Below are 144,179 nucleotides of genomic sequence, written 5' to 3'. Positions count from 1 at the left end.
AAAGAGAATGAGAAAACAAGCCACAGACTGAAAGAAAATATTTGCAAATGTTACATCTGATAAATAACTGTTATACAAAAATATATAAAGAACTCTTAAAATTCAAGAAGAAAACAGCCTGATTTTTATTTATTTATTTTACTTTGTTCTTGAAATATAGCTGATTTACAACATCATGTTACATGCAGGTGTACAACATAGCGATGCAATATTTTTATAGATTGACTTTTACTGCATTTAAAGTTATTATAAAATATTCCCTATACTGTACAGAAAATTTTTAAAAGGGGCAAAAGACCTGGACAAACACCTTACCAAAGAGGATATGCAGATGCAAACAAGCATATGGAAAGATATTCAGTATCATATGTCATAAGGGAATGCCCATGAAAACAACAACGAGATAACAGTAACCACAGTCTGAAATGCTGACACCACCAAGTGCTGGTGAGGATGTGGAACCACAGGAACCCTCACTCTTTGCTGGTGGGAATGCGAAGTGGTCTAGCCACTTTGGAATACAGTTTGGAGTCTTCTTACAAAGCCAAATGTACTCTTACCTTAAGATTCAGCAGTCATACTCATTGATATTGGCACAAATGAATTGAAAACGTGCCCACCTAATACATCCTGACAATGAAGTTCAAGACTGTAAAGAAAAGAGCTATCAAGCCATGAAAAAACATGGAGGAAACATACATGGGTGTGACCAAATGGAAGAAACCAATTGGAAAAGGCTACATACCATGTGATTTCAAACTTAGGATATTCTGGAAAAGGCAAAATTATAGAGATAGTAAAAAGTTCACCAATTCCCAAGCGTTGTGGGGAGGGAGGGATAAATAGGTGGGGCACAGGAGATTTTTAGGCAATGAAACTATTCCATCTGATACTGTAATGGTGGATACATACCATGTTTTTTTTCAAAACCCGCAGAATGTATTATACCAAGAATGAACACTAATATAAACTATGGACTTTGGAAGACATTGATGTGTTAGTGTAGTTTCATCAGTAGTAACATATGTACACTATGGTACAGAGTGTCAGTAGTAGGGGAGGTTGTTTGGGTGGGGGGCACAGGGAGTATGTGGAAACTCTGAACTTTCCACTTAATTTTGCTATGAACCTAAAACTACTCTAAAGATACACATTTATTAATAACAGGAAAGAAAGCTAAAAAAAAAAAAAAAAAAAAAAAAAGCAAAAAAGAATTCCTGTTGCGGTGCAGTGGAAACAAATCTGACTAGTACCCATGAGGATGCAGGTTCGATCCCTGGCCCCGCTCAGTGGGTTAAGGATCTGCCATTGCCATGAGCTGTGGTGTAGGTCACAGACATGACTTGGATCCTGCCTTGCTGTGGCTGTGGCATAGGCTCTGATTCAACCGCTAGCCTGGGAACTCCCATATGCTGTGGGGTGCGGCCCTTAAAAAAAAACTGCCAAGTGCTTGTGTGATTTGTGGGGAGAAGTTGGGGAATGACAGTGTTTGGTGGTTTTTACAAGAGAATAGAGGAGGGAGGCCCATTCAACAAGAAGTCTGCTTATGATACAATTAGCAAATGTCTTTAAAAATGTCTATTACTAGCATAGGAATTTGACTTGTTTTTTTGATTATTGGGAAATATGTATTTAAAAAGTATACACCTTTGGAGATCCATCGTGGCGCAGTGCAAACAAATCCAGCTAGGAACCATGAGGTTTCAGGTTCAATCCCTGGCCTCGCTCAGTGGGTTAAGGATCCGTTGTTGCCATGAGCTGTGGTGTAAGTCGCAGACAGGGCTCAGATCCTGCATTGCTGCAGCTATGGTGTAGGCCAGCAGCTGTAGCTCCAATTCGATCCCTAGTCTGGGAACTTCCTTATGCCATGGGTGCAGCCCTAAAAAGACAAAAGACAAAAGACAAAAAAAAAAAAAAAAAAAAAAAAAGGATACACCTTAAAGTTCTTAAAGGTTGGTCTAGAGTTCCCTGAGACCTCTCAGGGGGTCAAAACTATTTTCATAACAAGACTGAGCCTTTTTCACCATGCTGACATTTGCCCTCACCATCCAAAAATGTGGTGGGTATAAATGCTGGAGCCTACACCAAGGCAATGGCATCACATGGTACCACTGTTTTCTTACCACTATACACGTGCAGATAAACGTATAACAGATTCACTCAGGAAAGTGTTTGCTGAAACTGTAAAAATGATAAATTGTATTAAATTCTGACTCAGGTACACATAACAAAATGGAAACTATGCATAAAGCCATTCTATCACCCGCAGAAGTATGACCGTTGTCTCGAGGTGAAGCACCCTGATTGTGTTGTGAACTGAACTAGCTGCTTCATTCAAAGAGCACAATTTGTGCTTGAAAGAAGCACATGGCTCCTTCTGATCATGGTCTGTGATTATTCAGCCTTGGACATCTGGCAGACATTTTCTCAAGAAGGTATGGAGTGAGCCTCTCACTTCGAGGAAAATAACTCATGGTATTTGTTGCCAATTGTAAAATTTGAGCTTTGAAGCAGATAATTATAATTTCAGAAAACTTGTATTCAACACTATGAGCTTGGCAGTTCTCAGTATTTAAAGGTTTCTCTGATGAGATCAGTGGTGATACTGATGAATGTGATTTTGTTGACGTAGAATGAAATGTGTCAACATTTAGAAGATCCACATAACTCAGTAGGCCATGATTTTCCAAATGACTAATGCATGGTGTCATAAAATTATGCTTGGGCAAAAGACCCATTCAAAATGTAAGACCAATAGATTTTGCTATAAGCGTATTAAACTTTCATTAATACAGTTCTAAATACCCTATTGCAACACGCCATTAAGAGAACATTCACTTCTCAAGTTTAGATGCTGTGTTACAGAACATCTACAGTTTGATGAAAAAAGAAAAACTCTAAAAATAGTCCAAAATTCTCTAGAAGATTTGGGAAAAATGAAAAGCAGCACCACCCTTCCCATTCATTTTTGTTTTGCTCTTTTTTTAAAATTTTTATTAAAGTAGAGTTGATTTACAGTGTTCCTTCAATTTCTGCTGTGCATCAAATGACCCATTCTTTTTTATCATACTATCTTCCATCATGCCGTAACCCAAGAGACTGGACATAGTTCCCTGTGCTGTACAGTAGAATCTCACTGCTTATCCATCCTAAATGTAATACTTTGTATCTACCAACCCCAAACTCCCCTCCATCCCACTCATGCTTCCCTCTCCCCTGGCATCTACAAGTCTGCTCTCTATGTCCATGATCTATTTCTGTTTTATAGATAAGATCATTTGTGCCACAGTTTATTTCACTTTATTTGTCTTTTTGTCTTTTCTAGGGCTGCACCCGCACCACATGGAGGTTCCCAGGCTAGGGGTGGAATCAGCACATTGTAGCTGCTGGCCTACACATCAGGCACAGCAACGCCAGATCCTTAACCCACTGAGTGAGGCCAGGGATTGAACCCACAACCCCATGGTTCCTAGTCAGATTTGTTAACTACTGGGCCACAAGGGGAACTCCTTTGCCATATTTTAAATTCCACATATAAGTGATATGACATTTTTATTTTAGAAAATATTCATTTTTATAAAATAAATTTTTATGTTATCGAGTAATGAGCTTGATATTATAATATGCGAATAAACAGAAATATTTGTAATAATTTTTCTGAATGCAGTAAATTTCATTAGATGTAACTTACAAAACCAGAAGTCCTTAGGAATCTGTAATAATTTTCAAAAATGTAAAGGGCTGCTGAGACCAACAAGTTGAGAACTGATAATTTAAAGAGATAATGAAACAAATGCCATGTACCAAACACAAAGCTTGTAGAATAAAACATGACTAGTGCCTTTGAAGCTACTATGTGTCCCACCAGAGTATAGCTCCTTCCCTTCATCCAAGGCTGAGCATATTATATTAATTTCATATTAATGCTCTCTTGCTTTTATTCATAGTTTATTTCACATGCATATTTCCCTACACAATATTTACATTTGACTGTATGTCAAAATTTGGGTTTCCCTGAAAGCAAGGCCTGAGAAAAGGATTTGGGTGCAGGTAGTATATTTTTGGAGGTGGTCCCAGGAAACAGAAGTATGAGGGTAGGGGTAGAGATTAGAGACACGAGAAAGCAAATGGAAGTACATTATTGAGCTGGGTGTTTCTGTGGGCAGCTGAGACAGAGTCCTGCTGCATACTCTCTGAGATAATGTGTAAAACACACTGCAGACTGGCCCACCAAGCCAAAGGAAAAGAGACTGGGCAATAGTTACCGACAAGGGAGTTAAGACCCTGAGAGCAATTTTTAGCTCGTGGAGATTAGGCAAGTTCAGCCTCCCATGTTGGGTGGCTTTCTGTGGTTCTGAGAAAGGCCTGAGGCAGAAAAGCAGAGGCCTTTCCTTGTGACCTTGAGGTGGCACTAGGCACAACCAGTGTCCAGCATAGCTGCCTGAAATCAGGTGAGCTATAGGCATGGAGTGAGCAGCTCCATGGGTGTCGACCACATTGTATATATTCTTTTACGACTTCTTTCTCTCCAAAGTACGCTATTGATATACGTGGGATTGATAATGAATGGTTTAGTTAATTGCACTGCTGCATAGTATTCTATTCTTTGATTATTCTACAGCTTAATACCCATTCTAGTGCTGGACATTTGGTTTATTTCTCCACATGGAGAAATAATGCCACCTCATAAACAAAAACACACAAACATTTCCATGTCTTTATATTCCATCTAAATTTCTCATAATCAGCAGAAATGAGATCTCCGACTCATCACCTTTGCATTGCAAATCTTTCATGAATTTAATTGGCCAACCTAAGTCACATTCTGGATACAATAGATTCTGGGAAATCGAGTTTTTAACCCTCTAGCTTCTGCAGCACAGAGGGCACTCTAGAAGGAGCACCATACCCAATACACTAGGCAAACAGTCAATAGCTATGAAAATGTAAAATACACAAACCCTTAGACCCCATGATTTCACTCTCATAACCCATTCCATAGAAATAAAAGTACTAACATAAAAGAGCATATGTACAATGACACTGATTGCAGAACTCTTTGTAACTGACTGAAAGTAAATGTCTTTTAATAAAGAAAGGGCAGAATATATTGAAATATAGCCACATATTGGAATACTGTACAGCCAAAAAATGAATTACAGTCATATCAGATGCCTCGGAGTGATTACTCAATGCATTATTGAACAAGAAAAACAGGACATGAGAATGTGCATGTTACATAATCTCCCTTTATTTTGTTTTAAAATAATGTGCAAAAGGTGTGTGTGTGTTATATAGTTAGATATATATATATAGAGAAACTCTATAGAAGACCACCCATTAGTCTGTGAACAAGGCTATTGGTATGGTTGGGAAAGTAGTATAAAGCTAACATGAAGCAAAGAAGAGCAGTAGGAAAAATATGTACGTATAAAATGATAGTCCCCTCAATGTGATTCTTTTTCGAGGTTTGGATCTTAAGCAACTTTGACTTTCTTTATACTTGTATTCTTATATATTATTTATTTATAAATAAATTTAGAAATTTATGTCATTAAAATTATTTGTAATGAATGTTTATTCTTTACATAATCAGTGTAAAACAATAAACCCATTTTTAGCGTGAAAAAAATCCCTTCTTTCTAATGGAACTGGGGTAGAGAGGGCTACTTTTATCACTCATTTCTATATCAGTAGATTTGCTACTGTGTTTGATAAATGTATAAAGAAATAATTTTTTAAAGTTAGTAAATTAAATACCTTTCTTGTGGCTAAAGTAGATTTTGGCACCAGTGCTCTGGGGCTCACCAAATTCTATATCCACATTCCATTAATTAAATTTCTTTTTTTACAGTATCAATTATCCTTTTTTGATGGCTCCTTTTCTGGGGGTTAGAAACATTCTCACCTATTTCCTATCTTAGAAGATCTTAATACATCTGGTAACCAGGATCTTTTGACTCTACTTCCTAAATATCTCTTAAATGCTTTTAATCTTTCCCTGGCTTCAACTCTGTTTATTTCAGCCTATTGCCCTTCATTTGTACTCTTATAATCTTTTCTCTCCAGTGGTACAATCTTCAAGCCATCCTTCCTGTTGCCAGCAGTATGAACTTTCTTAAATGTAAACCTGAATAGATCATCCCATGCTTAAAATTCTTGAATACCTTCCCATGTCCTGCATGTTCAAGTTTAAACTACTTAGAATGCTATGTAGGACCTGCTCCTCTTACCTCTTTGAAATCATCTCTTACCATTTATCCACATGCAAGTGATCTTCAACATACTGAACTACTTACATTTCCAAGTCCAACTCCAAAAACTACACTCTGGCTTTGGGAAGCCAACCTCTACTTTGTGCATACTTCTTTGATATAACATAGCCCTTGCATAATTCCATGTTATCATTCGCTTCCCCACTAAACTGTGAGCACCTCCAGTGGGGGCTGGATTTCATTCCCGTGCATAGCACATGCTGGATATTTGCTACGTATTTGTTGAATATCAGATGATCTCATATTTGCATATCAGGACACTGGATATCAATAGGAAAAAAGTGACTTTCTCAGGTCATACAACAAGAAATAAGGCCACATGAAGTAAAACTCCACTCTTGCCTATAATCCGTGTTGGGTGCTTTTCTCACTGTATTCCGTGTCGTTCCTGTTAGTTATATAAACCTAAGCAAGATACTTTCATCTTGGACTTAAATTTTTTCATCTCCGGGACAACTATTTCCAATAAATCATTCACCTATGATATTTTCTTTAGCATAATGGTTAATTCAAATCTCCACTCTGTCATTGGGATAAGTTATGTAACTTTTCTATGCCTTAGTCTCCTTGTCTACAAATTGACAATAACAATAGTAATTTATAGGATTCTTATGATGATTAACTGGAACAATAATTTAAAGAGCCTCAGAGAGAAAGCCTGGCCCATGATAAGCATTCAATTTGTGTTGGCTGTTAATTTATTCTAAATAGGTATGGAGCCAAAATACTTGAGCCCTTCTGCAATTGAAGTAGATGGCCAAAGTTCAGCTAACTGGCTGTTTAAAAGCAATACCTTAGCCAGTGATTTTAAAATTATAAACATAGATCATTATTTCTAGCCTGTAGTTAGCTTTCCAAATAACCCATAGGACAGCCTCCATATCCCCAAATCCTGTATTCAAAATAATTGTCCAAAAATGGTAAATACATATCATACTTTGATAGACTTTCTCCCAAATAATTTGGACAATTTTAAACTCTGAATTTTACTAGTTTTATCTGACCTAAAACATTGGCAAGGTAATTTTGAAAGTTAAGGAAATACCTAATATTTTTAACATGACTTTGTGGAAAAATTCTACCAAATTTAACATAAGCTTTCCTCCCCAAGCCTGCAATGTATGGTTTCATGAAAAAAATTAGGGAAAAGAGAAGTTTTTTAAGGATATGGAAGCTGATTTGCATAACCTCTAGATTCATGATCTTAATTTTTCCTGCTTTATTTGGTTACTGTAACAAAAGATGGTTAAATGTTTATCCTTGAAAATGTGATAGAAATACATAGAAACTAGCATCACTTCCACATCCACTCAAAAGAGCAAGAAAAAAAATGTCATTAAGCCCAATGATATGAGGCTATACATCAGTCCATCTAGAAATATCCCATCTTCAGATATGACAGTCTGTGTTTCAGGTGCCCTGGAAAATACTAAATCAAGACCTTCTTTGCCAAGTGGTCTATGCTAGCCAGCATGTATTCAGAAGAAAATCTAATCTGCATGTGTCTCATTCTTTTATAAATCATAAAATATTGATTTAACATAGCTTCTGTGTCACCAAGAAACATCTAAGTTGTTTTATGATTCTTTAAACCAGCCACCACCACCTCAAACCGAAAGTTCTATTTTGCTTGCCATCAACAAAACAGACCATTAAATTTTGAATCAGCATTAGCAAGGACCAACTCAGTGCAACTCAAGGTGGCATTTGATTTTGAGGTTCCCGTTTATTCTTGCTCCTGCTGACAGGGAAGAAGAAGAGAAATCACAAAATAAACAAATAAATAAAAATTAAACAACATAGAGGGTGTCTGTCTTGGTTCTCTGCAATGGGAGGTGGACTTGGCTTGTCCTGGGAGTCAGAAGGGCATACAGTCTATTTTTTTCTGCCGGTGGATGTTGGATCATAGTTGGCAGGAAGGAAGGAGCCACAGCTACAGGGAAATGAATCGTGATCCAGAAACAGCTGCCTAGTTAGGATGCTGTGGGATGGCACTTATGTACTCCTGATGGGCTTAGATGGGTTTAGATCAGTACAAGAGGTGTCAGGTGGCATCCAAGACAGTCTGTGCCTCCTGTGTTCTCTATGTGCCTGAGGGGGCACAGGAAGCTATGAGATGCTGCCAGAAATGGCAACTTTTTGCTTGTCAACAAAATCCCCAACATGAAATGAAGCTGAGTAACTAGTTGCAAATGGGAGCTCATACTCTGCTGGCGTCTGGGAGATGGGACACAAAACAATGCCTTGTGCTGCCTGTTCCTCACCATGGAAAAGCCATAACTATCTGTTGTTGAGTGCCAGCTCACCAGCACCCCTCAGGTAGAGCAAACTACAGTTACCTCTGCTTTTAAACGCCAAAGGAAAAAAAAAACCACTAAAGTCTACAGAAATCACAAAGCAGAAGAGCCCCCGAATGCCCCTAGGCTGCCTGGGATTGCCGTTTTGAAGGATTGTTATTGCTCTATTTTGACACCGGTGGACATATTGAACTTCTTTCCTGAGTGCCGTTGGTGTCAGCAGGATCAAAGGTGTGTGTGCGCACGTCTTTGTGTCTGCACGGGCCTGGCAGGAGGTGAGATGGATGAAACAGGGAAAGGGAGGAAAAATGGGCAACTGAAGAAGGAGTGAAAGATGGGGGTGGATGAGAGCCCTGATTTGAGGTTATGTGGCTCACAGAAGACGAATCACTCCATAATACAGTTCAAAGAGGGGACCAGCATGCACATTTCCTTCAAAGGCATTCTGGCCCTGGTGAACTACATTCTCTGAGCTTATTGAAAGAACCCAGCATCCCATTTATTGTGGGCAAGACTGATCCCAAGGATAGAAAATGGAGGCATTGGGAAGATGCAAAGCTATGCCTTCAAGACAGATCTCAGAGGTGTCATGAGAGTGCGACTTCTCCAAATGATGTTTTCTTGGCATATGTTATGTACCAGGCACTGTGATAAATCCTGGGAATATAAAGATGAATAACAGGGTCTAGGCCAGTCCAAAGGGGATGTAGAACTGTCCCTTTTATAATATAATCAGATGTGCCTTATAAAAGGCTGAAGAACACTCAGCTAAGGAAGAAAGCATACAGAAGCAGTACCCAGCTTAACCTGGAGCAAAAGAATACTTTCTGTGAGAAAGAGCAGCAGTCTTTCCAAAGGACACTTGAAGAAGACAGGGAAGCAGAAGTTAAGACAAGACAGGGACCAAGACAGGGAAATTTTAAGAGGAAATAATTATGGCTAATACTTAAATACTATCTTTATCAAGAAATAGTCTAACCCATTTACATATCTTTTAAATGTACAAAAATCACATCAGAGAAGTCAAATCACCATCCACCTTCCTGTTTTACAGACAGGGAAATTGGGGCAGGAAGAAAGCAACCTAATTAAGATTAAACAGCTAATAATGGGCAGAAGCAGAATTTTAACCCAGGTGGTCTGAGTTTGGAGTCCATGATCTTAAGCACTGTCATACACATATTGCCTTTTCTTTCTAGGGAAAAAAGAAAGGATTAAGAGGTGGTATGTTGAAGCACCCTTGGTACAGTTCAAACAGTTCATCTATTGTGTGTCAGGTATTGTACTAAGCTCAAGCGCTGAAGTTTCGAAGATGAATAAGGCTCAGTTCTCACCCCTAAGGTACTTAAAACATAACAGAGAGAGACCCTTAAATAGCTAATTCCAGCATAATGTGGAGTAATGTTTAGATATGTTAGCTGATTTTCTTCTCATTCTCTGTAATTCTTTTTTATTCTATGGCTCCTTCCCATCCAAACCAGATATCAGAATGGTTAAAATAGAAAAGCAGAAGAGAGGCATTTTTGAAGAGAAAAAATCCAAGGTTTGAAGGACCAAGGGCATAAAGGACACGGCACAAATAGTACATTTGGAAGAATTCTGCATGATGCAAGGTCCTGTGTAGTTCTCTTCCTTCCACCCACCCAACCACCACCCTCTCAATGAGAGGATGTTTCCCTAATATTTGAGGAGAAGAGGAGAGGAGGGAAGGAAGAGGAAAAGCATGTATCTTTTGGAATGAAAATTTTGTCTGGATATATGCTCAGGAGTGGGATTTCTGGATCATATGGTAGTTCTATATTTAGTTTTTTGAGGGACCTCCATGCTGTTTCCTTAGTGGTTGTACCAGTTTACATTCCCACCAACAGTGAAGCAGGGTTCCCTTTTCTCCACACACTCTCTGGAATTTGTTATTTGTATACTTGTTAATGATGGCCATTCTGGCCACGGTGAAGTGGTACTTCATTGCAGTTTTATTTGCATTTCTCTAATAATTAGTGATGTTGGACGTTTTTTTCATGTGCCTACAGGCCATCTGTATGTCTTCTTTGGAGAAATTTCAGCACTGTTCACAATAACCAAGACATGGAAACAACCTAAATGTCCAACGACAGATGAGTGGATTAAGAAGATGTGGTACATATATACAATGGAAAATTACTCAGCCACAAAAAGAACAAAATAATGCCATTTGCAGTAACAAATGGCTTCTCATACTAAGTGAAGTGAATCCGAAAGATAAAGACAAATGCCATGTGATACACTAACATGTGGAATCTAAAATATGGCATAAATGAACCTATGTACAAAATAGAGACAGACTCACAGACATAGAGAATAGACTTGTTGTTGCCAAGGGGATGGCGGAGTAAGTGGAATGGATGCGGAGTTTGGGGTTGGTAGATGCAAACTATTACATTTAGAATGGATAAGCAATGAGGTCCTATCATATAGCACAGGGAAGTATATCCAGTCTCTTGAGACAGAATGTTATGGAAGATAGTATGAGAAAAAAAATGTATATATATGACTGGGTCACTATACTATATGGCAGAAATTGACACAACACTGTAAATCAACTATACTCTAATAATTTTAAAAAAAACAGTAAACAAAAACAATAAAGAGGAAAAGCAAAAGAGTTGCAGGCTGGTATGAGTCCCTGAGATGTGTCCGTTTGACATATACTTTGGAAAGATCCAAGGCAGAGAAGAATACACTTCGCTCCCTGGGCGACTGGTTACATGAGTCTGATATTTGGGAGAAAGATACGAGTAGGAGAAATGAACTTGCTATCATCAGAAGGTAGCTGATATTTACAGAATGAGGCTGGATGAGCTCACCAAGGAAAGCTTTAGGATGGACCCTTTAGAGGTAAACCAGAAAATGGGGATGGGATGTCCTTGCAGATTTTCTCTGTATCCATTGTGATGCAGTTCACAAGTTTCCCACCAAAACCTCCATGAGGGCAGGGATATCAACTGTTTTCTTCACTATTATACTCCCAGGACCTAGAAATAATGCCTGGGGTAGAGTAGATGCCCATAATTTGTGTAATGAATAAATGAATATGTTTTGCAAGGTTTGTTCAAAAAACAAAGAGAGGTTTGAAGCTTACTGACTTGTTCAACAAATGACTACTGTTTGCAGGCACTGTTCTCATTGCTTGGGGTATATCCATGAACAACGAAAAATATTCCCACCCTCTTGCATCTTGTATTTTGTTAAGGGAGACAGACAATAAACATTGAACTAGAATTATGAGTTTACCATAGATATTTTTCCCTGAAAGATCAGGCTGAAGTCATCCTCTCTGGGACTTTGCCTGAAACTGTACTGCTCATTGATGTCTTAGCCTCACTGCTCCTGCTCCCCACCTGCTTCATGGTTTCTTTTAGGAGCACTTCCTTGCTACTTCCTTGCGCACAAATCTTCCCCTCAAGGTCTGCTTCTGAGGAACCTGATCTAAGATGTGCATTGTGTTGGAAATTAAGCTTAGTTATAGGGAAAATTTTTTTACTTCTTGGATCCCTGAATTTATATCTTGAGCCTTGTACCGTCTCCAAATATAATGCAGTAAATGCTACAATAAAAATTTGTACAGGTAAGTAGCACATGGCCTAGTGGGGAGAAATGAGAGCTTCCTGGAGGATGAGAAGATATCATCTGGGTAAAGGGTGGTGAATATTGTGCTAAGAAGAAGGGCTACTAAGAACAAAGGTCCAGAAGTCACAATGGATGGGGGCCTGCACCTCTCCCAGTAAGTCTGTAACAAAGTGGCATATGACTACAGAGAAGATATCTGTGAGGTTCTTGAACCATAGTGAGAATGTGGGGAAAGGATGAGGGGAGAGGGAACAGCCAAAGATGATGAAAAATGGGCAAAGGGACCAATCAGGAGGGTCTTCTGGTTAAGAGTGTAAACTTTTCCTAAAGGTGTTCAGGGCCATCGAAGAGTTTTGTTTTGTAATTAGGTGATAGAGTTACATGGTGCAAAATTTAAAAGTACAAATAGTTCACAATTTAAAAATTTTCTCTCTCCTTCCCCTAGCCATGGAAACCCCTGATACAAATTTCCTGAGTATTCTGGGAAATGTGCTTTGTCTATATAAGCAATATGTACATATAACCCTGCTTTGTTCATGATGATCTTTGCATATTACTGCAGAATTTTAAGTAGAGGAATGATAGGATCGGATTAGTATCTTATAGATATGAGTATAACTGGAGTGTACAAAATAGAAGGGGAGGGGAACAGGGCAAGAAATAACTAGTTTCTGATATAAGATAGTAGGAATATAATGGAAAGAAAAGGAAGACTTTAAAACTAGCTCTTCTCATCAAATAATAACCTCCACTGTTTATTGAGTGCCTCTCTTGTGAAGAGCTCAGAGCATTTTCATTCAATCCCCAAATTATATTGTGGCCAGCTAAGAAAAGATTTTCAAGCTTACTATTTGCAGATGGAAGGGACAAGGTACATAGAAATGTAAGTTTAGACTCAATTCTGGATCTAATAATCTCTCCCCTGAATATCCTAACTCTAAGTGTCATTAGGATACGACAAACCAAAACAACCAAACCAAACCACCAGCACAACTGTGCAAACCTCACCAAGAACCATGAATCAGTTTATGCACCAGTAAAGAAAAGTAATGATCTAAGAGCTCCTAGAACATAGCCTTCCCCAGTCAAGCTTTTTTTTTTTTTTTAATTTTTTTTTTTGTCTTTTTGCTATTTCTTTGGGCCGCTCCCGCGGCATATGGAGGTTCCCAGGCTAGGGGTCAAATCGGAGCCGTAGCCACCGGCCTACGCCAGAGCCACAGCAACGCGGGATCCGAGCCGCGTCTGCAGCCTACACCACAGCTCACGGCAACGCCGGATCATCAACCCATTGAGCAAGGGCAGGGACCGAACCCGCAACCTCATGGATCCTAGTTGGATTCGTTAACCACTGCGCCACGACGGGAACTCCACCAGTCAAGCTTTTAGATAAGAATGCAGCCCTGGGCTGACATCTTGATTGTAAGAGACATTGAAGCAGAACATCCAGTTATGTTGTGTCTGGGTTCTTGAACCATAGAAAGTGAGATATGTGTGTGTTGGAGTTCCCGCCATGGCACAATAGGATCAATGGCATCTTGGGAACGCTGGTATGCAGGTTTGATCCCCAGCCTGACACAGTGGGTTAACCCACACCTGCACCATGTTGCTGCTGGTATGGCTTAGGTCACAACTGCTGCTCAAATCTGATCTATCCTGGGAACTCCATATGCCTCAGAGCAGCCAAAAAAAAAAAAAAAAATTAAAATGTGTGTTGTTTTATGGTGCTAAATTTTGGTCTAATTTATTACACAGCAACAGATAAGTAATGCAAAGGCATTTCCAGCATATACAAAAATCAAATCACTTTATTTACACGGATCAATGTTAAGCTATTGAATATAACATATATCCTTCTCATGAATTTAGCAGTACAACTTAGTGACCCAAATGCTGACCAAAGCGCATACTTGACTGGGTCTAGAAATTCACAGTCCTGTCTTCACCACCACAACTTCCCCATATGTTCCCTTAGCATGTTGTTTAGGACTTTCCCATTGATTCAAGCTCCTTTGAGAAGGACACTGAGGAAGCTGGTGTTACCCCTGTGACATAGTCAGGAGAGAAGAGAGGTTGGACTGCATGGTTATTGACACATCACACAAAGGCAAAGCTGTCAGCAACTCCAGCATCACTGGGAAAGCTTGAAGGTTCACAAGACACTTAGATAGCCCTACAAAAGCCCTGAATGGAAACAAAATTGGAGTTGAGAAATATATACTGTCAGTTCTAACAGTTAATGTCCTAGAGGAATCTTTATTTGGGAAGGGAAAATAGATGAAATACCATAGGCTCAGAGATTTAGCTCTTCTTTTTATTCCAGATGTTTTCAACCTGTCCTTAGTTGAAGTTGATAAGCCTATATTTAATGAGGATTGACCTAGGGGATTTGAAAAGATGAAAAAGAAGTAAAAATCAAAGTCTCTGCTCTTTTTTTTTTTTTGGCTACCCTTGTAGAGTGTGGGAATTCCCAAGCCAAGGATCGAACCTGCAACACAGCAGTGGCCCAGGCCACATCGGTGACAACGCCTTAATTTCTGGGCCAAAGTCTCTGCTCTTAATGACATTCTAATGGTGAAAACAGGACACATAAGGTAAAGAGCTATAAATACTGAACAGGGAGTCCTGATTTCAAAGAAGGTAGTAAACATACAGCGCTCCTTACTCACGTAAATCCAATAAGAATCTCAGTTCACTAACTCCGTTGTCTAAGATATAGCCAACTAAAAGTTTACCTGAATGAAATTAATCCATCTGCAGCCTCTCTCCTGCCTTGTTAGTGGGAAATTTGGTAACAGCCATTATTGGGAGCCCTTCTCTTTCAAGGATTGATACAGAATTCCATCTGAATGATGGACAAAAGTCCTCGCACTTCAAATACAGTGTCGCTGTTGCCAATTCCTCCTGCAGTAGACCTTTGAACATGGGGTGTAGGTAGCAATAGCAGGCACCTCAACTAAGGAGCAGAAGACAGAAATCCAGACCTCTTTGTCCATCACTTGCAACGCTCCTTGGGAAACAAACCCCCAAAAAAACTCCCTCGGCCTTTTAAAGTCTCTGCTTCTCTTTCTCTAAAACTGAGAGAAACCCCATTCGTTCTCCGGCTACCTTATTCAGAGATACATAGGCAGTTTTCTCTCTTACACTTTTAAAAAATGGGCTCTCGTGCATTCCTTCTGGGAATTCATCAGGATTTCTTGTGCCCATGTGATAGATGAATCAATTGGGACATTTGTCATAAGAAGTTCATCTAAGCACACACACAGCAGGCCCAGAGCCAAGTCAGGGTTAGAATGAAGAGTTCACAGTACTTAATACAGATTCTTTGGGTTTTTTTTTTTTTTTAACAAAATTGTAGTTGGTTGACAATATTGTGTTAATATCTACTGTATTGTAAGGTGATCCACTTATACCTATAAATACATTCTTCTTCATATTCTTTTCCATTGTGGCTTATCATAGGACATTTATAGTTCCCTGCGCTATACAGTAGGACCTTGTTGCTTATCCATCCTATACATAATAGTTGAGTGCACTAGATTCTTTATATTGCACTGTGGCTACCATAATAGTTGTCACCAATTATTACACACCAAGTAGAAATTAAAATATGCACAGACTGTGGGTCACATTGTTCCTTGGGGTGGGCCATCCCAAGCTGGAGAAGGGTATAGGTGCCTAGGTAGGGAATTGGGACTAATGAGACAATGGAGAGCAGAAGTAGGCTTTTGTGTTCAGTTGATAAGGATGACTTCTACTGTACTTTTGTTTTTCATATTGGATCTTTCTCTGCAAATGTATGGATACAGCATAGAGACATCTATTACCTGTTTCCAAAACATCATCAAAAGCCCTGTGGGCAGCAGAGTCTAATGCAATGTGCCAACATGACAAGTGTGAAGTGTGTCAAGTCAGGGAACACCATAAATCCTCTATTCAATTCTCAAAGAATAGGATACACAAATGTCCATTCATCTTGCTCTCACGTACTTTCCAACATTTTCAAAAGGCTCTGATAGGCTAGTAAGGGCTGCCTCTGTGCTGAGCTCCTGAGGGCAAGACTCATTAGCCATGTGGCCGTCTCTAAAATTATTATATCCAAACACTCGGGGAAAATAGGAACCTGAGGTAGCACACCAAGCCTTGCTGCTATCATTTGTCAAAAACTGGCATCAGTTAGAAAGGACACAGGATAACAAGTCCAGAAGCATCTAGAACAAACAAGAATGATTCATCACTGAAGACAGGGCAAAAACACACTCCCATCCATCCACATATCAATTATAGCAGCCTTGAAAATAAGTATGGGTTCACATTCTTGAGGCCTGAAAAAAGTCAGGTGGGCCATAAGGAAATTAGAGTTAAAATACAAACCAAATCTAAGGAAAAATTAAATGTGTTGTACTATGTTTCTATGTTTGCTCACCATTAGGTTTGGTTTTTTAGGGGGGAAAAATAAGTTTGTGAAGAGAAACTCAATATTTGATGACAGAAAAATAGATGACTCTTTCACTCCTAATGTGGCAAATTTGAAGAGGTGAAGAGAAGTGACAAGGACATTTAAGAGAGAAGAATGAGCCAGCTTAGGGCCGTGAAGATGACCAAGGGGAATAGGTACTCTAAGACCACAGAATGGGTGAAATGTGAACAATATCAGCTAAATGAAGTGCACACCTGGTGCCAGCCCTGCTAAATTTTCCAATGTATTTTCTCAATTTTATGTCACCAACAATATGTGGTTGATGGATGATTCTTTGACTATCCATTTCATTGATGAGGAAACTGAGGCACAGGAAGGGTACATGACTGGAAGATTCAATATTTGAATTCAGGAAGTCTGCCTCAGTATTCATACTGTTAGCAACTAACCTAAGAGTTTTCAAACTGATTTTTGCATCAGAATTCCCTGTTAAAACCCAGATTGCTGGTCCCAGCCTGAGTTCTTGATTCAATAATTAAGACCTGGAAATTTGCCTTTTGAACAAGTTCTCAGATGATGCTGCTGCTGCTGGTCTGGGGACCACACTTTGAGAACTGCTGCATAAAGGTGTGCTGTTCTTTTAACAGGTGAGTTTGTTATTTTGTTGAAACAACATCAACAAATTCATAGATTCAAAAGAGATCAAGTTAGGTAAGAAGGAAAAAAAACACACCTCACTATAGAAAACCACTTTTTCCAAAAAAAAAAAAGTCACAACTAAGACTTAAAAACCCTGGAGTGAATATTGTAGTATACAGAGATGCTATCTTGTTTACACATAAAGGATAAAACTTGGGGGACCTACAGATGAAATAAAAGCAAACAAACTTTTACAGGTGAAGCTAGGCAGTGAGTTGTACCAGTAGAAGCTCTTGGAATGCACTTAGGCCAAGTATGCTTAAGTCGAAAGGAAAAAAGATGAAAAGAATACTTTAACACATGTGTGGCCACAAAACCACATGCTATATCTACATCCCAGCCAGCCTGCTAAAAGAAAACACTAAGCAATGTGGGCAATCCTCTCCAACTCCATGTCAAATTTTGAGAATTTCATTTATGTTTAGAAATCCAGTGGAATCCATTATCTTTGGAATGTATAACAAGAGTTAACTGAGACTCTCAGGAAAACATTTATTCTTGGACTGCAAGGGGCATATATTTAAACAGATATTATATATATCTTATATATATATATATATATATATATATTTCTCATATATATAAAATTTGTAGGGCAAAATTTTTCCTGTAGCAATCCAAAAGCCTCCCAAGCCTGAACACTACTTTTATTTCACTATCCTTATAATTTTGACATAGAAAAGCACATATAAAATAAAATCATTTGTGTAATCTTTCTTTGGACACCTTCTATGACAAAGCTCAGAAGACACAAAGGGTTTAGGCATCATGATTGTCGTAATGATACTTACAGCCTCATTGGAAAGACTTTGTTTGTATTTATATGCATGAATATGTCTCTATCTCCCAGAGTGTTTTAGCTTTTAGCCCATCATCAATACGTCCTGAATCCAGAGGACCGTGTAAAACATCCTTTCCCATCGAATCTCATGTAGAACACTCTTCTGGGGGTAGTTTGTGTCTCCGCTCTCTTGGATCCTTGAGAAGGGGTAAAAGATATCAATGAAGGGAGAAGAAAATTAGACAGCTGTATAGCTAGACAGTCAAATATGGTAAGTGTCATAGACATAGTGCAAATAATATGTGCCTATAAGCTTAGAGGACAGAGGTATCCCAGAAGTCTTAGTAAGGCTTCTGAAAGACTACAAGACTTTAGATTTGAAGGAAGGTTAAGAGATAACAGTAGGGAAAGAATCTACCAGACAGGAGGGTATTTGTGAACAAGGCTCAGGAGAGCGACTTGATCTAGCACATGCCATCCTGAAGAAGATGGCAAGGGCAGTCATGCGTGTGTGGGGACGACAATGATCCAAGACGGGAAAATGCCTGGGTCTAGTACAGGAAACCATTCTTGAGCAGATCTAAGAGGGACGGGCTTGTCACACCAAAGGCGACTTTAGAGGCATTGAAGAATTTGAGAGGAGAGATGTAGACAAAGTAATGGTGTAAACAGATAAGGCGGCAGCAGTTTATGGGACGTGTTTGAGGGGAGACCATCCACTAGGAAACTGTTGTAACAGCCCAGCTGGGAAATAACAGGGACCCAAACTCAAGGCAGGCCATCGCGAGTGTAGAAAGGGATGGATGACTGTGAGCCAGGAAATGAGACATATCTGTGTTGGCTCTGACTCTGTCTGGAGGAGAAGAACTAGCCGGGGTCTGACGTCAAGCTGCTCAGTCTCAGTGTCTGGCCAGAAATAGCAACAGAGGCCCAGATGGGCTAAATCACTTGCCCAGGCTTCTGCGTAGTCAATGGCAGGGTGGCTTTTGGATGTTTGGAATCTCAACTCAGCCTTTTGTCCATTACGTCATGCTGCTTTTGCATGGTTCCTTCACAGCTTTTGAGTCTTGACATCACTCCACATCACAATAACTCTAAAACCGTGTGGCCCATCTCAGAACAATAACAACGAAAAAGAACACCACCTTTCCTAGCGCCCAAGTTTTAATGGAAATGCGAGGCTTTAAAAGAAATCTTTTATTTTTCAAATCTTACTACGTTATCTATTTAGAATGTCATTTATAGATTTTTTTTCCTAAAAAGAAGCTCTGCGTGGTACCTCATTCCAAGACAGAGTCATTTTCCCAAGTCCTCCTTCTTCATTGATTCTGAAGGTTTTTCAAGCTGGGTTCCTCAATGTTGGCACTTGACAACTGGGGCCAAATGATTCTTTGTTGGTGCTACTGGGTTGGAGCCTGTTTAGCAGAATCCCTGACTTCTCCCCACCAGATGACCTTAGCACTGTCCACCCTAGCTGTTATGATAAAAAATGTCTCCAGACATTGCTAAATGTCCCCTGGGGAACAAAAACCACTCCTAGTCAAGAACAAATGCCTTTATGGGTATTTAAAAAAAAAAAAACTTATATTAATGAAAATATGATTTCTAGTCAATAGGAAAACCAAGTTCTAGCTGGGGATGGTGGCTTTCTTACATATGGATAAAGGTGTTTGTGGGCGAGTTGTGAAAGACAAGACTCAACCACCAGTCACCAAGTTGTGCTTCAAAGTTTCCCGCATATTGCTATATCTGGAGCCAAATAGGAAGTTATTTTCTTTACAAATAGAACCCAAACGTCTTCTGTGGTTTTTAAGTAATAGGACAATGAACTACTAGAAGAAACCTGCAATAGAGAAGAACAAACCCGACTCCATGTCAGATCTGGTTCTTTTACTTTAACCTTTGTGTTCTATTGCCTTTGCTCCATGTTAAGAATGTTGCCTATGGCCTGAAATATACATGATAGCCCATTCTCAAGGCTCTGCCCCTTAAGGATATAGCACTTTTCCATTCACAGAGAGAGAAAAAATCCCAGAACAGAGAATAACATTTGTCTTATTGGAGGTTTACAGGAACATCATGACCTGACCTTCATGAACAGCTGCAAGAACAAAGGATTCTGACACTAAGACATTTGCAGCAACCAACCACACCCCTCCCTCCCTTACCTTGTCTTTCAAAAGGCTTTGCTGAAACCCTTTAGGAAATTCAGGGGCTGTGGGGCACAAGCCAACAGTTCTCCTTACATGGCCCTACAATAAACATTTCTCTGCTCCAAACTCTGACATTTCAGCTTGAGCCTCACTGTGCATCAGCTACATGGACTTGTGTTCAGTAACGAACCCTACATTTCAAGTTATTGAAGATCTTTTTTCTCCATTTACAAGGGATGTTGTATCTCAGAACAAACACAATTGCAATCACCTTCAGCATATGTCAATGTTTGGGCTATAAACCCTCCAAAGGGACTCACAGTGGGGGACAGAGCTGAGCTCTCTGTCACTAATGGCCCTGGTCTATTAGACAAGACCAAGGAAACGGCCCTTTATCCCAGAAGAGCATGGCTATTACTGCACACTGATCATCAACCTCAAACAGACAGGCCTGGGAGGGAGTACAGTGGCTGAGGAGATGGAATGTACCGTCAACATCAAATTCTATAACTGCATCTTTCAGATTCACCAAGAATTGAGTAAAGAAAACAGAACCTGTTAGGTTTAATCCTCAGCTGACAGGACACGTGTATTTATGTGGCAAGAAGTTACATATGCCAACCGGGCTCCTGGCTGCCGTAAGTAAAAGCTTCGTGTCAGCTCTTCTGTTTACTCAATCGCAGGCTGCTTTCCGGTCGCACTTGCTTTCCTATATATATTTATATTGAAAGAATACACTCTCAGCAGCTTTTAGGCCCTTAAATGCATTTCAAGAGGAGACCAAGCCCAATCACTGTTACTTAATTAACACAATTGTAAAGACTTCAATCTAGCTACACAATAGCTTTCCTGACCTTGCAGAAGGAGGCAAGACTTCATTATTGAGTATATTGTTTCCTATAAACATATAAAACCCCTACAATAACAATCCCATCAGCTGAAATGAAGTTATCTGAGAACAGAATTAAACTCTAAATGACCTTTTGCTCTCCTCCGTAGCCCCCTATTAATAATTTCTAATCTAATCAGTGCGGATAAATGTACTAAGGCTGGTCATGCCAGGCACAGGGCCAGCCCGGCCAATTGCCGTCCATCTGATTCATTCCCGCCCAGAGCTTGTCTGGAAAAGACGCATCCCGCGCAGAGCGGCCACTGCCTGATTTCCTCTTTTGTTATCTTTTAGCAGCAAAGTCATGTCCTTGTAACTGATAGACACGTTTCTTTGTAAATAACCCTGGAGTGACTGATAGAGCTTTTGCCAGACAAAGGCAGCAAATAGCAAGGCATTACTCATGCCAAGCCGAAGAACACTGTGTCACGGCTGACAAATTTATGGGAGATATGAGCTCACCTCTTGCACAAATATATACTTTCCTGGCAAATTCATCACATGCTTTAATGGCCCGGTACTGCATTTGTCAGCTGTCTGTCCCTGTGCCTTGTTGCCTTTGGTTTCCTGTCAAGGATTGTTTGTTGAAATCATCTAGCGGCCCCATTCTTCAGCGGTGAGACCCAAGAAAGATCAATGATGACACCTGTATTGATAATATTTTACATTCAACTCTTTGGCTGATAAATCATTTTCACAATGCTGATATGTTTATGGAGTGTCTGCTGGTATCGCAATTATATGGAGAGCGATGCCAACTTAAATCTTTGCCTTGTGGGTCTGGATTTTATTTCTTTCTTTTCGTTTTCCCATAATTAAATGTGCCCTGGGAGAGGTCTGACTTCCCCATCTTAAGAGAGAGCAAGTGAAAACAGAAGAGGTGACCTTGTGCTTCTCCATGTTTGTTGGTTTTAAAAAAATAAATGATAGCTTTGTGGTTATCCTTGGTCAACAAGGGAGTCAGGAGAAGAGAGGACAAGGGGCTTCACAAGGTCCTGGTAATGTTCTCTTTCTTAACTTGAGCGTTAGGTTTAAAAATGTGTTTGTTTATAAAAATTCTGAGATCTTCTTTACCCTAGGTGTGCTTTTTTTGTGTGTACGCTGTACTTGGATAAAAAGTTACACACAAAAACCATAGCAAACATCTCTCTCTCTCTCTCTCACACACACACACACACACACGTTATAAATATACAGGCTGAGATTCAGTATTTGTTACTTTGAGACTCAATATTACCTATAACCCCTCAGTTTCTCCCTATATATATCATATGTCAAACAGAAATCATACCTGATAAGCATTTTAGAGGGAGAATCATTTCATCACCACTGCCACCCTGCAGAATTTCAAAGAAATCCTGAGGTTTCTCAAATTCTTTAGCCTTTACCTTCTCTGTAGGACACTTTTGTCATAAATCTCAAGGTCTCCAGGAGGAAACACAGAAAGACTAAAGCACTGATAAGAAGGGATCAAATTATTCTTTGATTTTTCCATTCAAATTATTTCGTTTCAGGTCATATGCTCAATCTACATCTAGGGAAATATTTAAATAAATACAACCATTCAGGTGAAAAGTGAAAAATCCAACTACATGAATTAAGTATCAGAAACACCTTGAGGTATGGGCTTCCCAGAAGTCCTCATCAGACCATCACTTTCTGGTCATTGGACAGAACAACATCAGATAGCTCTTCCATCTTCAAGGAGGTCCAGAGAAGATACTATTTAGCTTCTTTAGCCTCTATATTAGAGGCTAGAGATGAGATGGCACTTGGAAAGGGTTGTTGAATTGGTCGATTCATCGTTGTAGCCACATGAGTAGATGCCAGAGCAGGACACAGGTAAAATGAATATATAGGGAAAGTCCATGCAAGAAGTCTTTAAATTAGTGGATTCAACCTTGGATGCTCATTGTAATCACCTAGATACCAACCACAGCAATTCAAATTTAACTAGTCTTAGGTGTGGTCTTGGTATCAGGCTCTTTGGAAGCTCTCCTAAGTAATTCTAACACTCAGCCAAGACTGAAAGCTTCTGGCTTAGCCAGATAATTCTAAAGACTTGTATGCCCAAAGAAAATATCAAATGTATTAAATGTATCATCAGCCATTACTTTGTGGATTTGAAATTGAAGATTAAACAAAGGTTTAAAAGAAGCTTATAACTGAAAAAAGAAAGAGTAAGAATATGGAGAAATTATCCTCTGATTTTTGTAAGCACTTGAGTGACAAAAAGTTGGAGTTCCCTTTCGTGACTCAGCGGAAATGAATCTGACTAGTGTCCATGAGGATGCAGGTTCGATTCCTGGCCTCACTCAATGGGTTAAGGAGCTAGCATTGCCATGAGCTGAGGTGTAGGTTGAAGACACAGCTGGGATCTGTTGTGGCTGTGGCTGTGGCATAGGCTGGTGGCTACAGCTCCAATTTGACCCATAGCCAGGGAACTTCTATATGACGTGGGTGCAGCCCTAAAAAAGACAAGAAAAAAAAAAAAAGACAATGAAAAAGTTTATTTTTTAGTGAGGTGTTGATTGGCTAATACTCAACTTATTTTTTATTTTTTTTAGAAATAGATGTATCTTTTTAATTATTATTTTTCAATAGTTATTTCCCCAATACAATTTTTTCTCTACTGTATAGCATGGTGACCCAGTTACACATACATGTACACATTCTATTTTATCACATTATTATGCTTCATCATAAGTGACTAGACAGAGTTCCCAGTGCTACACAGCAGGATCTCATTGCCTATCCATTCCAAAGGCAATAGTTTGTATCTATTAACCCCAAGCTCCTCAACCACCCCCCTCCCTCCCCCTCCCCTTTGGCAACCACATGTCTATTCTCCAAGTCCATGATTTTCTTTTCTGTGGAAAGGCTCATTTGTGCCCTATATTAGATTCCAGATGTAAGTGATATCATATGGTATTTGTCTTTCTCTTTCTGACTTACTTCACTCAGGATGAGAGTCTCTAGTTCCATCCATGTTGCTGCAAATGGCATTATTTCATTCTTTTTTATGGCTGAGTTGTATTCCATTGTGTATATATACCACATCTTCCTAATCCAGTAGTATGTCAATGGACATTTGGGTTGTTTCCTTGTCTTGGCTATTGTGAATAGAGCTGCAAAGAATATGCTGGTGCATGTGTCTTTTTTACGGAAAGTTTTGTCCGGATATATGTCCAAGAGTGGGATTGCTGGGTCATATGGAAGTTCTATGTATACATTTCTAAGGTATCTCCATACTGATCTCCATAGTGGTTGTACCAGCTTACATTCCCACCAACAGTGCAGGAGGGTTTCCCTTTCTCCACAACCCCTCCAGCACTTGTTATTTGTGGACTTATTAATGATGGCCAATCTGACTGGTATGAGGTGGTATCTCGTGGTAGTTTTGATTTGCATTTCTTTAATAATCAGTGATGTTGAGCCTTTTTTCATGTGCTTGTTGGTTCATTTTTAATTTTTTTGTATTATTATTTTTATTTTTTTTCCATTATAGCTGGTTTACAGTGTTCTGTCAATTTTCTCTGTACAGCTTGGTGACCCAGTTACACATACATGTATACATTTTTTTTCTATAATCATAAAATATAGGCAGTCTTGTCTCGATAATTAATTGAAAAATTTTGGCACTGTTAGGTATCCACATCACAGGTCCGTTGCTTCCTAGCTGTGATTTTATGCAAAGAATAAACTCTTCTGAGAGCCCCAGTTTTCCCACTTACAAAGTGGAGGAAATGGAATTACCCCAAAAGCTTTGTTGTAAGGAGTGATTGAGATGATCTGGATAAAACACTGAGCTCAATGTCTGGCACATGGTGACATCTCAATGTCATCTTTGTTCCTGGCATTCCATTCAGCATGTTCATTAATGACAGCAGCATTTCCAAGAAAGAATTAAGAGGAATTGAATCTGATCAACACCAAGATGACAATTAAATAATTGTTATTATAGGAGGCTTATGATAAACTACTATTCAACTCTCCAGGAAAAAAAAAAAATTTTTTCTTTTTTGTCTTTTTAGGCATGCACCTGTGGCACATGGAGGTTCCCAGGCTAGAGGTCAAATCAGAGCTGTAGCCCCTGGTCTACACCACAGCCACAGCAATGCGGGATCCAAGCCTCATCTGCAATCTACATCTCAGCTCATGACAAGGCCGGATCCTTAACCCACTGAGCGAGGCCAGGGATCGATTCTGCGTCCTTATGGATACTAGTCAATTTGTTTCCTCTGAGCCATGACAGGAACTCCAGAAAATATTTTAAAGTAGACATAAACTGCTGCTGAATTTACTTAGGTTAGACATGATAAAAAAAAATTTAACTCTGAAGGCAATGAAAATTACAATCCATGACTCCAGTAAGCAACAGCTTCTCCTTTTCAGAAGGCCTTCTTTAAGAGGAGATACAGTCATCTTTTTAGAATCATGTTAACCAGGAATGTGGTGAGTACATTAACTTTCAACATCCTTTTATGTTTTATGCCTCAGCAGTTGCTACTCACAACTGAGAGGCAACTCTGGCCACTACTTTTTCAAGGAGATGAAATTCAGATTTCACTTTAGAAGTGATGCTAGTTCACATCCACTGAGACCACTGAGTGGTTTGTGATAGGCTGCAGCAACAGCTGTGTTGCCTATAAAATGTGAAAGCTCGCGGAGTTCCCGTCGTGGTGCAGGGGTTAACGAATCTGACTAGGAACCATGAAGTTTCGGGTTCGGTCCCTGGCCTCGCTCAGTGGATTAAGGATCCGGCATTGCCGTGAGCTGTGGTGTAGGTTGTAGATGCGGCTTGGATCCCTAGTGCTGTGGCTCTTGTGTAGGCCAGCGGCTACAGCTCCGATTCGACGCCTAGCCTGGGAACCTCCATACGCCGCAGGAGCGGCCCAAGAAATGGCAAAAAGACCAAAAAAAAAAAAAAAAAAATGTGAAAGGTCTCATCTTGATCAGAGACCCGATCAAGGCAGAGACTGACCCCATAAGACACCTCCCAATGTCTGTGGGCAGAATGGATGCTGCAAAGTTGGGGTCATCTCGTCCCCAGGACACTAGCTTTTCCTCCCCATTAAGCTGCAGTGCCCAGCAAGGTTCATACCCTCCCAGGTGATTTGGGGTTTAGCTCCCCCACTTCAGGCACCCTTTGAATAAGAGGCCTGGTCGGTTTATATTAGGTCTGGTGGAGAGTAAGCGGTCAATAAATATTTGTTGAATGAGCCTGATCATTTTGCTGAAAAGAACCTCCTTTGTTCTCTTGGGCCATTGGGTTTACCATTTACTAAACGGCCTGTGGCTTCCCCATCTGACAAATTTATAACACCTGTTTATGTCTTTCTCACCCACAGGTTTCAACGGAATACCTGTGGCCGTAGTTACAAGAGGAGGCCAGAAGGACCCATCCATTTTGGCGAGTACCTCTGATCTGAAAGGTTCACATCAGAACTTTCAGCACATTCCATCTGGCACTCACTGGTGGCGCCAACACCTCAAAAGCCCTGCTTGAGCCACTTGTCACCATGTGGACACACACACAGACCACGGATGGAAAATGAAATTTTTGAACCAGTTTGAATAACCTGCCTATATGTGTAGACAGCCATGGTCACTTTTTCTCCATAGCATCGGATGTGCTGATTTCAATGTGGTTCCTATGAGGCTGTTATTTTCCTTTAGATGTGAAATTTCTTTCAGAAAGCTGGACACTTCGGACAGAATTTCACATCCATTCTTTCACCTTGCCTTCTGAAAGAGCTGCTCACAATCTGAATATTAGTCAGCATGTAGCAAAGGAAAATGAAACTTTAGCAGTTCCCGATGTGGCTCAGCAGTGACCAACCTGACTAGTATCCATGAGGACACAGGTTTGATCCCAGGCCTCGCTCAGTATGTTAAGGATCCAGTGTTACCGTGATCTGTGCTGTAGGTTGCAGACATGGCTTGGATCCTGTGTTGCTGTGGCTGTGGTGTAGGCCAGCAGCTGTAGCTCCGATTCAACCCCTAGCGTGGGAATTTCCATATGCAGTTGGTGCAGCACTGCCCTCCCCCCCCAAAAAAGACCCACTTTGTTATAATTATTATTATTCCAAGTTTTCAGCAGAATTCTCAAGCACTTATCTATATAATTGAGTAAACCATTAGAAGGAAGTTATTACTTTCAGTGTGATTCTTCCCATGGAGGTATAGATTGAGAGTTTCTGCTCCATCTTTCCTGGAAGTGGCTGCTAGCCTTTAAGAACAATGCATTTTCCTCAAACCACATGAAATTACTATGACAGAAATCAGTAATAGGAATAATCCTGTTACGCTTTTGTCATTTGGATTGTCTTTTTGCCTTTTCTAGGGCTTCTTCCCGCGGCATATGGAGGTTCCCAGACTAGGCGTCGAATCGGAGCTACAGCTGCTGGCCTACACTGCAGCCACAGCGATGCCGGATCTGAGCTGCATCTGCGACCTACACCACAGCTCACGGCAATGCCAGATCCTTAACCCACTGAGTGAGGCCAGGGATTGAACCCGCAACCTTGTGGTTCCTAGTCGGATTCATGTCCACTGCACCACAATGGGAACTCCACTTTTGTCATTTTTTTTCCCTACTACATTTTTCCAGGTCCTTGCCAGAAACATTGGTTTTACTTTATACTTTTCAGCCTTTTTTTTTTTCTTTCTAGCTTTCAGGAGGAACAATGAGGGCGATTTCTGGTAATAGTCCCAATTGACAAATGTGCACCCAATACGCCACACTACACAAGAGGAATCAGAATAATTAATTATTTCATCATAACTCCTCACCCAGAAATAGTTGGTACTTAACATTACAACATTTCACCCCATATTAGTTATCTATTTTATGAATGGATCTTATCCCCTCATATAATAAGCTCCCTGAGGAGGAGAAGACCACCATTTTTAGAAAACAAACCATAGCCTGTAACATACTTCAATCTTTATATGACTAACAGCCCTATGAGGTCTTCACAGAGGAGGAAAATTTGAGTCCATCTTCCAAAGGCACGGAACAGCTGTGTAACATTCTTTCCCACCCTCAGCTTGAGCTCAGTGAAGATTTGCTAGGCAACATAGATCAGTGTCAAAAATGGTCAAGAGATGAATACTATGAGCCTGGTATTCCCAGAATGTCTTACTCAAGCACTCCTGAGACTTCCAGAGTCACCTTTGACTCTAGAACAGCCCTGGCTTTAAGCATCAGCATGGGCTCAAGCTTCCATCCCACATATTTTGAGAAACCCATCACCCCCCACCCAACCCCAACATTCATTAGTCGTCTAAAGGCAGTGTGTGTTGTGTGTCTCTGTGTGCCAGGCTTTATTCTACTTGCATGGGAGAAAATGCCAGACCAGGCAAGAAGTCCCTTCCCCCATTGCGATGTTAAATATTCCATTGGCAATGTTAAATATTCATTGCTATGTAACAAATGACCCCCAAATGGAGCTACTTTGAACAATGCACGTTTATTACTTCCTGGTTTCTGAGAGTTAGCAGGGAGACCTCTGACTCGGGGTCACAAGGCTGTGAAGCTTCAGCTGGGGCTGTGGTCATCTCAGGCGCAACTGGGGAGGATCTGCTTCCAGCTCATTCACATGTCTGTTTATAGGCCTCAGGTTCTTGCTGGCTATTGGCTGGAAACATCAGCTCCTTGCCACATGGACCTCTCTGTAGGCTACTCACAACGTGGAGGTTTGCAGCCTCCAGAGTAATGACTCCCCAAGAGAGAGTGAGAGGGCACGAAAAGGCAAAATGGAGGTCCCAGCCTTTTTTGCTGCCTAAATCCATTACTTTGATGATTCCATTCATTAGAAAGGAAATATTAGGTCCTACTGACATTCAAGATGGCAGAGCTTTACACACGGGCACAAATAAATGCCAGAAGACAGGGATCATTAGCCATTTTATAGGCTGCCGACCACAGAGAGATTATAAATAAATGAGTGAAAATCAAAGGTGATGAAACAGGAATAGAGAATAGAGAGTAAGGGGTTGAAGGACAAGTATTTTAAATAGGAGGGTCAAGAAGTTCTCTTTGCAAAGATGACATGTAAGCTAAGATCTGAACGCTGTTTGGGAATCAGCCATGCCAGAATCTGGGCAAAGAGCAGACCAGGCAGAGGGGCACAAAATGTAAATCCCCACCATGGTCAGGAGTTTGGCATGTTGGAGAAAAGACAAGGAAGCCAGTGTGGGCATATCCAAGGAAGAGAGGTACAGAGGAGCAGCCACAAGCCAGGGCACACAAGATCTTTCTGACCAAGGCAGAGAATTTGGCCTTTATTCTAAAAGAGATGGGAAGTCATCATGTTCTGATTTACATTGTTTCCCAGCTTTACTGAGGTATGATGTACGGATGAAAATTGTATACATTTAAGTTGTCCACGATGTTTTGATATACATTGCGAAATGATTACCCCAATTAGCAAATTAACATACCCATCACCTGGCACAGTGACCATTTTTGTGTGTATGTGTGATGAGAATACTTGCAATCTACTCTCTTAGCAAATTTTAAGCGTATAATACAGTATTATTAATTATAGCCGTATGGTATATATTAAGTCTTCAGAACTAATTCGTCTTATAAATCAAAGTTTGTATACTTTGACCAGGATCTCCTCATGTCTCCCACTTGACAGACACTGGTAACCATCATTCTATTGTCTGTTACTCTGAATTCAATTTTTTTATATTCCACCTGTGAGATTATGCAGTATTTGTCTTTATGTTTGGCTTATTTTACTTGGTGTAAAGGCCATCCACGTTGTTGCAGATGGAAGGATTTCCTTCTTTTTAAGGCTGTATATAGTATTCTATAATGTGTATATATGCCACATTTTCTTTATCTATTCATCCTTAGATGGACACTTTAATTGTTTTCGTAGCTTGGCTGCCCTCGATAATGCTGTAATAAACAGGGAAGTGCAGATATTTCCTTGAGCTACTGGTTTCATTTCATTTGGATACAAACCCAGAAGTGGGATTGCTGGATCAACAGTAGTACTATTTTTTTCCCCTTTTTTAAGGAACATCCATACTCTTTTCCATGATGGCCATACCAATTTATATTCCCACCAATGGTGTATAAAGTTTCCCTTTTCTCCACATCTTCACCAACATTTGTTATTTATTTACTTATCTTTTACTTTTTGATAACCGTCAACCTAATAGATGTGAGGTGATATCTCATTGTAGGTTTTATTTGCATTGCCCTGATAATTAGCAATGTTGAGCACATTTTTCATGTACTTGTTGGTCATTTGTCTGTCTTCTTTGAAAAAATATCTATTCAGGGCCTTTGCTCATTTTTAAAATTGGGTTCTTCATTGTTTTTGCTGTTGAGTTTATAAGTTCCTTATATGTTTTGATACATATTAACCCCTTATAAAAATATATGGTTTGCAAATATTTTTTCCCATTTCTTGGTTTGTTTTTTCATTTTATTGATTATTTCCTTTGTTGTGCAGAAACTTTTTGGTTTGATATAGTCCTACTTTATTTTTGCTTTTGTTGTCTGTGCTATTGGTGTCAAATGCAAAAAATCATTGCCAAAACTAATGTCAGTGTGTTTTTTTCTATGTTTTCTTTTAGGAGTTTTATGATTTCAGATCTATGTTTAAGTCTTTAATCCAACTTAGTTGATTTTTGTCTGTGGTGTAAGATAAAATTTCAATTTTATTCTTTTGCATATGGGTATCCCATTTTCCAATGCCATTTGGTAAAAAGAGTATAGTTTCCCCATTATGTATTCCTAGAGTCCTTGTTGAAGATTAGTTGGCCATATACATGTGGATCTATTACTGGATTCTCTCTTGCATCCCATTGGTCGATGTATCTGTTTTTATGCCACCACCATACTGTTTTGATTACCATAGCTTTGTAATGTAATTTTAAATCTGGAAGTCTGAAGCCTCAAAGTCTAGTCTTGCTCAAGATTGCTTCACCTAATCAGGCTCATGTGTGATTACATATGAATTTCAGAATATTTTTTCTTTATTTCACAGAGAGTGTCACTGAAATTTGATAAGAATTTCATTGACTCTATAGATGGCTTTGGGTAGCATAGACCTCTTAATATTAATTCTTCTGATCCATAAACGTGAGATATCTTTCCATTTATTTATCATTTTTGACATCAATGTTTTATAGTTTTCAGCATTGAGATACTGACTTCATTGATTAAACTTACTCCTAAGTATGTTGTTCTTTGTGATGCTACTGTAGAAGGAATTGTTCTTAATTCCTTCTTGGGAGAGTTCATTGTTAGTATATAGAAATGTCACTGCTTTTTGTATGTTGATTTTGTATTCTGCAACTTTACTGGATTCACTTATTACTGCTAACACTTTTTTTACTGAAATCTTTAGGATTTCCTATTTATAAAATCATGTCATCTGCAAAAAGAGACAATTTTGCTCCTCCCTTTCCAATTTGAATGCCTTTTAATTATTTTTCTTAACTAACTGCTCTGGCTAGAATTTCCAGCATGGATAAAGTGAAACCATTCTTCTCATCCTCCTCAGTGCATCTATTCTTGACTTTTTTGTTCTAACAGTCTGCTGGAAGTTCTTTACTGAACTACCAACATCTTCTAGATAATTGTCAAAGAATCAATGTCCTTTGAGGAATGATGGTAGAAAACTCTGACTCCTCCATCTTCTAATTTACATTTCTAAAGATTCATCTGGATAGCTTTTGGGGAGAATGGGCTGTACCAGGCCAAGAGGGGGGACAGCAAGACAGATTGAGAGATGATCATAACAGACCTATGAGATGAATGGCAACTCAGCTAAGTGTAGAGGAGTCTTAGGGGCCTAGCTGTCTCTTAATTCCCTCTGACTCTGATATTCTGCTTTGTCTGAAACTGATTCCCTACCCGCAACTTTTCATGGAAAAGCAGTTCAGTGTGCATTTAATTTTACCTCCTCCTTCCTAGATCCTGACTTGGGGCTTAATTTTTCAGAACCAAAATACCCCATCAAGGTGTTTTGCCAATCAGCATTAATAGCCAATATACTTTCCTAAGATAGACTCTTGAATGTGTTCACACCTGTCTGATATTTGGTTAGAAGGTTATAAGACAAAGATGGCAAGGATGGGCTGTAAAGGACTCCGAAAGCAGATAGATTTAGAGCACTCTTCACTCCTGAGAAATGGAAAAAAGTCATGAAAGAAGCTGCATGCAAAACACTTCCAGCAACATCTCCTTGCCAATACATACTTGCAGTGTTTGGTGTTTGTTATCATCCAGGGAACACAAAAACCCCTCTGGACATCAAAGTCATACTAATTCCACTTTGCCCATCCCCTCACCCCCATACCCTTTGGCAGCCTCATACATTCTAGTCGCTGTAAACTCAATTCTCCAGAAAATTTCAAGAAAACTAATTTACTTCCCCCTTCGACCATTTATATTCCTTTCGGCTTATTGTATTAAGAGTCTAGTTACCTGTAGAGTGTTAGGACTCTGTTAACGATGTCACAGTTCAGAAGTATAAGAATGATTGAGGAAGAATTCATTTCTGATTCATGTAGCAATACACTGAGGCATGTCAACTTGCCAAGAAATTTTGCAGCCAGATTTTATTTACAGAATGTCATCATTTTCCAAAACATTGTCACTCCCTTTTTCAGATCATGGCTTCTGACGAGAGCAGGTAATTTAGGGAGGATTTCTCCATAATGATAGCCTGAATCCCTTCATTTATAAAATTGCATAGTACTTGGCTCATTAATAGATGTTGAAAACGTTAGTCTAATAAAATCCAAAGAAGAGCTTTTACATGGTGTTTAATTGCTGAAACCCCTTTGGATCCATTCCCAAACATGATCTTGAAACAAACAATCCGTCCTGGTCCTGGGTGTTCCTCAAGTCAGATGTTGGGAAGGCACTGTCTCAACTGGACTAGCAATGGGGTATTAGGAATTTACTATCTCTAATCACTCACTACGCTTGGAGCAATCACCAACCTGTTTATTCTACTCCATTTGGGCAATTGAGAAATCCCATTGAGGGCATTGATGAGATTCCAAAAGGCAGTAAAATGTACATAATATAATCCTGGCTTAAAGGATTTAAGCAACTGTCAGGGCCCCAGTAATGACACTGGACTTTCATAATTAAGCACATAGTGAGCTGGAAGTTAAAGATTAAAGGAATACCAGGTAAACACTTCTGCCCAATTATAGATCTTAATAGCCAACTATTTCATTTCATTATCCCACCTCAGGCCCTGGTTTGAGAGCTGGTAGAAGAAATACTCCGCCCATCTTCTGCAGAAGGAAAGCTACTGATTTACCTGAGATTCATTCCCAAAGTTTGAAGAAGGACAGAGGCAGATTTCAGGGAATGAGGATAGAGTGCTGTAGCCTAGATTGAATCTTAATTTCCACTTGGTGTGTGTGTGTGTGTGTGTGTATGTATGTGTGTGTGTGCATGTGTGAGAGAGAGAGAGAAAGAGAGAAGGGTTCGCAGAATATATCCAATAACTAAGCAGATCACCAGAATGACTTAAGGAATTTTTTAAAAGCTCCCAGATGCCCAGACTAACCATCCCGAGGCCCAGGAAGCTGATTTTGTGAAACAAATGTTCAACCAGGTAACTATTATCTTGGTTTAGAACAATTATTACAATATCCATTCCTCACCTTCACCATTTTCTCTACTGGTTCACCTCCCGGTGATTTTGTTTCTTAAAGTTTCTATTTTTTTTGTTTCCTTTATATTTTGACCTGCATTTTATCCATACAAAATGGATCCATACAAAAATGTTTCCTTCTTGGCATTACAAAGGTGTTCGTCTTTCCATGTGAAATTCTTATTCTTCCAGTTTCTAAAAATTGACAATAGGTAAATGGCTATTCTTTGGGTTCTGGAGAAACTTCAGCTGCAAACTGGTCAAGCAGTGCCCAGTGGTCCAATGATATTCTCACAAATCCTTAACCAAACAGATTGCAAGGCAAACAGAGAAACTGAGAGTTTGGGACAATGATTAAGTTCTGTTAATGGCTCCAGCATCTTGAAAGAAATATTCAGGTTTTGATGTTCAGGTATAATGTAGCAAAGAATTGTTTTCTTATTTAAAGATGAGAAAGGGCTTAAAATGGATTACACACAACTGTAAAGTCCATGTTTTTACAAAACAATAGCTTCATGAGCTAATTCTAAATGTTAGTTATAAATGAATCAGAAACATATGGTTGCAACTTTTCTCTAAACACAAAGGAGACTAAAAATTCAAGGAAAAGGAGCTAGCGACAAAGATGAAGTAGATTTTCCAAAGGCTTAGACACTGGCAATGGTTTAAAACACTTTCTGAAAACTTGAAGCTGTCAGGTTTAATCAACTCTATTTTTTAGTTTAGTTATCAGAATCTACAGACATCTAAGACGAATCAGTGTTAAATGAAAGTTTCTAACAAATTCTAACTAGAAGCAGTTTTCAAACTATAATCTAATTATAGAAAACTTGCCAAGGACAGGATATAAAATAGATGGAGACATACTCTGAAACCCAAAGCTGGGCATCCAACAATTTCCAAGTAGTTTTTAATAAACAAAGAGCACTTCAAATTGAATGATGGTTGAACAAATCAATTGTTGCTGAAGAATTTTTCCCTAATTAAGTCCTGATGGCTTTACAATGCAGAAAAGAATGTACTAGGCTCTTGACAACTCCTTCCATGCCCAGTGAAAAGGGAAGCCAGCCCAGGAAATCATTTATGAAGACTAGGACAACAGATGGTGCACCCAAACTGAACAATGATCTCAATACATGGGGCCTCAGAGACATGGTAAGACATTCCGTAACTGGATATCATAAAACTTGGGGACCGTGGTGCACCGATTTGATTATCGAAACTATGTTCTTCTTGACCCACAGGCCAGTATGTATGACTGGTCAAAGCCCAATAACAAGCTGGACAAAGTTGTAGAAAGTATCTGTGCTTTGAGAGAAAGCAAATGTCCCCAGATTTGCTAGAGTGTGACTGTTCCCTTAAACAAGTCAAAATCCCACTGCTCAACTGCCTGTGGAGTGAGGGCAACTCCATTTATTCCACTCAACTTACACGAGGATTCAAAATGAAAAAAAGACATGGCTTTAAAAAAGTAAATATAAGGAGTTCTCTGGTGGCCTAGTGGTTAAGGACTTGGCATTGTTACTGATGTGATGTGGGTTCCATTCCTGACCTGGGAACTTCTGCCTGCCACAGGCGTGTCCCTCCCACCCCCACGGCCAAAAAAACAAATTTTAGAGCTTGTATTTTTAACTCATTGTACTACATTAAAAATAGCTGCAAATTCTTTGACTCTCCTCTCATTAAGAAAACAAGCCTATGTTCTCTCCTTTTGAAAATGGGCAAGCTCAGTGACTATCAGACCAATAGAATATGGAAGAAGTGATGCTGCTGGTTTCTAGGTCCAGGATTTGAAGGATGGCTTCTACTTTCTCACTTGAAATACTCTTAGAACCCAGCCTCTAAGCAGTGAAAAAAACTCAGGCAGCCCTATTACAAGACCCAGATGGAGAACAATGTAGCTTGCAGCCAATGGCCTGGTGGAGCTCCTGGTTCATTACAGCCATGTGAGTAAGCCATCTCGAAATAAGATCCTCCAACTTCCAACTGAGATGCCCCACTGATGCCAATGTATTCTGCTCCAGTTGCAGAGTCATGAGCAAAATAAGTGACTACTGATTTTTTTAAGCCACTAAATTTTGGGATGATTACTTATTCAACCATAGATAGCCAGAATGCCCACTATCTTATATAATAACAATTACATAATATAATAATAATAATATAATAATAGTGTTACATTATGTATAACAACAATGTAATTATTGTATCATAATTACTATTAACTGGAATAATTATTTTTATTTATTAAAAGTTAGCTATGTTCCAGGCACTATTTTATGTGCCTTACCAGCAAACTTTTATCAATTTTTAATTATATATTTATTTGTTTGCTCATCTGTGCATTGTCCGTGCTACCCAATAGACTGTGAGGTCCAAGAAGAAGGGATTGTGTTTTATTCACCTCTGTATACCAAGTGCCTCGTACAATATCTGGCACATAAATAGATTATACGTTTGGTAGATTACCCAGCTAATGTATCTCACTTTTTTCTTTATAAAATTTCATAAGTTTTTTTCTCCTAAGAAAGGAATCAAAATGAATCTTGAAAAAGAACCAGAGATTAAGAGAAGGAGTGAGGGCTCAATCCATCCACTCAGATGAACACAGTGACACTTAGAAAAAGTCTTTGGGGGAGTTCCCGTAGTGGCACAGTGGTTAACGAATCCGACTAGGAACCATGAGGTTGCGGGTTCGACCCCTGCCCTTGCTCAGTGGGTTAACGATCAGGCGTTGCCGTGAGTTGTGGTATAGGTTGCAGACGCGGCTCGGATCCAGCATTGCTGTGGCCCTGGTGTAGGCCAGCGGCTTCAGCTCCGATTAGACCCCTAGCCTGGGAACTTCCATATGCCATGGGAGCAGCCCAAGAAATGGCAAAAAAAAAAAAAAAGAAAAAGTCTTTGGAAAGCAGAGTTATTAAGGCCATCCTTAGGTAGGAACCAATTGATTGAATTTGTCCTTATCATTTACTACCTGGTTTTTAGTGACTGACTAGAACTTTCTAATCACTTACGCTCATGGGCATAACCAAAGAGAGAGGGAAACATCAAAGAAAGCTGGACAGCTTTCACAAAATGAGAATAAAAAAAGAAACACTGTGCTAGTATGATTAGGGAGTTTTGCTTCCAGCCACCAAATTCTGCTGTGATAGAAGCAGATCACATCAGTCAAGGGATAATGTATGGTCCTTTATGCTCATTCAGGAACTGAATGTACAGTCAAGAGAAGGGTGTGATCTGTATTAGTTGTAAGAGTAGGATGAATTTGTCAGACGGGAGCTTGGTGTGCATGGCCACCTCTGTTATTATAGATAATTGATAATTATCTGAATGTGTGGAGGTAGCAAAGTGTTTTCCAAGGCACTGCAATCACCTGGGGTCATTTAAACATCCTAGAAGGAGCCACATCTTCCAATGTGTCAGACTGTCAGGCAGGTGGGTGGGGTGAGGAGAAAGGAAAAACAGCCAACACAGCTGAAAGGACTGAAAGTCACTGACACCTGGGCTAGTACAGTTACAAAGGGTGAAGCTGATGCAAAAAATAAATATTTTAAACCATGTAAAGGGAATAATAAATTTGGGGTAAAATGTAAGATGAACAACTGGCCCTACAAATGATGGCTGTTCATGCCTTACTGAGGTCATGTTGCATGAAACTCCATGTGTCCTTGGGTTTGGGGACGTCAGAAATTTAGAAGATCAGAGGAGGAGCACAGTGGCTGTTTTTGGAGGTGAGCATATTACACCCTGCAATTGCCACCCAAGTCATGGACTGACACGATCAAGGATCACGTGGCCACAAGTCCACCTGGCAGATGAAATATGCCGATAGTGTGTAGCATCAGTGACGTGTAGGGATCCCATCCAATCCACACCCATCCCAAAGGCCCCAGAGGGCAACACTTGGAGCACCCTGATCTGGATGTTTAACCAAAGAAACATTCAGATTTTAACCTGTTTGGAAACATAAATGAGTAAAGCAAAATACGCAAGGCAGCTGGCAGTAGAGAAAAACTGTTAAAACTCACGAAAAATCATCATTCTGTCCATCAGGCAGGACAAGGCAAAAAATGCTCCACTGAGGATTGGCCTGCAATGGAAATAATGTAGTGACTAGTTAAGGTTGGAGGCATATTTCTCTAGGTGACCTCCACATAAATGTTACAAGAGACAGCTCAAGAGAGGCTGCATGGACAATGTATGTCAATTTCCATTATTTTGATAAACCCACATTGTGCAGCTTGGTAGAGCATAAATCTCTGGTTTACATGAGGCTATTATTTAATTAGGCCAACCCTTAATGACTCATGGTATTTTGTCATTTTAATGATTCTTTATTTTTCTCACATCTAATTGGTAAGTCACTGCTTATCAGAGTTTATGGTCTTTTTTTATTGTACCATCTTCTAGCCGCTGTCCAAGGTAATGCGAACTTCAGGCTATTGACTTTCTTCATTCCTCAATGGAGGTGGTCATGGAAAATTACGATTTTGACAAATCAACAGCCTATGTGCAATGCTTCTTCCTGGGTGTAATTTTGAGGAATTTAGAAACTGTCTCTAGTTTTGGCCTGGAGTCACACTGCAGCTTGAGACCTCTTTGTTTACATCAAACTCGAAAATGTGCATCTTGATACATTGCAGTATTTCTTGAACTATGATGGTATATGTAAGCAGGATGAAAAAGGTTTTCACCACCAGATTTGAAGTGTTTGGCTTTTTTTTTTTAATCACAGACTTCTTTTGTTTAAAACAAGTTCAGACAGTAGGAAAGAGTGAAGCGAATTCAGATTTATTCACATGATATTTTCTCAGAAGCGTCTCTTTTAAGAAGCAGTTATTGAGCCATCCACATTAAGCCCGTGCAAATGACAAGATCAGAGTTAATTAATCTTGTCCTGAGTAAGAGAATGATGAATAGCAATGAAATATGTTGTGTTCATCAAGGAATTTGCTTACTTCTGTTTCTCAAAGGAGGGAATTACTCTCATAATATGGAAAATGCTTGGTGGAGAGGGCTAAGTTTAGGGATTCATATATCCTGATTATCTTTCTTCAGCATGGTGCAGGAAAAATAATGGGAATTTTTGCAATCACAGAGACCTAGCTTCTCATTTCTGTTCTACAACTTGTGAGCTTTGAGACCTTGGCTAATTTACATACATGCCTCATCTACACAGGACCAACCTTCCTCAGTGATCAAGACAACCACCTGTTCCTCCATAGGCTAGAGCTGATGTAAAGAAGGCCTCTGTAAGAGTGCAACTTGAACCCAAAAAAATTTATTCAAGAACAATTGAAAACATTAATTACATTTCTCTTTTTTTTTCTTTTTATAGATGCACCTGCGTCATATAGACGAACCTGGACTAGGGAATTGCATTGGAGCTACAGCTGAAGGCCTATACCACAGCCAAGGCAACACCGGATCCAAGCTACACCTGCAAATTACACCACAGTTTGTGGCAACAATGGATTCTTAATCCACTGAGTGAGGTCAGGGATCAAAACCGCATCCTCAAAGACACAATGTCAGGGTGTTCTTGACCCAGTAATCACAAGAGGAACATCATAAATTATATTTCTAATATCACACTATGTTGCATTTTATTTTATAGATTCTTTGGGGCTAAGTTTATACCTCATAATGTTTTAATTTATTCAGATTAAACTAGATCAAACAATAATACTACCAAGATAATGATGGTAATAATAAATGATAATATTCTGGTGGAGGAAAGAAGGAAGAAAATAGTCTTTTGTACTTTTTATACTAAATGACCTCAAGTCATTGGCTGCTTGCCTTCCTCACTAGTCATTTGATCTTTGAGGCACCATTAGACTTAACGACCAATGTCTTTATCAAGAAAAATAATCAAAAAGTATATTAATTAGACATTGCTTACACTTTTACTGCAAGTCTAATGATTTGTTGATTTTAAGACAGAGTCTGTCGTCATTAAAGTCATTAATACTCTAAGTGAATCTGTGCTTGAAATTCCATAAGTATTTAGGAATTACACACATTTTGCTTTTTACTGCAGACCCTTAGGCAATGAACATTTTCCTTTGCAGACATCTAAAACTACAAACAGAATTCTTTAGGCATTTGTTAATAAATGCCTCGCCTTTACAAGTGAAAATGGTAATTAAACACAAAAGTGTAAGGGACCGAACCATCAATAAAACTTTGTGGATATTAACTTCTCTTGGTTGTGGGTATATTATATATCTTTTGCAGCTGGCCGCTAATGGGTATGGCCAGTATCTAAGGTGTGACTGGAAGTGACATTCACTATTCAGTCTTCACCAAAATACCAGGAGATGTAGAGCCCATCCTTTCCCAGGCCTTATTGTTAAGTGAGTATAACTCTATGGCTTTTATGACAATAACACATATCTTAAACTTCTGAACCCCATGCAGGGTCTCCCTTCCAAGTGACTTTTTAGGCATCTTGGTGGTGGCATAGTGGCAATAATTATAACTCTGTTCTAATGCCCACTGTTCTAGTGACCTTTGGCTCTGTGGACCACCGATGGACCACAGATGGCTACAGTATATGAAGATACTACCTTCCCTTGGGCCTCTGACTTCTAGGTAGCTTATTCAACTCTACCTATCAGGAAAGCTCTTTTGGCTCTTGTGATCAGCTATTTCACAGCCTTCTCACAGCAGAATTGTTCAGATGGTATGTGGAAGGGAAATGAGAAGAGGGAGTGGCAAGGGTTGGTAAGATTTTATGGATGTGATAGAGTTCGTGATTGGCCTTAAAATTATAAAACTTGAAGAGGCTGATAAAACATCAGTATAGTTGTACTTGTGTAAGAACCCATACATGAATGTTCATACAAGTTTTACTCATAAGAGCCCCAAACTGGAAACAACTCAAGTGTCCTTCAATGAATGATTAAACAAATTGTGGTGTATTCACACCCTGGAACACAACTCAGCAACAGAAATAAAAGAACAACTGATACATGCAGCAACCTTAGAGAATCTCCTGGGAATTATGCTGAGTGACAATCTCAACAGCAATCCCAAAAGATTACATACTGTATGATTCCATTTATATGACATTTGTGAAATGACAAAAACTTAGAAGTAGAAAACAGATTTGTGGCTGTCAAAGGTTCAGGGAGAGGGCAGGAGAAGAGATGGGTATAGTTATAAAAAGGAAACCCAAAAGTCTTTGTGGGGATGGAACGGTTCAGTAACTTTCCTGTAATGGTAGATATTCAAACCTACACATGTGATATAATTGAATAGAACCAAATACACACACACACACACACACACACACACACACACACACAAATGAGTACAAATGAAACTCAGGAAATTTTCATAAGATCTGTAGATTGGATCAATGTCAGTATTCAGGTTGTGATCCTGTACCACAGATTTGCAAAATGTTACCATTGGAAAAACTAGATAAAGGGTAAAAAGGACCTCTCTGTGCTATGCCTTACAAATGCATATGAATGCATAATTACATCAAGTTTTAAAAATCAATTTTTTAAAAAAGCAGGATATCATTTCAGATGGCAGGGCACAGCATAGACCAAGCAATAAAATTTTAGATTAGGTCCAAGATCAAATTTTTATAAACTTAGTTTATAAATATTTCTTAACCGGTCAAAATACTTTGCCTCAATTTACAAAGTAAAATTTTATGAATATAAAGTAGAATAATGTGGCCAGAAAAAAATTTAGTAAGACATTCAAACTTTCAAAGAAAATGATTTAATTTTATTAACTTACACTGCTTCCAATTTGGGGAGACCACTGCCATTTTATTGAAAGGGTCAGAGAGGTTGAGAGAGGGTATCTTGGACAAGCGCTAGTATACCCTAGCCCTCAAATTAAAACTCCCGCTCCCCAGTGTTGCTATACATAAAATTGTATATAAACAGTGATTGCCATAAGATCCATATCAAGATGTGAAAGATACAGATTTCCTGACCCACACCTGGAAATTCACATTCAGTAGGGTTAAATAGGGTTCTGAAATTTACACATCTAATAAGCAACCCAGAAAGTTCCCATTGTGGCTCAGTGGGTTACAAATCCAACTAGTATCCCTAAGGATGCAGGTTCCATCCCTGGCCTGGCTGGTTAAGGATCCAGCGTTGCTGTGAGCTGTGGTGTAAGTTGCAGACACAGCTTAGATCCCACATTGCTGTGGCTGTGACTTAGGCCAGCAGCTACCGCTCTGATTTGACCTCTAGCCTGCAAACTTCCATATGCCACAGGTCAGCCCTAAAAAGCCAAAAAAAAAAAAAAAAAAAAAGAAGAAGCAAATTCTTTTTGAGAACCCACTGCTTTGGTCTCACCAGTCTGTTTTAACTTTATTCCAATGACTCAGTGGAATTTATAGAAAGAAGTTTGGGTACTTAAAGGCCTGGGTCATATTCCTATATGATGGGGGGTAGAAAGAGAGGAGGAAACTGTCAAAGAATAAAACCTTCCCAGCCCTCCTTTTCCAATCACAACTCATCAGAGAGCATTTTGCACAGGGAGATCAAAGACCCTTGCCGAAGAGAAGTTGAAAGACTTTGCTGTTGTAATTCTGGGGCAGAGGTGCTTGGATATAAATGATTCCTAACTGTGGGTTTGGGGGACCCTGCTACGTAGAAATGTAAACACAGATGTCAGGCCTTTCATCCCCACTATGTAAACATACCAGCTGCCAGGGAAAGAAGGAGAAACCCTTCGGAATTAGCTGCATTTTTTTGCCATCTAGAGCATAAAAATTGGCTTCACGCTTGAATTTCCACCAGCAACGCAAAGCACTGTTCACCAGAATAGAGCTGAACAATGAAGGAAACTTCCACTTGCTGGTTGCCTCTTTTCTCCAGGAGACTCCATTCTTGCCCGTATGAGTGGCTGTCCCAGAACAGGACGATGAGAAGAGATGAGCATCCAATCACAAAAGCACTGGACTCATGGGAAAAAAAGGCCATGAAAAAATATATAGCTGTTTTGTTCTCAGAGTTGTATAAACCAAGAACCTAAGAGTTATACTCCTGATCAACCCAGATTTAGGAAAAATGGAAGAGGCAAACTCTCATGAGTTTTTGTTAGAAAAATAGAATGGTTTCCCATAAAAAAGGATATGATTGTTCCAATGCATGAATATTTGATGGGCCACAATCGGTTTAGCCGCACCCAAAACACAACAGACCTCTTCTCACACTATTAAATAAATTTTTTAAAAAAGGAAACCATGAAAGGAACCATTTCTGAAAAAAAAAATTAAATGTGCAAAAAAGTATAATGGGAAATGTATTTCCAAACAAAACACTTCAGTCCATGGAGAAATGTGTCTTCAATTACATCTCGAGCTAGCCTGCCAACTTGCACATGCATGTAAATCTCGTGTTTTCTATAGAGCCTCAGCTCTAAAAGACCTGAAGAATTGTAGCAAAAGCATATAAAGAGTGTCTTCATTGGAAGGGAATTTTTAATTCTGAAAACATTAATGATAGTCAAAGAGATCTTCTGACAATGGATAATAAGCTGGTTGTTACATTATTAACAACATAGAACAGTCCACGATGATAAAAGTAAGTCTGAAATTACCAAGCAGCCCACACACGTGAACTTACTGGGCAGAGGTCATTGTGGTTTAGGACACCTTAGTTCTAACAAACGGTCCATCTGAGTATTGTAAAAGGATTATCACAGTGAGCGTTTAAATTGTCCTCTTGCTTAGAAGGGGCCGGCCAAACTAGCTGTGCATGATACAAGAACCAATCCATTGAAGATAGATGACTTATAAGTATTAACTAGCAATTCTAACCTGCTGATGCTTAGCTTATTAGATACTGTTTTCCACAGCCAGGTTACGGACTACAACTAAAGATCCACATAAACTCAATTTTCTACTTACAAATAGGTTAGTTTAGGGAAGCTGTACATAAATCCATTTGTTCCTAAATTCAAAAGATCACAAGCAATCCACTGGTATAACTTTCTGCTTCTACAAGAGAGTTCTAGCTATTGATTGCATCCTGTCTGTCTCTTCTTATTTCAAAAACTCACATATAAATGTGTGGATGTGTGTGTAAATATATTTGTATCTGTGTATATGTGCATGTATGCATGTATGTGTGATGTGTAGTATCTATTTATATGAAAGTATGTATGTCTATATGCAAGATTCAAACACACACACACAGCAGACCATCTTGAAAACTCAGACCTAACAGAAAGAGAAAGACAAATACAATATGATGTCACCTAGACATGGAACCTAAATATGACACAAATGAACTTATCTACAAAACAGAAACAGATGCACAGACATAGAGAACAGGCTTGCAGTTGGCAAGAGGAATGGATGGATTGGGCGTTTGGGATTAGCAGATGCAAACTATTATATACAGAATGGATAAACATAGCATAGGGAACTATGTTCAATACTCTGTGATAAACCATTATGGAAAATAATATGAAAAAGAATATATATATGTATAACAGACACTATGTTGTACAGCAGAAATTAAGCCCAACATTGTAAATTGACTATACTTCAATAAAATGAATTTTCAAAAAAGAGAACGTTTAGGGAATTCCCGTTGTGGCTCAGCAGTAGCGAACCTGACTAGTATCCATGAGGATGCGTTCAGTGGGTCAAGGATCTAGCATTGCCATGAGCTGTAGTGTAGGTCCGAGTTGCTGTGGCTGTGGCATAGGCCAGCAGCTGCAGCTCTGATTGGACCCCTAGCCTGGGAACTTCCATATGCTGCAGGAGTGGCCCTAAAAAAAAAAAAAAAAAAAAGAGAATGAGAGAAAATTTAGACTTCTAATGGCTGTGCATAGCAGCTAATACCCCCTGTGGATGCAGGTAGAATTGACTTTCTTTTATTAGGAGCATGAAGTTTGTTAAATTAACAAATATATCTTATGTAATTCATAATTCATATAACATGACAAAAATATGCAGCATGATTTGTCACAGTATAACTCTCCAGGATGGCCTCTCACCCATTCTGTATTGTGTTCAAGCAAATGGGTTTGTTTGTTTTAAATTCCCTCAAAGCCCCTTTTTCTTTTTTCTCTTTAGTCATTAAATGTGTATTGATCATGTGTTAGGCATAGTTCTAAGTAAGGGGTTACAGCAGTGAATCAAGAAAACAACCCCCCCTGACTTCTCAGAACTTACTTTCTATGTGGGGAAGACAATACATGTATGTGTAAATTACGTAGCGTGTCATGTAGTGGTAAATATTCCGTTACACAAGCAGGGAAGGTCGGGGAACTGGAGGAGTGGATGGGAAAGGCCAAACTTAGCAGGAGCATTTGAGCAAAACACTGAAGGGGTTGAGAAAGTGAGCTGAGTGGATGTCTGTGGAAAGAACATTCCAGACCGAGGGAGCAGCCAGTTGCAAAAAGACCTGGGAGAGTAGCACGCTTGACTTGTCAACAGCAAAGAGGTCCAGGTGGTGGCAGGAGAAGGTGGTGGAGATGTTATCAGTAGGCCCTGATTTTTTTATTCCACATAAATACTTTGTATTACAAAGTTTTAAATTGAATTCACTTCTCTGGACAATTACTTGAAATTTTATCTCCTTTTTATTGCTAATATTCTTATGTCCATGTGATTTTTTTTCCCCCTTACTTTTTCCAGGGCCTTGTCAAATAAATTAATCTTTTATAGAACCAACATTTGACTATTGATCATCTTTATTGTGCATTTATTTTTTATTTCATTAATACTTTTATATTCATTAATTTCTTCATTTTGTTTTCTTTGAGTTTTATCTTCTCAAGTTAAATGATTAACATATTTAGTTTCAGACCTTTTAAAACATGTTTTGAAGGCTATACATTTTTCCTACAGTACTGCATTAGCTATATCCCCAAGATTTAACAATATTTTGGTTATAGTTCATTTCTAAATGTTAGGTTAATTCTCATAAAATCATCACTTTTGTAGGTCAAAAATTGTTGGATGTTGGCAATTCAGTTGTTAAATTTAATACAGTCTAATTTCAATTGTAACTTGTTTTTTCACCTACAATTAATGGAAAAGTGTGCTTCTTAATTTCCAAATACATGGATTTTTTTTCCTCCCAGTCAACTGTCTGTTACTTATCTGTAAGAATTTCATTGTGGTCAGCAGAGCTACACTTTTTTTTTTTTTTTTTGTATTTTGTCTTTTTAGGGCCGCACCCTTGGCATATGGAGGTTCCCAGGCTAGGGGTCAAATCAGAGCTGTAGCCACCAGAGCCACAGCAACACCAGATCAGAGCCTCATCTGCGACCTACACCACAGCTCATGGCAATGCCGGATCCTTAACCCAATGAGCAAAATCAGGGATGAAACTCTCATCCTCATAGATAGTAGTTGGGTTCGTGAACCACCAAGCCACGACAGGAACTCCAAAACTATACATTTTAAAGTATTGTTTATCAGCTTTATGGCCCATTATATGTGTTTCATTTTAGTAAATATTTGGTTTGTGCCTGAAAAAAAAAATCATTCTGCCTTTGTTGATCATGTTGTTCTCTATGAGCCCTATTGATAAACTGATAATTATGTTGTTCAAGTGTTCTGTATCCATGCTGATTATTTTTGCCTTTCTCTATCAATTTTTTTTTTAATCTTTTGTCTTTTTAGGGCCACACCTGCAGCATATGGAGGTTCCCAGGCCAGGGGTCTAATTGGAGCTATAACCGCTGGCCTACACCACAGCCACAGCAATGCCAGATCCTTAACCCAATGAGCGAGGCCAGGGATCAAACCCACATCCTCATGGTTCCTAGTTGGATTCGTTTCCGCTGTGCCACGACAGGAACTCCCTCTCTATCAGTTTTTTTTATTTATTTATTTATTTTTTTTATTTTATTTTATTTTTTTTGTCTTTTGTTTTTTTTGTTGTTGTTGTTGTTGCTATTTCTTGGGCCACTCCCACATATGGAGATTCCCAGGCTAGGGGTTGAATCGGAGCTGTAGCCACCGGCCTACGCCAGAGCCACAGCAACGCGGGATCCGAGCCGCGTCTGCAACCTACACCACAGCTCAAGGCAACGCCAGATCGTTAACCCACTGAGCAAGGGCAGGGACCGAACCCACAACCTCATGGTTCCTAGTCGGATTCGTCAACCACTGCGCCACGATGGGAACTCCCTCTATCAGTTTTTTAAATGAGTATATTAATATCTTTGACTGTGTTTATGGATTTTTAAATTTCTTCCTGAATGGTATTGTTTTCACTTTTATATATTCTAAGGCTGAGTTTTTAGTTGTTTTAAGGGTGGAAATGTCAGATATTCCTGATTGACTGAACTTTTCATTATTATACAATAAACATTCTTATCCCTACTAAAATATATTGCTTTAAAATCTCTTATTTTATATATAGTAATCTTTTATCATATATAAATACTATGTATAGATACTACATATTTATATTTATATATATACAATCTTTTAGTTAGAATTTACCTTGATGTTTCTTTTCCCATTTGATGATTTTCAGCTATTCTGTGACCTTACAGTTTAATTGCATGTCTTAGAAACAGCATATGCTATATTCTAGATATATATATATATGGATTAGCAATCTTTTTTAAAACTGCAGATTTTAGTTTATTTACATTTATTGTAGTTTCCAATACATTTACATTTATTTTTAAACATCTAATTTTGGGCCACTTATTCTACATTTTAAAAATATTTCTTTTTTCTCTCCTTTCTCGCTGTCTTTTGTGTCATTTGACAATTTTTTTACCATGACTTTGTCCCCCTTATTAATTTAGATTAAAATATTCTACTTTGATTCTAGAAATTGTAATGGGCCTATTTATCTCATCAAAGTTTAAATTTATTCAATATCTTTACTCTTTTTCTCCCAAATACAAGGGACTCAATGTTTTAATCCCAACTTCCAGTTCTAGGCTTAATTCTTTTATTTTAATGTATTGTAGTTTTATTATTTTAAACCACTTAAGGCACTGTAATCATCATTTCACATTGTCAAAACATAAGTTTACCTACTTGTATTTTTGTCCTCATAATTCATCTTCAGATCTTAAATTGGGGATCACTCTTCCTCTGCTTGAGGTGTATATGTTAGTAGTTCTTTAGTATGCTTCCTTTGGCGATAAGGTCTTAGTATTTGTTTGTCTAAAAATGTTTTTATATTGCTCTTACCCTTGAAAGATATTTTTGTAGGCATGAAATTATAAGATGACATTGTCTCTCTGAATATCCCTGCAATATATCAATTTACTTTCTTGTAATTTACTTGTTAGTGTTGAGAAGTTAGTTATCAGTTGACAGATTATTTATTTAAAAGTAACCTGACATTTTTTAAATTACTTTTAATATCTTATCTTTAATGTTCCTCGGTTTCTCTATAAGTCACCCCAGTACAGGATTTGTTTGTTTGCTTGTTTTTCCTATTGTTATTTGTTTGGATTCTTAAAGAAGATTGGATCTCTCATTCATCCTAGAAAATTAACTGCCATTGTCTTTAACATATTGCCTCTAGTACATGTCCAGTGAGTTATACTGTGGTAACAAATGGACCCAAACATGCAATGGCTCAACACAATAGGGCTTTGTTTTTTCCTCTTTAAACATTCATGACCAGGTGCATAATTAGGTAGGGTTAATCTCCTCTATGTGCTCATTCAGGGACCTAGCTGACTGAAGCACTGCTTCCTCAACATATGGCTTTACAAAAGCATCTCCCTGCAAGACAATCAGAAGGAGAAATGAATACAGAGGAACACACATGAAAGGTGTTTTATGAACCACTCTAGAATAGGCACACATAATTTTTGTGTCATTGACTGGAATGCAAGTGAAGCTAGAAAATACAATCTATGTATCCTAGAAATAGAGAGTTTGGCTTTCTTTGAGTGGCTAGTAGTTTCTGACATACTCTTTCTCCTCTCCTTCTAGATGATGCTGGATCACTTCTCTGTCTTTCAATTCTCTTAATTTCTCTCATTTTTCCATGATCTTACCTCTTTCTCTGTTACAATCTGATTACTAAAGATATAGTAACTAGAATATATCTTCTATTTAATTAATTCTATTAGTTCAGCTGAATCTACTCTGTTGCTAAATCCAACCATTGAGATTTTAATTTCAATATTTCTATTTTTAATTTCTAAAAGCTTTATTCAGTCTATTTTCAGATTGCAGGGTCACTTTTTCTGCACCCAAAGCACATTTTTAATCTTGTTCTATTTTTCGACTTGCTAATCATACTTGTTTTTAAATAATTCTCATATATGAAGCATTAAAGAGTCTGATTATTCTCTCTTTTGTTTCTCCTGGTTTTCACTTATGGTGTCTTATTTCTTTGTGTGTGGTAGAATGTGTGTTAAAGATAAATTCCCCCAGAGATATTTGTGTTGCTACCACCAGAAATCTGAGAGAACTAGCATCCTGAAATTGATTTAGGCTAAGTTGGGTGGGTTTTTTTTGTTTTTTTGTTTTGTTTTGTTTTTTGGTTTTTTTTTTTTTGAGCACAGGGAGAAATCACCTATGTTGCAAACATTCACAGTTCTAAGATTTGGGGCACTGGTTTGAAGTTACTATTTCTCATGAGGGACTTTATCCTTTTCTATCCAGAGCTAAGATTAAAAATAACAGCTTTATTTGCAGTTCCCTGGAGCAAAAAGAAAGTTGAGTTATATTTCTAGTTCACTCTACAATGAGGATGCAGACCTGTGGTACTTCAGCTTAATCCTCATGGTTGACCAGTTGGACTCTGCATTGTGGGGACCACACTGTGAGTTCTTCCATTCCCTGTACACTATACGTCTGTGAAAAAAATGAAGCTCAAGTTCATCCTGTTTGGAGAATGCACTTAGAGCAAAAGCTAGGTTCCTGCTCTGCTGACCTCTCTGAATTTTTGTTTTCATCTAGTTTTTAGACTTAATTTCTTACCTGCTCACTGACACATAATAAAAAAAAATAGGTACCACCTCACACAAGTTAGAATCGCCATCATTAACAAGTAAACAAATAACAAATTCAGGAAAGGATGTGGAGAAAAGGAAACCCTACTGCACTGTTGGTGGGAATGTAAATTTGTACAAGAGCTATGGAAAACAGTATGGAGGTACCTTAGAAAACTATATATAGAACTATCATATGACCCAGCAATCCCACTCCTGAGCATATATTCAGACAAAAATTTCATTGAAAAACATACTTGCACCCATATGTTCATCACAGCACTGTTCGCAATAGCCAAGACATGGAAGCAATCTAAATGCCCATCAATGGATGAATGGATTAGGAAGATGTGGTACATATATACAATGGAATACTCCTCAATATTAAAAAGGACATAATAATGCCATCTGCAGCAACATAGATGGAACTAGAGACTCATACTAAGTGAAGCAAATCCCCAAAAGAAATACATACACCATATGATGTCGCTTACATGTGGAGTCCAAAATGTAAAATCATGGACATGTAGGACAGACTCATGTTTGCCAGGGGCAGGAGGAGGGAGAGGGATGGATTGGAAATCTGTGGTTAGTAGATAAAAATTCTTGCATTTGGAGTGGAAGGGCAATGAGATCCTGCTGTATAGCACAGGGAACTATTATGTCTAATCACTTGTGATGAAACATGATGGAGGATAATGTAAGAAAGAGGATGTATATATATATATACATAATAATAAAAAAAATTTTTTAAATACAAGATATTTTTTAAAACCTATCCAACATTTTTGGTTATTTTTAGTGAATGACTCAGTCAGAATATTTCATTTCTCCTGCTAAAAAAAGAAAGGTCATTTCTACTGGTCTGGTGCTATTATATACAGTTTTTCCTCTCCTAAACTTCCCTGATTTCCTTTTCCTGAGTGTTCTTACAGCATTCAGTACACATCCTTATCTTAGTATTTACTGCCTGGCACTGTAATTTCTAGTTTGTCCATACTCTTGGTAAACTGCAAGTTTTGAAAGAATAGGAATGCGGACTCTCTTATTATCCATTATACCTCTAGTGAAGATCAGAGTGATTTCAGGGATAGAGGAAGCACTGAATAAATATTCATTGAATAAATGAAGATGTACCTGACCCTCTTTCTTTCATTTGCCCTATCTGCTTTGGGACATTTTCTGAGATCTTTTTGTTATAATTCACAGTTGGTGTTAGGATGATTTGGCCTTTAGGTAATATGTTAGCACACCAGGAAATACAATGACCTTGGCAAATACTATGTGCATTTGAAATCAACGATGGCCTCTGAAAGGCATTATCATTATTGGTGACCTAATTTTCAGCTGGTTTTTGAGGTTTTGTATGAATATTGAAATACTTGATTAACACTTAAATGCTATGGTCAAATACTTAGAGGAAACTAGAGAACAGCAGAGTGCTTTAGCTGCCCTAAACCCCAGTTTTATTATGCAATGGAGTTTCCAGGAATTACATCCTCAAGTTGAGGTGGTAGCTATCCTTCTGCATTGTCCTAACAGCTGCTGCTCAGGCTCTTGCCACTTTCTTCTCTTCTGTGACTTGTTCCCACTGATTTTCACCTTTAAGGTGCCAGCCTCCTCCTGAGTCCTCCAAGCACCAGAGTTGTCAGTAAACTTCCACCCAGCCATTATGTTCATCCTGTGGTGAATGCTGCTTTCAGAGGATCAAAACCAGAATGTCCTTATTAAACACTTAATTTGACATAATAAAAAAATATTGCCAGTTTTAAATAATTGATTCACTCATTACTTTAATATGCTAATGACAGAGCCTGAGAAAAGGATATGGAATAAAATGTACCCTCTGAGAAAATGGGTTGAAATTAGATTTTAACACTAAGATTTTTCAGAGTAAATTTCTCAGCTCCTGAGAGATGGGAGCTAGTCTTTCATTCATTGCATGGACCTCTAATAACTAAATTTTTGCAAATGACTGCACTCAGGATTGCCTTTAGTTATTTACTGTTAGAAACTTCTGTAGACTGTGATAAAATGGAAAGAGCCAACTGGTCTCTATGCAAATTGCACCTGTCATTTCCCTAAAGTCTTGGAAAAACTTCCCTGTCTCTTCAAGCCTTCATTCACCTGGATGCGAGGATAAAGACTGAGATTGTGTCCTAGACAACTTTTTGCCTCTAACATCTTTCTTGCTGCTTACTGAGGCACTCAGTATATATTTATCGAATTAATAAAACAAGAAGATTAGATTAGGTGATAGGATCTGGAGTAAATTTTAATTCCAAACTTCCATAATTCTCTCTAGTATTTACCTTTTTGTGACTTTGTGTCCCACATTTCTGGGCAAAATGACTTTTGAGACCTGTGCAAACCAATAATAGACAACAGACAGAGGGATGGATAGAAAATTCGAATTCAGCACCAAAAGTGAGTTGAACTTGTACAAAATCATTTCTTATTTCCATTGATGTCCATAGTCTGGAATATTATAGGAGAAAATTTTAGGAGGACCCATTTATATCACAGGTCTTACTCTTTGCCATCATCCTCATGAGAGATGTAAGAAAATGAGGAACAAAACAGCAGGACAGAGAAGACTATCAGATGTCTACTGATCCAGTGCATGAAATATTGTTTCACAAATAAAGCAAGACACAGAGAATAGTCTACAACATAATCCTTTTCTAATAAGAATAAGAAAAAGGAGTTCCCACTAGGACTCTCTGCTGGAGCACTGGGACACAGGCTCCATCTCCAGCTCAGCACAGTGGGTTAAGGATCCTGAGTTGCCACAGCTGTGGCATGAGCCACAACTGCACCTGGGATCTGATCCCTAACCTGGGAACTCCACATGCCACAAGGGTGGAGAAGCCAAAAAAGAAAAGAAAAAAAAGAAAAAGAAAATGTCCTTCAACAGGAACTAAATTTAAAAACCGAGGCCAGAAGTCCCCACTGTGGCTCAGTGGGTTAAGAAGCTGATATAGTGTCTGTGAGGAAGCAGGTTCTATCCCTGGTCTTGCTCAGTGGGTTAAGGATCCAGCATTGCCATGAGCTGTGGTGTAGGTCACCAACAAGGCTCAGACCCCACATTGCTGTGGCTATGAAGTAGGCTGGCAGCTATAGCTCTGATCTGACCCCTAGCCCATGAACTTACATATGCTACAGGTAAGGTTGTAAAAAAGGAAAATAAAGAAAGAGAAATAATTATAAACATACATATATACATACATATTCTGTATGCATTGCTGGAGGGAGATATATATTCGTATGAGCTTAGGGAAAAAGTGAAGTTGAATATTTAAGAAATTTTCAATTTCTGTTTCCCGGGTGGTAGAAGTGGGTGGGTGATGGGGCGAGTGGGAAGGAGGTAAAGGGAGGAGATTTTTCCTTTTTCTTTGCCCACTTCTATTTTGTTTGGCTTGTTTTATAAGCAATTATAATTTGCACTGAATTCCCTCTTCAAACTAATAGGTGAGTAAAACATAGTTAGTTCCCAAAGTTTAATTGTGACAGCATTTCAAACAATTGGTAATTCAGACAAAGTGCCTAGATTGGTCTCTAAGGCCCTACATGTTCTGGCCTCCTACTGCCTCTGAGTCTTCATCTCCTGTGAATTTCCCCTTTATTCACTTTCTTCTAACTACTCTGATCCCCCTTAATATTCCTCAAAGATGCTAAGGTTGCTCCTACCACAGGCCCTTTGCACCGCCTGCCATTTCTTCTTGGAATGCTCTTCCTCCAGACGTCCACATGGCTCTCCTTTATGTCTTTCAGATTTCTGCTAAAATTTCTTTGGCTTAGCCATGCCTCTCTAAAAGATAATGAATCTTCAAGAAACCACAGTACTGTTATCACAACCTTGAAAATTAGCAATATTTTATAAATAATTATCAAATATCTAGCAGTGTTCACATTTACATTTGTCTCATAAATGCTGTAATTAAAAAATTTGTGGGTTTGGGGTTCCCGTCATGGCTCAGTGGTTAATGAATCTGACTAGAATCCAAGAGACGCAGGTTGGATCCCTGGCCTTGCTCAGTGGGTTAATGATCTGGCATTGCTGTGAGCTGTGGTATAGGCCGGCAGTTTTAGCTCCGATTCAACCCCTAGCCTGGGAACCTCTATGTGCTGCAGGTGCAGCCCTAAAAAGCAGTAATAATAATAATAATAATAAATTTGTGTGTTTGAATTAGCAGGCGAAGGAAGTTTATGTGTTACAATTCATTTATAAGTACTTTAACGTATCTCTAGGTTCCATCTTATTTCTCTTCCGTCTCTCTTATAATGTGTTTGTTAAGAAATCAGGTAATATCCTCTGAAGATTTTTCCACAGTCTGGATGCAGCTGATTGCATCCCCATGGAACAGTTTAGCACTTTCCTTTCTTTTCTCCCAAAATTGGGAGCTGGAGCTGGAAGCTTCATCAGACTAGGTGTGGACGGCATTTTGAACCATCAGTCAAGGAAATGTATTCCTATATCTTCTAGTATCTTAGGTTGATATATTTAAAAGCGCCTGGGAAATTCCAAGCTTCAGCAAGGTGCCATTTTATTTACAGCAAATAAATAATCCAAATGGAGAGAGTTCACATGGCAATTTATTATTCTGAAACTCATTCAGCTAATGTTTCCAAGTTGGAGGAAAATAAACTGCATGAGTGTGGGTCTGAAAGCCCACACACTATACTTTAATTTGGATGGATGCAAATACCTTGCTCCATATTCGACTGATCAACCTCCTGAAGCAATGGTGTGATGAAACCCAGTACAGAACAAGAATGCGAGAGCTTGCTTAGAAACCATGTAGTCTGTTCCTCCTATTTTTCCAAAGTTCAAAGAATTTAGTGACCTGCAGTTAAAAGACTTGGCAAGTGGAGAACAAACCTGAATCCCGTTGATGGCTTTTTCCACCCCCAACTTATCCACCCATGCAACCTTAAGTCTTCCCATCATTGTCCATGCACTGGAGCCTAAGGAGAGATCTATCTGGAACTAGGGAGAGAGTGAGCTCCCAGCAACCTACTCTCATTATCCACTGGGATTATACTATTTCACTGCTTACCCTTCCTACCTGGAGGTGGGAGAAAGGCTAATCCTTTCTTTTCCCTGAGGCTCCAGTAACATGGACAGTGTCATCCTCTCAATCCTTTGCAAGTCAATGCACCTCTCTCTGCATCTCATTCATTTCTCTTCTTTCTTCTCTCAAGTGTCTCTTCAGAACCAAGTTATTCTGTCCATAAGTTATGGCAAGCTCTTCTGCCGTTAACTTCTTGCCACTAATACCATCCCTTGTGTGTACTGAATGGATGGATATCTTAGTAACTCAAAATTTTCTAAGGACAACTATCATCTGTCCAGTCCAAGTGCAAACTCTTTTTTTTAAATTAGTTTTTAAATGAAATATAGTTAATGTACAATGTTTCAGGTGTACAGCAAAGTGATTAAGTTATATATATGTATATTTTTTTTCAGATTCTTTTTCATCTTAGGTTACTACGAGATATTAAACATAGTTTCCTGTGCTATACAATAGGTCCTTGTTGTTTATCTCTTTTGTACACAGTAGTGTGTACCTGCTAATCCCAAACTCTTACCTTCTCCCTACCCTTTCCCATTTGGTAACCATTACTTTGTTTTCCATGTCTGTGAGACTGTTTCAGTTTTGTAAATAAGTTCCTTTGTATCATTTTTTGCATTCCACATATAAGTGATGTCATATTTCTCTGTCTGATTACTTCATTTAGTATGATAACCTCTAGGGCCATCCATGTCGCCAAATGCAAACACTTGACCTGATTTTCAATGCTGTTCTTCAGTCAGCTCTCCCATGCTAATCTCATTCCCTCCTTGTGCTGCTGGTTTAACCTTCCGATTTTATGTTTATATCCTCCTCATTGCATTTTCTCTAACCCTCTCAATTGACCTTGTGAAACTTACGTGTCACATGCAGAGAACATGTTATAACCCAGGCCAAGTCCTCTTCCATCTAAGAAATCATCTCCACTTAATATAAATTCAGAATCTCTCAACTTCTTTGTACCCTTCCTTCCTTGATACTTATGGTATTCCCTGTCATAAGCGCATATGTCGCTGTCTCCAAAAACTTACCTGCTTAAATAAACACCACTTATAGGGACATTTTGGTCATGAACAAATTCTCCATCCTTCCTATAAAACTGAAATTATTGATAAATATTTGTTGAATATTTAGCAAAAGCTACATATAATAAAGCACTAATCTAAATAATATGGCATTATACTAGTGTACTAACATAGTCTCATCCAGATGAACCAAAAAAATATGCACATTTGAAAAGGTAGCTGATGACCACAAAAGATAATTACAAATGAAAAATTATTAACAGCCAAACAATGGCTACAATGAGGAATTCGGAAGAATGAAGTCCTAGAAAGTGGAAGAAAAATTAGACCTTGGGCTTGGAGTTCCAGGTAGAGATTTTAATGAGCAGAGAGAGTATCAGGATTAGTTAAGATGTGAACATATAGTGAGGATTATTAGCACATGTGGACCACTTTTCATCTTCAGTGTTCTTCTAAAAAGAAATACGACTATTCCCTAAAAATATGATGAAGATGTTAACAGTGGTGCTGATGATGCTAATATGAGAAAGATGAGGATTTTGGCAGTGCTGACAAATAACAGTGATGATTCCAGGAACTGAAAAAAGAGGCCATTCTCTTTTGGCCAGCTTGGCCTTGATTTGCGTCAGTTAGTGCAAAATTGTCTCTTGCTTCAATCTACCATTCCAATGCTAATTTTGATAGAAAGGCTGTGGTTTGACTATTTATTTTATTTTATTTTTTTCTGTAAATCAATGGCTTTATATTTTCCAGTAGAACAGCAGCAAAGCTTGTGGGTTATTGCTAATTTATCTGGCTAAAGTCTTATTAATGCACTTAGGTTGGTGATGCATGCTCCATGGAGTGCTCAGGCAAAGCGCAAATAACCTGAGTACTTTCTGCAGAGTTTACTTTCCTTTACAAATGTTGTCCTACTTTCACTCCTAGAAGCTTGGCTTCCAGATTGATGATAATACAAGCCTAACCTTACCTCCAATTAAAAAAAAGTAGTGTGCATATATATACAACCAAAATTGAGATTATCTTGGCAATGCATTTCTACATCTAAACTCACAAGAGCACGCACACACACACACACACACACACACACACACACCCTCTGCTTTATCCTGCCATTATACTCTTAAGCTTGGGAAAATCGAAGGAGCAAAGGCAAGCATGTTCTCAGTTCCACTCGGTAGAGGCTTGAGCTAAAATGACGCCTGGAAAGCAAATGCAGTGACCTTTAAAGGAATCGAGAAGAAGCTATTTCCAGCACATTACTAAATGCTATATTTTAAAGGTTCTAACCTTATTTGCTACAAGTGTATAATATTGGGAAACCCTCATGAAGGAAGGGTCTGCATTCATCACAAGGCACAAGTCACTTACAGAAGAGATGGGGAAAGTTATTACTTTCCAACTTGCAGACACCAAAGTTCAACTCAGCTCCTTCTGTGGTTTGCTGCATTAAATAAGGTTCAGAGATCACTTGGAGAATTACAGGCTTCTTGACCTAACAAAAATATAGAATTTTCTGCAAATAACAATAGCTATATCATCATGCAGAACAATTTATGGCACAAACACACACTCCACCTTTCACAGTTCATATGAGCTGGCAAGACTCATCTTGTGTCTAGCAGATTAATATTATTTATTCTTCCAGTTTATTAATAGTAGTAATTGATCTATAAGACACCATTTCAAAATGAAGGATGGGTAAACTTAAGACTTTACTCATTGAAGGAAAAAAAAACCCTAAAATAGTCTTTGAAACTAAAGTTGGACTCCACTATGAAGTTCTGGAGGATAATTTATGGATAAATAGATAGATAGATAGATAGATAGATAGATAGATAGATAGATAGATATAGATAGATAGACAGAGAGATAGACAGATAGATAGAATCAATTGACCTTGATAATTCCGACAACATTGCCTTACATTTGTACTGTTTTACAAAATGCTAGTATTTGGCACTCTTTTTTTTTTTTTTATTCTTGACTTTATTATATTTTATAGATTGAAAGTAAAGATCTCCAGCAGGTCAGCTTCAGTGAATCTTTTCCCACCCTGATTGCATAAACCATATCTGTGAAGGAGTGAGTTGCCAATTATCTCATGGATATAGGATTTATAAATCAGCTAAGTCAATAAAACATTGTGTGGGGGCCTGCGTGGTCAGTGTCTCCAGTTGACCTTTATGCTAAGTGAAGCTGTCAAAACATTAGCAAATAACCCTGATTATCTCACAATGCACTGGCCTCTGTGTGATGGTCTGACTGATTTTTTAATTTCTAATAGCAGACTGGAGAATCTCTTTCAGTCTAGTTAGCATAAAATCATTTGTTGCTTATTGGTTTTCCATTCTTTGAGTTGAAAGACTGAGCCCACCAGTACAAATCAAATAGGTGGGGCCTCTGACATGGGTTTCCAGGCTCGGGGAGTGCTCTTAGTCAAGCTTCTATCATGGTCAGAGATCAACTATGTGAGCATTTTGAAAGTTCTCATTTAACCAAAGCCCCAGGCAAAAACCATCAAGGGCATCACTCTCAAAAGCCATAATAAGCAAAATCAAAGCAGGAAAAGAAAACAAATAGTTAAATATGGCAAGCAAATGACACTCAGATATTAGTTCAGTTTCACAAATAAGGGTAAGGAAAGTTGGGAAAATCAGCCATAAGATATTAAATTGGGAGGTCACTTAAATTTAAAGATCTTACTCATGGTTCCCCTGTGACTTGGGCCATCATGGCTCCAAAATGCCCTTGACTGAGTTATAGGAAATCCAAGGGCTTGGTGGTGGCTGACTTCTAATGGCACAGTGAGTAGCCTAAAGTGTTTTAGGCTACTGTTATTGAAACACTCTAGAATGAAACAAAATACACATTGATTTTCAGTACAGAAATTCCAATACTACTGTAAGTTGAGAAACACTTCTGTAAGGTAATTTCTAGAGCCTGAGACACAATAAAATAAACCCAGGGAAGTTTAAGTGAGTGAGTCCCTCTCACTAGCCCAAGCTGAATTATCTTGGGTTGCTTATTTTTAGTTTATGCTTCCGTTCCCTTATAATCTGCCACCATTACTAAAGAAAACTTCATGCATAAAAGGTTGGAATTTAATCCACACTCAATAAAGATTATCAAAAGTAAGTATTGAAGGGCACATGACAAGTGTCAGGCCTTCCCTCATAGTTATCTTTAGCAAAATTTGTTGTGGATTTGCCAAGAAAGACAGGAATGGGATGTTTCCAGTTGAACTTGAGGTTTATAAGACTTCGGTAGAAGGAGGTATTCATTTATCTACTTATCAATATGCCGGATATTAGCATGCAGGGGCCCCTGCAAATACATCATTTCTAGGTTTCAGGTAGATGTCATACCAATTCTCCTGCGCCACTATTACTTTGTCCTATCATCCTCTGTAACCTCAACGGATGACTGTCCATGACTGCTTCCAATATGCCAGGCACCATCTACATACTTACTGTGGGATCACTCATTTAATCTTCCAGGTAATCCTTATTATTATTATTATTATTTTTCCTAAGGAAACTAAAGTACAAAAGAGGCTAAAAGATTTCCCAAGGACACACAGCCACTGAGTGGTAGAGCTGGGATTTGAACTCAGTTTATGGATTCCTGAGTATCTGCTACTTCACAGAGTTTTGTGAGGATTCAAAATTCCTGACACATGGTACCAAAAAAATGTTAGCTATCATTTTTCATTATTTAGACTCAGCCTATTGTTGTCATTTTTTTTAATTAACCAGTTTTTTATACAGTATTTTAAAGATTCTGACTTACATGTTTGTTACACTCTTCCCTTGGCCTAAATTAATTAATTTTTCATATGCTATTTTAAAGATTCAGACTTACATGTTTATTACACTTTTTCCTTAGCCTATCTTCCCCAAATACTGTGAACTTGACATGATGCAAATGTATAATATTTAGTCTTACAAGTTGACACGTAACCTTCTGTGTTGGTTAATTTTATGTGTCCACTTGGCTTGGCCATGGTACCAGACATTTGGTCAAACATTATTCTGGATAACTCTGTGAGTATGTTTTTTGGATGAACTTAACATTTAAGTTGGTAGATTTTGGTCAAAGCAGGTTGCCCTCCATGTGTGGGTGGGTCTTGTTCAATCAGTTGAAGGCCTTCATAGAACAAAAACTGACCTCCCCCAGAAAGAAAGAATTCTACCTGCAGATGGCCTTCAGCTTTGGACTGCAACATCAGCCTCCCTGGGTTCCCAGCCTAATGACCCATGCTAAAGATATTGGTCTTTCTAGCCTCCATAATTGTCTGATTCCTTAAAATAAATTCATAGATACATAGACAGACAGACAGATAGATAGATAGATAAAATTTCAAAATATACACACATGCACATCCTATTTGTTCTCTTTCTCTGGGGAATCGTGACTAAAACACTCATGAACTGAAAAGTCAAAAAACATTCTGGGTATTTTCACCAACCTACACAAATTATATTATTTCTCCTCATCTTTCTTGGGACCATAAGAATTAGAAAATCCCTCAATTTTTGCCAGAGGGGTGGACCATCCAAGTCTCATCTGTCTGCTCTCACACCTTTTCAATTTACCTGCAAAGAAGAACCTTAGGCTGCAAGATGATCAGACACGACGGCAGTACAACCAGATCGCTCGAGGTTGTGGCTTGTTCTGGGACAGTCTGGGTCATTCTTTGAACAAGCCCACACAGCTGGTGAGAAGGGCAGCTTGGCTGTCCCCTAGGCTGCCTCCGCCTTTGCCACAGCTGACCACAGGCCTCGCATGGGATGAAAACCAAGATATGATTGATTAAATAACCTGCCAGTGATTTTATGCCTAATTATATATATTCCCTAAGGCTAATCTTTAAGAAAACAATGGGAAAATAATATCAATAGACTACAAAAGATAACTCCCACCCCACGAAAAGCAAGTGTAGCATTTCACCCAGTTCCAGTTGTTAATCCCCCGGCCAGGATGTCGTTTTCATATGTTAAAGACTTCTTTGAGGATAGAATGAGGTGTTGAGTTATAAACAGCTGGTGGGTGGTTTAATACAGTCACAGGTGAGTGGCTTTCCCCCTTTCATTTTCTCACTATTGTCACTTTAGAAATAAAAAAAGCTTCACCCTCCAGAAAGCACAGGATATAAAACCAATATGTTTGCCTTTCAGTTAAAGACTTCAGGCTCTCTGTTTGAATGCAACCCCCCCCCCCCCAGCATCAATGTGAAGATTTTTCTAAGACCTGTGAAAGGCAGGAAAAGGGTTGTGAGTGTCTCTGTATAGGAATCCCGCTAATGAGCTTTAATGTTCCTGACAGCTCAGATTATTCTGAGCTGAAGCTCTGTCTACCTGTTGTCACCTTGGGCATGTCTTTTTTCCTGAAATCTTAATCTACGAAGACATATTTGAGATTTAACAATCAAAATGTTCACATGGATTCAAATATTCTTCTTTTTTTTTTAAGTTCTGGCCAATGGAATGATGAAAATGGCACACAAGTATAGTCCTAATTTCTCTCCTTTCCTCTTCCTCTTTCTCCTGCTCTTCTTTGTCCTCCCCACCCCTCTTCTTCTCTCCTTCTCCTTCTGTCACCCCCATTGCACATGGAATTTCCCTAGCCAGGAGTCAAATCTGAGCCACAGCTTCAGCCACAATGGATCCTAAACGTACTGTGCCAAACAAAAACTCTTTAAAAAAAAAAAAAATGGACTTTTTTTAAGAGCAGTATTAGGTTCACAGCACAACTAAGTAGAAGAGACGGAATTCTCATATACTCCTGCCCCCTGCACATGCATACCCTTCCCCATTGTTAGTGTCAATAAATGTCATCCTTCAGAGCGGTACACTTCTTATAACTATGGAACCTACACTGACACATCATTACCACTCAGAGCCCATTCTTTATATTAGGGTTCACTCTTGGTGTTGTACATCCTATCTATGGATTTGAACCAACGTATCCACCGTTATAATATCATGCAGCGTATTTTCACTGGCCTAAAAATCTTCATCTCTCCCTCCCCTCTAACCTCTGGAACACACTCATCACGTACTGCCTCCATCATTCTGATTTCTCCAGAAGGTCCTATAGTGGGAAGCATGCTTTACATAGCCTTTTGAGATTGGCTTCTTTCACTTAGTAATACACACGTAAGTTTCCTCCAAGTTTTCTCAGAGCTTGTTAGCTTTTTCCTTGTTAGCTCTAAATAATATTCCATTGTCTGAATGTATCATGGTTTATCTATTCACCCACTGAAGCATATACTGGTTACCAAAATTGCAAACTTTTCTTTTGAAATACCCTTCTGAAAAATAAGGAGATTAGTAACTAATATCAGGAGAAAAGAAAATAGTAATTAAGAAAAATACATTTATGGATCAAAGGCTACAAATTTGCTGGCTGCATTAGGCAAATTGAAGGGGAGTGGCCCTCAGTTATAAAAATTATATAAATGTTAGTCTTTCAAATGATTTAATCTTGCCTAATCATTCAAAGTTAATACTGTGCAAGATTAAGAATTTTGAGCATATATTTAAACACTGCTAAAAATTTGGCAATTTTATCTAGCTAGTAGCTTACTTCATTTAAGACTTCAAATTATTCTATTGACTACCTCATTACCTTAAGAAAAAATACTGATGTTCATCTTCAGAACAAAAAATGATCCAAAGTAAAAAAAAAAAAAAGAGTCTTGGCATGGCATATTCTCAGGTGTAAGTTATATCTATACCATGCCCTCCCTGATGACACACACAGAAACACTGTTAACAAAATTATTGGCTACCCAGCTAGTTATTTGCATTGTATGATTCAAATTAAATTTTTTATCAAACCAACACGTTGTTTCTGAACTGTTTATGTATCTCCATGATAATGTAGGCTCCATGAAGGCATCCGTAGTTTCCTGGATAATTTCTGGATAATGGCTCTCAGTAAACACTTGCTGAATGAATGTCCATTTATTTGTTTGCTTTAAATGAATAGCAACTATATCTCGTTCACGAGGTGGCTATACCTGCCATCATATTATAACCACTACAACAAATCTGGGAATCAACCCTTGCTGACAATTCTTAATCAGGGACAGAGGTATGTTGGGTGTACTCCAAAGGGTGTCAAGTTTATAGATGATAATGATGAGAAGTGTGGTCCCTGGAGTTAGTGCGGCAGCCTGGTTGGTTTTACTGATTATCATCATCGCCTGAGGAATGCTCTCTGGCCAGTGTTTAATTCTAATCAAGAATCAAGATTAATGGTGCTTTAAATGTATTTTGATAATTTTACACACCATCCAATTTACTAATTGGGGGTGCCTTGGAGTATTATAAGTCTGAGAACCTTTGTTATTGGCTTCTCCCAAGTGGGGATAAAAATCCTGCCAGGCTGCCTCACTGCAGTGGGAGGAATTGTTGTTTGCTCATCTACAAGCCCATCAAAGCTAAAACCTGAGACCTGTATGGATTCGAATAATTCTGACATTCTATACATTTTAAGGCACAGAGTCCTTAGAACTCAGGCTTATTCTGTGATTATTGCCTTGGCATCAAATGACAGAGTAATACTGTAAATAAAATCCTCATGGGTTTTTTTTTTTAGCAAATATTTAGAGAACACCTATGATGCTAGTAGTCACTGAAAAGGGACTAGATATGCCCAGTCACCTCCACCAATAATAACTAACAACCATTATTTAACAGGAATGTCGGCATACATTAAATACTTACTATATACCAGCCATTCCTCTAAGATTTACACATCTTAATTAAATGCTATCAACAATCCTTTAATGTAGGATTAGGTAGGTACAAATAAGGAAACTGAGACACAGAGAGAGTAGGCCCACAACCAGTAAGTGAAGGTTCAAATACAGGCAGCATGACCCTAATGGCCTCCCTCTTAATCACTATGCTATAATTAAAGAATTACAGGAGTTCCCGTCTTGGCTCAGTGGTTGACGAATCCAACTAGGAACCATGAGGTTTCGGGTTCGATCCCTGGCCTTGCTCAGTGGGTTAAGGATCCGGCATTGCCATGAGCTATGGTGTAGGTCACAGAGGTGGCTTGGATCCCGCATTGCTGGGCTGTGGTGTAGGCCAGCGGCTACAGCTCCGATTCGACCCCTAGTCTGGGGACCTCCATATGCCTCGGGAGTGGCCCTAGAAAAGGCAAAAAGACAAAAAAAAAAAAAAAAGAAGTACAAAAACATTACAAAAGAAAACAGAGTGTGACTTAGTTACTCACAGAGTCTGCATTTCCTACGTGGACTTAACTTGTAAACTGAAAGAATTTATCCACCTAATCTAAAGCAGATTTGGTGGCAGGAATCAGGATCAGAAACAATGAGGGAATTCCCATTGGGGCACAGAGGAAGCGAATCAAACTAGGAACCATGGGATTGCGGATTCGATCCCAGGCTCTGTTCAGTGGGTTAAGGATCCAGAGTTGCTGTGGCTGAGGCATAGGCTGGCAGCCATAGCTCCGACTGGAGCCCTAGCCTGGAAACCTCCATGTGCCTCAGTTGCGGCCCTAAAAAGCAAAAAAAAACAAAGAAACAACAATGACAACAACCAAAGTCCCCATCTCTTTATATATTTACTTGTCCCGATTTTATTATGTTGATTTAGAAGGAACACCCAGAGAGCAGATTGAGGAATTTAACTGGGAGCTAATGAGAAGTACTTCCGGTATAGGAAGTCCCACTCTCCATAAAAGATAAAACCTATGACGTGTAAGTGGGAAAAGTCCGCCGATGACTCCAACCTTCCCCATCTCTTCCTCCAAACTCCAATGGAACTGACTCTGCACTAAAGAGGTTGGCACTGGAAAGATGCCATAGCTTGGAGATGAAGGCATGGAGCTCTGGAGCTCCAGTGAGCTGTGAACTCAGAAAGAACTCAGTGCAAATCTTGGCTCTTCTGGAAGAGTGGTTCTGCCAAGTTCCCCAACCAAGCCAACTTCAGGTTCTATATCTAAGTAATGGGGAAAAAAATAACACCTACCTAACAGGATTGTTAAGAATGTTAAATAAGATGATACATTTGAAACTAACCCAAGGAATGGGAGAAAATACTTTCAAATGATGCAACTCACAAAAGCTTAATCTCTAAAATATAGAAACAATTTATACAACTCAACAGCAAAAAAATCCCAACAACCCAATTGAAAAATGGACCAAAGACTTGAATAGACTTTTCTCCAAAGAAGATGTACAGATAGCCAACAAGCACATGAAAAAAGGCTCAACATCCCTGATTACTAGAGAAATGCAAATCAAAACTACTTTGAGATACCACCTCACACTATTAGAATGGCCATCACTAACAAGTCAGCAAATAACAAATGCTGGAGAGGGTATGGATAAAAGGGTATCCTCCTACACTATTGGTGGGAAAGTAAATTGGTACAACCACTATGGAAAACAGTATGGAAGTACCTCAGAAAAGTAAATATAGAACTACCATATGACCCAGCAATCCCACTCTTGAGCATATATCCTGACGAAACTTTCATTGAAAAAGATACATGCACCCTTATGTTCATTGCACCACTATTCACAATAGCCAAGACATGGAAACAACCCAAATGTCCATCAACAGATGAACAGATTAATAAGATGTGCTATATATACATAAAGGAATACTACTCAGCCATAAAAAAGAACAAAATAATGCCATTCACAGCAACATGGATGGAGCTAGAGACTCTCATACTAAGTGAAGTAAGTCAGAAAGAGAAAGACAAATACCATATGATTTCACTTATATCTGGAATCTAATATACGGCGCAAATGAACCTTTCCACAGAAAGGAAACTCATGGACTCGGAGAAGAGACTTGTAGTTGCCAAGGGGGAGGGGGAGGGAGGGGGATGGACTGGGAGTTTGGGGTTTTCTTTTTTTTTTTTTTTGGCTTTTTAGGGCCACACCTGAGGCATATGGAGTTTCCCAGGCTAGGGGTCAAATTGCAGCTGTAGCCGCTGGCCTACACCACAGCCACAGCAATGTCAGATCCTTAACCCACTGAGCGAGGCCAGGGATCGAACCTGCAAATCTCATGGCAACTAGTTGAATTCATTTCTGCTGTGCCATGTCAATTCTAAAGTTCTTTTTTTTTTTTTTTTTGAGTTTGAGTTTGAGGTTAACAGATGCAAACTATTGCATTTGGAGTGGATAAGCAATGAGATCCTGCTGTATAGCACTGGGAACTATATTTAGTCACTTGTGTTGCAACATGATGGAGAATAATGTGAGAAAAAGAATGTATATGTATATATGTATGACTGGGTCACTTTACTATACAGTAGAAATCAACAGAACACTGCAAATCGACTATAATAGAAAAAATAAAAATCTTTAAAAAAAAGAAAATAACACTAAGCCTTGGCATACAATAAGCACTCAAAAAACTATCTACTGTTAGCATAATTTAATGCTCCTCCCCACTAGTCAATAGTGCTTCTCAACAGGATCACATACCTAAAGGGAGGCTTTCTAAGACTTTAACCTTTGTGCTTAGTACTTATAATACTCAGTAAATAATACAGACAGAGCGTTTGGCAAAGAGGGCAAAGCTGAGAGCTCAGCTCTCTACCCATAAAGTCCCCAAACAAACAAACAAAAAAGTTCACCAGTGAGTGAATTGCCATTTGGTCTTTGGCTCATGCTCTTCAGAGCTCTATGATTAGATTTCTTCTCTTTTAAAAATCACAGGAATAACTTCAGGAAGCCTCAGACATCCTAATCTAAGGTTAAATATTTAAAACAGAACTGCAGGATCCTTGAAAAGATCCAGACAAACATATGCTGAGGACGCTTGGCAAAGTCCACCACAGCACCATGAGCAACGGGAGGCCAATGCCCCTGCAGCTGCGAGCTCAGGGCCCGCACACCCATCCTCAGGGCCCATCCTAAGCACAGCTTGCAGGCCTTCTCAAGAATGAGGTCACCCAGAACCCAGATGGGCAGGCGGACTGCAGAATAAGATATGTCTGGGTGCAGATGTGAAAGGAATTGGGACTAACAACCATAATGGAAACAGGAAATGAGAGTTAGGTCAGCCCAACTGCACAGTTGTTGAAAAAGTAAAACTTAGCCATGTGGTATAATTTTCATGCTTTGTGATGTTTGCCACCAATTAGCCAACTTCACCAATAGATTAGGCTGTCGCTAGGGGAGGAAAAAAAAGCCCTCAAGGGTGTCTTTCAAACCCCTTCCACACTAGTCTTCTTAAGTTCCTTCCTGCCCTCCCCATCGACATACACTAGATCTAAAGGGTCATCGCATTCAAATGCTTCAATGGCAAAACACTATTTTTCCCTACTGTTTAGAGCCATTACAATGAATTTGGCAAGACCTCTGAAGACTGGGGGGTCTCACTGATACACAAAGCAAGAAAGGAAAGAATGAGGATTTATTGATAATTTAAGAGCAAGCTACTTTTCTTATGGTACACACAGACATGTATGTTCACAGTATACCTACACTCACAAGTTCACGCATAACTATCCACAAGCACAAACATACGCAATGGTTCTGCCCTTTATAGGGGGAGTTATTTTGAGAAAATTGTTGCTGGGCGTTCAGGCTAGGAGAGCAGTGAATCGTTAATCTCTCAAGATGATTAGCTTATGCTCGCTGCTGTGATGTTACTGACCTCACCCTTCCAGAGTATGTCCAAGACTACTGACCTGAAAACTTTGTTTGAACCCTCTCTGCCAGTCTGCCCTTGACTTCTCATGGAACTTGATGTCTTCTTGGCTGATGATGAAAGTCATGCACAGCTAAGACATGTGGTCTGACAGAATTACCAGCCCTGCTATTTAAAAACAAAAAAACAAACAAACAAAAAACCCTGTAACGTTACAATTTCTAAATATCCATGATTCTACTCTTTAATATATTCCAGCATCTTTAAAACCTTGGAAGCATCTACACAAAATTGTTCCCTAAATTTTCAAACTCTCAGTAGTCATTTATTTTTCCTTCCTTCCTTCCTTCCTTCTTTCCTTCCTTCCTTCCTTCCTTCCTTCCTTCCTTCCTTCCTTCCTTCCTTCCTTCCTTCTTTCTTTCTTTCTTTCTGTCCTTCTTTTTAAGGCTACACCTGCAGCATATGGAAGTTCCCAGTCTAGGGGTTGAATTGGAGCTGCATCTGCCACCTACACCACAGCTCACAGCAAAGCCGGATCCTTAACCCACTGAATGAGGCCAGGGATCGAGCCCACATCTTCGTGGATCCTAGTCAAATTCATAACCTGCTGAGCCAAAAGGGGAACTCCCTCTGTGGTCTTTTCATTTTTTGCAAGACTTAGAATCTATGTGCCATATCACCTAATTGTAAACCATCTTATACAATTCTGTTGTGGTTTCATTTTTATTAGGCCTACTTTTCCAAATGAAAGGGGACCAGAAAGAGGAAAACTTCAGAGAAATGCTTTGGAAAGAAGGGTTATTTTTGTTCATTTTTGGTTTTTTGCTATTTTAAAACAAGAGTAGAAAGGAATACAGAGCCTGCTGAGTTCAATAGCTGGTAAATACATTAAAGTACATCAGAATTAATTAATTAATTAATTAATTATCTGTCAAAGAGAAAGAGGTTGAGACTAGAATGAAGAGTATAGGCAAACTGGAGTGAGAGAAAAATAGGGCCTAAGTCTAGAGACTAATATAAGACTAGCAAGCTGGAGAGAATGAATTTAAACACTGCGGCTTAGAGGAAATTATGCACTCAAGATAAAATTACCAAATCCTTTAGAAAACCACAATGTATAGAGGTGATCTGAGAAAAAAAGAGGACTAAAGGGTTTATCTGACTACCAACTTAATACAGCTCATTCATTCAATAATTTTTTCATTGATAAATATGTATCAAGAAACTTCCGGTTTCGGGGATTACCTAATATGTGTCCGAATATTTAGGGCACCTTTATGCAAAACACAAGACAAAGTTTCCACTCTGATGGAGCTGCTAGTCTAGAGGCAGAGTCAGAAATTAAACAAATGAACAAATAAACTTATAACAGCCACTGGTGATAAGTTTCAAGAAAAAAAAAAAAGGAAGCAGGATAAGAAAAATAGAATGTAAGTGAGGAGTTGTAAGTGTTCTGTGTTTTATTGAAGTTGATTTGTGATGTTGTAATTTCTGCTACACAACAAAGTGTTTCAGTTATATATATACACACATCCATTCTTTTCGGATTCTTTTCCCATATAGATTATCATAGAATATGAGGTAGATTTCTCTGTGCTGTACAGCCGGTGCCCATTGGCCAATCATTCCTTATACCACAGTGTGCCTGTGCCAATCTGAAACCCCAAATCCATCCCTCCCTCTACCTGCCCCCTCTGGTTACCATAAGTTCATTTTCAAAGACTGTGAGTCTGTTTATGTTCTGCAAATAAGTTCATTTGTATTCTTTTTTTTTTTTTTAAGAATCCACATATGTGATATCAGAGGATATTTTTCTTTCTCTGTCTTATTTCAGTAAGTGTTCTATTTTTGATAGACTATCCAAATATGGACTTTCTGAGTAGGTGACATTTGAGCAGCAATGCATTAAAGGAATAAATAAAGAAAGGATCTAGGGAGACCAATATTCCAGGGATAGGAGACAGCATGTACACGAGTCTTGAGTAAGGATAAATTTTGTCATGTTCAAGAAACAGAAAGAATGCCTCAGTGGCTGGAGCAGAGGAAAGTGAAAAGTGAAGTAGGATGGGTAAGAAGACTTGATTTTGCTTGAATGTGAATTGGAGATTCCTGAAGAGGTTGGAATAGAGAAGTATCATGAGGTGATTTACAGTTTAAGATTGCTCTGTCTGCTTTATGGAGAATATATTAAATCTGATCCCAGAGAGGAAGTCCTAAGACCACCCATCAGCCCAGAAGACAGATGAAGGTGACTAGGGAGGTGGCAGTGGAGGTGACAATATCATTGGAAGGAATTACAGAAGGGACATATCAGCAGGTTGCTTGCGGCATCAAGGATGATAACCAGATGATGACTGGAGCAATGAAGCAAATAGTGGGGCAATTTACTATGCTGAAAAAGATTCGTGGAAGAACAGAATTGGGAGTCGGGTAGAGAATCAAAAGTTACATGGGAATCGAGGTTACTAACTATGTAATGGAATTGCTAAAAAACAAAACAAAACAAAAAACCCTAATGGGACCTTTGACTATATTGATAGAAATGTAGTATATAGTTCAAACCACACGCTATATCCCCTGTACTGGGAACTGTGTGTACCACATCATAACTACTCTATTCAGTATCAGACCCTACATGTTAAGGGGGATATTGACAGAGAGACTCACATTTAGAGAGTGGGATCCAGGAAGGACAAGGGGGTCACATGAAAAATCCTTGGGGAAAGTGGGGAGCAGAGAAGAAAAGAGATTTCACTGAGAAAGATGAATGCAGCAGGTGGTGGTTGTCTGAAAATATATATATATTTTTAATTTGACTTATCCTCTGGGACTACAAAAGGCACTTGAATAGAAGTGGGTGGAAGCTACCAGGAGACAAACTTCAGGAGTCTATCAGAGAGCTGTCCCAGAAGAGACTAGCCTAGCATTCATCAGGGGAGCATCAGATAGCAGGTTGGACCAGATGACATCCAAGTCCTTTCCATCACGTGGTTTCCATCACGCTAGAGGTAAACTCTTTCTTGTTAGAAACAAGCATGAAAATTTTCAAAACCCTCTAGTAGTATACACAGTGTGGGCTCCATATATACTTAAAAATTCCTTTTTTTTTTTAACTTGGCATGTTTATCTAGCCAATGAAAACTTTTAAATAGTTAATTTCTATTACTGTATTTTGTTTTTCAGGTGGAGGTGCTGATGAGAAATCTGTTCTCAGCAACAAAGAGGCTGGGAAACTCTTGAATTCCTATGATAGACTAAGACTCACAGTAACCAAGGCTAACAGAGAACCCTAATAAGTCACTTGCTACTATTCTTCGGCTCCTAAGAAGGGCTGGAAAGAGGGACAGTCAGAGTGAAAAAGGGACGGACATTCCAGCTAAACACATCTACCAGTAACCTCAAACAATTGTATTTCAAGTGATTGTTATAAGAATAAAATAAGAATAAATCTAGTACAGTGCTTGGACCTTAAAAAAATGGTTAATGTTATTTTATCACTGTAATTATTCACAAATGTTAAATCATTTCTACATGTTGAATTGTCTGATTTGTAGTTTAAGAATCTCCAGGAAGACGGGGTGGGGCCTTTCCAAGGCCGCTGATTCATAATGTTTAGAGCATGATGCTGAGATTCCCTAATGGATCATCCACAATGTGAGACGACCTTTAGACTCTTCCAGCTCTCTCAACCCGTTTCTATGAGATTTACCACCACGGAGGATATTCTAAAAAATGTAAGTCTCCAAAATTGAAATTAATGAGAAATTTTAGTAAAAGTGGTTGAACATTTGATGATGTAGAAATAATAACTTTGCTTCATGCTAGTTAGAAAATATCATGAAAAATATGACATTTAGAAAAGCAAACTCCGTAAAATACTTAAAAGTAAAGTCAGCAAGACAGGCAAGAGAACTATGTAAAGAAAATGTCAGAGAGTTCCTGAAAAATATAAACTAATTATCAAATAATTGGAGACGTAATGCTCTCAGATGGCAAAACTAAAGGCTGTAATCATTAATTGTTCACAAATTGAATTGTTTGTTTAAAGCAGGTCCAATAAAAACATCAACAGCATGTTTCTCTCTTTTAGTACGCTTGAAAAATGTTCCAAAAGTCCATATGGAAGAATATATATGTAAGAATAGCTGAATATATTTTGAAAGAGTAGAGAAAAGAGAAAAGTCTGGGTACAACGTCACAGAGTTTATATTTCATTACACGCATGCCCAAAGTTCTTAATACACAAAGAGTTAAAGGTAAAGGTCAAACCTGAACAATTAGGAAAAAACCAAACGGGTGACTATCTATCATCTCTCTGGCAGGAAAAGACTTGAAAACAAAAGAGAAGGAAAGGGAAGGAAGCGGGGGAAGGAGGGAGAGAGGGGGAGAGGGAAGGGGGGAAAGACAAGGAGAAAAAAGAGGGAGAGGGGGAAGGAAGGAAGGAAGGGAAAGAAAAACCCCATGGGGATTTGGATTATTTAAACATATAAACATTTACATTATTTGTCACTGAAAATATAAATGAAATCAAAATGCACATAAACTGGAAGACTTTTCCAAGATATGGCAGAGATTTAATATTCGACACATAAAAAGCTCGTATAAAGCTTATCTTTGTTCAGATGTCCAAGAAACAAGTAACAAGAAAGGATTTAAAAATGGAAGGATTTTCTTAGATGTGTTAGTTACCTGGGGCTGCTGTAACAAAGTACTTCAAACTGAGTGCTTAAACAAGAGGAATTTATTGTCTCACAGATCTAGAGACTCGAAGTGGAAATCCAGGGCTCAATAGGGTAGGCTCTTTCTGAGGGCTGTGAGGGAGCCCCTCCGCTAACTTCTGGCGCTCACAGGGCGTTCCTTGGCTTGGAGATGGTATTCTCCCAATGCCTTTACCTCATCTTCCTTCTGTAAGCATCTGTCTCTTCACACGGGACTCTTTACAGAGGAGGACAAGTCATTTTGCATTAGAGACCCACCTTATCCGAGTATGACCTCCTCTTAACCAGTTACATCTGCAACAACGCCATTCCTGAATAAAATCATGTTCTGAGGTACTGGGGGTAAGACCTCAACATAGGAATTTGGATGGAAAGAATTTTTTTTTTCATGGAACCAGTTTTATTTTATAGCTTGTGGTATTACATTAATTGATTCCCATTACTTCTGCTCTCTTCCCCTTTTTTTCTCATTGGGGTTTATCACAGGATAGTGACTATATTTCCCCGTGCTATACAGTAGGACCTTGTTGTTTATCCATTCTCTATATGGCATCCACTCATGTCAAACTCCCAATCCATCCATCCCCCTTGGCAACCACAAGTCTGTTCTCTATGTCTGTGAATCTGTTTCTGTTTCATAGATAAGTGTATTTGCGTCATATTTGTGATGGATGGAATGCAATTCAACCCATAAAATAAGGGAACTGCCTTGTGAAAGGAAATCAGAGGGAGCCCAGCAAGCTGGAAGGGCCATCAGAGATGGGGAGGGAAGTTGTACACAGCCTTCTAGTTTAAGGAAGGGTCAGGAAACCGTAGGAGTCGAAGTCCGCTAACAAAGGAGTTCTGTGTCTCCTAAAAAGGAATCTGCCTCAGTAACCCCACCACACTCCACACTTGGTCACTGGTAGAGAGCAGCCCAAAGGTCGTGCCCCAAAGGTGGTGTGGTCTCAGCATAAACAAGACAGTAGATTTTAAAGTGCTACAGCGGGGGCCTCGGTCCATGATGTGCCTGTAGTGGGGGGTCTGGAAGTCACCTTCTCATGGCTGCCACGATAACCATAAAAGATAAAGGGATAGGGAGTAATTTACAGTAAAGGAAATATAAAGCATTCAACTTTGCTGGTAGTCACAAAAGTGAAATTTACGATAGCATACCAATTTTGCTTCTAAAATTACCAAATTAAGAGTTCTTTTTTTTTTTTTTTGTCTTTTTGCTATTTCTTGGGCCGCTCCCGCGGCATATGGAGGTTCTCAGGCTAGGGGTCTAATCGGAGATATAGCCACCGGCCTACGCCAGACCTACAGCAAGGAGGGATCCGAGCCGCGGCTGCGACCTACACCACAGCTCACGGCAACGCCGGACCCTTAACCCACTGAGCAAGGGCAGGGACGGAACCCGCAACCTCATGGTTCCTAGTCGGATTCGTTAACCACTGCGCCATGACGGGAACTCCAAGAGTTCTTTTTTAAAATGAGGCTTTCCAATGCTAGTGAGAGTGAGGTGGCTACACTTTTATTTTTTTTTCTAAAGCTTTATTGAAGTATAGCTGATTTACTATATATTGTGATAATTTCTGCTGTATAACAAAGTGATTCAGTTATACATGTACATACATCGATTCTTTTTTCAGCTTCTTTTCCCGTATAGACCATCACAGAATACTGGGTAAAGGTCCCTGTGCTGTACAGCAGGTCCCCATTTGCCAATCATTCCATATACCAGTGTGCATATGCCACACCCAAACCCCCAGCCCATCTCTCCCTTTACCACTGTCCCCTTTGGTAACCATAAGTTTGTTTTCAAAGCCTGTGAGCCTATTTCTGCTCTGCAAATAAGAACACAACATTTCATTTGTGTACTTCTTTTTATATCCCACACACAAGTGATATCATATGATGTGTGTCTTTCACTGTCTGACAAACTTCACTTAGTATAATAATCTGTAGGTCCATCCATGTTGCTGCAAATGACAAATTTTTCATTCTTTTTTATGACTGAGTAGTATTCCATTGTATATACGTACCACATCTTTATCCAATCTTCTGCTGATGGAAATTTAAGTTGCTTACATGTCTTGGTAATGTAGTGCTGCAGTTAACATTGAGGTGCATGTATGTTTTCAAATTGTGGTTTTCTCTGTCTAGATACCCAGAAGTGGGATAGCTGAATCATATGGACGTTCTATTTTTAGTTTTTTTGAGGAAACTTCATATTGTATTCTGCAGTGGTTGTACCATTTTATTAATGTAAATTGATTTAAAAAACCACTCTGGAATACAATTTGGGAGAATATGTGTCTTTTTTAAGTAATCATATAATTTTACCTAGTCATACTTTATTTAGGAGACTATCTTAGATAATAGAAATGCCTACAACAATATATGCACAAAGTGATTGTTGCAGTCTTTATAGTCATAAAAAAATAAATGCAACCAAAAAGAAAGTCTTAATCACAAGGGAATATAGAGGAAATGTTGAAGCATTGATTTAATGGGATAAGATAAAATTATCCAAAATTATATCTTTGGAAAGATTATAATAGTACAGAAAACATTTATGATAAAATGCTGTTAAAGATAATTCATATTTCTGTATGTAATTTGAACTCAACAACAAAAAAAATATGGGCATAGAAATAATAACTAGGAGGAAGCATGTCAACATTTGAACAGTGATTGTTCCTGAAGCATAGGAAGATTTTGCATGATTGTAGTTTTCTTCTTCTTTCTTCTCTATATTTTCCAAAACGAGCATTATAATCAGTCATTTATTTATATTAAAATGGAAGCTCTTCCACAGGTGAGAAAGAGGCAAGAATGAGCCAGTGGCAGGAGGTTTATGTGATGGCGACAGCACGGGGGTGGGGGGGTGTGGGGGATTAGGGCCTCCTATTTTCCCAGTGATGTAGGAGTGAAAGAGGAAATTAAACAGACAATTAAATGTGCCTTTGGGATTTCCTACTCCCCATGAAATCCTTATATGCCAGGGGCGAAAAGGACCACAAGGTAGCTACAGCACCTGGATCAACTCTATCTTCTATACCTACCTCCCGCTTTACATCTAAACCAAAAAGACGTGCCAATGCACCTTTGATAAATCACTCTGCATTCTAGAAAATGAAAGTGCCCTCTAACTAGGGAAAATGCCTAAATGCACTATGATGCACCCCAAGGCATTGTTTCCTTCCGTCTCTGGGGGCTCCTGCAATTACGTGACACCCACCTGCTCTCCCACTCCCTTCTAGTCAGGAAGATATGGAAATAGGAGGGAATGAACTATCACTTCGAGGTCTCCTCCTTCCCATCTCCTTCATTTCTAGCCTCATATCCATTTCTTTTTTTTTTTTTTAATTAAAGTGTAGTTAACTACAGTGTTGTGTCGATTTCTGCTGTTCAGCCAAGGGACACAGTCATATATAAATATACATTCTTTTTCTCATGTCATCTTCCATCATGGTCTATCCCAGAAGATTGGCTATGGTTCCCCGTGCTGTACAGTAGGACCTCATTCTTATCCATTCTAAATGTAATAGTTTGCTTCTACCAACCCCAAATTCCCAGGCCCCTTGCAAACAGCTACATTTCTTCTCCTTCGGAGGAAACTCACAGCATCGAAGTAGCACATCTGCTTGGCTGAGCGACCTTTCTTTCAGTGGTCGGCTAGCCACTGCCACAGTTCTAATTACGTAGCTTGCTGGAGTCCACAGTTCAAGGAAGACTCTGGATTTTGCAAATCAGAAAAAAAGGACAGTAAAAACTCTTTTCTATCCTTTCTTCTCCCAACCAAGAAGATTATTAGAAACTGGTACAAGAACGTCCTTGCAAAACGTCCGATCTAACGTTCAGCTCAAACTGTTCAGAGGACTTTTCATTCAACCAACATGGAAGAAACTAATTTATGTTCAATTCTGGAGAAGAGGAAGTAGGAAGAGAAAGGGAAATTCACCATTCCATGAACAATGGCTTATGAACAAGCTTTAAAGCCCCCTTACTGTTATGGTGGCTTACCTCTGAAACGCCACTTCCAAATGCCTCCCGACCACAGTGCTCATATGATTTTCCACCACATCCTTCTAACTCGTTCCAGTTTGTCAAGACCCCTCATCTTTTAAGTTCTCCCATCTCCTTGGAGTACCACTGCATTTTTTTTTTTTTTTTTTTGATTTGACAAGAGTGTCTTAGTCTTTCACATTTTTTTTCTCTTAAAGGCAGTCAGGACGTTTTAGAGGACTTTACAGCATTAAAGAAATAAAAAGGGGAAAAGCCCTTTCTGCTGTCTGTTCTGAATTTGTTTGTGTTCTATGCTGTGTGTTTCCCTCCTTTGTTCTGTCCTCTGCATCAGATGGAAAGCAATCATCCTGCCTGAAATGTATCTATAACCAAGGCTCCATGTAAATTACAGAGAGAGATGACAAATTTCATGGCCCGGTTATGGTAAAAATGGCAAATTTCACAGTTTGTCATGGATTAATAGAAAGGGAAAACAAACACAAATGAAGTCATCCCAATTGTTGGAAATAATTCCAGAGTGACTATTTGATGAATTCAAACAATGGAATGGAATGCAGGCCGTTCAACACATAATCCACGATTTTAAATTTAATAAAGGACCTTGTAGTTTTACACTCAAACATCCTCATGCTGAAGGTTGAATTCAAACACACTTGCACTTCAGCCTGAGCCTATAACGGGCAAATCCCAAATTCCAAAAACCTAAGTTTACTCTTCTTTGCAAAAAATAATAAAGCATCCATGAAATGTTTTCACGATGAACCACGGACCGCAGATTTTCAGGGTCATTGGTGACATCATGATAGATGAGGAGATTTCTCTACATGCTTGGAAATGTTACGCAGCTCAGTCGATCCACCTGGAAAATATCTTTAAAAGATTAAGAAACTGAGCCATCTTCAGAGTTCATTCTCTTTAGTTCTAGTTTTAACTTTATTCCCTCTCTTTGCTCACTTCGTCGCTGCTACAATCTTGTGAAAAACGTGTTGACCAGGGCTTCATTCACCATGGGATTCTGAGAAGGGTCTTAGGGAAGAATTGGGTAATCCATCATCATCTCTTTAAACTTAGATTCTGTAGCCTGGGCTTAAGGTCTGGCATTCCTGCGGCTTTGGTAACCATTTCTCCACATTGCCCAAAATCCCTCAAAAGAATTCCTCATTGTTTCAGAACCTGAGCAGTGTTTTTGCACTGTACCTCACGTCTGTGTCTGTATTTCACTTATGATCCATATATTCCTTGTGTTTTTCTATACTCTTCATGTCCGGGGTCTCAGTAGCAAATTTCAAGATGATGGTAGAAATACATCAGCCCAAAGCGTATTCGTTAGACCTGATACTTTCAGGTTGCCTTATACTTGTCAGGCCAATCACATTGACCAGAATAAAATTTATCCTGAATAAACCTTTGGATCACTTCGGCTTCTTCCACAAAAATGAAGACCTCTAATGAGAATGCAAATGCTAAATAAATGTGACTGCATGTGTTTCTCTTCATCCTTCAAGTTGAGTACAAGTTAAAAATGATAAATTGTGACAGTTGATGCCTTCAAGCACTAAGGATTTAGGGACTGTCCAAAATGCTCAGGTGGAATAGGCATAGGACATCCTGTGGGGTTTATATTATAAAAGTACCATTCCCATTCCCTAACAAAGAAGGCAGAGTTCTTTTCTCATCTCTGTATATTTGAAGCAATCACATTTGGTTTATTGTCAGCTTTGAAAATCATAAGTAAGGCATCTGGAAATAGGAAATTGACAATGAAAAGTAGTCAGATACTGATGCCTCTTTTTTTAACTTTATTGGGAGATATTTTGCTTTCTTTTTTTATTTTTATTGAAGTATTGTTGGTTTACAGTGTGTTAGTTTCAGGTGTAGAGTAAAGTGATTCCTATATATATTATATATGCATATAATTTATATATTCTTTCAGATTCTTTTCCATTGAAGGTTATTATAAGACATTGAATATAGTTCCCTTTGCTAAACAGTAGGTCTTTGTTGTTGATTTTATAGACAGTAGAGGGTATCAACTGTTAATCCCAAAGTCCTAATTTATCTACTGGGAGATTTTAAAGCCTGTGGAAGAGAAGAGAAGCAGAATGAGCCTGGCTTCACCTTCAATCCCTTCAGTGTTTACATAAACCATCTGTCCTACACTCTCACATGGTTCTTATGTCACCTTGTAATGTTCCTGTGTGTACATCTTACTTGTACCACTAGACTCTAAGCTTTTTTTAGGGGAGGGTCTTTATCTTTTTTCATCTTTTTTCATCTGGGAGCACTGAGAATAATTCAGGACTATCAGTTCATGCTGACTTGAGAGACACTCCTCAGGACCATATCAAGGCCATCAGCTGCACAGCTTGCCAGTTTCACTGTAGTCATTTGCAACAGGTCTTCCTAAATCATTGCTAAGGACTCAAGTCTCCAGAGCTCCATGGAATATCACCACTTAATATTCCCAGCACTGCCATAGAAAACAGTTTCATATGCAAATATAGCCACTCAGCTTTCTGATCATAGAAGCTTCACATTAAGGAAAGGCTGCTGGAACAGCTGGTGTCCCATCAAGTTCCAAATATCACCATCAGTAAAGAGTGAGCTTGACTTGGAGTGTGAGATAAAGGCACTAGCTTCTGGCTGAGCCTGGATCCATACTGCAGATGGAATCTGAAGACAGTAGTAATTTGCTCTAAGTCTGTGACAAATGATAGAGGTTCTGGAAGATAAGAAAGAACTTTAACCTGTTTTAAGGCCACAGAGTCTTATGTTTAGTGATGCTCTATTGTCTTAATCCTCATTCCCTAACAAAAAAAGGCTCTGCAATTTCCTGGGGCGGGCTGGGGGTGAATGAGGGATGGGGGCTGTGGGCAATACCACTAAGCCACTATAGTGGAAGGAATTTCCTTCCAAAAATCAGCGGTGGAGCAAAGTTAAGAATTAGACGTAAAGCTAAAGAAGTCTAAAGAACCCAAAGCAGTACTTGAAGCAGAGGCTAAAAACAAGGACAGGAGCAGCAATGGAAAATAGAAATCCAGAGCTAGAAGCTGAAACCCTGGTGGATTGAAAGTGATCCATCTAATGCCAAAGAGATATAGTCAAAAAAATGGCCATTTTTCTTGCTTGCTCTCATTCATTGGTTAAACCAGATGCTTAAATAAAGAACGTAAGAACAAAGAGAAAATGCCCATTGCCTCTTCTTGATATTTCTTTCATCTCATAGGAAAAATGACAGGGCTTTCTAAACTTATTTAGTGGAAAATTCAGACCCAATTTAAGCATTATTGAATTAGGAGGCTGAATCCCTTGACCTCTCTTCTTGACGATATCCAATGCATCAAGTTTAGGAACTAGCCTTGACCTTCTTTAACTATAACCTTGAGTTTCCCATTTTGGGTTTTGTGGCTACATGAAAGGGAGGGCTAGGTCTTATTAGACTGGGTGTACGTAGAAGTGCTAAAGATGTGTTTGATACCCTTTGGTGGGTATTATTAAAGGTGCAAAATGATACACACAGGCTGAATAAGCAGCCAAAGTTTCCACACAGCTTCCTCCTCCTTTGCCTGGTACCTGTCAGGTGCGTTCATCTCATATTGCTCCTCCGTGTGCCAGAAGGCAGTTGGTAGACCTTTCTAACCGGCCTAAAACATCCCGCTGCCAGAGTAATCTTGGTAATCTGATTACAGGTTATGGTTAGCTGTGAGGTTAAACTAACTTAAACCTGATAATGCCAACCTGGTTTTGCCACATATTAATTGTAGGGCTTTGAGAAAACTACTTAATCTCTTTAATACTAAGATTTTTCATTTGTCAAATGGGTATTCTTCAAGACGTGTGTATTCATTAGGCAGGCACATACAACTGTTGATGATGATGGTGGTGAGAAGATTGTGGTGATGGTGGTGGTGGTGACGATGATGATACCTATCATCTAGTTGACCCAACAACAGTTTATTTTCAACTGGTGTAGATCAGCCAGCTCTATTCCAGGCAAGGCTTGGGAATTCAGGCTGTACCTAGTGAGTGGTTCTGATTAGGGACCCATTCAATCCTTTGTATCTGCCCAAGAAAAGTGGAAAGCAACAAAGCAGAGAATCTCAGAGATTTTAGAGGGAAGGAATGTATTTACACCCCATTGATCAGAACAAATCCCATAGCTTTACATAGATTCGGTGGAGCTGGGGACTGTGCTCAAGGAGAGGAGAGGAAATGCAGACGGTGGTGAGCACCGTGACAATCTGCCCTAGCCAGTGTGGAGGCAGTTTACCTAGCTATTGGCAGCCATTCATGGAATTTAGCAGGGAAGATCTGGAACACTCAAAACTAGGATATGAATCAAAGAACCAAAGGCTATAGAGGGGATTAGGAGGAAACTTCTTTATAGGTGAGGCACAGACAAGGAATACATATAACCATTGTAATGGGTCTTCTCTTCATCACCCCTCTTCTTTCCTGGATAAATAAGAGTGGGAACCCCTTCTTAGTCCAATCCTAGCTAAAATGAGTGAAGCTTCACTTTGTAAAACCACTTTTTCAAAAGCTGCAGAGCTCAGAGATTGGTCTAACCAGGAAAGGCTTTAAAGAAAGTTAAGAACTTGATCTATGTTTCTAAATACGCGAAGAACTAGACACTTGATACAAGGATAAAAGTTCATGTACTGTTACCTATTTTGCCCCCTAATTACCAAGGAAGACAATGAAAATTAAAGAAGGGAGGGTCACTAAAATTTTTGACCATGAGGTGAAAATTGTATTGATGAAAACAAAAAAGATTACTTCTTTCTATTCAAAATGGTGATATAGAGAATTATTGGCCAATCGGGACCTGCTATATAGCACAGGGAACTCTACCCAATATTCTGTGATAATCTATACAGGAAAAGAATCTAAAAAAGAATGAATGTGTGTATACATAAAAAAAATCATTAAAAAAATAAAAATTTGTTTTGCTTAAAAAAAGAAAAAAATGGCAAAGAGGGTAAACTTTATGTTGAGTCCTTATAAAAAAACCAGGCAAATAAATGGGAAGAAACTTTTCGAGATGATAAATATGTTTATGGCATTGATTATGGTGATGGTTTAACGAATGTACACTTATCTCAAAACTCATCAGGTGGTATATATCATATATGCACAGCTTTTTGTATGTAAATCATCTCAATAAAGTGGTTTTTAAACTAAAAAATTTAATGGTATTTTTTTAAAAGTCAGCCCCTTCAGCCATAAGTTCTGAACTTGATGGTACAGGCTTTATGCTGCAGATAAAGGGAGAGTTGTGATGTAGAAAGCTGCCAACAGGCATCCCCAGTCTGCTTACAGAAGCGTCTAAGAGTCTCAGGACACAAGTGACTTCTGTTTTAACTGGGGGAAAAAAAAAAGAGAAAGAATTATCACAAGTAATGGACTTAGAGGAAAAGAAATACTCAGAAAGTAATCAGTAAATCTTCTTTATTTTCTTCTAGGGTACAAGGGCTTTACCACCAACCTTAGATAAAATCTTGTAGCTTGAGAAATTTTCATGATAAAACAGGTTTTCTAATTTCTAAGGATACTATATGTATATTATAAAAAGAAAATAGAACAAAATTACAGTTCATGCACCTATGGATCTTCCTCATTTGAGTTAATTCTTCTCAATTTTTTAAGGCCTGTGGGTGAGTGAAAATGTAATTCTGTTATGCAACACCTGATAATAGGAAAAACAGGGAGAGGCTGATATATACACATTACTCAGGTGTTATTATTATTTTACCTCAAGTAGCTTTCCTTTTAATGCTAAAACATGATCATAGGTAATGGAATTCAATTAGCTTTTACAGATCTGTTCCAGAAAATAATGCAACCTATTTTTAATGCATTTCTAAGAGCAGAAGAATTTACCTTTCACTGTGATGTTATCTATAACTAAACAACGTATTTTCTCTAAAATCATTTCTTCCTCCTAAAGCTCCTAATTCTTGTAATGTTTCCTGCCAAGCTGGTTGTTTATCTTGTTTCTCAGTCCCACAGCCTCGCCTTCTATATTCTGCTCTGCACGGCTGGGGCTGGAAGACTACATACCACATTTCCCAGACACCCTTGCCAGCTGGCTTCTTATTACTGTTCTGCCAGTTGGAGGAACTATTTGAAGGTTAGAATGTAAGAGGAAAGACAGAAGCACTGTTTTTCATTTTTGTTTTGTTTTGTTTATTTCCTCTTTCTGATTCCAACAGCATAGCGGTTGCTAAGAGTTTCTGATAGTATGGTGGCAACAGGTGCTGGGGAACTATAGCTTCTAGAGCCTCCAAGTGGGCAGACTCTCATCTGTGGTTCTGGTTGTACTAAGACAGTGCCCCACTGGCATTTTCAGCAGCAGTAGGTCTAGGCTCCTGAGCTCCAGTCTAAGAGCACCAAAAGCTTTCTCCTTTTTCCATGAATTCTGGCTTAAAATCATGCATGACCATTCTCCCTATCTGTTATAGCTTGTCAAATCATCTTTTGCTTCCTAATATGCCTCACATACATATATTCTTTCTTTTTGATCCTCATTTACCCTGCCCTGGTCCATTCCTCACTCCCTGCTTGTTTCATGGGCCCCTGCAATATTCTCCCAGATACTGAAACTTGAAGAGACCCAAGTTTAAATTTTCAGTTCTTCCACTTAGTTGCTGTGAGGTCTTGGACAAGTTATTTCACTTCTTTAAGATTTGGTTTCCTCATCTGTAATAAGGGTACACACAAATTGCTAACAGTTATTGAGAACCTACAGTGTATTTGGAGTTCTGTTAATGCTCTGGATCCAGTCTCTATTTTAAAACTTAATGACAATCCCATAAGGTGTGTGTGTTATGCTTTTTTCATTTTAATAGCTGGAAAAATTTGAGGTTTAACAGAGTAAAGGAATTTTCTTAAAGTCTCACTGCTGGTAAGAAAAGTGGGGGTTGAACCCAAGTATCTCTGACCTCAAGGACCATGTTCTTAAGATTATTTAAGTGCAGATCACAAGACAGATATTATGAGGTTACTACAATGATTAAATGAGATGTGAAAACAGGTAGCAGGCCAACATATGATAAGCATGAAATGAATGATGGATGTTATGTCATAAAAGGGCTTTACATCTTATATTACATGTGTATATCAGTAGCCCGGTATATCCTGCTTTGGTCATCTTAACCCAAATGATTGGGTGTTTATCCCCCATAGAAACTTATATAAGAGTTAATAGGAAAATTGGTTTTGTCTTCTGTTAATTTTGCTGGAACATATATGTTTTATAGACAGACTCATACTAGCATTAAAATGCCCTTATAGTTCCTTAGGTATTAATTTGTTTATATCTAAATATAGACTATGCCTACTTAGAAACTTAATTAGACTTGAACCTTTAATGTAGTTGACATTAGAACAACAGTCAAGATAAGTAGAATAGCCAGCTTCCAGGAAGGAGAAGATGGCCCAGTGATGTCAGGAGCAGCCCAGTTAGAGAGAAAAGTGGGGGGGACCCCTAAAGGAAGATCCCATGCAAGCCTAGAGTCAGAAACAGATCTAGTGAATTTTGTTTCAAAATACAATCAGTATATTTATTTTCAGGTACTTTAGCTTTGTTCTCTGCTGACATGGCTGGCTTTACTTATTTTGATGAGAATATTTTATACCCCAAAGTCAAAAATTAGTGACTAGCAACCCCCCACAAAAAGCCTGTTGGTATCTTCTGTTATCAGTTCTTAAAACTTCTGGAGCACCATCTCATACTCGAAGGATGCAATTGTTTTTTACGCAATCTTTCTCCCTTCTCCTGCCATCAGTGGATAATTAGAACTAGTTCCTCAGGAGTCTCATGTTATAGTAACAAGAGGAGTGAATGAGAGACCTGGGGTCTGACGGTGACTCTGACGCTAAGTAACGTTATGAATTTTCTGAGTTTACATTCTCTCCTTTGTACAATGAGACCCACAGTTCCATCCTGTGTGGAAATTTTATGATCCTAATTAAGAATGATTTTTCATTCTGACTCATTGCAATGAATTAAAGCACACCCAAAGCATGAATTTGGATGTATTCCAAAATTCTGCTGCTGGGGACTCTAATCTTAACAATTTCATGACCTTTCAGTTGACCAAACACTCTTTGAGCCACCGTTCTAGAGGATGCAGGACCTGGTACCAATCCCCAGAGAGCTTATAGTCTGCCTGGTGAAGCCAAGATGTATACACCAAAAAGAAGATGCAAGTAAAAGGTGAAATAGGACATGGATTAATTTTTTTTAAGTGCTGAGAGATGATCCGGAACAATTACAGACAAAGACAGCATGGGCCATTTGAGGAGAGTTTAAAGGCAAGTTTGACCAGAGTGAAGAGTGCGATAGAAGAGCAAGAAGATGAGCAGAAAAAAGTTCGACCAGATAGTGAAAATCTTTGAGTGCCCGTATCAAGAAACTTGCCTTTGTTCACTACATAGTAGGGAATTATTATTAGGGTTTTTGAACAAGAAAATGATAACTTTTAAAGAATATTGTGGGCTTTCAAAATTTGTTATTTGTTGTGACATATAGATGTTTTATGCATCTAAATGGATAACTAAACCTTCAGAATTTGGCCTTTATCTCACTGAAATCAAATAAGTTGGACAGGTTCTCATATTCCATAGGAGCTTTATTTCAAACATACAAGTCACACTTATAGACCTTCCTTTCAGTGGCTTTTGCTTCAATTAAGATACTTTCAACTTAAAGTGAATAAAGATCAGAGTTCCCCTGTAGCTCAGTGGGTTAAGGGTCCAGCATTGTTACTGCTGGATTGGGATCACTGCCATGGTATGTCTTCAATCCCTACATTGGAACATGTGATAGGTGCTGCAAAAAAAATAAACATAAAAAATAAAATAAATAGGTAAATAAAGATCAAAACTAGTAGCTAGTGGCAAGTAAACCATCAAATATTTCCAGTCTCTAGAACTTTCTTTCTTTTCATTAATTTTTTAAGTAGATACTATTTCATGAGGGGATATTGAACCTTTACTCTCTGCTCATATCCTTATACAGGTGTTGCTTATTTATTTCTGCAGTCTTACAGTGAAGTTAAAACTCTGCCTTCATCCCAGGAAGCCAATCAATTACATTTGAAGGAATGCCCATGCCAATGATTTGGGTGGCTGGTGGATATTTCCTTGTTCTGTCATATTTACAATAACCAAACTTTGTTGTACAACAGAACTTGATGTTGTAAATCAACTATGCTTTAATAATAATAATAATAATGAAAAACAAACAAACAAACAAATAAAACTTCCAGCATTCACCACCTGGAATGGTGAAGAGAGAAGAGGTTGAAGGGCTGAAGAGAGAAGAAATCTCTATTAGCATGAAACTTTGCTGTTTTTTTTCTACTGAATTAACTCCAATCATTTTCAAGAGAGAACATTTCAATACATTTTTCTGACAGGTAGGAAATTAACTACATACCAGAAGCTATTGAATTCAACTTTAACAGTATCAATAAACATTTCTGATTAAATTATGAAATTGATTTTATAATTCTGACCATTATGTTTTTACATCAATATCATCATATGACAGTAAATGTAGTTACTGCTTCCTTATTGATCTCAGACATGGCACTCTAAAGTACTCATTTGACTGTATTACAAAATCAAACTAGATTTCCTGTAGTAGTGCAGTAACTTCAGGTCATAATCTAGTCTGAAGAATCAAAATAGATGAATTATTCAGTTATTAAAAGATATATTTTTCCTTGGAGGAAAAGCAGCACGTTGGTCAAGCCACCCTTAATGGTTGTGTTACAGGATATTTCTCCATGTGGGATTGCTTTGTGTGGGTCTCACACAAATATACTATCGCTTCCCACTTGTGTGTTATCAATCATGTTTCTGGAGAATAACATAAACACCACTTGAAAAGAAAGAAATGTTTATCCTTCCAACATAGGAATTCAACAAAAATGCAATGTTTCCATGACTTTAAAACCCAATATCTTGGTCTCACTAACCCATCCCATCAAAATAATACTAGTACACTGAGCCATTGCATTTCCCAAGAGAGCTAATTACCTTATGTGTCTTTCACTGGATATACATTTTAAAAGCAAGCAAAAAGATGATGCACTGAGTATCCAACAGAATTAATGCAAAGCTATGAGTGCTTATCCTAGAAGTCCATCCCTGGGGAAGCCCACCCCTGGGGAAGCCCACATAGACTTTCCATGCTTGTCAAAACTTTTCCCCCGAATAGTTTATTTTCACATTACGAGTGGAGAGATCTGGCAGACCTCTCACATTGTCTTGTCAACTACTCCATGAGGTCGATGAGGAGAGCAAATCCTGGATTATGAAGAGAGTCACTGAAGGAGGTGACTCATGATAGACTAGGACCAGACCCCAAGTTTCTCATCTCTCAGCCTAAATCCTTGTGTCGCTTCAGGTGCATCCTGATTATAACTTTTGAAGTAGCTTTGAGGTGAGAGTTAACATATTAAACCCAAGGTCAGTTATATCCACCCCAGAACCAAACAAATCCATCCATACTAAAGAAGTTCGAAGGTTAAACTATTGAAATGGTATTTATTTCTTTAGTCCACTTCCTACTTCCATGGGAATACTTCCTACTTCACAGGAATCCTGTAAAAGGACTACTAGAGATAGAAAAGGGTATCTTTCATGCATTGCACAAATGACCAGAGTATGAATTCACTGTGGCTCAAAGGTACAAAAAAAGATATATAGACTCTCCTATGAGCATCCACTACAGATTTAGGTCAAAGGCCAGATTACATCCACTACCTCTTTGCTTCTCTTCATCTTCGCATTAGTGTTTGTAAATATATTTTCTTTTAAAAGATTTAAGTTATATGGGCAACATTGAAATCCAGTGGGAATTTCTATTTATCAAATAAATATAGTAATTTATACATCGAATAATAGATTTTCAATAAATAGAACTCCAGATTCTACAAGTTGAAAGCAATCTTAAAGCTCAATTCATCCAGCCTTCTCCAAAACAGAGTCGTCCTGTGTACCACTCAAGAAAATTCCAATAGATCTGTCTCCACAGCTCTGGAGCCAGAGACATTCTCTTTTCTAGATGGGTCATTCTCTTTATCTATTTATTTATTTAATTATTTATCCTGATTTGCGGGATCTTCATTTGCTTTTTTTATTTTATTAGAGTACAACTGACTTACAATTTTCACTCAGCTGTACAGCAAAGTGAATCAGTCATTCTATTTATGAATAACATTGAACTTTGGAAGTTTTTTCCTATAAAACACTAAAATTTATTTACCGATTGATTTAATGCTTCAGGGGGGAGTTATTAAAACCATCACTTCAATTAAAGTTGAGTCTAGTCCTAGATATTAATCTCCTATTTTAGTATAAGAATATCTTATCTGTATAGTAGAAAATTGACATAACACTGTAAACTAGTTATAATGGAAAAAATAAGAAACATTATAAAAGAAAGAATATCTTATCCGGTTTAATTTGTGCAAGATAAGCAAATCTCTGAAAGGAAAGACATTTCCAGAAAGTTTGAAGGAAACAAAACAGCAGAAACCTAATGTTTTTATTTTACTGACCCAAATGTTGGATTTCTACAGAGCAGGAGACTTGAACAGCATGTGATGGCATGTGACCTATTGCTCCAAGTTCATTTAAATGAGCACTGCTCTCACTAGGATGACACCTATTCATTATTTATGAATTAATGTACAGGGTCTGAGTTAGAATGATTAATTCAATCATTTATTTGTTAGGCAAGTCCATGGAATGTCTTCTTCCCTGCGTACAACTCTCTTCAAGACTGTTAAGAGAAAGCTGAGCATAATCTTTCTTCTCATAAGCCAGTCAGAGAAATAGACAGACACTAAGAATGCAGGAGAGCAGAAAAGTGCAGAGAAAGTTCTGTGATCAGAAGAGAAAAGCCCAGTCTCCACAAGGAGCTCCATCCCGATTTGCTTCTTTGCTTCTCTTGCTTGGATTACTGCAACTGGTCTTCTTATAACCAGTTCAATTCTGTTCCACTCAAATTCATCTTTCACACTTGTCCATAACTATCTTTTTAAAATACTAACCTGACTATTTTATTCCCTTGCCTTCAAGTAAAAGCGCATGCTCCTTGGCATGATGTACAGTCCTTTATGAGCCCCTACTGTGCTCTAGCCCCTTCCCTCAGGACCAGCCCCACATCTCACCTTGTCCTCCAGCTACTTGGACCTCCTTGTGGATGTCCAGACACTCAGGGCTCACTCACCTCTGGCCTTCAGCCTCATGGCTCTCTTCACTGAGGATGACTGTCATTTGTACACTTTGAAGAATATATGAAGCTTCAGATCTCAGCCCATGTATCTTTTTGGGAAGTCATTCTGAGTGTCTCAGTCTGGGCCTGATATTTCTCTGCTTGGTTCAAGAGCAACTTGTGTTCACCTTAATTATAGCGTGTAAGTTATTGAAAGCCTGTAGCTGCTATGATCCATGTCACTTAGGTTTTGTGATCATCTTATCTAAGAGAGAGAGAAAGAGAGGGATGAGTGAGAGATGGAAGAAGGGAGGAAGGGGAAAAGGAAGGAAGGGAGGGGAAGGAAAGATGGGAGGAAGAGAATATACCTAATTCATAGGTTATTATTAAACAGTAAATGAAAATTTTGTATAAATAAAATAATTATTTAACCTATATCTTCCATAGAGTCCAACCTATCTTGAGTGTTGATAATTATTTAATTGGTAAATACTTAATACATGAATGAGTTAGTCAGATGCCATTAGTAGCTCTGAGGGGCTCAAAGGAGTATTTACAAAATTCACAGATTATATTCCAAGCCCTGTCTGCTCAGACATCCTTTAAGTAACTTTAGTACCCTGAAGGCTCCACTTTGGCTGTGGGTAAAGACTATTCAGCATGGGCTACTTTGGAACAAAAGTAGCTGTAGCACTGACAGAGGGAAGGTCTGACTTCTCAGATTTGGGTAGCACAACTTCATTCTTTACCTGTTACTAAACTGAAGCTCATCAGAGGGTAAGAGAAGGTAGACAGACTTCCATGGAGCCAGGTTCTCCATCACCCACACCAACAGGTGACCTGAAGATGTTCCTTCTTAGCATTGTTTAGAAGAGAAGGTTCATTCTTACAGAGAACATCCTAAGTACTATCCCTAAGCCTTAGGGCTTGAATTCAACTGGGAAGGCAACAGGACTATTTAATTTTCCTCCTTCCTTCACTGTTGTTAAACTTTTGATGTTTTAAAAGTTTAAAATAAACTGCTTGTTTGAACTTTACAAGGAATTTTCCTCTGTCAGTGAAACTTAAGGTCCAGTTTTGCTGATTAAAATAACATTATTTGTGTCTGTGATGCCCCCATGGAGAGAGGGAAATAAGCCACATGAGCTTGGGGACAATGGAAACTCATTCTGGGAAATAAGCAGACATTACTCCACCCAAAACTTCCTCAGGAAAACGTACAAGATCTAAAATGGAAAATTAAGTGCTCATACCATACAGATGCATCACCATTCTTGGAGCACGGAATTAGGAAGAGTGTGACCTAGACCAGGGTCTGGCACACATTTCTGTAAAGAGTCAGAGAGTCAATATTTTAGGCTTTGAAGGCCCTGGGATCCTCGTTGCAGCTATTCAACTCTGCCCTTCTGAGCAGAAAATAGTACAGACAATATGTGAATGAATGAGTGTAGCTGTGCTGTGATGAAACTTCATTTATGGACACTGAAATTTGAATTTCATGTAATTTTTCCATGTCCCAAAATGTTCTTCTTCTGATTTATTTTCTCAATCATTAAAAACCTTTCTTAGTTCCCAGGCCATTTGAAAACAGACAACCGGCTGGGTTTGGGCTGTGGGGCTGTACTTTATCCATCACCACTCTAGAATATACAAGAATGCACCTCTGGGCTATTAGGTAGACACCAAGCTATGCTGCAGGTAAGGTAATGGATAAGGAACAGACTACTCATTTCCAGGCCTGTGGGTGTCTATGGGCAAGCTTACAGGGGCTCTCTGTGTAATATTCTGCCAATTCCCAGAATAGGGATGAGAATGGATTCAAACATTTTTATATGCTTACACTTTTCATGTATTGCCTCATTTAATCCTCACAATGATCATATGAAGGCTTTTTTTTTTTTTAACCACCCCCCTCCATTTTACAGTGTTGTAAGTGGAGGCCCAGAAGAGTTGTATGACTTGGCCAAAGTCACACAGCAGCAAGCAGCAGGCACTGGATTCTCGGTCTGCCTGACTGCAGGGTCCACCCACTTTCTACTCTATTGCCCACAACACAGAATCTGCCACTACATTTGGAATCTTCATTACTTTTTTTCTTTTTAGGGCTGCACCTGTGGCACGTGGAAGTTCCAGGGCCAGGGGTCAAATTGGAGCTGCAGCTGCCAGCCTACATCATAGCCACAGCAACACTGGATTCTTAACCCACTGAGCAAAGTCAGGGATTAAACCTGCATCCTCACAGAGAAAATGTCAGGTTCTCACATTGGAAATTCAGCTCTCCCTTGGCTATTAGCTCAACACATCAGCCATGGGGAGAGAAGGCACTTCTGCCTCTTTTTCACATTCTGTCCCAAGTATGGACATTTAACCTTTTCCTGAATTCCCCATAACACACTTGAAATGAGGCAGAAGCATTTAAACAAGAGTTTATTGGAGACTAGAGGATCACAAAAGGGAAAGATGCATTAAAACGGACCAGCAAATGGGACTGTATGAGTTAAATGTAGTTTAGAGCTCTGCAGTTTAGTTCAACCACGAGAAAGTCTGCGTGTGGCTGATGCCATCTCACAACTCTGGTCCTGGGAGTTCATGCAAGTGTCCCTGGATTCTCCAAAGTTGAGACTCAGGAAATATGACCCCAAAGAGACAATAGTTTGCTTTTACTCTGGCTACAAGCTGTTGTCAAGACTTTCAGGTCTTTTGTTAGAGAATCTACACTTTATCAAAAGAAAAAAGAAAAAGTCCAGGCTGTCCACCTTCTTTAGGTCATAAATCATCTTGATCTGATATAAAACCTCAAATTTTGTAGAGAAGTAAAGGGCAGGGAATCAAAATATGATACTGGATAAAAAAAATATGAGCTGATTGCTGACTATGTTGATAGCAGAATAAGGTGAAAGTTGCAGAAGAAAGGACTTGGGTTGGTTTTAAGAGACTTCTTACTAAAAGGATAGTTGGGTCTGAGGAAGGCTATAGAAAGTCTAGATATGAGAAAAATATTCCAATAGAATTGAGGTCAGTCACTCTCAGAGAGTCCCAGTTTATGACCGTCTGAAAGTAGGGACAAAGAGCCCAGGGTACAGACTATGTGACAGTTAGATTCATGTTCAGCATTGGGTATCTTTAAACCATGGATAGTAGAATATGGCAGTTGCAATGAGAACTCAACTTTTAATATAAAATCATGAGCAATAAATATGGTTGTATTTTCTTTTTTAAAAAAATGTACCGTAGTTAATTTACAATGTGTTAATTTCAGGTGTACGGTCCAGTGATTCAGTTATACATACATACACTTTTTTTTCTTTTTCAGAATCTTTTCCCTTAGAAGTTATTGCAAAATATTGAGTACTATTCCCTGTGCTATAGAGTCAGTCCTTGTTATCTATTTTATAAATAGTAGTATGTATATATTAATCCCAACCATGAGAACTATAAGAAAATACATCGAGTGGTGTTAAGTAGAAACACTAAAAAATGCTTAAACTTTAGGAGTATGTTATTCATAATAGCTGAGAGAAGGACAAAGAGGGAAGAGAATAGAGAAAGATACTGGAGAAACTGGTTGTGTGAACATGAGCAAGTCAAGTTCTTCTGGGTTTCCTTATCCATAAAAAGGGAAAAGTTTCCAGGGCTGAGGAAGGATCAAATGAGATAATAGAGGTGAAAGAGCTTTGAAAAGTCCAATGCACTCTCCCAAATGGAAGGGATTATGATTAGCCAAATGCATTACAGACCCAGGCGCATCAGGAAGGCTCAACCTCTGGCAAACAGCAGTCCAACAGGTGATTTGAGTAAGGCTGAGGTTACATTTTGATTAACCCACATGAATCCCTTACATCACCTAATGCAATGTGATACACCCCAACAGAGTGCCTTTGAGCCAGATTGGGCCTCTAGTTGCATGTTGTTATGATGGTGTTTTTCATTAATTTCAGTGATCCTTGCAATTCCTCATCTAAGGCGGGGGCAGATGCATGGAGCTGTAGGGAAGCCTGGGATAGATGAGGGAAATTTGGATGTTAAGGCAAAGGGCATTAATTTTTGCAAAGGAATAAACTTGAAGAACACAGACAAAACCATTAGGTTGGTTTGACAAGCAGGTCATTGAGACTTGTCAAAGCATGTAATGAAATAGATAAGAAGGAGCTGGGGGGCAGAGGGGGCTGGTTTTGTTGTTGGTGTTGTTCCCCAAGGGAAATACCTGGCAGGGTTATGCCTTGTTATTAATTTGTCCCACAGCTGATATCTTTACTTGGTTTTATGTATAAATGAAACAAGGGACCAAATCTAATCCCACTGGCCCTATAGAATAAATTCTGTTGGAAAAGCAAGTGTGGTGGCAAAGGATTCTTTGAATACTGTTTTTGTAAGTCTATTAGCACAGATTTTTTTGAAAGAGAGAAGGAGACCATTTGCAGAAAAGCCACCAACCCATGACCAAAGCAAGGGAAGAGCCTTGATTTGGACCTGTTTGGTTTGAAAAGTGGCATTCAGTTCAGCATGACTAGCAAGATAACCAGGCAAATGATTCATCGGGCTCGTAACTCAGCAGGTGTATTGCTGCGCGCCCGCCAAAGAACCATTCACGGCTCATTTCAAGCTGTGACTTTCTCTGTGTGGCAAGAAAAAGAGAAGATCAGGCACTCAGGTTTCCTCCTGTGGGTGCGTCGCACATCATTATAGTCAATCCTACTTGGAAAATGTTTATCAAACACACCTTCTGTACTGCTCCATGGCGCTGGTGGTGGTAGGAGAGAGAATGGAGGTGATGAGAGGGGAGGAAGATAAAAGAGAAGCTATCCCTGCACTCAAGGAATTTGTGAACTGATGAGAAAAGCCTGGTGTCCCCTCATGAAAATAATGATTCAATTACAAGACAGGGCACAGTAGTACAAACCCAAAAGCCAGGACACAGAATATAAAACTAAAGGAAAAGAAACATAAAAGGAAGAATACATTCGAAATGAATTTGATTTAACTATGCATTTGTGCATATGTATACATGCATGTATGTATAAGAGTCACCTACGCATTAATAGAACAGTAATTATAAAAGTACATACCCCAATATTAATGCTGGTTATCTCTGCCTATGGGATTATAGGTGATTTTTTTTTATTTACACAATTTTGTATTTTAACTTTCCTTGCCAAGAATAAAATTCATTTTTAAAACCAGGACAATTACCAAAAACAAAAACAAAAAACCTCACACACATAAACACGCACAAACACACATATATATCACATACAGCAAATGTGAGTGCTGTGAGAAAAATAATGAACTGTCCTAGAGAATTCTAAATGGAAGGGACAGAGGCCCTGGGAGATGGATGGACCCTCACAGGAAGCCCAAGAGGGGCTGATTTTCGAGCTGAGATCCATGGGAGGGAGGTGGGCAGTCAACTCTGTAAGGCTACACTCAGGGAGAGAGGACACCATGCAGAGTTCAAGACTCAGAGGAGTTCTCGCTGTGGCTCAGCGGGTTAAGGACCTGACTGGTATCCATGAAAACGCGAGTTCAATCCCTGGCCTTGCCGTGGATTAAGGATCTGGTATTGCTGCAAATTGCAGGGTAGTTTGCAGATTCGGCTTGGATCTGGTGTTGCTGTGGCTGTGGCCAGCAGCTGCAGCTCTGATTCAGCCCCTACCTGGGAACTTCCATATGCCACAGGTGCTGCCCTAAAAAGAAAGGAAAGAAAAATTCAAAGGAAAAGGCCAGGATTGCAGAAAAGTGACTTGTTGGTGAGGTTCAGCCAGGGCCATGGCTATCACCAAAATGATTTGTTAGGTAACAGGAACAAATCGTAAGATTTTGATCAGCCTATCAGCCTTCACTTTACACACCCTCCTGAGGAAGACCCCTGTAGCATGACCCCTGAACCATCTCTTCGGTTGTTTGGGATAAACAGTAGAAAGTGCTGAAAAGTGGAATGTGCAGAATCAAAGCAGAGTTTTTATTTAGGGGGACAAATTAGAATTACTAGCTGAAGAGAAAGATGTAATTTAAAAAGAAGGTAAGTGAGGTGTTCCCGTTGTGGCTCAGTAGTGAATGAATCCAACTAGGAACCATGAGGTTGCAGGTTTGATCCCTGGCCTCGCTCAGTGGGTTAAGGATCTGGCGTTGCCATGACCTGTGGTGTAGGTCGCAGACCCGGCTTGGATCTGGTGTTGCTATGGCTCTGGTGTAGGCCGGCTGCTACAGCTCCGATTAGACCCCTAACCCAGGAACTTCCATATGTCACAGGTGTGGCCTCAGAAAAGACAAAAAAAAGGTTTTAAAATATTTAAAAATAAATAAATGAAAAATAAATAAAAGAAGGTAGGTGAGAATGGAAGCGTTGGGAGTTACTCAGGCTGTATTTCAAGGAAGGAGTTTTAATCAGAAGTTGAGAGAACAGAAAGGGTCATTGTCTTCTTGGAGAGGCCAGCTGCTGTCTCTGTGAAGATCAAAAAGTATGGCAGAAATAGGGGGGAAAAAGTGTTTTCAAAGGGTGGGGGAAAAAACTGTAACTGCAATGTATACATCTAAGGATGACCTGACCCCCTTGCTGTACAGTGGGAAAATAAAAAAAAAAAAAAAAAGAAAGAAAAAGTGTTTTCCTGGACATTAAGAATGCTTTCCCCCAATCTGGTCTCTTCAAAGTTGAGGGTCAGCAAACTTCCTGGAAAGGACCAGATGGTATATATTTCCAACTTTTAAAGCCACACAATGTCTGTCACAACTACGCAGCTTTGCCACTGTCACTTGAAAGCAGACATGGATAAAACGCAAACAAATGTGGCCGTTTCAATAAAATTTTATGTTTAAAACAGAAAAAAAATATATGTGCAAAACTGATTTGGCCTGGGAGCCATACTTTGCCAACCCCTGTGCTTTGAGATTAAGAAGACTTAAACGTCTTTCTACTTTTTTTCCCCTGATGTGCTGCTCTCTTTGACTCTCTATTATACCTAGGCAGGGCCATGTGGTATGTTAGTTATATTCAAGTTATAGCAATAAACACAGCAAGGTCTTTCGCTGGCCACTTAGAGGCATTGGAGGTACAGAACAGAAACTGACTATCAAAACACTGTGATTTTGGAGTTTTTTTTTTCTTTTTTTGTATGTGATTTCTTATAGTAATCAGAGGGCAAAGCTTCGTGAGGAGAGAAGGCTTATTTTCAGAGGTTGTCTTATCCATTCAGCCTGCTATAACAGAATATCATAGACCCAGGGGCTTCTAAAGAATAGAAATTTGGAGTTTCCTTGTGGTGCAGTGGGTTAAGGATCCGGCACTCTCACTGCAGTGGCTAGGGTCACTGCTGTGGCTTGGATGGGACCCCCAGCCCAGGAATTTCCAGGTACAGCCAAAAACAAAACACACAAAAATCAATAGACATTTACTTCTCACAGTTCTGGAGTCTGGGAAATCCAAAATCAAGGCACCAGCAGATGTGATGTCTGGTGAGAGCAGCCTTCTTTTTTCTGTTCCTCACATGAGGAAGGAGATACAGGAGGTCTCTAGGGTCTCTTTTTATTAATATGCACACCTTTAATTTTTTAAGGGAATGACAGTTGATGTGCAATGTTTCAGGTGTACAGCAAAGTGATTCAGTTATATGTATATATTTTCCTTTTTCACATGGATTTTTTTTCAGATTCTTTTCCCTTACAGGTTGTTGCAAGAGGCTGACGATAGTTCCCTGTGCTCTCCAATAGGTCTTGATTGGTTATCTAGTTTATATACAGTGGTGTGTATCTGCTCATCCCAAATTTCTAACTGATGTCTCCCCCACCTTTCCTTTTTGCTCACCATAAGTTTCTGTGTCTGTGAGTCTCTCTCTGTTTCGTACATTTGCATCATTTTTTTAGTTTCCACGTATATCATATGATATTTGTCTTTGACTGACTTCACTTAGTATAATAATCTCTAGGTCTATCCGTGTTGCTGCAAATGGTAAGATTTCACTCTTTTTTACAGCTCATATTCCATCTTGTGTTATAAGGGCACTAATCTCACTCTTGAGGGCTCTGCTCTCAAACCTAATCACCTCCCAAAGTGCCGCCTCCAAACTCCACAGCATTGGGGATTAGGTTTCAATATGTGAATTCTGAGGGGACACAACACTTCAGTCTGTAGCAGAGGCAGAGAGGAAGAGAGAAGCTGGCACACTGTGTCTCTTCAGTCCACCTTGCATGAAGAAGAACCTCATGGGGCAGAAAAGGTGGTCAGAGATAAAAAGAGGAAACTAAGGGATCTAAAAAACAAAGCAAAGGACCTGGAGCAGGCTGGTCTGGCTTAAGACAGAAATGTACATGTGTTTTCCTGAGAGAACATTGTTCACTCAGTCAATATCTGTAAAGCACCTCCTACCGTGGGCAGTGCCCAGACTGGTACCAGAGAAGAATTCTGTCCTGGAGGAGCGAGTCTGATAGAGGGCAAGAAGAAGCGACTGTCGTGGGAGAGGGGAAAAAAAATTATTTGCAGCTGGTGAGGAGTGAGGCACTATGAAGAAAGTCAATGTTGCATTGCTCCTTGACCAGGAAAGTAGATCTGAATTGCCCGGCCTTGCCCACTTTGGCATCGACATATATTTCCTGAGCCACTAAACACCAGAGCAAGGATGGAAAAGCCCATCTTTGCCTGAGGATGACTTTGCAATTCCAGAGCAAGTCAGACCTGACCTACCAGCCGGCTCGTGTGAGATGAGTTGGGACGGGTTGTTCCCACTCATATTACTCACTGGGACGCAAACATCTACAGAGACAAGAAACCATTATTTCCTCCAAGACACATGTGCTAATCAATTAAACAGATATTTGTTAGGCATGTTGCTAAGGATCCAGATATTTAGAAATGTCCAGTTGACCAGCTGACTTTTTCACTTTTCGGCTAACTTTTGGCTAAAACTTTTAGAAACAACCTGAGATAAGATGATTTCTGCACAAGTCAAAACGGGTGTGTTATCAGCCAAGACATTTCCTAACAAGATGCTGTCTCTTATGTAAATAAAAGTATCCCCCTTGTGAACACTTCAAAGGTAGACATGACCATGTCTGTGTCATTTGTTTTCTCATTATGGTCCAGGCCAGTGCTAGGTTTAGGGAAAGATCTCTCAGGTTGCAATGAGTGAGTATGGCAGAGAACACATGGGCTTTTTCTTAGCTTGTGATCCCTCTATTAGGGAACTAAATACCATGGTGTGTATTTTGCTGCCCAGTGTTGACAGTGCTGCTGCAGAGAATTCCCAAGCATCAGATTTGCTGAAGGATCTTAGAACTTCTAAAACCAAGGAATGAGTTTTAGGAGCCTTCTAACATGTGTCTACCTAATACTTGCTTGATTTAGATGTTGCAGCGTTTAGTGAGATTAGAGAAGAGCACAACAAAGACCTGCTCTGCATTGGACTGACCTGCTGGGTCATGGCGGAGACCCCATCCCTGCCTCCATAAGCAGAGCTGCCCAGGCAGAGTCTGGCCCAACACTGGAAGGTTGCCATAAATGTCATGTCTTATTTCCTTCTCTCCCTATATCCAGTCACCACAAAGACTCATCATTCAGGCAAACTTGTGTCACCTTGCTTGCTATATCTCATCAGCATGGGATGATGACCATCTGTAGAACAGAGAAATTTAGCAGTCGAAATTTCCAGGATGCTCAGCACTGATTTCAAGGAATCAGTGGCTTTAACTTTATTCTCCTGAAAGTACTGGCCTTCACATCCAATTTTTCTATTCCTCTGCTCTCTGCTTCCCAATGAATATAAACTTCTCAGAAGGGAGAAATGACTTTCAGATCACCCAGGGACTCAGTGGTGCATAGACAGCAAATTCACATCCAGTGTCACACTCTGAGACTCAAGAGCTGTTGAGTTGCTCTCAGACCGTGAACTCTTTTTTAAAAAATTTTTAATTGAAATATAGTTGACTTACAATGTCATGTTAGTTTAAGATGTATAGCACAGCAATTCAGTTATCTATAACTATTTATTTATATATCCTTTTTCAGGTTCTTTTCCCATATAGGTCATTACAAAATATTGAATATAGTTTCCTGTGCTATGCAATAAATCCTTGTTGGATATACATTTTATATATAATACCAAACTTCTAATTTATCCCTCCTTCCTGCTTCCCCTTTGCTAACCATAAGTTTATTTTCTATGTCTGTGAGTCTCTGTTTTGTTAATAAGTTAATTTGTATCTTTTTATTTTAGATTTCACACATAAGTGATATCATATGATATTTATCTTTGTCTGGCTGACTTCACTTAGCATGACAATCTCGGGGTCCATCCAGGTTGCTACAAATGGCATTATTTCATTCTTTTTTATGGCTGTGTAGTATTATACACACACACACACACACACACACAATGGAATTTTACAGTCCTCTGTCATGTGTACATTCATCCGTCAGACTATGAACTCTTTTTTTTTTTTTTTGTCTTTTTGTCTTTTTTGTTGTTGTTGTTGTTGCTATTTCTTGGGCCGCTCCCGCGACATATGGAGGTTCCCAGGCTAGGGGTTGAATTGGAGATATAGCCACTGGCCTACGCCAGACCCACAGCAACGCGGGATCCAAGCCGCGTCCGCAACCTACACCACAGCTCACGGCAACGCCAGATCGTTAACCCGCTGAGCAAGCGCAGGGACCGAACCTGCAACCTCATGGTTCCTAGTCGGATTCGTTAACCACTGCGCCACGACGGGAACTCCAGACTATGAACTCTTAATCCAGTATATCTCATGCCCCTGCCAGTGCCTCTTTGAAAGAAATAGTGTGGAATTTGATTTTCTTAGCTTTGGGGGCTCAAGTGGAGAAGTACATAATATCAGCTCCTCTTTCATGGGTGTCAATATCTATTCACAGGAAACACATGTATTCAGATATTTTTATGCTTCTTCTGTTCTCCTTCCAGTCTCTCTCCCTCCACATTCCTAAGAGCTCCCCCGGAACTTGGTTTCATGATGATTCTCCATTTCTTTGACTCCTCTGCCAAGCCTGATACAGAGCCTTTTTGATGGTTTTGTCTTCCTTCTCAAAGTTTTTCTGATTAACCTTTATTCCTCCTATTTTCTCCAAAGCCTGCTCTCTCACTGGTAAGGTAATTTCTGTATTCCATTCAAGTCCAACAATGGTGCTAACTAGTGATTCTTCTCTGGCTTTCAGATTGGAATCCTGAGGTCATTCGACTTGAATAGTGGGAATAACATGGTGTGACCCTTGTTGGGGGTTCCTCAAGGCAAATTGTTTCTGATGTTGCTTGGCTTCTCACCTTTCACCTCTGGCAATGCTAAACAAGCATCTCATAGCATTCTGAAAGAAAATGACTCCCCAGTCCATCAACACCTTACATAGCCATTATCTCCCTCTTTAACATACAACTTTTACTTATAGAATTATTAAATTTTGAAAAGAAACCACTTAGTCTATTCTGCTTGTTTTACAGTTGAGGGAACCAGAATCCAGATGGCACAGTGACTTGACCAAACTCACACACCTAAGACTAGTTAGTGACATTCAAGATGAGAACCCGTCCTCCCACCTTCTTCCTATGTGGTCTCCTCACTCAACTGTCACCTCCCTCAGTCTTGCTGGTTTCTCTTCCAAAAAAATCTTGCATCTGGAATACTGACATGCCAGTTTTATCCCTTTTAGGGCCTTAACATAAAACCTACCAAATTAGGTGATCAAAGGCTTTGATTCAGTGATTAGATAGCAGAATACACATAATGTCTAGATCTTTTTCTGACATATGAACAGCTCTCAACCATCCCCCCTTTGGCTGACTCACCTTCTTCTTAGGTAAGTACATGATGGTGTTTCTGACCACTTGTTTCTGACCATCTCATGCGGATGTTCTCATGAGATGCTTCAGTCAAGAAGGGGAGCTTGGAGTTAAGGGATGCAAACTATTGCTTTTGGAATGGATTAACAATGAGATCCTGCTGTGTAGCACTGAAACGATGTCTAGGTTCTTACAACGGAGCATGATAATGGGAGAAAAAAGTATGTATACATGTATGGGTAACTCAGGTCCCCATGCTGTACAGTGGAAAAAACAAATTATGTTGGGGAAATAACAGTAAAAAAAAGGCAGGGGGCCTATGTCAAACATCTCTGCAAATGCTCATAGCACATCTGATCCCTGCCTTGGCAATTCGTGATATGTGTCAAAGTCTCCAAGACTGCTGTCATCAAGGAATTTTCATGACTTCTCTTAATTTAATATTTATCAGGCTTCTTTGGCTATGGAACTCCTTTCCTGACAATATAGCTATTGAAATCTTGCAACACACACTTCAGGAAAAACTAGCTCTACACTTCACATCTCTATTTCTGTCTGAATCCCCTACTTTCTCACATTCTTGGCACACTTGCTCTGCCCTACAAAAACATTCCCATTCTATGGACTATCTTTTTAAGTTCCTACCATGTTAAACTATTAATAAGGGCTCACTATGCTCTGAGTTCTAAGCTCTAAGTCATTGAGCTTAGAACTTAAAATGGGTTGAAGCCCAGGTCATGGCTGCATGACCTTGAATGAAGTGCTCTACTTTCTGTAAGCATTGATTTCTTCACTTGTAACCTCAACATTGTAATTTACACCTTGCTTGTATCAGCATTGCTTTAAGGCTCAGCAGAAATAATAGAGAGGAAAGCATGCCATTCACCCTAAAATGTGGTATAAATGTTAAAAATTATTATGACAATAATGACCATGACGCTAAACCTCTTTCCTTAAGAAACGCATTTACTTTAGTGTCAAAAGTTCCTAAAGAGGTTTAAAAACTGATTATATTGGGTTTAATCTGTCCACTGAGCAGAGGGAAATACAGTTGAAGAATTAAAAGCAGAAACTCACCAGCTGCAGAACAGAAGAAGAAGGCATAACCCTTTGGAGGAGGGGGCGCAGTTAGAGGGAATCTCAAATCATTCCACGAGGAGGAGGCAGAGCTCTTACATGATTTCACCCAGAGATCTCTCCTGACCTAGCGGTCGGGTAAATAGTCTGCCAGGAGCTGGGTGCCTGGTGGAAACATATGTGAAAATGCTGATGAAATGGAAGGCTTTGGCTCAAGTTGTAGAAACCCCCTTCGGTGACCTGAAGGAAGCCAGAAACCCTAGAAGAACATGCAAGATTCTTTTCTGAGCCATCCCAGAGATTTCTCCTTTTTGCCCCAGTGGAAACAGGGCAAATAGGACTGGATGTCAGTACCTGGAGTTCAACAATTCAGAGTCGAACCTGAGAAATACTAGGTTCTCATAGATGGGTTTAGATGAATGCATCCTTCTTGTCTGCCAGGCTGGTGGCTGGAAAAACATCTGTTACACATTTTAATGGGGTGGGTGGGTCTTCTGAACACATCACGTGATGCCGTAACCCAAAAGAGTGATGTAAATGATAGGGAAATTTAGAGATCACAGCTGGCCAGAAACAAAATGTGACATTGGCCCTTTAAGGCTTTGTCCTTCTGACCATTCCAGGTTCCTAATCCTCCTGCCAAGTGGGCTGGAGGCCAAAATATTTCTTAACTTTGCATTTATTTCAGGGTGTTAATCTCATAGGCAACCAACTCCTATTTAATAAACTCAAAACTCCCCAGGCCCTCCCCCTCAGGGATGCCTGCGTCTGTTCTCCCAGAGGCTCAGCATACATGTGCCTGCCCCTGTCTTTTCCTGCCTGCCCAGGGTGTTGACACAGCAGTGTCAGGACATCACGCAGCTGTCATCAGCCCCATGCCACAGATGGTCCCTCAATTATGCATCCCCCTTCCCAGGGCGCCTGCCTTGGCCACTCGAGCAGTCTACCTGCCACTGAGTTTCACATGGAACTCCAGAGGCCAGGAGGAGAAGCCAAGTGGCATGGGCTTAAGAACCTTTCGCTCCAAGGCGGGCTGGCAGAGGGAGTGGATTCCCCAGCCCTTCCTCAGCCCCATTTTTAATCACTAACCAAGGAAGGTAATGAGAACGTACTTGAATTACAAAGATTCCCATTTATTACTCTGGCCGCCCCTCCACAAAGCCTCCCTTTGGCAAAAACAGATCACTATTGACACTTTTAGAAGGCCCTGGGCCCCTCTCAATTATTGGCCTAATCTCTGCCTGCTCTGAAAGCAGAATTCTTTCCTAACTAGATTTTTTCAAAAGTTAAGAGGCTACTCTCTGCTTTCTTCAGCAGAAAGACTTGGTGAGCTAATGTTGGTATGTTTCATGGCCTCCGCAGCATCTGCAGGATGTGGAAAGAGAAGAAACAAACCAGATGTTTCCAAAAGGTAGCTCCACTAAGCCTTCTTAACATAATTATTGCAATAGTGTATCCGCATTTTATGGTCCCGCTTCTCTCTTGATACCTTGGGAACTTTTCCTGGAGAAATCCAAACCAGTAGATCTGAGTTCCCTCTAAACAGATTTGCAACCTTAAAAAAAAAAAAAAAAAAAAAAAAGAGAGAGAAAGAAAGAAAAAAAATTTGACATATATCCCCCATTAAATCCAAATTTCCTTTATCAAATTTTCGAAGGGAAAAATAGATTAAGGACATGTAGATATTTATCTCAGCCTTCAACATTTACACTCATTTGGTTAATTAGCACTTAATTACACTGTCAAAGGGGAAAATTTTACCACGGGGCGCGGGCAGACCAATGCCCTCCCTTCAGCCCCTCACTTCTGCCGAGAGAGAGGCCAGACCTCTGCTCCGAGCCAACTCCTTCCTCACGAAACATTCGTAATGATTACTTGACAAGGACTGTAGATACAAAATTGTGCAATGGAGAGCTATCACTCACGGGGGCCACGCTGAGGTTCTCAAGCTGGAGCAACAGTGCCCCCCAAAGCAAGCAGTCAGAAACATCCTGAAAGGCAACACGGGTCTGCCCAAACTTCTATTTTCTGCTTCATAAGCCAGGGAGCTATTTTAAGAGTTGCTGGCCGAAAAGCAGGCTCTATTACAACCAGACAAGCATTCCAACCAAGCTGGGGAGCCTCCGCTGGAAGCGGAGAATGTTTCCACCTATTCTAACTCAGACGCCGAGAATTCTCCGCGGAGAAGAGGGGGGTGGGGAGCAGGAGAGACACAGTAGAAAATCGGAAAACTTCAGAAGTCTGCCGAACTCAAGGGAACAAAGTCTAACTCAATTAATGCATAAATCTTATTAAGCGAAATGCAGCTGAATAGAGTCATTTGTCATCAGAGTTTCTCCATCTTGTAACAAATGGCAATATTTGGGGGTCTCACGGGTTCTCTGCCAAGGGGAAGACGTCATTAAAGCTGCTGGAAAATAATAGTATTCGAATTAGTTTAATTATGATGTGATGAATTATCAAAGCATTTTTTAAAAACAATATGCAATTAGCCTTTTTTTTTTTTAAGCCAAAGACTGTTTTCCAAAACAGGAAATGAAGCATAACACCCTTAATTTCATCGTTGGGGCAAAGTCCTAGACACCCTGATGCAGTGGTACAATGAGCATGTAATGAAACCAACTGTCCCCGCTCCAGCAACGCCCTTTGTGCATTGACTAGAAGGGCTTTTGGCTCCAAGAGTGGAAACTGCATTAAGCCAGAGCCTAACCCAAATTTTCTCTTTCAAGTTCTAAGCCCTGTTTTCTATTTTCCTTTATATCTTGGATAGGGTCACCCTATAAGAAATGAAATCTCACATTCCTGAAAGACAGTGAACTGATGAGGTCATATCAGCCTGCTTGGCTTTTATACTGCTCTTGAGGGTATTGCAAGGGGAAAAATAATAATAATAATAATGTGGTATTGGAAAAAGGGAATGAAAATGAGGACGCCTGAACATCAAACTTTTAAAACCAAACTGTATAATCAACAACACAATCGGATAAGCACCATCAGGAACAACCCCTCCCACTCCTTCACAAAAAACCACAAAGAGACCCCCAGCCACCATACTCCCACCAGAACAGCTAAAATTAAAATGGCTGATAAAACCAATGAGAGAAAATTAAAATTCTCATGCATCTTCAGTCAGAGCATTAATTGGTACAACCACTTTGGAAAACTGTTTGATGGTGTGTATTAAATATATAAATCCTAAGACCCAGCAGTTCTGTCCCTGGGTGTGTATCTAACCTAGATGGGCATATGTGTCAACCAAAAGGCTTGTACAAGGATGTTCACAGCAGCTTGATTCATATCAACTCCATCCTAAAGGCTCATCATTTGTAAGATAAATTGTGAGATAGTCATTCCATGGAATATTACATAGCAATACTTCCCAGACACACACACACACAAAAATGCACACTAGGTGATTTATCTTATATTTTGTTCAAAAATAGGCAAAACTAATCTGCGGTGATAGATGTTATCATAATGGTGAGGGAGGTAATGCCTGGACAGGGCCTGAGAGAGCCCTTGGGATGTGCTGGGATTGTTCTGTATCTTACTGTGGCTGTAGTTCCACAGGTATAGACATAAGCAAACATTCCTGCAGCTGGACCGTTAAGATGTATGAACCTTATGTATGAGATACCCCTCAAAAAGTAAAAGGAAAAGAAAGACAAAGGAAAAAACCTTCCCCCTCAGTCATCAGCTTCAAATGTGTCTCATAATTTCACTTCCTACATCCAGCCCTCCTGGGCTTCCTGCTTCCTCTGACAACCATCTGCAAACTTTCCACTTGGCTTACCAAGGTCCTGCCTGTTCTGAGCCCAGCCCACCTTGACATGTCTCACCACTCCTGCCCCATTTCTTCTTGCTGACTCCCTTCCAGCCATAGGGATAATTCTTTGAAACCTCCAGGCTTATTCTGACCTAGGTCTTGGTATTTGCTCTGAACTCTGTGTGGAACACTCTGCTCCCAGAACCCACCCCCAAGACTGCCCTCAACTCATCATTCCAATCCCGGTGCAAATGCCATCTCCTCTGCTGCCCACCCTAGCTAAAGTAGCATCCTCCTCTCAGCCTCTTTCACGCACCCACTGTCCTTATCCTCCTCAGAGCATACACAGCACTTATTCTCTAAAATTACTATTGGTTTACTTTCTTGTTTATTTTCTCTGTCCTCCACGAAAATGCATGTTCTTTGTAAGTGGTCAAGGTCATGCGCTCAAGGCCACTGCTATATCTCCAGTGCCCAGGATGGAGCCTGGTATCCAGTAGACACTCCATGAATATGTACTTAATGATGCATAAATGACTCAATAAGTTAACAGACATGACGAAATTAATAAGAGACAGTAGGACACAGTCAGAAGAGCACAAGATAAGAAATTTGGAAACTGAGAAGTTAGCAGTAGCTGATCCTCTGCTTTAACATTTTGGATAGTCCTCTCTCTACATCTAGTTGGGAGATTGGATAGACTTGAGAAGATCATACACAATTCAATATAGCCAAGAGCCAAAAGAGAGATCTCAAAGAGAAAGCCATTAGGTCAGGCTGGTGTGGTCAGGGGGCCTTGCAAAGGCTGTGGGGTTTTCACTGAGCCTGGAAGCCTAGATGGAAGCAAAATGGAAGGGGTTGGAGAGGAACTGAAACTCTTAAATGATGAACCTGAGTCAGTAAATATGCAAAAATGAAAATAACCAAGGAATTCCCCAAAGGCCAGGAACAGATAACTGTCACTTCGGTGGAGGATTGAAGGTTGGGGTCCCCACCAGTGTGCAAATAGTGGCTTTTTCCTCATTTTGAACACATCAAGTTATTAGAAGGGGAACTGGCAATTACCATGGAACCAACCTTCTCCCAAAGAGAAGCAGTTTGTATTATGAATACTGACCTCCTTTAAAACTGCCCCCGGAAAGGTGATAGGAGTCAAATGTCAGAAATTTGCCTTAATGTCTCTGGCCAGATAGAAATTTAAAACATGTATTAACATTAACATGTATGGGAAACGACACGTACACAAAACAACCAACCTCTGGAGATACAGTCTTTCATTCATTTGCTCAATATTTTGGCTGCTTATTTTTGAGAGTTAAAATGGTGTCTTGTTACCTTCAACTGCTATTATATAGCCAGTCATAAAGTTTTAAAAATATTATTACTTGTCAAACTATAAACTTTCCAAATAAATACTTTGACAGAGTAGGAATCATTTGATTAGATTGAGTATGTTGTCCAGAAATTGGAAAGTGTGTATTGGTGTGTCCGTGCCCATGAGGTGGGTACACAGAGTGTAATAAGTAACACACTTGCTTCATAATTTATAGGTTTAAAAAAAAGTGTGTAGAACCTAGATAAGTTGAAACTACCTGAAGTGGGATCCAAGCAGAGACGAAGAGGAAGTTCATTGATACCAACTATCCCTCGTTTGAAAAGCGTTTGGAGTGTGATCTGGAAAAAAGAAATAAGACTTAATTCTATTGTTATTTTTTTCAGAAATAATTCATTTCTTCCTACTGCACAGTTGGAAACACAGGGAAGGGTGGACAGTTCACTGCAGAAGGCTCAGTTGGAAGAATTTGCCATTGAGCTAGTAAATCTTGAATTTCAGGCCTCAAGTCCTCAACTTGAGATCTAAGAGGGGTAATGGCCACCTTTTGGTACACAACCAAAGCAAAGAATTCCAGCAGGTCATTTCTCTGTGGCTTTTCTCCTTGACTCCATAAGATTGGCAAAGTTGAGGCTGCTTTCTATAGCAACATTTTTCTGAGTCACCCAATTGGGTTAATCTTTGGTGCCTCTGGAATTTGGTATAGATTTCAGAAAACTCTCAAGGGGTAGGGCCACTGCCACTTACAACATCTGTACCTTCTGATAACACTCAAGAAATTTCCAACTGTCACAAATCACAAGTGACCACCCCAGTGAGAAAAACCTGTAGTACATTCTTACTGAAAGAAGAAAATCAGGAAAAGAAGAAAGGAAAAAGAGGATACCTTTCATTTATACAAAGGGGTAGAAAAATCTCAAACAATGAGACAAATTTCAAATTCTGCTTTCATGATTTGTCTCAGGCTGTGTCTACATGCTTGGCAATGAAACTCTGCTATCCTTAATTTTACTTAACATGATTGCTATGGTGCATGTGATGTATGATATCAGTTCTCCAATCTTAATCAATAGCTCCACAGCCATGATAAATTGGTCTCTTTGAAGCTTGCCATTGAAAGGTTTTGCACTACCATTCAATCATTCTAAGCTGTCCAAGTCTACCTACGGCTACCTATTTAAAGCCAGTTCTCTTTATAGGTTTTTTTTTCTTTCTATTAAACCATTATAATTTAGCTATTGTTCCCTAAATACTCTATGTGAATCCCCACATTCATGTCTTTGCTCATGCCACTCACCCTCCACCACACAATGCTCTCTCCTCTGTGAAAACAGGCTCCTCTGAGTCTGCATTCTTTGTCCCATCCTCTTCTTCTTCCATTGGACCTGCTGGTATCATTTTCTTCCCAGCATTTATTTCTTTTTTCTTTGTTTCTTTTTAGGGCCACACCCACAGCATATGGAGGTTCCCAGGCTAGGGGTCCAATCATAGCTGTAGCCTCCAGCCTAGCCAGAGCCACAGCAATGCTGGATCCGAGCCATGTCTGCGACCTACACCACAGCTCACAGCAACGCCGGATCCTTAACCCACTGAGCAAGGTCAGGGATCAAGCCCACATCCTCATGGATGCTAGTCGGGTTTGTTAACCACTGAGCCATGATGGAAACTCCCCTATCGCACAATTCTTTATCGTCAGCTATCTTTGTCCCTAATGGCAGAGACTAGGTTTTATTCTGTTTGGATGTTTTCATGACTGATGAGATATGCCATTCACAATGGGTATTCAACATACTAATGGCAGCACTGAAAACAGAAAATCTTGGATTCAGACAGACCTGGCTCAAATCCCACCTCCACTGCTTACTAGTTTCTTCCTTTCTCTGGCCTCCATACTCAATCCTCAAGCTCTGTTAGTTCTACTTCCAAAAGATATTGAATCTAATTACTTCTTCTTGCTATGGTCTATTTATACCACCATCTCCTTCCCCCAACTACTGAAATTGTCTCCTGACTAATGTCCTTCTTTCCATTCTTGCTCCTTACCTTCCACTCTCCTTGTTGTAACCAAATTTTCTGGTTGTTTCAAGTACACCATATATCTCACTCCCTTGCTAAGACTCTTCAGTGTTTTCCCACTGTCCTTCGAATCAAGCCCAAGTCCCTGACCATGGCTTCAAGTCCCTGCATAATCTGATCTGTGCCTCAGCATCATCTTACACCTCTCTACTCCTCTCTCACTATATTTCAGCCACACTGGCCCTTGGATAATTTCTAGAAATGGCTGAGTTCTTACCTACCTACCTTCAGAGCCATGACTGATAAGTTATCTCAACCTGGACTCCTCTCCCTTGATTCTCAATTGGGTTGGCTTCCTCTCATCTCTCAGGTCCCAGGATAAATGTCTCTTTGTCATTTTATAAGCTTCTTGATCCAGTCTATGTGATTCCTATCCACCTTGTTATTCTCTATTATAGCATCCTGTTTATTTCCTCTGTGGCCCCTACTACAGTCTAGAATTATCCTATTTATTTGTGTGCTTGTCTGTTAAATGCCAGCTCAGTGAAACGTACAATTCATGAAATCAAGGATCTTATCTGTTCTTTCCTCCACTGAATCTGTATCCACTAGAGCAGTGTCTAATGCATAGTAGATGCTAAATAAACAGTTTGGGAACCTTTACTAAACAGAAAACGTCAATTTACAAATGGATTCACAGTGCCTAGTCTTCAAGTTCTCCCCTCCTGACTTTTGTGTTGTTGTTACATGTTTTACTGGTACATATGTTATGCTACATACCATGTTATATTGTGTTATTATTTTTTAAACTAGTTCATTGTCTTTTGAAAAGATTTAGCTAATAAGAAAAAAAAAGATCTTACATACTTACCCATGTAGCTAATGTTTCTGATGCTTTTAATTACATTGTATAGATCTATATTCCTATCTGCTATCATCTTTCTGCTTAACTGATTTTCTTTAACATTTCTTGAAATACAGTTCTCCCAATGATGTCTTTTTCCAGCTTTTGCGTGTCTGAAAAAAGCCTTCATTTTGCCTTCATTTTGAAAGCTATTTTCGCTTGGTATACATCTAGCTTTTTTCGTTTGTTTGTTTCTTTGTCTTTTCTAGGGGCGCTCCTGTGGCATATGGACGTTCCCAGGCTAGGGGTGGAATCAGAGCTGTAGCCACCAGCCTACGACACGGCCACAGCAACATGGGATCTGAGCCACGTCTGCGACCTACACCACAGGTCACAGGAACGCTAGATCCTTAACCCACTGAGCAAGGCCAGGCATCGAACCCACAACCTCATGGTTCCTAGTCGGATTCGTTAACCACTGTGCCACGACAGGAACTCCTAGCTTTTGTTATTTTAGAATTTTAAAGATATTGCTCCACTGTCTTCTTACATCATGTCTAATGGGAAATATGCCATCATCTTGATCTTTGTCCCTCTATGAGTATTCTTTTTTTCTGTTTTAACCGTCTTATCTATTGCTGATTTTGAGCAATTTTATTATAATATGTTTGATGTGGGTTTTTTACATTTTTATAATTGGAGTTCATTAATTTCTTGGATCTGTGGATTTACAGTTTTCATCAAATTTGGAAATATTTTACCCATTATTTCGTCAAGTATTGTTATGTCTCACCCTTCTTCCCTTTTGAGAACTCCAATAAAATTTATAGTAGGTTGATTGCAGTTGTTCCACAGTTCACTGATTCTCTGCTCATTTTTTCTTGAGCTTTATTTCTCTGTGTTTCCTTTAGGATAGCTCCCATTATGTCTTCAATTTCATTAATTTTATTATGCAATGTCTGATTTGCTATTAATCCTATCAAACATGTATTTCATCTCAGGCACTGTAATTGTCATCTTTAAAAGTTTGATTTAGGTCTTTTTTTTTTTTTTTTTTACATATTCCATGTCTCTAGTTAACTCGTTCAATCTTTTCTTTGGTTTCTTGAACATATGAAATATAGTTTAAAAACTATCTTTAATATCCTGTCTGCTAATTCTAATATTGTCAGTCCTAGGCTGATTTCAATTGATTGATTTTCAACACAGATGTGTTATATCTTCCTGTTTCTTTGCAGACCTGATAATTTTTAATTGGATGTTAAGCATTGTGAATTTTATGTTGTTGGATGCTAGACATTTATGAATTCCTATAAATATTATTGAACTTTGTTCTGGGATATTAAGTTATTTGGAAAATTTTGTCCATGACTGGCTTTCTTTTCAGTTTTGCTAGGTTATGCTAGGCATAATCCAATGCATTATGAAATTTTCCAGTTTGACTGATGGAAACAAGTACTATTCCTTGTCTTGTGCGAATGTCAGGTCCTATTCTCTCTAATAATTCTGAGGGATTCTTTCTTCTTCTAGGGTAATTTCTACATTCACATGTGCTGTTTAGTACTTGGCTAAGTCTTCGAAGAGGACCCTCTACAGATATCCAGAGTTTTCTTTCTATATAGCATTTCTTTCTCTGGCACTCTGTGTTGTGACTTCTAGCTATCTCAGCCTCTCCAGAGTCTAAGCTTCATCTCTTTGTTCAGACAGTCCCCTCTTCCTGAACCACAACCTAGAAACATTCCCAATGCTATAAGCTATAGTAATTGTAGGGCTCAAGTCAATTGTTTTCATCTCACAAGGATCTCTGTCTTTTGATGCCTGATGCCCCATGACTCGATCTTTAATTGTTTCAGGAGGAAACCATATCTGGTCTATGTTACTCCATCTTGACTGGTAGCAGGAGTCCAAGGTACATGTGAGCATTGCCTAATCCTCTTCTTCATAGAGCTACTATCTGGGGAATTGGTCTAATGGATAATAAAAGGGTAACAAAAGGGAAAATATGAAAAAAAAAATCAGAGAAGGAAGAATGTACAGAAGCCCCACACCCTGGTTATGTTAGAGCTGGATAATAGAGAAAAGAGAAGGAAATCACTTTTACTTATTTAGTATATTATTTAGAGTGTATGAAACAGGCCATGTTTTATGAAATTCTTTTCTGCTTTGGTGGGAGGAAAAAAATCAAGGTAGAGGTAGTAAGGTAAAAGTAAAGCCATTCTTCAAACCCATCCCTCCCCCCCACATACCACACACACACACACACACACACACACACACACACACACCCTCTTATCTCATTAAGTGATGTGACCCTCCTCACAAAGGCGGGTCATCAGCAAACACAATGGCTTGTGAACACATCACGGGATGTGCTCATTATACCACAAAGACAGAGTAGGGACCAAGCAATCACAGGGCAACAGGGAAAATTGTTTTATAAGCCGACTTTTACAAATTGATTTCAAAACTGGGGAGCAATTACCATTAAGCAAAATAATTTGCTGCCCCGAAGAGGGTAGGGCAAGGCAGTAGGTCCAAAGATAACCTAAGCCATCATTAGAGAAATCCAGTTATTTAGTCAATTTTACTTATTTACAGGACCAAAGATTAATGAGTTCAGATACTCACTCAGACAGTAATTAGGTTTCAAAAACATACTATAACACAATCAATCATGGTTCTTGAACATAATGGCATTAGGGCAGAGCCCTCTTTCAGCTCCAGTTATTAGCAAGTGATTGGTGAACACTGGGCTAAGCTGAGAGGCTACCCCAGGGCCCTGCAATAAAATGAAAGAAGACCCTTCAATAAGAAGAAAGTATATCTTTGATCCTTTGTCCTTCACTTGGATATTCTGACTTATTGTGCTCAGGATGTGAGGTTCTTTAAGAGAACTTCAGAGATTGGTAGTACTTAAAAATACAGTTGGTGTTTCATTTTAAATATAGCTTTACTTGATAATCCAGCTATGTACAGTCCTTTGTACCTAATCTTTGAAGATACTATCACTTTATTTCAGATTTTTAAAAAAATTTACTTTCTCATGTGTTTATGAGTCAAGATAACTTATAAACATACCTCATGACACTGAAGAAAAAGCAAAAAAAAAAAAAAATCAAAAGCCAAAGAGCTTTAAATGAGGAAAATTTTTTCATTGTCTGCTTTTACTTAGCAAAAAACAGTTCCTCTTGTTACAAAACAGGGAAATCAGATAAAGGTCCAAGCCCTACACTCATGGACTCTCGAGTGGAGAGGAGACAGGAGAGAAAAGAAAGAGCAGTAATCACTTGGGATAACGTTTGATTTACAGAAACGTTGCAAAGATAACAGAGAGTTCACAAATACACTTCACCCAGGTTCCTCTAACGTTAACATCTTCCGTGACCTTGATATACTTGTCCTGACTAAGAAATCTACATTACTGTGTTACTATTAATGAAACTCCATGCTTCATTTGGTTTTCACCAGTTTTTCTACTAAAGTCATTTTTCTGTTCCAGAGTTCAATCCAGGATACCATTTTGCCTTCAGTCACACCTCCATTGGTATGGCGGTGACAGTGACAGTGACAGCCACTCAGTCTTTCCTTGTTCCCCATGACCTTGACCATCTAGAGGAATGCTGGCCACCTATTCCGTAAAACATTCCTCAGTTTGTCTGATGTTTTTCTCATGACCAGACTGGGGTTACAGATTTTTGGAAAGAATACCATGGAGGTGAAGTACCCTTCTCATTGCTTTATATAAGAGAGTATATGGACATCAACATGATTTATTATCAGTGACATTTACCTTGCTCACTCAGTGAAGGTGGGGTCTGCCAGGTGTCTCCATTGTAAACTTACTATTTTTTCCCTCCCGTACTGTTTTTTGGAAGCATGTAACTACATCCAATACCCACTTGAGAGGGAGGAAGAGAATTAAGCTCTGTCTCCTGGAGAAGGGGTTATCTCCTTGGAGTATTTGGATTTCTTTTTGTAAACAGATTGTCCATTTTTTCCCATTTATTTATTTATTCAATCGTTTTCCTCATTTATTTTAAATAAACATGTCCTCCTAACTGCCTCTCCCTATGTATTGGATTTTACTTCAAAGTATAGCAAGCACATTTGCTCATGCTGTATTGCAGACTCACCAGACCTCTTTGGAAGATACATGCTTGTCCTTCAAGAAGCCACTGTGCAGGTTATTATATTTGTAATTTTATTCTTCAAATGTTTTTCTTGACTTTTTTGCATGTAAGGTTTATTCTTCTGTGGTTATTTGTGTAGACTCCATGCATTTCCTTTTAAAATATTAGGAGTATTTCTGATGTAGTTAATTTTTCCTACAGATGATGCAGGTTATGGAATTAATTTAAAACTATGTAAACTCAGGCTGTGACTCCAAAAGTTTCTAAGAATGGCTGAAAAATCAAAATATAATATTACTATCCTTCAATCAAGCAGTTGTTTGGTTTCTATAACAGCAAACAAAGGATTTGACTGACTTTCTCTAAACTAATCCTGTTTCTCTCTGTTTCTATTTGGACCTACAATTCCTTTTACCATGGGAAAGTCATCAGGGAAAAAAAAAAAAAAATAACTGACTTCTCTTCCCCCTACATAGCCTCTTCTCCACCTAACCTTTCCCCAAGGGAAAAGACTCCTTTAAACCTTTAAATTTAGTCCTAGGATAGACAAGCTCAGCAGACCACAGGGATTTGCATCTTATGTTTGGTTCATCAGAGGCCCAATCAGTTGGGTTCCTGAATAAGCCAAACCAAATCCCTTGTGTCCTATGCCAGGCTCCTGTGAGTCACAAGTCCAGCCCTGGTTTCTCCCCAGCTTTTCCAGGGGAGAGCAACATGAGACCCAGGGGACCTCCTGCATGCCAGCTCTGAGGTAGAGTCCTGTCAACAAGGCATTGATTTCATATAATGGGTAAAGGCATCCCCTTGGTGTGTTACCTTTCAGGAATACGACCAATGCTAACACGTGCTGTAAGCCAGCCTTTCCTTCATTCTGTCGACAATAAGAAGCATGCAAGCACTGAAGGAGGAGCAGGGAATGGTACCGCTCCTGTACCAATGACCACCTGGTCCTGGGCACCCAACCAGTCCCACTGATTATAAAGAAGTTGTAGATCATTTTATCCCACCCACTGATGCTTCTCCTGTCAAGAACCCCTTCCTTGTTCCCTTCTCCATCTCATTCATCTTTCAAGGCCCAAAACACTTTCAAAGTTTTCCATAGCTTACAGATTTCTACTCTTCAGAAGTTCTGAGGGCCCAAACATACACACTTTTGATTACATGCTATCTTGTCTTTGCCTTTCATATGTGTTTCTTTTCATGCCATTTCAGCTTGTAGGCAATTTGAGGTTGAAAAAAAAGATCATCTTCCATATTTTATCAGTTCTTTCTGCTAGAATGTAAACACCATGAAGAGTCTTAAGATGTGTTTACTGCCGTGTTGGTTGTGCCTTCCAGCAGATCTCGAAGATAACATGGGCTCAATAAATATTGGTTGCATGAGAAAGAAAAATGAAGAAATCCTCATAGGGCTCAGTGCATCTCCTGGACCCTGTAGTCACATTGACTGCCTGATTAACTCATGCCTATTCTCAAGGCGCTTAAGATCCAGAGCAGCCATAAGATAACTATCTCTAATAGGTTTCTAGTAATGGGTAACTGAAAATGTTTTGTTTTATATTTATGGAGCCATTTCAAGCCCCTGTACCCAAATGCTTTCTTATCTCATCCTCTGAGCAATTTTATGATGTAGGTTTAGTGAGTGATTTCTTCTACCCTGGGAGAGTATAATTGAACCACCTTCAATATTTTTGAGCCGTTGATGCTGACAACACGGAGCTTTAGCCATAAAAGGTCTGGTTGAATAAGGAAAGTTAATTTCTGTATCTTGTCTTCTTTATTCCAGGAATATGAAATGATAATGACAACAGTAACAATCGCATGTCTTTCTCAAGTTTCCTTTTGGTTTCCTGAAACTAAAACACAAGCATTTTCTCGACATAAATTTTGTGTCTCCTACCCCAAGCCTTGACCTGTCACCTATCAGAAAGCAAGTTTTGTTGAGCATATTTTGCTTGAGGAGCCTTGAACAAGCCTTCACATCTCCAGAAGATCCAAGGATGGTCATCTCATGAGCATTCACAATTCCTTATGTATTTAAGTATATTTATATATTTATGCTTTTAATGACAAAATGATTTTAAAATGTAACAAAACTTCAAAGACATGTTGTATTAGGTATTGCTACAGATACACATTGTTTCTTCTCACAATGTGTTTTCTCTCAGCTTAAAAACAACAACAACAACAACAAAAAAACTATAACAATCCCTCATCCAATCCTTCTATGCAAGGGAGATTTCTGTGGATTAAAAAAAAAAACTTGTGATAGTTTGTAAAAATTTGATCTGGTCAAAAGTTACATTCAAAGGTAATTTGGTGACTGTTTATTAATCCGTTAGGGTTTGGGTTGTGTGTATTTGCATACATATATTTATAAAAATATATATCCATAAATGCTTTATTGCATTTCCTTTTCCGAGATGATGGTTTATCCTCTGACTTTCTCATTCGTACTTTCTCCTTTCTCTTGAGACGTCCCCTTATCTTCTTTACCACTTTCATCCCCTTATCCCCCAATCTTACCCCCTCCTAGATTCTGGGAATCTAGGACTTGTCCCTTTACTGATTTGCCTAAACCTCCATTTTCAGTACATGTGTATTACATGAGGAGGACCCTCAGCCCTATCCCACACTCCAAGCTTCTAAGAACAACCAGCTGAACCTGAGAAAACCCGAGGATGAACATTTTAATGGATGATAGTGTTAGGTCACCAGGGTCAACTTCCTTCGGTACCAAAGTCAAGAGAACTAGCCGCGGCACGATGGGGGCAGAGGTACAGGTCCTGGAAGGGAGGCAGAAACTTGATTCGGAACCTTCGACGTGGCATGGTTATGCCTGGGTATTCCCCGCTTGAAAATTCCTCCTTGCTCTCCTATGCATGGACAGTACACTCAGATTCCAGAGCAAAATAGGTTTCCATTTTTGAAAAAAATTAAACCCCACCCCCATCCCAGTGGATACAAATCCCGTTGCCCCTTGACAAAGACAAATTAAGCGGGTGAGCGGCTCCAGTGTTTGGGTTTCTCTCTGCTGAGGCCGAAAGCCTTTCCAGACGCAGCACCGACTCTTGGGCTGCAGCTTATGGTCAGTCCTTCATGTTCAGAGTTTCTCACATTCTGTCCCCTCCTCTCTGCCAATCTCTTCGGTGACAACTCACCCGGGTGGCAGGGCTGGGGGAGGGGGGGACGGGGGAGGGGAGTGGGAGTAAGAAGTGCGGGGAACCGAGGGAGAACTTGTCATTTTCAAGGGGTAAAAGATGAACTTCAGGCAGCCCAATCCAAACCCACAACCTAATTGAGGCTCTGTCCCAGTTTGAGCTATTACTCAATGTTCTGTGCTTTAATATTTTAAGAAAAGTTTATTATGACAAGTCAATGACAGCACTTTTAGTAGGTCAATAAATCACAGACGTATCGTATCACAGAGATGACAGCTATGTAAAGCATCACAGGGAACCTGATATTATTTCAACAAAATAGCAACTAGAGCCTCTTGGCACTTACTGTAATTTTAAGTCAAGGTTTAAAAATATATTATTAATATTACTGGACTGGAAGTTTTCTTGGATGGGGTATTTCTTGGATGAAAAATAAAAAATTTCCTTACAAAGTTTAGTGGGAGAGGGAATACGGTGCTAAGTGGGGAAGGGGTCGAAAATGCTACGTCGCCTATGCTCTGGTTATATTTTATAATTTGCTAATATCGGGGTGGGGGAGGGGGAACAACCCAAACCAGATGAAAAATAGGACAAAAAGATTATCGAGAACTTTCCTTCGTGGCCTTTCTCCAAGCAGATGAAAAAAGAAGAGATGTTAATTTTTTTTTTTTTTAAATAAGGTTTGGGGCACAACAGAGTATAGACTAAGGGCTGACCCAACCTTGTTTTGCTACTTTCAGACTGGAAACTTTGAAGCAGCTGTCAGAGCTGGGGTGACAGATGTTAGCAGTGAAGGGTGCAAAGGCAACAACTTACTCCTCCTTCCAAACTGTGAAAATTTTCCTGTGCCAACAATTTTTTTTTTCTCTTTTTTGAGAGGAGAGGGCAGTGGAGTGGCAGGATTAAGAAAGAATAATAAACTCTGAGATTTGGATGGTCTGTTCCTATTTGCAAAATGTTTTCGTGTATTTTATTTCATTGGATCCTCAAATCAACTTTCTTCAGTATGAAGCTTGGGCTTGGCTGTAATTCTTTTCACAGAAGGCAGAGGGAGGTTGAGTGACTTTCCCAAAACTCCACCACTGTCCATGGGAGGGGACAATACCCCGTCCCCCCAGCTTGAGGCACCGCTCTTCCCACTGCATTCATTTATCCTATTTTCCATTTGGTTTGGGTTTCTCTCCTCCTCCCACTCTGTTAATAGCAAACAATACAACATAACCGGAGTATCAGTATGAGAAGCTGCATTTGCAACCCCTTCCTCAGCTAATACTTCATCCTGGAGTTCCTTTGCTGCACAGGGGAAACAAATCTGACTAGTATCCATGAGGATGCGGGCTTGATCCCTGGCCTCACTCAGTGGGTGGGGGATCCAGAGCTGCTGTGACTGTGGCATAGGATGGCAGCTATGGGAACTTCCACATGCTGGGGGTGTGGTCCTAAAAAAAAAAAAAAATCATCCCGCTAACATTCAATTTTTTGACAAGTTGTTGCAGTTTCCAGCACCCCACCCAAGACTAGTCTCAGGTCACTCTTTCTTTTAACCTCCATTAAGCGGGTAACACTGGAATTACAGTGGTGAGGTAACCACGGTGCTGTGATGCCTGGAGGGAGGGGTGGCCCATCCCTTTCCTCCTCCCCAGGCCCGGCCTCGGCCTCGGGGCTGGCTCTTTGGCTGAGTTTTTGACAGCAGAGAAGGGTGCTTCACATCCGGGAGAGCATGGTGTCCAGAACAGCATCTTGGCCAAGGTAAAGGAGAGCCCACCTGCCCTTGGCTCCTGGGAGACACTAGGCAGTGTTCAGGAGGGGCCTGTTATCCGGGTTACTTCAACAGCCACCAAATGCAGGCTGGCCCCTGCTTTCCTTTGGAGGCCACAGACTTTGGAGCAGAGATGCAGAAGGATGTATAAGGAACAAAATTTAAAAAGTCAATACTTAGAATTCCTGTCATGGCACAGCAGAAATGAATCCGACTAGGAACCGTGAGGTTGCAGGTTCGATGCCTGGCCTCGCTCAGTGGGTTAAGGATCTGGCATTGCTGTGAGCTGTGGTGTAGGTCTCAGACGAGGCTCAGATCTGGTGTTGCTGTGGCTCGGGCATAGGTCAGCAGCTACAGCTCCGATTTGACCCCTAGCCTGGGAATCTCCATATGCCGCAGGCATGACCCTAAAAAAAAGACAAAAGACCAAAAAAAAAAAAAAAAAGTCAATACTTGGTTAGACAAAAAAAAAAAAAAAAAAAATCAAAATAAGTCAAGCCACTGTTCCCCCAATTTATTCACTCCCTTGGGTTGCTTTTGATGGCTTCTTTTTCCCTCCAAAACTGCTCTAGGAAATCATTTCATGTAAATTTACAAATCTGTGGTAAACATACATCAGCCCAGAGCTGTCATCATTCCAGCCCCTAGAGGTGCTGGATCTTAAAGCCCTGCCTTCTCTGTTCTCAGAAGATCTAGAATGTGTCTCCCCCAAAACAGCAAGAGTACCCTTCACTTGATATCCTTGATATCCTTGATATCCTGAAATGAATTCAACAGCAACACTGGCCAGATCTGTGTCTGAACAGAAATAAACCCAAATTGGCAGAGAGGTAGGGAGTACAGCGATTCAATTTCATCACAGCTCAATCCTCCCAAGAGATCTATTGTGACAGTTCTAGGTGAGGCCTGAAGAAACCAGAAAGAAAGAGGCGGCGGGAAGAAGGGACAGACACCAAGAGGCACAAGTGGTTGGAAAATGATCAAATCCCTGGAGTCAGTCTGAGTCCAACCCTGAAGCCACCTCAGGACTGAGGCAGGATTTGAGGATTCTGGTGCTAGCCCCACCCTTGTACACTGTGTCAGCTGGACAATCCATTTTCCAGCTGTGAAGTGTAAATAACACTGGCATCGTAGCTTGTTAATTTCATATGAAGGGAGGCAAGGGCATAGCATAGCAGATACAGAAACACTTTGAAGTCACCCGATGAGATTTTGCTTCTACCTTTTAATAGCCCTGTGACTTTAGTTAAGTCACATAAGCTCTCTCAGGCTCAGACTTCTCAAGAGGGCATAAAAATGCCATCTTCATGAGAACAGGGAACTGATTAAATAAGATGATGGGGGGAGTCCCCATTGTGGTTAAGCAGGTTAAGAACCTGACATAGTGTCCATGAGGATATGGGTTCAATCCCTGGCCTTGCTCAGTGGGTTAAGGATCTGGCTTTGCAGCAAGCTATGGCAGAACTCGCAAATGTGGCTGGGATCTGGAGTTGCTGGGGCTCTGGTGTAGACTGGCAGTTGCAGCTGTGATTCAACCCCTAGTCCATGAACTTCCCATATGCTGCAGGTACGGCTGTTAAAAATTAAAAATTTTAAAAATAATGGGTATAAAAGTATTCAGTATAATGCTCAGCTTACAATAAGTGCTCAATAAATCTTTAAACAGACACACACATACATATATTTTATATTTGGCCTGAGACTACAAATAAGATTGACTATGAAGGAGCTTGGGATAATATGAAATATTCTATTATTTTTATAATTTACCTTAAAATAAAGGTATGCTCTTCTTATTAATACTTACCCTTTAAAAGTCCAACCACTTTTCAAGTGTCTTAGTCTCTGAAGATGTACAATAGTTTTAATGTTATTTCATCAGAGGTCATTGTAGCCACACCGAAGTATGGTTTGCCTATTTTTTTAATTTCAAAGTATTTCTATAACATCTCTGGAAAAGGATCAGGTTCTAGGGGACCCTACATGACCACCGTAACTGCCTACAATGCCCTGGCTTTGCACATAAGTGCTGGGTTGGAGGCAATGCCAAGCCCTGCCATGTAAACAGTGTAGAAAGTAGCGCTGCAGAAATTCACACCAGACTGCAGAAAGGGATAATCCACTTAAATGAATTACACATTTTTTTTTTTTGCTTTTTTTTTTGCTTTTTTTAATTTTTTTTTTATTTTTTTGCTTTTTGGGGCAACATGTGCAGCACATGGAAGTTCCCAGGTTAGTGGTCAAATCCAAGCTGCAGCTGCTGGCCATAGCCACAACCACAATAAAATAGGATCCAAGCTGTGTCTGAGACCTATACCACAACTCAAGGCAGCCGGATCCCTAACCCACTGAGCAAGGCATGGATTGAACCCAAGTCCTCACGGAAACTAGTCAGCTTCCTTAACTGCTGAGCCACAACAGAACTCCTGAAATGAAACTTTTTGCTTTAATTTTGAGTTTTTCCTCATAAATTGTAGTGAAAAAGAGCTTAAAGCCTATATTTATGCTGGGATAACGCCCATGAATTGAAGACAACAAATTTAGTCAACAATGCAAAATTGTCTTCTTTTAAAAAAAAAGAAGCCCAGATCCAGCGTTGCCATAAGCTGCGGTGTGTGTCACCAATGCACCTCAGATCCCGCATGGCTGTGGCTGTGGCGGAAGGCAGGGAACTCAGCTCTGATTGGACTCCTAGCCTGAGAACCTCTGTATGCCACGGCTTGGCTCCGAAAAGACAAAAAAAGAGGAAGCCCAGGTAGAGGTGGAAGTCAGGCTAGAAGAGAAAAGTTGTGACACTCTGTAATGTTACTGCAAAGTTAAATCTCTCTGAGTGGAAAAAACATTCTAGAAGTAGAAACTGAATTTTCGTGAAAATATGCACTCCCTAGGGATTTTAACATCTTGGACTTCCCAAGCTGTGCTGGGGAAGTGAAAACTTGTGAGGAGCAAAACATCGGGGAATTTTTATTTGCAGCCATAAGTTATCCCATATGGTTGGAGAGTGATTTCTTATACGATGCATAGGAACTTGAATTAACGTGGCTGTTTATTGCAAGAAGAAAGAAAGAAGAGATGGGTGGGCTGGATTTCTGCATCATCCTGAGCAGGCAGTAGAGGCAGCAGCAAGTCGTCTCAAGTCAGAAGAGTCTTAGGTGGCTGAAAAGTGATGGTAACAGTGATAGTGGGATAAAGCAATAGGATGGAAGGGAGACGAACAAGTGGAAAAGCAATGTAAGCGATCACCAACCAACAGGCAATGCACGGTAATAATACTCAGGCAAGGGAGAGGGAGGAGATGAGGGAAGAGGAAGTTGGTGTCAAGGAGATAATTCAAAGGCAAAGAAGGGGCATTTAGGCAAGCTATAAACAGGTGGAGGAGGTCCTTGACTATTACAGAGGAAAATCAAGGCAGCGTTAAAAAGGATAAAACAAGCAAAGGTGCAGAATGAATGCAAGATAAATTACATGAGGTTGAAACAAAGACATTTTGAAGTCTGTAAGGAACAAGAGGTCAGAGAAATGGCAAGAGAAATTTACAGCCAGCAGAGGCGAAAAAAATAATAATTAAATGAATTCTCTGCCTGAGTGTTCACAGAGGACAAGGCAGATGTGAGGAACAGGCATAAATTTCCAGAAGGAAGAAGAAGAAATGTTTAAAGAAATCAAGATCAATAGTAGAACCAGCCATCGAGAAATTGGAAGGTCCCCAAGACTTAGAAATTCTCAGAGGGCAAAACTGGCCTCCAGCCCAGAGCCTGAAGGGACATGGGTCTCTGGACTCTTCACACAGAACTTTTGCAAAACTAGAAGGGAAAGGCAAGAGCAGTCCTGCAGAGGCGACAGGACAGCCATTGGGGGTGATCCAGGAGCCATTCCTGGGTGACCATGTGACAAGGCCTAAATGCAGATGAGGGGTGACACCCAAGCCCTTCCTCATGACTGGCATTTTCCCTTTAAAAAGCAGTTGTCAGTCAGGGCTAGTGGCAGTAATAAAATGGCTGGCATTTGGACACTCTCCCAAGGCCAGCTGTTCTCACCCCGGCCTTTAGCTGTGGCACCAACAATCTGTTGACTAAGTGAGCACAGCGCCTTTTGACGCTTGGGCTCCAGGAAGTCTCCCCTGATGTGCTTCCAGGGAGAAGGTTCACACCAAGAAGAGCAGGGTGTCTCTGGGAATTTGACTCACGGCTGAGGTTGGGTCCTAACTTCACTTCTCATTCATGTCACGTTGTTGCTTTTTTTGCATTTTAGGGCCGAAGCCATGGCATATGGAAGTTCCCAGCCTAGGGGTTGAATCAGAGCTGTAGCCGCTGGCCAACACCACAGACGCAGCAGTGCCAGATCCAAGCCGCATTTGCAACCTACATCACAGTTCACGGCAATGCCAGATCTTTAACCCACTGAGCAAGACCAGGGATTGAACCTGCAACCTCCTGGATACTAATCTGCTGAACCACAATGGGAACTCCCTCATTCATATCATATTTTCTACTCCAACTCTCTTCCTGTCTCACTTTTAAATTTCTTTCTTTAATTTCACTGTATTGTAAACATCTTTGCAAGCCACCTTAAATGCTTTTGGAAAACAGCTGCAAAAGTAAGAAGGCTCAAAGAAAGAAGGAAAGAGGAGAGAGGAACAGAGGGGGAAGGGGAGGGATGAGAGGGAAATCGTGGGTTCACTTCTCAGGGGATGTGATGGAACAAAGACGAAAAGCATTTACCTGAATGGGGAAGAAAAATGGGTTGGAAACAGGAAAAAAATCACCCAATGAGACTTTACTTCTACCTGTTAACAGTTCTGTGACTTTGGTTAAATCACATAAGCTCTCTCAGGCTCAGACTTCTCAAAAGGGGATAATAATGCCATCTTTATGGGAACAGAGAACTGATTAAATAAGATGAAGGGGGGAGTTCCCGTTGTGGCTCAGTAGGTTAAGAACCTGACGTAGTGTCCATGAGTATGCGGGTTCGATCCCTGGTCTCCAACAGTGAGTTAAGGATCCGGTGTCACCACAAGCTGTGGCATAGGTCACAGTTGTGGCTTGGATACAGCATTGTTGTGGCTGTGGCATAGGCTGGCACCTGCAGCCCTGATTCGACCCCCTAGCCTGGGAACTTCCATATGGCACAGGTGCAGCCCAAGACCAAAAAAAAAGATGGAAGAGTCAACTAAGCTGTGGGAAATGAAGAAAGGATCTGTAAAATAGGGCTGCTTAGGAAACATCCAGGGAAAGGGAGAAAAAGAAATATGATGGGAAGAAGGTCTCTGATGGTTCAGAAGGGAAGTTTGAAAGGGTAAAACTAGAGAGAAAGAAGCAAGCCATTAGCAGATTGACACTTGGCTTTGAAGAGAGTCCTGGGAGACAGGTCACTAAGCTAGTGAGAGAGAAAAGGAGCTAGACACTGAACCAAAACAGCAAGCAAGGAGGAAGAGAGAGATTTAGGGATAATTGTAAGAATTGAGCATCCCTGGAGATGATTATCTTATAGTGAACTTTGGTCACAGCATTGAGTCTGTAAACATCAAAAGCTGCTCTTTGGGAAAAGACCCACCCTGGACATACCTCCCCCCCTACACACACACCACATATATTTCCATCAAAGTAAACCAATTTAGGTCCTATTTCAGAAAAAAAAGATGGGTAATCTAAGAAAGTTTCTAGTGGGAGACGGGTTATTCTAACAGTCTAGTTATTTGACTCCATAAAATTTAACATCTATAATTTTACACAGGAGTGATTATAATTCCATGCACAGATAAATGATAATGGCTTTAAAAAGATGTTTTCTGGAGTTCCCATCATGGTGCAATGGAAACGAGTCTGACTAGGGACCATGAGGTTTCAGATTCGATCCCTGGCCTCGCTCAGTGGGTTGAGGATCTGGCATTGCCATGAGCTGTGGTGTAGGTCAGAGCTGTGGCATGGATCCTGCTTGCTGGGGCTGTGATATAGGCCAGCAACTATAGCTCTGATTTGACCCTAGCCTGGGAATCTCCATATGTTGTGTATGTGGCCCTAAAAAAAAAAAAAAAAAAAAAAAAAAAAAGATGTTTTCTTTTCTTTACCAACTTGATCAAAAATTCTTAGCTTCATCTAACCAGCTCACCAATAAGGCAAATAGTTCATAAATCCTAGGAAGTCAATTCTTTGATTTCACAAAACTCCAGGGTTGAACGTGAAGGATGATGGGGTCACTCGGGTCACTTCCCCATTAAAGTATGCTCAGGCCAGAACACATGGCAGCATGGTATGCGTAGCTTTCATATTGATGAAGTCAAATAATAGCCAGAAAGGTATGTTTCTCCCTTTTCTCCATATGGCCGTGCTCCTTGCAGGCTGATCAGTCAGAAATGTCCGTACCTACTCCTTTCTTGTCTAATCGTCACTGTGAAGTAAGATCAGGAGGTTTTCACTCTTTTTCTGTAGGTAGGCGAAGGGAGTCCATGAAGAAAGAACCGTGTGAAATTAGTGTCAACTAAAGTGGAACAAGAAAAGGGTGGCCCCATAACCTTATGAAAAAGGAACCTGTTTGTTCGAGTTTATGAAAAGAAAATGAGTCTGGAAATAAGGTCCCTGTGATGTTTTCCCTCTGCTCTACCCTTTTTCACATCCCAGGCCACACACGATCACAGGGAACTGGCTAAAGACCGGTAACCCATGGCCACATCCAGCCATGGATGTTTGATGGCTTTTTCGACAGAGGAATTTAAAAAATTTTTTTTTCACAGCCACCATTCTGGATCTCTCAGTGAAGATGACCTACACCTTGTGAAAAGTCAGAACTTCTGATGAGATTCCCTCCCCTCCAGTCAGTTATCATCATTGCTGAGCCGGGCTGGCCATGTGAGACTGGACATGGCTCTCCAGCTCATCCCAGTCCCCACCCAGGCACATGTCCAGTTTGGTAGTTGCTTGGCGCCTTAGAGATACTTGAGTTTTCAGCATTTGTGCTGAAGACCCTTAAACACATGACACAGTCTTCAGAATGAAGGTCTGTGTTCTGATCTGCTTTGCCGAGAAGGTGGAAAGCAAATGATGCTCAAAACCACCCAGCCATGCCCAGTGCTCCGTATATATTTACAAACAACAACAGAGCTACAGAACCAGATGACAGGGCTTAACTGGCCCCTGCCTCACTCTAAATTACAGAATAAAGTAAACTTCTGGCTTTTGACATTTCCTTGACAAATGAGATTGAGAATTACATTACCCTTTAAAAAAAACTACTTGCATTCTTCTCTTATTTTATTATTTTTCTTCATTATAATATCTTAAAACTGATGTTGATAATCTCGCTAATAATTGTAATCATATTAGAAAAGATTTACTTTCTAATGTCTTCTTTCAAATACTCAATATATATGTTATTAGGACTTTACTAAGGACAATACGGATAAACCAATTTGTTATGATGTTGGTATTTTTCAACATTTACCTTGAAAAATAACACTGGGTCTTTTGAATGTAATGACCTGAAATTTCTAGAAGTAATTTGATGATTTATTTTAATTATTATCAACTAGAAGGATGACAAACAATCCTGCAACTCCTTACTTCATTAGAAGGTCTCATTGTGTACCCAAGGGGAAAACAATAGATGAAGCATCTGGGCCCTGACCCGTGGTAACCTGACTGCCAGCAAGGCAAGCAGTGCTTAGGAAAGGTCGCTCTGTAAGCCAAAAATAGCACCGGGCACTGAGAAATGACTAGTCTTTGAACTCACAAAGGTGAGATACTAAATTCAGTGGAAGCACATGCTTCTCATATAGTACAGATTTTTTTCACTCTGAATTAAACAAGAACAAGTTTTTAATAAAAAGCCTGCAAGGATTTCCCATTGTGGCTCAGCGGAAATGAATCTGACTAGAATCCATGAGGACGCGGGTTCGATCCCTGGCCTCGATCGGTGGGTTAAGGATCTGACGTTGCTGTGAGCTGTGGTATAGGTTGCAAACGTGGCTTGGATCTGGCATTTGCTGTGGCTGTGATGTAGACTGGCAGCTACAGCTCCAATTCGACCGCTAGCCTGGGAAACTCCATATGCTGTGGGTGTGGCCATAAAAGGACAAAAATAAATAAATAAATAAATAAATAAATAAAGGCTGCAACCCAGAATAAGTCACAACTCCCTTACAAACACAACTTTCCTACTCCACCCTCACCACAAACACACGTATCCAAACTGGGTTGTACACTAGATGGACCTCATGATTTGCAGGACCTCGTGCAAAAGGAAACTGCTAGGCCCCATGTTCAAAAGTGAAGAATTCAAGAAGGTGACAGGGGAGCATTAATTCAAGGGAGGAGCCCTTCTGAGCTTGATGTCCTGTACCATTGCCAGGGTCACCTGCCCACGAAACTGGCCCTGGATATGCGAGGAAGAAATTTTGAAAATTTTGAAAGAAAATACTTCTTCCTTTCAAGGATATAAAATCATTTAGCCTTTCCATCTGTATCCTCAAATCCAGCCTGAGGGAAGACAGCATCCATTTGGGAACAGAACACTCAGTGGGTTAAGGATCTGGCATTGCCGTGAGCTGTGGTGTAGGTGGCAGATACTTCTTGGACCCGGTGTTGCCATGGCTGTGGCAGTGGCTGGCGGCTGCAGCTCCAATTCGACCACTAGCCTGGGAACTTCCATATGCTGTGGGTGCAAGCCATAAAAATAAAATAAATAAATACATAAATAAATACAAACTGTCAAGTCCCTTTCTTTGAGAGGGAGGAAGCCCAATAAGTGAAGGAACACAGCAGCAGTGAATTCTCCTCTTAAAAAGTATGGCATAGCTCTTCTCAAAGGGCTCTTAGCTCAGAAAAGCAAAAGAAACCAGACTCCTAGGTGTCAGCAGGGCAGGGAGGACGTGTTAGGTTAGACCCTGAAGGACGCTGCTTTAGTAACAACTGAAACCATACAAGAAATTCTAAGAATAGAGCCTCAGGCATTTTGTGGGCATCGTGTGGGGAGCTCAGGCTTTGGCCTAAACAGCTGTGGCATCAGCCCTTGGCAGGGACTTGGAAGGGTTGGTGCCATTTCCCAGTTGTATCAAAATTGTGTTTCCATAGAGCATTGTAGTTCTTCTTTGGGTTTGGCCTCCTCAGCGGCTTCTTCACTCTGAGAAACCTGCACAACAGGATCTCAGGTGCAGGTAGGTGTTTTGGCTGCGGGTGGTGGGGATGGTGGCAGGAGCAGGGAGGGCAGCGGACATGACCACCGCAGTTTTAAAGTGTTCCTGAAGGAAGTTCCCATTGTGGCTCAGTGGTAATGAACTCGACCTGTATCCATAAGGACAAGGGTTCGATCCTTGGCCTTGCTCAGCAGGTTAAGGATCTAGCTTTGCTGTGAGCTATTATGTGAGCTGAGATACAGCTCCAGTTCAATCCCTTGCCTGGGAACTTCCATATACCACAGGAGTGGCCCGAAAAAAAAGAAAAAGAATTCTTTAATTAAAATAAAGTATTCCTGGAAATGCTATCATGATATTTTGCCGCGTCTGTTTTAGTGGGTATAGCGGAACCCCTCCCTCCTCACCACCCCGCCTGGGAGAGGAGTTACTAGGCGGCCCTTGTCTCAGGACAGGCAGGGCCTCAATCTCTAATTACCTCTGCAGACAATAATGCTAATGCCAACGGCCAACACCTTCACAAAGGAAAAAAAAAAAAAAAAAATCAAGGATGAGGCAGAAGCAATAGCTACGGCCTTGCAGAATACAGATAATTTATGTCCACTTCACGGCGCCAATTCACAAACGACCTCTCAGCTGGCAGTTACCGTCCCCAGCTTTTGCTTTCCACCTGCTTAGTGAGAAAACAGCCATTGATGACAGGAGTCCAGGATAAATCTGTCAGCGAGACTTACAGGACCAAATCTCCTGAGAAAGACTTGAGGAATCCAGAAAATAAATCTCTGTGTCCCAAACAGTAGCAAGGTTACCCAAGTTTATCATGTCTCCTTTTAACCCCTCTGGTATGAGCCTTATTGAGTATAATTATCACCAACCTCAGATGACACCCAGAAGCCGCCTGTCTTGTGCTCCGGTGAGGGCTGCCCCACACAGACCTGCTTCCCTGGCAACAGCCTCACAAACAGCAGGTTTTGGACAAGGGGCCATGGTTGTGTTCTAGCTGACAGGTGAGGCAGATGCATCGACTCATTCAGGAAGGGGCTAGGCACTGAAAATAGAAGTAAGGCCTGTAGCCCAAGCCGGGAAAAGGATTTCGAGAAACTCAGGAGACAAGGGAGCAGAGAGGTCTCTGTGACAGGGTCCATAGAGGACACCCAAGCCTGCAGACTTGACCAGATACTCCACAGTGATTCTAAAGGAGGGCTGCAGGCAGAAAGTTTTGACCCTGTCTTTTAGAATCCCCTTCTCCTCCTTTGGAGATGAAGGGCATTTGCAACAGTGTCCAAGCTGCAGGAATAGAAAAAGTCAGCAGCCAGACCAGAGCACCTCAAAAGGCTACCCAGAGAGACCAGCACCAGAAAGGGTAGAGGAGGACAGGTATTTGAGTTTCCTCACTGCCCAGGAAATCAGGTCCCGACTCCCAAAGCCCTACCGGACATAGCCAGCTTTCTCTCCCCATCGCACCATCAAAGCCACCAAGATGCAGCTCCACGGCTGTCGCTGCTGACACTGAGGGGAACTCAGAGCCCATGCAAGGGGCCACAGATTTTGGTACAGTAAGCTGGTCTTACCCATATCTTTTTTTAAAAATGTTTATTGGAGTGTAGTTGACTTACAATGTTGTGTTATACCCATCTCTCTCTTTACATAAATATATTTATATTATATGTGTGTGTGTGTACATATAATGTATGGATATATATGTATGTATGTGCATATATAATAAATATGTATGTATATATGCATATAGATGGATGGCTATTGGTATATATCTACCCATATATACATACATCTATATATACATATGTGTACATATAAATATATGAAACTACTAGAGTTTTATGAAACCCATACAATAAGGCTTCATTTAGAAATATTACTAAATTTTGCTTGCTTTCAGTATTAATGAGCAATTACTTTTCTGCAGAAGTTTTTTAGTTATTATTATTATTTTTTAAAAGTTTCCCTTAAGAAGCAGGGTCCCATTTCTTCAGCTAGGCATTCTCTTCCCTCACCTCTTTCTCCTTCCCAGTACTGTCTGATAGAAATTTAATGCAAGCCACGAATGGAATTCTCAACTTTTTCTAAAATAAAAAGAAGCAGGAAGGAGTTATTTGTGGCACAAGAATCTGGCATCGTCACTGAACTGCAGCAGCTTGGGTCGCTGCTGTGGCGCGGGTTTGATGCCTGGCCTGGGAACTTCCACGTGCCACCAGTGCGGCCACCACCACCAACAACAAAAGAAACAGGAAAACTGATTTTCAGAAGATAATTTAATATGTCCAAAATATTATCATTTCAACGTGTGATCAATATTTTCAAAATTATTGGTGAGATATTTTACCTATTTTTCATATTAAGGTATCAAAATCTGGTATGTATTTTATAGCAATAGGACATTTGGAGCTAGCCACGTCCTAAGTGCTCTGTAAGCACATATGCTAATGGCTACCATATGGATATGCAGTTCTATGCGGCTATACTTCAGAGCCTTGGTTCTTGTTGCACCCCTTCCTATCTTCCGTACACTCCCTTCCACGCCCATCCTTTCTACACTCTCCCTTTCACACCTCTCTACCTGCCTGCAACACAGCCATCCTCCATACACAGTATATGAACCATTGTCTCTAGAGATCTCCAAGTCCAGGGTGGCTCTCTCAATCCCCACCTCCTCCAGCATTCAACATCCCTGCCACAGGCTTGCCTCAACCATCGTACCCCACCTCATCTCAAAAATCAACTGCTTCCTAAGTGGGGATCATATCTCCCCAACAAGCTGGAAACCTCTTTGTGGATAGTTAATGTGCCTTTTATTTTTTTTCTCCTCGACAGCAGAGTATAGGACACACAGTAGCCTCTGTGGACACTCACTCGATGGAATCAATTTCATTTTCATAGACATTCTGCCTGAGCTTAGAGAAGATTTTTCTTTGCCAAGAAGGAAAATACAGCAACAGAAGAACAAAGAGATATGATCTTCTTCCTCCGGGGGCCAATTTGGTTACTCTTGTATGGATGTACTTTGTCATCAAGGATATCTCTGAGACGCCCCCTGGCCTTATTTCACACTGCCTCGGGCCTCTCGTCAGCACACTCAGATCCCAAATATGTATATAGAACTCATTTATTTCTAAAACGCTTTCCAGTGTGGGTTTCCATATGCCTTGTACTCCTTCTCCATTTTAGCCTCATTGAAATAGAGAAGACGGGGGCCACTTGGAGAAAAATGAGCCCATGCTTAAGAAATGCAGCTTTCCCCTTGAAGGTCTGAAGAAGAAAGGGCATGGAGGTGGGGAAGCAGGCAGCCGTATGTGCTCATGTTTGAATGCACGGCCATGGATCCCGTGCAGGATGCAAGGTCTGTGGTGGATGGCCTGGTCCAAGAACATTTTGGAGGACTTGACAGGGACCCAAAGTAGACTACTGAAGCAGGGACAATCAGGAGGTCCCTGGACCACAGTGGCGCTATGGATCAAACCACAAATTTACCAGCTGCAGAACGCCAAGAGGAAGCAGCCAGCTAAACCAGATCTCAGCAGACATGAGTCGACACACCCAAGGAGCATGGTGGGGTGACCCCTTCTTCCTGATACCATGAAGCTCCTTCTCCTTCACTTCGATACCACATTAAGAGAGGATGAAGTGTGGTGGGGGGAATCTGAACACTTAGTCAAAAAGATTGCTTACCCTCGTGGAGTAAGTTTTGAACAAGTAAACTGATTTGAAACTATACTTTTTCTGCACATCTCAGTGCAACGTAATTTCGCTGTGACCCTCATATAGACATGAGGTCAGGGAGTAGATGAACATAAACCAACAAAATATGGAGTGTAGATGATGTGTCTGTGGGAAGTGAATGAATTTCAGACAAGTTCACATATTTAAAGAATTTGTAGGAGTTCTTTGCAGAGGAAATGAATTCGACTAGTAAGCATGAAGTTACAGGTTCGATCCCTGGCCTCGCTCGGTGGGTTAAGGATCCAGTGTTACCAGGAGCTGTGGTGTAGGTGGCAGATGGAGCTTGGATCCTGCATTGCTGTGGTTGTGCCATAGTCCAGCAGCTATAGCTCAGATTTGACCTCTAGCCTGGGAATTTCCATATAACATAGGTGCAGCCCTAAAAACACAAATAAATAAATAAAATAAAATAAAAGGCTTTGTAGTCACAAAATTTACTTGAATGGACCAGCACCGGCCTTGAGCAAAAGTCATTTTAGAGACAACGTTCAAAATAACCTTCATTGAGCTCTTGTGCTAGCCACTGCAAATGCTCTATTAAATAAAACACCCTTCCAAGGCACTTAACCTACGGAAATCTGCTCTCAAGAAGGTTCTGGTGTTTGTCATGTATACCTTAGCATAAATCAAATTAATGTAGTGCCTATCCATCATTTGTGGTTTGTTTGTTGTGGCAGTTGTCTAGGTTTTCAAGCCATTCTCAACTATAAAAGCAAAACTTTCATCTCTGCTAGAGTGAATTTCAAGCAGTAGTAAACAGCTAGGGAGCTATCTTTTCATACCTGGAGGTATTTTTCCTCACAATCTGTTCAACAAATCCTGATGAAGTACTGATTTTGTTCCAGATCCAGAATCAAATGCCAGAAAGATAAGACATGGATGCCTCACTGATATCTCCACTCAGAAAGCCTGCAAGCATCCCAAATTGACTGTATCCTAGGAAGAATGCGTCTTTTCCACCCACTCCAACCTATCCATCCCTACTTTTTCCTATCACAGAAATTAGAAGAACCAATGTGCTCAAATGGGAAATCCTGGCACAATCCAATTCCTCCCTTGCACCAACACTGCCCCGGAGAAGCACACGCGAATGCACACACACAAACATGCACATAGACCAACACACATACCCACAGGTGTGCTCTTCAATTAACTTAACAAAGAGGCTATTGGACTGAGGTGGCTTTAATGCCAGGGCCACCTATGCAGAATCTAAGCCTGTACATGGCTCAAGGTTACAAAAGCAAAACCTCAGCTCAGGGAATGATGTCCAGTTTCTTGGGTTAGAACATGATGGAAGGTAGTATGAAAAAAAAAAAGAATGTATATATATATGTATGACTGGGTCACTTTGCTGTACAGCAGAAATTGAAGGGACATTGCAAGTCAACTACACTTAAATAAACAGTTTTTTTAAAATTTTAAAAACAAAGTAAGGACAACTGATCACAAACGACCAACTAGGCTTAAAGCTATAGCCAAGCAATAATTTTCTTGCTTTGCGTCTGCCTTTTCTCTGTAAGAGTCTCTCCCCAGCTCCTGTCTGTCACTGGAGTACTGCTCATCACCTCCCACCTGGTGCTGCCTGATTCAAATCAGTTTGGGCTCCAATCAACTCCTAAAAAATTTGATAGGCCTCAGTTTATCTTTTAAGTACACACATATGTGCCCAAGGGACCATTCCTTTTGGTCCTGCCTCCACATCAGCTCTTGAATCTGTAAGAGAGTAAAAATAATTTCCCCTCAACCCTTTTGCGTTCTCGGCTGAAATGCCCTGTAATAAAAGATTACAAGATACAAACCCACTGAAGCTCGTTGACGTGTATCCCTCATGTGTACATGGAAGATACCCAGGAACAATGAATAAATTTCCTGAGATGGTCCAAGCCATCCCTTTAAATACCTCCTTGAGCTCAAGACAAAAAGAAAGATGTTGGGGAGAGGACCGGAAGGTCAGTTACATGAGAGGTGACCAGAAAAAGCACAGTAAATAAAGATATGGTTGTTATGCAGATTTCAGTGGGTGCCTTCACCACTGATAAGTGTTTCCAGTGATTTAAAATAATCCTTCTCCTAGTCTTTTGGGATAGAACATGATGGAAGATAGAATGAGGAAAAAAGTGTATATATATATATATATGTACATATATATATACATATATATATTATGCTGTACAGCAGAAAATGATACAGCACTGTAAATAAACTATACTCTCATAAAAATTTTAAAATAAATAAATAAAACCATCCGTCTTTTCTCGGTATAAAGAGGGAGACAGCCTTATAAATGGAGATTTCCTTCAGAAGGGGAAATTTTCCTCACAGAAGGGTAACTTCTATGCTGCTGTTAAATCTTCTCCTGTGACTGCTGTTTGTCAAAGACAATCAGCTCAAAATAATTTGTAGGCCAAAGAGGCATATTTGGGATGGCATATTCTGCTCCCTTTCAAATCTGTGCTCTGCTCTCCATGCCCATTGGCAGGGCCAGCTCTCAACCAGACGGCTCGGATAGATCTGGATGGCATCTGGGACGGCTTCTGCTGCTTCCACGCTTGCTTCCTCCAAAACACGCCCCCCTCAGTCCTCAAATCGGCAGTCAGATCGCCTCTCCTGCTTAAACATTTACTGGCTTTCCAGGTCACATGGAGTAACATCCCAACGCCAGCCCTGTCCTCCAAGGCCGTGCATCAACTACCTTACATACCTCCCCAGGGGATCTACCCTTTCAGCCTCCCCAGTCTCACTGCTAATGTCTTTTCCTGCCACCTATTCGTCCCAATAGTAATAGTCTCAGACATCTTCCCTAGCCAGCCTAGTTTTCAACTATCACTAGCATTCCACTGATTTCTTTAAAAGCAAAATCACAGGTTGTAATTAGGTGACTGAGTTATTGCTGGCATAACATCATAGTTAAGAGCCTGGACGTTGAAGCCAGACTCTTCTAGATTCAATTTCTGGCTCTGCAACTTCCAAGCTGTGTAGCCTTGGAAAAATTACTTAACTTCTCTGTGCCTTCCCTTTCTTATCTCTAAAATGTAAAAGAATGATACACTTCCCTTACAGAATTGTACGAGGATCACTGAGTCAATATACATGAAATATTTTAGAGAGGGATGGTCTGTAAGAATTCTGATATGTGTATTTGTTCAAGAAATTTAAAAAAAAAATGTCATGAGGGCAGGAATCCTGTCTTTCTTTAAGCCCCATCTTCCCAAGGCTTAGCCTCATGCAAAGCACAAAGCAAACATTTAATGAAAACTCATGAAATACATAAATAAATAAAAGAATGTTGAGATGACATGACTTATGTCCTCAGAGTATTTGCAGGAGAGCCCAAGAGGTTAGCAACTTTAATGTGCAAACAGATCACCTGAGGATCTTGTTGTAGTGTAGACTCAGATGCGGTAGGTCTGGCAGGGAGCCTGAGAGTCTGCATCTCTCAAGCACCGAGTGGTGCTGATGCTGCTGGACCAAAGTCCATCTGCTGAAGATCCAGGTTTGAGCTGATCGTCAGCTGCTACAGGTCTAGAAATCAGCTCCTGAAAACGGGCTGCCAGAGATAGCCTCCCTATTGCGATCCGTGTATACCTTTAAGTCACTTCCTTGTAAGGCCATCAACACTTCTAAAAGTGTTGACGGGGTCTCAGTGGACACTGACATGATCTCACTCAGGTACAGAGTCCATAATTATCCTACCTTTACTTCTGACCACCTGGGAAGGTCTGGAAAAGATCTCCTTCTATATTTTCCCTTTATCATTGCCGGGTCCTTGATATATTTCATCTGAAAAGGCTCTTTTCTCTGTAGGGCTCTCCTTGGGGCCTTACAAGGTGTCACAAATGGGTTCCCTTTACACCAGCATTTTCAATAATTTATTCCAGACACTGGCCTCATGTTATTTAACTCTTAAATGCTTTCAGATTTCAAATATGCTTTATATCAGCACATACAAACTATATATGTTGGCACTGGCATTTTAAGAACAAGAAGGTTAAAATTTCAAAAGCAACACCCTGATTTCTCAGACACGATGAAAGTGTGATTTTTTTTTTTTTTTTTTTCCGGGGCAAGGTGCGTGTGGCTGGAATTACTCAGGACTGCTCGCCCGTTGCTTGCAGTTTAAATGTTGCATTGCCCCTTCTGCAATGTTTGCTCCAGAAAGGCAGTCTTGCCCCCTTCCAAACTCCCCAGTGAAATAACCCTGGAGGCGCTTTTGAAGGCGAGCATGATCTTCACACAATAAGACATTTCACAGAGCTGCGGCTGAAATCTGCAGCCTCCTTGTACATCTTTAAACAATCGCAGCCGGCGATGCCTAATTATCTGCTTCCAAAAGCATTTGGTTAGGCCCACAACACATCCCAGTAATGGAAATGGACTCGAGTCTTCCTAGAGCCAGTTCATAAAAGCAATGGAGTCATTTTCTTACTGTCGATTCACTCTCGGCTGTATAGTCGAGTAATGTAGCAGAACTGTCTGATGGCCAAGGTAATGATCAGAAGGGATATAGGAGACAGGCGCATCTAAGGGCTGATACCATAGAATTAGCTCATTTATTCTGCTGGAAGAGTTTGGCTTGAGGGTCCCAGGATACTTGTTTCACATTCCAATGGCCCCTCAGCAGGAGTGTTTGCAGTTGGGCTATGCAGGATCAACGCCCAAATCCTTACCTGCTCCCTAGAACCATGAATCCATCTGTCACTCTAGTGAAATCTCCCACGTGTATGCACAACCTTTACTCTTGGATACCAATTATTTGAGTATTTGAGGATGCTAACTCCAGTGAGGGACAAAAATGAAAATGTTAGAATAGAATTTCCTTCCTTAGGAATTCTTCGGAACGGACAACCAAGTGTCCAGCTCAACAGGGTGAGATGATGGCTTTTCCACTATCAAGTCCTATAATGCCACCTGCACTTCTGGAAGTAAGAAAACTCTGTGCCGTGCTGCAGCATCTCCCACTCACTGACATCCCACCGTCCTTGTTTGATCCCCATAACACTATGATTCATCATTGTTCTTAATTCTACCGGTTGATATCCATGTTAATTATTCACAGTTCCCTGTCAATAATCAAGCCCCCAGAGACCTTGCTTCTCTTTGCTTCTATTCCTCTACCACAATCTAGAATTGAAAGATCCCAGCTACAACAGGAGAATGTCCAGCCCCCAGATTGTCAGGCATAAGGGGATAAATCGTGGTACCTTCCCCCTCTGCCCCAAGTCTCCATTTGCTTGAATAATTATACAGGAAGAATCAGGATGTCCACATGTCTCTAAAGCAAGCCATCAGATCACTGCCCCCAAGAGGGGAGTTAGGTGATTTTTTTCCCTCAGCAAATGTATTTTTAAATGGAGGTCACTGATTTTACAAGGAGAATGAGGACACACCACCATTCGCCAGAGACCCCCCAGTTACAGCACCTGCTCAGCATTCATGAAGTAGACTATATATTGGTTGACAATAATCCCAGGCTTAAAGGCTGTACTTTTTTTGCAAAAGAATGAGCAAATATTCAGACTCTGTGTTTGCTATCAGTATTGCTCAGAAGTCAGAGGCTGACATCCTTGTTCAGAAGGTATGGAGCTCGGAGAAGGTTCGAGACAGGGTGTGAACTATTTTATTAAGAAGCAGCATCAGGGAGTTCCCATTGTGGCTCAGCGGGTTAAGAACCTGACATTGTCTCCCTGAGGATGCTGGTTTGATCCCCAGCCTCACTCAGTGGGTTAGGGATCCGGCTTCGCCACAAGCTGTGTCATAGGTTGCAGGTGTGGCTCAGATCTAGTGTTGCTGTGGCTGCGGCAGAGGTTGGCAGCTGCAGTTCTAATCTGATTTGACCCTTAGCTGGGGAACTTCTGTATTCTTCAGGTGTGGCCATGAAAAAATAAATACATAAAAAGAAGAAGCATCAGTTTCTTACCTTGGTAAACAAGGATGGGCCTTGGACTGTGAAGCATTCTTCTTACAAGATGTGTACTCTTCACTATGCATTAACTCTTTCAGCCTTCATAAAGACCCGTCCAATGTTGGAAGGAGAAGAGAGAGACAAATATCAAAAGATATCTCTTATATGTGAAATCTTAAAAAAAGAGGATACAAATGAACTTATTTACAAAACAAAAATAGACTCACAGACATAGAAAACTAACTTATGGTTACCAAAGGGGAAAGTGGAGGAGGGCTAAATTAGGAGATTGGGATTAACAGATAATATACTATATGTAAACTAGATAACTAACAAGGACCTACTGTATAGCACAGAGAACTATGCTTAATATCTTATAATAACCTATATCTTATAATAACCTATAATGGAAAATAATCTAAAAAGAATACATATATATATTAGCTGTATATGTATACATATATATATATAGCTAATACAACATTGTAAATCAACTATACTTCAATAAAAAATTTTTATTGAATATATATATATCAGCTATATATATAGCTAATATGACATTGTAAATCAACTATATATACATCAACAAAAAACTTCTTTAAAGACCCCTCCAGTGTTGAATAAGATATCATTGCCTGGCAACTGATCTGACTACTCGACGTCGTTAAGCAGCCCCACTCATGACCATCACTCATACTCTCCAGATCCCGGGAGTGCCACCCAGCACAGGAGGGGTGGACACACACATGGCCACAGACTTTCTCCCTCCTCCCAGAGATGACACACACATGGCCACAGACTTTCTCCCTCCTCCCAGAGATGCCTTGGCCTCAGCACAGGATGCTTTTGGTAAATATAAAGGGCTTTAAATATATTAGCGATGAGTGCCCTTGTCATTATTAGGTCTATGGTTTGGAGTTGGTACCACTGGCCACTTTACCAGGTCCAATTATGACTTGAACGGAACGAAATTTTTCTCTCAAAAATCCCTTTCTCCAAGAATAGTGATTCTCAAAGGGGCATGATTTGGACCCCCAAGGAATATTTAGCAAAACGTCTGGAGAAACTGAGGTTGTCATGAGTGGGACGGCGGGGGTGCTACCAGCATCTCATGGGTAGAGGACGGAGTTGCTACTAAATATTCTCCAGTGCAGGTGGGACACTCCCCAGAGCAAAGCATGTCTGTGTTCTTTGCAGAGCCAAGGTTGAGGACTCCTGTCCTTTGGGATCATGGGGAGGAAAGAAAAAGCTATACTGAACCTGTTCTCTGCCTGGGACATCATTATCAGCAATCTGAGTCCAGCTGGGACCGGGTGTAGCGACAGAGCCTGACCTAAGGACTGGAAGACGGACACTCACCTTGACTGCTTTGCAATTGTGTGACCTCTGACAAATCAAAATGACCACGTCCTCGTTTCAAGTATTTTGTGTCTGTTGTCAAATCTATCCTAGGTTGGGATACACACGTTTGCCATAACTCAAGGGACATCATAATGCATCTTCCATGTTTGTGAGTGAAAGAGATGCTATAAATAATCATACTGGGGAGTTCCTGCATGGCTCGGTGGGTTAAGGATCCGGCATCGTCACCACCCCAGCTCAGATCGCTGCTGTAGTGAGAATTTGATCCCTGGTCCGGTAACTTCCACATGCCACAGGTGCATCTGAAAAATAATAGTACTAATGATCACACTGCAAAAACTGGTGTAAATCTGGACTCTTCTGGGCGAACCAGGTCATTAAGCCATCCCACCAGCAAGAGGGCAGCAGAAACTACCATAGGGAAATGGCCATCTCCTGTTTATCTGGAATCCTGTCCATTTCAGAAGACTTGGTCATTCATGGGCCTGTGTGGTTATTACATCCACCCTTTTATATAGAAAGGACAGAGATTATTATTACTCTAACTGAAGGGGAAGGAAACTGAAAAATAGACGGGCAAGCTGGGTGTCCCTGGTCTCGGGATTTCTAGCACAGTATCCCACCCTCCACAACAGTGACCTCTCCCCCAGCAGCACACTGATGTGAAGGAGTCAGGATGCCATGGTGGCAGATTTGCGGGTCCATGCCTGTTTCCTTAATGGTTTAACAAGGCTGTTATGTGCATTAAGTATTGGCTGCATGAGAGAGCCTGTGACACCATCTTAATACTAACCAGGAGAGAAGCTGGTTAGCATTAAGCACCAAGAAGGTCTGAGCCGGGACAGATAGGCATATTTTCTTCATTAATGCTCAACTTCCTATAGCATCACTAGATAGCAAACCACATCCATCTTTCCAGGCAGTTTCAGGAGAAGAAAGGAAGAAAGACACGCATGGGTAATAGAGAACATCCTCACACAGAAAACTGTCAAACCTGGTCACCTGATTTAGATCTGCTTTTCCTTTTTTTTTTTTTTTTTTTTTGTTTTTTTGTTCTCTCTCTCTTCCTGAGTTATTTTATTTTATTGCCATTTAAACAATAGATGTTTTTATGTGACTGTTCTTTTTTTTTTTTTCTCTAACCTCAATTTCTACTTGGTGCAGAGCCTGATCTTTTAGACCCTGATCTAGAGCAATGGATTAGATTTTCTCCCTGAAATTCAAAGTAACCCAGATGGATTGTTCCTTTGATATGACCTTCTGGCACAGACTTTTCAGTGTTGGATGGTTTTCTCAAGGCAGTGGCCACAGAAAATGGCCTCACTCCTTTGTCCTAATATAAGGTTGCCAGATAAAAAAACGATGCTGATTTATATCTAAATTTCAAATATTTTAATATGTCTCAAATATTGCATGGGACAATTTTGCTAAATATGGGAATTCTACCCTAAATTAAAGGGGCCCTGACTTTCTCCACAAAACTGCTATCCTCTGGCCTGGCATCATTTGAAATGCACAAAGTTCAGATGACCACAAACCTGCTTAAAATTAGAGACCTGAAATTATCCAGCATCATTAAAAAGAGATTTTTTTGACAAATATGGAGATCAAAGCTAATGATCATTGGTGCGAAATGGGGAATTTCTACTTCCCACTTGAAGATTTTAACCAAGTACTCAGTACTTTCAGACTGACCTAAGACTCAAGATTTCACTTAAGGAAAAAAAAAAAAAAAATGAGCTGAATGACGAGACATCATTGGCCAACTTTTGGCTAATGACTAACTGTACCTCCCAGGGCTGGCCAGAGAGGTTGAAAAAAAAAATCTTGAAATAAAAAGAAAACAGTCCTGGGTTCCCACTGTGGGGCAGTGGGTTAAGAATCTGACAGCAGTGGCTTCAGTCAATGCGAAGGTGGGGGTTCGATCCCTGGCCCAGCACAGCGGGTTAAGGATCCAGCATTGCCTCAGCAGCAGCATAGGTCACAGCTATGGCTTGGATTCAGTCTCTGGCCCAGGAATTTCCACATGCCAAGGGTGCAGCCATTAAAGAGAGAGAGAGAGAGAGAGAGAGAGAACACTCCTGGCTCTTGCTATGAACAGAGAAAACTGTAGGGATGTATCTGGGTGGGGAGTTAATGTTTTCTGTGGCAAAGGGCAGGTTACAGGGAGAACTTCCTCTCCACTTTCAGCTGAAGGGTGCAGTGAAACAGAATGGTGGGACAGGTGCCTGGGATGCTCTTAAAATTCGGGGTCATAAAGTTTGCAGGCAAACTGAAGTCTTTTGAAGTTTCTCCTCCTATTCCTTGAGCAAATAACTATTTCTCATGTCTAAAGAGAACTATATATTTGTAAAAGCCTATAAATGGCTCATCTGGCTTTTCATACTTTTAAGAACACAAATAATATTTTAAATGCTTTAGTATAATTGAATAAAAACCATATGGGGCCATTTTCGTTTTAAGAAGGTCTGAGCTTGGGAGTTCCTGATGGCCTAGCAGTTAAGGATTCGTCGTTGCGGCCCTGGCTCAGCTTCAATCCCTGGCCCAGAAACTTCTGCATGCCTCAGGCTCAACCAAAATTTTTTTTAAATAAAATAAATTACTTTTTTTAAAAAAGTCTGAGCTTAAAAACATACATGACATGGAGTACATCATGACCCTGTGGTTGAAGAATAGCCTGATTTCCAAACCGGGAAAGGGGAGGTCTGATAAATAGGAAACAAGACAGAGTTGCGTCCTCTTTGTAATTAAATCTCCCCCAATGCACATTAACAAAGGAGACTTGATGCAGTTCTCTTGTGGAGCAATGTGGGACCCATGCTGTATTGATTTTCAAGGAACTGATTTGAAGAGTGTTCAGGAAGATTCCCGCACTCTCAGGCCAAAGTGGAGGGGCAGCCGACTGGCAGCCTGGCTCACACCACACGGTGACCCAGAGGTTGCTCATCTGGCCACCACCAGCCCAGGGCCAGCCAAGGCAGCAGGACCTGATGCTATGGATCCAGGGACGTATCGGAAACCACAAGTTTGCTAATGAAAATCAACTTGGAACATGATTTGTCACTTACTTGATCCTACTTGGAACCAAGATAGGCTCCTCCTCTGTCAAATTCAACCTGAGGAGTTCCCACTGTGGCTCAGCAGGTTAAGAACCCGACTAGTGTCCATGAGGATGGAAGTTCAATCCCTGGCCTCACTCAGTGGGTTAAGGATCCAGCGATGCCACATGCTGCAGCATAGGTTACAGAGGCAGCTCAGTCTGGTGTTAGTGTGGCTGTAGCTGTGGCTGTGAATGGCAGCTGCAGCTCTGATTTAACCCCTAGCCTGGACCCTTGCATATGCCACAGGTGCAGCCCTAAAAAAAAAAAAAAAAAAAAAAAAAAAAAATTAAAAAATAAAATACAACCTGAACTAAAATCAACACAACAACATGAAACATGGCATTAAAGTCAAAGCCATCCACCCGCTTTCTCTCTCCTGCCTTTAAACCCAGCTTCTTCCGCAATGGTAGACAGCTGTCCTGGAGCAGCCCTACCATTAGTTTATGATTCAGCACCTTCCATCGTTCTGCCAGGAAGGTTTGCCAGTTGGCAGGCAGGGCAGACACTCACAATTCAGTGAGACCCTCAACCTGGGATTAAAGCTGAGACCCCCCTCATGGCACTTCTTTTAATGATGTTCTCGGAATCCTGATATCTGATCTCAGTTGTATTAGGTGTCAAAAGTGCTTTAATCTGTCCTGGGTTAAGGGCTCACACGTTGATGCTGGGGCCTCTCCGGACAAACACTTGGTGATTTTTCACTCCCTGCTCCAAATATTCATTCTTCTTTCTATTTGCCTCATAACATAGAAATGAAAGAAGTAAAGGGAGTGTGTCCTCTGGAATCAATTGTAACTACTGCTATTACACAGGTCATTTGGCCCAAATTGAGGCATCCTGCCTGGTTTTTCTATGGCCTGAGTTTAAGGCAACAGAAAATGAAAAGAGAGGCTCGCGAGAAATCACAGGGCTCTAGAGGCACTTCCTGGGAGTGGTCACCTGTACCCAGTGGATATTTCAGGGCCAAATCCAGCCTACTGTTAACACAACCAGGGATAGAAACCTCAGATGCTGGTTCCTTATTCAAAACGTCCTCATGGCCTCATAGCATGGGGCAGCCTCTCACAGCAGGAGCTTGCGACAGAGGTTAAGCACAAGTTCTTTGCTGCATACCTGCTTGTGTTTTTTTTGTTTTCTGGGTTTTTTTTTTTTTTTGTCTTTTTGCCATTTCTTGGGCCGCTCCCGCGGCATATGGAGGTTCCCAGGCTAGGGGTCTAATCGGAGCTGTAGCTGCCAGCCTACTCCAGAGCCACAGCAACGCAGGATCCGAGCTGCGTCTGTGACCTACACCACAGCTCACGGCAACGCCAGATCATTAACCCACTGAGCAAGGGCAGTGATTGAACCCGCAACCTCATGGTTCCTAGTCGGATTCGTTAACCACTGCGCCACGACGGGAACTCCTACTTGTGTTTTTAAAGAAAGAGCATCCAGTTGCAAGACCAGCAGTCAGCACACATCCCATGGTTTTATTTAATGCAGTGAGGCAGAGACACACAAGTTCTCCTCTCCTGACGCCCACAAGCCATGTAACGGCAGGCAGATCAAGGAAACCTTCTGGTCCTCCATTTCCCCATCCGCCTCAGGAGGAGGTTAAACTCTCATGATCATTCAACTTTGAGTTCTGACTTCCTGGGCCTCCTTACCCACAGTATTGCCTAAAGAACAAAGAGAATGCCTCAAGAGCGCGTCTCAAGCATGTCTTTTGTTCTTGAAGACAGAGGCAACTATGTTTTCATCAGGACAAGGGGCCGAAGGTGAGCCATTTCTTAAACTATTATCCCCACGTGATTGATATTTCAAATAGGTCCTATGGGCATATCACGGGATGGAAATTATTCCAACAATGAAGAGTGAAATCCTGAAGCTAAAGATGATGGTTCAACTGGTTAGACTTGACGTTTGAGCTCCAGAGAGAGAAACTTTTGTTGATATCATGTGTATTTCCCCCAAGTTCATCTAATAATTCAAACGGGGTGGCGGGGTGAACTCTGAGCCTGAACTCTGAGTTGTCCTTATGGGGCGTGAGGGATGGGGGTACAGGTGAGAGAATTTGGAGGTAAGTACTCCTGGAATTTAGGTTTGAGTTTTGGGGAAGGGACATAGGCATGTCAGATGACATTAATCCAATTAAAGCCCTCTACTTTCTCTAAATGTACAATGGCAACAAGGACCTAAGTATTCTGAGGAAAAGGAGCAAGGATCATTGAAATCCAAAGCACTGTTTTTGCTTTCGCGCTGTCGGAAGTTCTCTTCTGCAGGTCGACACTGAATCTAAAATTGCTTTGGTCCTGATACTGTGATTTCAAAACATGACTTCCACAGTCTGAAAATTAGCAGAGCTTTTAGAATAAACTGGCTTTCCAGATAAAATGCCAAATAACTATCATAGTTGGATTCAGAAATCACTCATATGGAATAGAGTTTAGGTTAAATATGCTCACACTTGGGGGAGAATATATTATTTAGATGGGTGAGTACCTTAAGCTAATGCCATAAAGCTTTAGGGTGTGCAACGGGCTGAGTCTTGGTGTCACCCCAGAATTCATCGGTTTAAACCCTAATCCCAATGTGAGGATATCTGCAGATGGGGCCTCTAAGAGGTACTTTAGGTCACGAGGGTGGAGTCTTCATGAATGGGATTAATGCCCTTATAAGAAGAGGCCAGGAGTTG

General features: G+C 40.0%; 2 long non-coding RNA genes across 4 annotated transcripts; one reads left to right on the top strand and one right to left on the bottom strand.

Moving 5' to 3' along the window:
• The first annotated feature begins 71,088 nt into the window (after positions 1–71,088).
• On the top strand, positions 71,089–115,755 carry LOC146404751 (uncharacterized). Of its 3 annotated transcripts, XR_014839682.1 has the most exons (5): positions 71,090–71,182; positions 111,079–111,134; positions 112,725–112,940; positions 113,353–113,408; positions 115,142–115,755. It is a non-coding gene; the product is annotated as an uncharacterized LOC146404751 (long non-coding RNA). The 3 variants fall into 3 exon arrangements; XR_014839684.1 differs by lacking the exon at positions 111,079–111,134 and having other exon boundaries at positions 71,089–71,182; XR_014839683.1 differs by lacking the exon at positions 113,353–113,408.
• Positions 98,371–143,110, bottom strand: LOC146404750 (uncharacterized). The gene is made up of 5 exons (XR_014839685.1): positions 137,058–143,110; positions 106,625–106,706; positions 102,756–102,821; positions 101,267–101,431; positions 98,371–99,717 (listed from the first exon to the last, which is right to left on the bottom strand). It is a non-coding gene; the product is annotated as an uncharacterized LOC146404750 (long non-coding RNA).
• Between the last annotated feature and the right edge of the window lie 1,069 nt (positions 143,111–144,179).

Source organism: Sus scrofa, chromosome 3 (assembly GCF_054392235.1).
Source record: "Sus scrofa isolate SSC_HxYL_T2T_F1_AM1 chromosome 3, Sscrofa_HxYL_maternal_Yorkshire_Landrace_v2.0, whole genome shotgun sequence".
Classification (NCBI taxonomy): Eukaryota; Metazoa; Chordata; class Mammalia; order Artiodactyla; family Suidae; genus Sus; species Sus scrofa.
The sequence above is the reverse complement of the archived record's forward strand: the minus strand, read 5'-3'. Positions and strand labels throughout refer to the sequence as shown.